The following is a 144,179-nucleotide window of genomic DNA, read 5'->3' as shown; positions in this document are numbered from 1 at the left end:
TAGTTTCCAGAATCACTAAATGTAGGTTCCTCCCACTCTTCCTTCTTGTATTTTGTTTTTGTTTTCAGACAGCATTTCACTGTGTAGCCCAAGCTGGCCACAAACTTTTGACAGCCTTCCTGCCTCATCCCAGTCTCCTTGACAGTGTGAGCCAGATTTCAGTAAGCATCAGCTTTCTTATATAACATCTAAATGAGTATTTTTGTTTTATATTTCATTTGTTATTTTGTGTATGATGTGCATAAGGCTGCCCAAGTACCATGTGTGGAGGCAGAGGAGAACTCTGGAGGTATTCAGTTCTCTCTGTCCACCACCTGCATCCTCAGGCTCAGTGAGCGACCTCTCTGGTAGTATAGGAATATTTCTCAAACTAAGGATTAACAAGGCTGAAGGATATTTTTTGGAGGCATACACTTTGGCCTGTTAGTGAACTGAAATATTTTGAAGTTACCACTTTCACAATAATTTAAAACCATTTTCACTTCCACTTTAGATATGTACTTACTGTGTTCCTTCAGTGTTAAACATTGCCTTTCCCTATGATTCATGTAGTGTTAAGAATCCTCAAGAACCCTGGGTGTGGGGGTGCATGCCTTTGATCCCAGCCCTGGGCAGGCAGAGGCAAGCAGATCTCTGGGAGTTCAAGGCCAGCCTGGTTTACAAATAGAATCCAGAAGAGCTCTGTTACACAGAGAGACCCTGTCTCCAAAACCAAACAAATAAAAACAAAAAATAAAACAAAGAATTCCCAAGAGCTACCGAGGAAGTGCTGGCTTTGAGTGGTTTTCAGAAACCAGTTCTTTAGGAAGAGAGTAGTAAGGGATTTGCATCTCTGATGCTTTTGGTTCTGGGCTTTGAGACACCCACTCACAGTCACATAGCAAAAGATATTCATTGATCATTTCAGAAAATTTCCAGTGTTTTAAATTTTATCTCTTGAGATCTTTGATTCCCATTCTTCTTTATTTTAAAAGAAACAAACAAAGCTTTGTTTTGACTTCTGTTTTTAACTTACTTATAGTGGGCAGCTGTGTGTAGAGGTCAGGACACCTTTTGGGAGTTGGTTCTTGTTCATCTTCTTAAAGCAGTCTTTTTTGTTTCTGCTTCTCTATACTCCAGGCTGCGTGGCTATGAACTTCCATAGGAATGCTAGTATTGTAGGTATATGCTATCACATCCAGTTTTTTAATGTGGGTTTTAGGGATTGAACTCAGGCTTCAGGCTTGTACAGCAAACACTTTTACCCTCTACACCATCTCTTTAATCTTTGGTTCTAGCCAATTTAAAGGTAGGCCTTGGGGACTTTGACTTCCTTGTATTGAGGCCAGTGCTGGAATCTAGTAGATTTTTCAGGTTTAAGACCAATAAAGAGTTTTTACTGAGCCCTGTGCTAGAGAAATGGAAATTGGGTACTAGCTAACTTGAGAAAGCCCAGTACCTAGCAGTTCATTTTGTGGCTTTTCAAACCACAAGCCAATTAGAAGAGAAAAGCCTGCTCTTGGGGTGGAAGGTCTTCCTACTCCAGGAGCTTGAGTTGTCAAGGTTATGGCCATGCAGTGTAGAGGTCAGGTCAGTGCAGATCAGTCTGATGATAAGTAGGTTCAGAGTTAATGTGTTTCTACTTTTTCTTCTGGTTAAGGCAAACAATGAATTAGTAATGGTAGTAATGATTTTTTAGCATTTAAAAAGTGAAAATACACATATGTGCATTGTAGTGGGGTGAGAAGGAGACTATATTCTTCACACTTGTAATTTTTTGTTGATTTTTTTTTTTATCTTAAATCGCTTTTGAGTATCATTTTTGGTACAAATTTTTGAAGAGAATAAGATCAGAAAATCTTGTCAATAAAAGATTTGTTATCTACTACATTTAGACTGTGATAGTTTAATTTTCTGCTGATTATTTAAGGATAGAAAAGAAAGAAAGGTAATTTAGACCAGGTTAGTGTATGCTATACTGTTACAGCATTCTGTCACTGATTCTATAAAACTTAATAGTGGGAAAGATGTTGGTAACCTGAATTTTGTGAGAGTGATTGTATTTGGTGTACTTTCTGTATAAAGTGGGAAAATGTAAACCAAGTATTACCCTACCACACAAACTCTAATGTGTCTGTTAAAACATCTGTTTTAAATGGGTAGGCTGGAAACTAGAGATGCCATGCAGTGATGAACAAGACAGGCTCAGAGTGTAGTGGGGTGAATTACCGAGTGGAATATGCCTAGTGACCTGAGAAACGGCTGTGATTCTATATCTAGTTTTCTTCACATATATTTATCCCACTACCAGCACATAGCATTTGTGAGTTAGCTGTCAGCCAGCATGAGTGGTCAGAGGAGCGTGTAGGGAAATAAAGGCTTGGGTTATTTATCCCAATAAATTCTTGGGAGCTTTGTGTTTAAGAGCTCTGTCACTACTTTTTGCTGTTGCTGTTTGGTGAATGGTAGAATTTAAATTTTACATGGTGTTCTAACTGGTTAAGACTTGGGGAGAGGCTTATTGTCTACACAACTAGATTGGTCTTGCAGTTTATTTCCTTCAAGACTACACATTTTACCTAATGAGTGATTTGTGTTCAGGAAGGTGATTAATCTGGAAGTAGGTATCTGGACAGTACTAATACACTTATAACTCTGAGAGAATGGAGAATAATTTTTGGACTTGAAGGGCTAGTCTTTTAAAAGCCAGCTGTTGTGATATTTCTTTTCACTTTTAACCATTTGCAGTGTTCTGTATGTAAGTCACATTTTAAACCTTTTTTTTTCCTGGTTTTCCGAGACAGAGTTTCTCTGTGTAGCCTTGGCTGTCCTGGACTCGATTTGTAGACCAGGCTGGCCTTGGACTCAAAGCAATCCACCTGCCTCTGCCTCTCCAGTGGTGGGATTAAAGATGTATGCCACCACTGCCCGGCCGTTTTAAATTTTTTAAGAGACAAAATAATTTATTTTTTAAAGACTTAAACATAATTGTAAAACATAAGAATTCAAGATTCAGTCTGTTTCATATACAAAATAGGATAACCTAATAAGTATGTAATTAATCCTTTCAAATACATGTGCTAAGAAACAGCCTTAGTTTCTTAAATTATTTAAGAATGTCATGTATGAGTACTGTATTTACATATTTCCTTCTCCCTCTCCTTCCTCCAACTTCTCTGCCCTTTCTCAAATTCATGGACTCTTATTCTTTAATTATTGTTGGTTTGGCTTTTTTGAGACAGGGTTTTTCTGTATAGTTCTGGCTGTTCTGGAATTTGCTGTGTAGACCAGGCTAGCCTCAAATTTATAGAAATCTGCCTGCCTCTGCCTCCCAAGTGCTTGGGGTCAAAGGCGTGCTCCACCACCATTCAGCTTAATTATTAGTGTTCACATAAATTTGTAAATACAATATGTTGAGTTCATTTATTGTTGATCATACATACACACATGTATGTATGTATGTATGTATATGTTTTGGACTGACTGCTTAGGACTGGATCTCCTTTCAAGGGGTTTGTCTCTTGAGCAGATGGATTCTCTCTCTCATCAGTGCTTAATTACCTGTAGTGTTTCATCTAGAGGTGGGGTTTGTTGAGATTTCTCCCATTCATGTTGGCAAAACACCATTTTTAAAATTTAATATTAAAAATAAAACAATCATCTCATTTAGAAATGAGGATCTTCTCTTTTTAGAAAGTAAAACACTTGATTTAGTCCTGGCTCTCTCCCCAGTTTATACTTTGTTTTTATTTAATTGTACATTCATAAGAACAAAGTTGGTTATAGCTGTAAATACTCAATCTTATTTGGAATAAAAGTATTTCCTTCATAAAATATAAACGTACAAGTAAAACATGATACAGCAACACCAACATTTTGCTTGTGAAGGTGATACAGTATAGTGTGTTTAGTGATTTGTTTTTGTTTTTGTTTTTCCCTATTATAAAGAACTTCCTGCAGAAGGACAGAGGCTATTGTTACCAAGAACTTGACTCTTTCACTCAAATTCCTTATTTTAAATGGAAAATCATTAGTTTCTGTAGAAATTTGGCTGTTGGAACAGGGCACAGAAAAACCTTAAATATCTCAGGCATTTGGCTACAGAAGTGTTTTCTTGAGACAGGAGGGAGAAAGTTTTTTTGTGAGTGTTTTTGTTTGTTTGTTTTTTCGAAACAGGGTTTCTCTGTGTAGACCAGGCTGGACTTGAACTTACAGTAATCCGCCTGCCTCTGTCTCCCAAATGCTGAGTTTTAAGACATTCGTCAATGGGTTTTTTTCCTCTGCAGTCTTCACAGTGAAGACATGATTTTGGCGTCGGGCGGGGGAGCCTGTTTCTAGCTGGAAGCCCAACCGGCAAGGCCTCTGTGTAGCATTCTGCATTGCTGTGCTGTAAACTCTACAGCTTCCTGAGAGACCTTGATCTTCTCCAGGTTGACTCCCAGCCTCAGCTGCTCCAAAGATGTACAGGCCACTTATGTTGGCCCCAGAGGATATAATGTGGCAGAGTTGGCATGTGCCGAACCGCTGGGCCCCACATTTATTGTATTTTGAGATGGAACATCTCTATTTACCAGGCCGTCTTGAAACTCAGTATTAACCTGAGCTGCTTGGAATTTGCCATCCTCTTGCCTTAGCCTCTCAATGCTGTAGTTACAGGTATGGGCCTTCTTACCTGGAGAGGAAACTGTGTGTGTGTGTGTGTGTGTGTGTGTGTGTGTGTGTGTGTGTGTGTGTGTGTGTGTCTGTGTGTCTGTGTGTGTGTGTGTCTGCTGTGTTACAGGTGTAGGCCTTCTTACCTGGAGAGGAAGCTCAATTTCTGTGTCTGCCTGTGTCTTTGTGTTAGAGTGTCCACGCCTGTATTTCTTAAATCTGGTCTTTCAGGTTTAAATTAGGTTAAATTTTAGGTTTGAGTTGGTCTGGTTTTATTCATAGTGTATGTCATTCTGATTCTTTTATGACAGTATCATCTACCTGCTGCATTCAAGGAAGTGATCATTACATTTAGATATTAGAGAAAATATATGAAAGCAAATAGAGAGGTCTGGCAGAGGTGTATGTGTGTGTGGGGGGGGGCACGCACACCAGGGTTCTCTGTGTAATCCTAGCTGTCTTTAACTCACTTTGTAAACTGGGATTGGCCTCGAACTCACAGACATCTTCCCTTTGCCTCCCAAGTGGTGGGATTAAGGGCATGTGCCACTCTGCAGGGGGCTTGAGATAGACGATTTAACCTACTTTTTAAAAAGTACCTGGGATAGGAATCAAAGGCAGGGATTGAGATAGGAGTGAGAAAACTTTGCTATTAAAGTGTTTTGTAAAATCTGGTAATGTGTGCTGTGGACTTTGATCCATCAGAGCAGCCTATTACAGAGACTGCCTGAAAGTAGGCATAGAGTAGCTGTAAAGCAAGGCCTACAAAGAAGCAGCAGAGGGACTAGTAGATATTCTGCCTTAGATGGCCACTACCTGGTGGAAGCTGGATCCAGTTTAGCACAGGAAGCTGAATGCTTCCCTGTTCTTGTTAGCCCAGTGGGCTCCAATTCCTGCTTCTCCCTCTACGAGACAAAGCAGGGTACACGATTTGTCACTCTCCTTTCTCCTGTGTTTATTGTGAAATTTTCCTAGAACAGAGAACTGCTGCTTTAGGCCTCTCAGCAAGTTTTAAGGAAAGGAAGTTATGAGCAGGGTGAGCATATTGTCTTTGGTCCTGAGGAACAAATCTGTAAACTTGCAAAGCAACACTCTACTACTGGGCCATACCATTTACTCAGTTGTTTTTTTGTTTTGTTTCGTTTTGTTTTTAGCTTTAGTTTGTTTGTTTTTATATCACTGGAGTGCTTGTGATTTATCTCTGGTGTTTTGATGTCAATGATTAGCCTTCTGTGGCTTTCTTCTCCAAGTGCACAATTCTCTGTAGTCAATGTGTGTTCCTCAGCATTTATTGGCATAACAACGTTATTTTTAGGCAGAAGATACATCTTGATATTTTTTGTTGATGTTCTTGGTCGATCATTAGCTGTTGGTTTGCTTCTGCCTTGCTACCTGGCAGAAATTAGCTGAAGTTGGAGTTTTTAGCAAGGAGACATTGCAGATTAGAGACGGTGCTCTGGGAGGTTTACCTCTTCAACTTCAGTGAAGCATGGCAGAGGCTCCACCGTACAGTAAGGAAGGTGGAGCGAGGAAATCTCAAATCTGTGCAGCACAGCTTGTCATTTGTACGGCATGTGTCAGTGAGCACTGGTCTGTGGTGTTCTGTCAGACCCTGTTTCCTATAGGTCATTGTGGGTGTTGACCATAAGTCAGCTCAATTTAGACTGGGGCTTGAATACAGTTGTAAGATAGGAAACTGGTTTTGTTTTACTAGATGCTTGTGATCATTAGAATATCAGTTTCTAGCACTTTCTAAATATTCTGAAATTTAAGCATATAAAAAGTTACAGAGCCATGTAAATAATTCCTGTGTGCCACTTAGCAGGGTCTGACCTCCCTTAATATTTTGCCAAAAGTATTATGTATTTTATTCTAGTCACAGTGTTCTTTGATTGTGGTTGTTGGTTTTTGTGGCTATATGTGCACAATTCAACACACACACACACACACACACACACACACACACACAGAGAGACAGTTTCAGAAGTCATTCCTTAGGAGACATCCACTTTGTCTTTTGAGGCAGATTTGGGTTCCCTGACTTGGGGACAGCCTACTAGACGAGGCTGCCTGGCCAGAGACTCCCAGGGCGCCTCCTGTCTGACTTGCCAGCGTTGTACTCTTCTGTTTCTTGTTCTTTTTGGTTGGGGTGGTTTGTTTGTTTGCATGGGTTCTGGGGATCTAACTCAGGTCCTGTTGTTGCCCAGCAAGCATTTCTATCAACAGTTGGTGTTTCTCCTGGCTGGAGAGTTGACTTGTGTGCATCATATTGTATTACCGTGTCTTCTTTCAGCATATGAACATTAATGTGAGCCAGACATGGTGGTGAGCACGCCTTCAATATATTTTATTAATTTATTCATATTACATCTCAATTGCTATCCCATCCCTTATATCCTCCCATTCCTCCCTCCCTCTCATTTCCCCTTACTCCCCTCCCCTATGTCTGTGACTGAGGGGGACCTCCTCCCCCTGTATATGTTCATAGGGTATCAAGTCTCTTCTTGGTAGCCTGCTGTCCTTCCTCTGAGTGCCACCAGGCCTCCCCATCCAGGGGACGTGGGTTAGCACGCCTTTAATCCCAGCACCCAGGGAAGCAGCGGCAGGCAGATTGCTGTGAGTTCGAGGCCACCCTGGACTACAAAGTGAGTCCAGGATAGCCAAGGCTACACAGAGAAACCCTGCCTCAAAAAACCAAAACCAGAAAATAGCCAGCCAAACAACAACAACAACAAAAAACTGTTAACTTATGCCCTTCCTAAATTCAAGGATATTATATTTTATAAGGACATTATTGTTACCAGATTAAGAAAATATAAAACCAATATTCTCTAATTGTCTGCTTTAACTAGTTTTCTCAATAATCTTTATTTTGGCTTTTTGTTTTGTTTGTTTGTTTGTTTCATTTTGTTTTTTGAGACCAGGTCTCTGACACACAGTCTGGTTTGAAACTCATGTCAGTCCTCCTGCCTCAGTCCTGGTGATAGGTGCATACTTATGGACCACCAAATTCCCAACTCCCAACTCCAGTAAATGTTCATTAACTTGTTTATTTCAGTCCCAGAAATCTAACCTGGACCACTCCTTGTCATTTTCTGCCACATCTCTTTGTCCTCACTCATGTTCTTAGAGACATTTCCTTTGTTTGTTTATGTTCTTAGAGGCACCGGTTCTTCTGGAGTGGCAAACTTATTGTAGAATATCTGTCAGATTGGGCTTATCAGTGTGTTTATGACTAAGGTTAGGAAATGCCTATCTATGGTATCAGCGTCTCTTTATACCACATTAGGAGGTATGTGTCCACCCATGTCTTAGTCAGGGATTAATTTGGGTTTTCTGATTAGTATGCGATCTGCTGGGGTCTTTTTCTTCAAAGTTAATTTCCTGTTGTACTGTCACACTGTCACCAGGGTGGAGATACAGCCTGAAACTCAGTGTATAGCAGCCCTCATATAACCTCTGTCTACCAGCTTTAACCCTTTCTGATAATTTTTCCTGAATCATCTACAACAGTCAAAGTGACTCAGATGATTAGTCTCTGGTCTTTAATTGTGTGAGCTCAAAGATGCAAGAGGGAACCTGTTTCAGCTGTTGTGCCCCCTTTAACAGTAGTGTTGGACAGGAAGCTGTCTCCTACAGTTTGTGGATTGTTTTAAGCACTTTTGCACCATCTGAGATAAACCTGCTCTTTTTCTCTTTCACTGTTTTCTTTTCTTGAGATTGCTCCCTCCAGATCTCTATAATTGTTACTCCAAAGAGAGAGATGGCTTTCCTAAATTTATAGCCATTCTGTCATGTTCCTGATAAAGCTGATTTACTAGTGTTGTACTTGACTATCTGATACTCAGTTCCAGACATGGCTTGCTGTAAATAAAGTTGATCACTGTGACCTGTCATCTGATCAAGCCTGAGGCTCAAGAGCACTGGGTTAAGGAGACAGAAAGATCCAGCCTTAGTTCCAGAGTCTGCAAAGAGTGTGCATGTAGAGACTTCTGTAGGAAGGAGGGTGAAGCGTGTCTGCAGAACTCTTGGGTGAAAGGTATTCTAGGAAGTTACAGACTTTGTGAAATATTGAAGTATTTCTTCGATCTTTTGTGTTTGTGTAGATTAAAAAGAAATATTTGTTTTAAATAAACTTATGTCTTTATAGCATAGCATAACATATATGCAGTATTTCAGCATTAGATAATGCCAAGTATTAAAATATTTGTAAAAATTAGTGACTTTGAAAGGTATTTCTTGTGTTTTTTTTTTAAGTCATCCTGCATCTGTTAAGTATTTATCCTATATTTATGAAATAGTAAAGCCTGTCCTAAACTTTACTATGGATAATGAGAACAGTATACATATATTGAAGCCAGTGTGCATATACAAGAAAGATGATTATCTGGATTTTCAAGAACAATTTTATTGAAATTTATTTTGCCTGAAGTTTCTTGCCAATAAGAAAGAAAAACATTGAGCCATCTAAGCCTAAAATCTGCCTTTGTATAGCTCTGTTTTGTAGCAGTAAGGCCAGAATTTTAAAAATGGATTGGATAAAGATAAGGGCAATAATACTGCTTAAGAGTACTCAGCATCAGTTTTCTTACATTCTTGTATTTATTGTGGAGGATATGGTTGGAAGAGGGTACACATACACCAAGCCATGCATGTAAAGGTCCAAGGACAGCTTGAGTCGGTTCTATTTTCACTGATGGGTTCTGGGGGTCAAACTCAGATCTTCAGGCTTTGCTGCAAGAGCCCTTACTACTTGATCGCTCTTTGTAGTCCCTGCATCAAATTCTTAAATAATATATGTCATTTTCATATAGGAGTATAAATTTTTAATGGAATCTTCTCTAAAATATTTCTATTTATTTCTGCAATTGAAAATGTCATTATGACTGCTTGAAATGGAAATAGGATTTTATATTACCTATGGTTACCTCCTAATTTGTAAACATTGTGGTTTTCTTGTGTTTTAACAGTTCAGTTTGAGTAGGATTACATGTTTCTTACAGAAATGTAGTCTTTATTTTCCGTAGAAGCCCCCCACTTTATTCATCTGCAGTAGTGGTACTGTAGGGACAGAAACGGGGGACCTGGGCTACAGGTCTTTATAGCTCATGTCAAACAAAGCTACTAACTCCTACTGTCAGAACAAGATTAGGACCTCTGCCTCTCAGAGCTGTGACAGAGCTATCCTTGGAGCACTGAAGGGCCTCTACTACTTGTGAAGATGTGGCAGTTATTCTAAATAAATTGCTAAGCATCAGAAAAATTAAGGAATACCTAGTTTAACTAACTTTGGGTTAAATGATTATAAAAATAACTCTTGCTCACATAGCCTACGCTCCGGGGTAGAAGAATTGGTAGGCTGTGGTTATGTATTACTACATTTTTTTCATTAGTGTCAATACCCCCTTTTTGTGTCACTAACATAGTGAAGGCATTCTCTTAACTTTTAGATTATTAAAATGTGATAAATTTACATGATAAATTTTAACTGTCTCAACTCTGTTTCATGTTAAATGTGTTACAGGAATGAATCTGAAGTCTGCTGCAGTAAAACACTGAAGGCTTTAAAATGTTTTCTTGCATAAAACTCAAACTTTAAGTAGCTGCTTATGAGGATAGGGAAGGCAGGAAGCTAATGTCTGTCTCAAGACACAGGACAGCTGTTTGCTCATCAACCTCAACTGTGTGAGTAGAGATTCAAGCCTGTAACCCTATGTAAGTGGACGTAGAACTTAATTTTTTTTAAAAATCAAAAGTAAGTGAAGACACATTTAAGTTAGCATCATAAGACTTTAAGGCCTCTTGTTTCTGGTGGGTAGGATTTGAGGGGTGAATTGAGTAGTATGTAATTATTGTTAGCAGTTACACAATGCTGGTGACCACGTAACTTGAAGAAATTATCCTGAGTTCAGATCTGCATGACTAATTTTCTTATGAAGAAAAAGATTATTTTTTTAGATTGCTGTTTATTATATAATTAATTTCAGCCAATCATAAAATTTATTCTAGGAATTATGTGATACTAACATGGAAATTTTTTTCTTATAGTTTAGGAATTTAGAGAATTCTTATTTAGAAATTTAGGAATGCTTATTTCTTAAGTGCAGCTGGAAGTGTTTTAATATATGTTACTAAAGTACTTGCAAAAGATAAATTCATAGTGATGGGGGAAAAGGAATTTTCTCTTTTGCTAAGAGTTGTCACCTCAAGAATCCTCTTAAGAAGACACCTTTTTTCCTACTTCAACTTTTGTTGTTGTTGATGATGCATTTTAGGAATGAGGCTCCTCTAATTTGGATTCCCTTCTCTTCAGAAGATCCAGTGGCCGTGGTTAAGTGCCAAGACTATAGAGTCAGGCTATCCTAGTTTCACATCCTAGGTATTACTCTAATAGCCAAATGATATTGAGCAATCACTTAACACTTCCATGCCTCTGTAAAACAGTGATAATTTTCGACCTAACGCAGTAGTAAAGTTCAGTGATTAACAGCACTTGCCAGTGATTATCATTAATATTGTGAAGCCTCTTTTTCTTCTTTGAGAGGAATAACACTAGGAAATAAAAACCCTCAAAGTAAGAGCGTACTTTTCTTTAGTTTTTGTCATGCTGAGAATTGAACCTTGGGTCTCATTCATTCTAGGCAGGTACTCTTATCATAGCTCCATTCCCAGCCCCTGAATAATAGACGCTGGACTTAAATTTGTTTTTTGTTTGTTTTTAAAATATTTGTCTATTTATTTTAAGTAGAGGAGTGTTCTATGTGCATGTACACCTGCATGCCAGAAGAGAGTGTCAGATCCCAGTGTACATAGTTGTGAGCTACCATGTGGTTGCTGGAAATGGAACTCAAGACCTCTGGAAGAGCAGGCACTTCTCTTAACCACTGAGCCATCTCTCCACATATAACAAATGGAGTTGCATTTGTGAGTGAGTGAGTGTGTGTGTGTGTGTGTGTGTGTGTGTGTGTGTGTGTGTGTGTGTGTAGGTAGGTCGGTCAGAGAAGAGCTCGAAGGAGTCAGTTTTCTGCTTCCACCATGTGGGTCTTGGAGATCTAACTCATCTTGGCTGCAAACTTCTTTACCCACTGTGCCATCTCTCATCAACTCAAGATTAAAAATTCAGAAACCATGAATATATTCAGATAAGAAACATCCCAAGCACAGTGAGTGATGATGACCTTCACTCGTCTGTCCTCACACTCTGAACCTGCTGCCAATACCCACCCATTTCACAGTCTTGAGTCACATGAGGATTCTGACTTACTGTTTTGGACAGAGCTATTCTGCAGGGTAACACTGATGTTAGCCTGATGTTTATTGATGGCTCCATTCTGTCCGTCTTGCCTGATGTGGGTGCTAGAAACTGAGCTTGGGTCCTCTGCAAAAGTAGTACACTAATGCTTTTCAACTTCTGAGCCCTCTTTAACTTCTCTCCAGCCCTGTGGTAATAGTTTTTGAATATGAAATTGGTGGATGAGCAAGCATTTGTACAGATACTGAGATTTGTCATTATCTACATTTTGGATTGAAGTTCACCATCTGACCTCTGTGTTATGAAAATGAAGGCTAACCATATTCAGGTTGGCTCTTGGGGATCTAGAACAGTGTTTCCAAATGCATTTTAGCCATTTAAATTCCTTTGTCCAAATAAAATCTTTTTTAGAGATTGGGCATTGTGAAAATACCGGAAAGGAACTGTTGGAGCAGTATGCGGTGCCCCTTCGGTATTTTTTCTGCACCACTCCTCCACCTGCATACTTGATGGAACAAAACATACTTAGATCACATAAGCCTGGTTAAGAATTACCTAAGTGATAAGATTCACAAAAACTATGCACACTGTATTTTAAAATTTTTAGTCTGTAACTCTGGCTCCTAGTAGATGGACTGTTACCTAAAGCTAGTTGTGATACTAAAGATGTGAAACTGGAAAAATGATAGCAAAAAACAAGCCTAGAGTCCATGTTTTATGGTATAGCTGTTGTTGCCTGTATTATATTACTTCTACTTATAGGCTGTCTGAAATGCTCTTGTGTTATCTGGGTGATGGTTAAAGGATGTTTCTCCTAAGTAATCTATTTTTTTCTAAAATGTTGTAACCTCTTAAGTACTCATATTATTTGTACTAACTGGTGGGAGAAATAACACCAACTACTTTCAAATTAGCAAGTAGATCCTATAGACTTACGGCATTTATATTAGTTGCTTATCTCATTTCTGTGGGGAGGGGAAGAAGTCCCTGGGCTGTTGTGATTGTTTAGCTGGTAAAGATACTTGCCGAGCCTGACAGCCTAAGTTTGCTCTTCAGCACTCACATAATGGAAGGAGAAAACTGATTCCTATGAGTTTGTCCTCTGACCTTCACACACACACACACACACACACACACACACACACACACACACACACACACAGTACTGTCTTAATTAGGGTTACTATTGCTGTGATGAAACACTATGATCATTGGTGTTTGCTTTTGGCAATTGGGACTTGTTTATGTTCATTGTCAGTAGCAGAAGCATGACCGCAAACAGGCAGACATGGTGCCGGAGAGGTAGCTGAGAGTTCTATATCCAGTTGGGCAGGAAGAGTGAGAAACACTGGGCCTGGCGTGAGCATTTGAAACCCCAAAGCCTAGGCCAAGTGGCACACTTCCTCAAATGAAGCCACATCTCCTAATAGTGCCACTGCCTATGAGCCTATGGGGGCCATTTTCATTCAAACAACCACAAATTTAAATTTTTATTTATTTTTAATATTTTAGGAATGTAAATTATCAAATCTTCCCATACTCCCTCCTTTACGATGTCTTTCATCCTACATAACTATTCCCTTCCAGTTACATGCGCCCTGCCACTGAATGTTTTTTTAAATTGTGTGTGGTGGGGTGTGTGTGTGTTGTGTGCATGTGTATGCTCACAGGTGCCCATGGAAACCAGAAGAGAGCAATGCAGTCCCTGGAGCTGTAGTTACAGGCAGTAGTGAGCTGTCTGATATGGTTGCTGGGAACCAAACGATAGACCAATACACACTTTTAATGATGAACCATCTCTCCCCATGTGCCTTTTATTTTTTATAAACCCACTGAGTCCACTTAGTACTGTCAGTATGTGCATGGGTAGTCTCAGGGGCTACATACTCGGAATGAATGAGTGTTTTATGTTTTATAAAACTGACAAAAACAACTTAAGGGTTTGTTTTGGCTGACAGTTCAAGGGTACAGTTATGATAGCAAGAATGCTGGGCAGCTGTTAGAGTATATCCATAGGCAGTAAGCAGAAAGCCATTAGTGCCGGGGCTGTTTGCTCCCCCACTCCACCCCCCTTTTATGCAGTCTGGGATCCCAGCTCTTGAGATGGCTCCACTCACTTTCAGGGCAGGTCTTCCTTCCACTGAAAACAACCTCTTATATACACTGAGGGTATATGTCCAGGATGAGTCTAAATCCATTCAAATTATCAATAAGGAGTCACCACCATAGACACTGTCCCTTACTTTTTCCTCCTTACTGTTTTCCCTTTGATAGCCATTTTTTACCTGCTTTTGATGTCATGCAGCATCCATTTTTATCACTGTGAACTTTCTTCAAAGCAATATAAAATATTACATGTTTCATAAGCAATATGAAATGATAATATGTAGTAAGCAGTACTTTTTAGGGCTCCTTCCAGTTATAAATTGGGAGAATACCGTGTTGTCTGATTATTTAATTGCAAACTCCTCTTAGGCATAGATAATAAGCTTTTCACAGTGTTAGGAGTTTCTAAGGTTATTTCCTGCAGTTGATATTCCAAGCACACAGAATCCTTTCCCAGGAAGAATGGGGTCACACATGTGTTAGCTAGCCATGGACACACGTGAGCATAAACTAGTGAAAACTGAGACAGCGATGGAATCACCCGGCAATATAAGCTATGAAACCACTGGCCATGTATAGAAATGCCACTATGTGGAGTGTGTCTGTACTTGTCTTTATTCTTCTGCAATGGTAAATGCTTAGTGTAAGCAACTAGAAAGTTTGTGTTAGCAAAATAATTGACACATCACTTATGAACTTCGGTTATAAACCATTGCCTGACACTTCTGACAAATTGTGGTATCCTCTCAGGTAGAGGTGAGGCATTTTCAACTAATTCCTAACAAGTGATCTATTATGTGGCGAGCAGGCCTGTTACACAGTGTCCTTGTTGACCAGAGGGCTGCAAACAAATGAGTCTTAGAGTAGTGACTGCACCCTTCTCTCTAGTTATGAACTGCAGTTGTTGACTTAAAAGTCACCCAGTTCTGATGTGAGTTTTGTACTAGTTTATGTCACTGTGTTTTTGTTGTCACTATCTAAGAGGCTCTTCCTGAGACTCCTGTGGGATAGAAAAGACAGGTAGCATGCCTGCCTCCATGTGAGTGGCTTGGACTCAGCATTAAAAAGACAGTGTCAAAGTCAAAGCTGACTTGAGAATTAAGGCAGTCCATTGTTGTTTTCATTGTATTGCCTTCTATACGAACGTGGCCCTGCATGTACAACTGCTCTTCAGTGACCTGTAGGTAGGCCTCTTGTCAAGATATTTGTTACCCCTTACTTCAAGGGGCTGCATCTTCACTGAAAGAAAAATCAGCCTGTGGGATACCAGCTATTTGCTTGTTTTGTGGTGCTAGGGATTAAATCCAAGGCCTTGTGTATGTTAGCAAGAACTCTACCACTCTTCCCAGACACTGATCTTTTTAGTCTTTCAAAAACAATAGCTATGAAGTTAGAATGATTATTTTTCTAGATGTTGTTGAGTATATGTTAGCACTTTGTGGTTTTGCAACTATTTGGATTTTCAAGGTAGGTGTCGTATCTCTGTAGGTTCATGAAAATCAGACTTTAATATCTGTGTCCTTATACCTACAAGATTGAATCCATGCTAACCACATGATCTACCATAGAGCTACATGCTCAGCTCCCTAAGTTGATCCTGTTGATCTTGTAAGCCTAAGCTGTGGCATAAAACTTCAGCAGAACAGTAGGCAGCACAGGTCAGCATATCACCCTTGAGTAAAGATATAACAAAAGAAAAACTGGTTTGCTGTCAAGGAGTCTTGCTGTGTCTTTTATAACATTTCTAACCAAACAAGTTTTTTAAAGCATTCATGTATTCATCTGGCTTTTACTTGAGTACCTGCTAGATACGCAGAACTCAGAGCAAAAATTGGCAGACCCTGGTTCACTAACCCAGTCCTTCTCAGTCCCCTTTTATTGTAAATACCCTCATTTATTAAGTTTCCTTTCATTACCAAGGTAGAACTTGAGAATTGCCTTGGAGACTGTATGGCCCACAAAGCCCAATATTTATTATTGATGCTTAGAGGAAAAGTTTGCCAACCCCATTCAAGTGCAAATATAACTCTGGGGAGAAAAGAAAATGCTTTGTGTATTGAATCCTGATTTTCTCTTTTCTGTTATATATTCTTTGTCCTCACAGACAGGCTATTTGTCCATGTTCATCCTTAAGTTGATCCTGAAGGCACTGCTGCTGAGTACAGGTAGCTGCACTGTAACAGTCTGTCTCTGGGTTTGTAGGTGTCTGTTTTCTCAGCAGACCTATCTCTGAAATGGGAGCCATAAACCTTAACTCTGTCCAGAGGTGACTTCTGTTGGTTTCATGTGGAGAGGAAACTAGCATGAAGGTTTTATTCTAGGGTACTATTACCCTAGAAAGGATCAAAGAGGAATAAACTAAACTAGAACCTACACCAAGATTTAATAAAGTTAATAATTTTATTATTTCATTAGGAACTGCTGATTGGGGATGGAGAAGATAGCTCAGTGGTTAAGAGCATTTGCTGTTTTTGCAAAAGACTCAGAATTAGTTTCTAGCACCCACATGATGGCTCTCCTAGTCACTATTTTATTGCTATGAAGAGATACCATGACCAACGCAACACTTAAACAAAAAAACAAAACAAAAGGAAAAAGATTTTATTGGTGCTTGCTTACAGTTTCCATGGTTTAGTTCATTATCATCATGGTGGGAAGCGTGAAGGCACACATGTTTCTAGAGTAGTAGCTGATCCAAAGGTAGGGGGAGGGGAGGGAGAGGGTGGTGGTGGTGGGGGAGACAAAGGCAGACAGACTAAGCCTGTGCAGGCTTTCTCAGCCTCCAAGACCATCCCAGTGACTTTTTCCTACTAGGCCCCACCTCCTAATCCTTTGTACTCTTTCAAGTAGTGCTACTCCCTGGTGACTAAGCATTCAGTGATGAGCCTATGGGGTTCGTTCTCACTCAGATCACCACAGTGGCTGCTGACCATCCTGAACTCTTATCTAGTTCCAGGAGCTCCAACATTCACTTCTGGTATTTACTGTACCAGACATGCATGTGGTATATGACAAGCTTCCATGAAACAAAACAAAACACTCATATACATAACATAAGTAAGCCTTTAAAATAGAACAATATGCTTTTTTCTCCTTTCATTTTTGAGATTATAATATAATTATATCATTTCTCCTTTCCCTTCAAACCCTCCTATATACTATCCCCACCTTGTTCTTTCAAAGTTATGGCCTCTTCATTAATTGTTATATGTGCACACACATACATATATATTCATTTCTAAATATAACCTGTTCAGTGTATATATTACTTGGATGGATGGATGGTTGGTTGCTTTCAGAGCTAACCATATGATATCTGGTAATCAGTTGGTGTACTTTGCCCTAGGAAGACTGTTTGACCTGCTCTCACCATTTCTTAGTTGCCTGTAGATCTTTGTGTAGGGTTAAGCCTTGTGGGTTTTCCTCCCTTCGTGTTGGTGAGGTCTTCTGGGTTTAGCTCTTGATATTACTAGGAGGCATAACAAATCTCCTGATCCTCTAGCTCTTACAGTCTTTCTGTTTCCTTTTCTGCAATGTTCCTTGAGGACTGGAATGTTTTGTAGATGCATCAGTGGGACTCCATGACTCTGCATTTTGATTGATTATAGTTTTCTATAATGTTCTCCGTCTGAGCAACATGCTTATACAGCTAGCCGTCTCTCTAGCTCATACAAGATTAAATTTTGAGAAGAGATAAAGACCTTCCCAGGGGTTTTGGAGGTAGCGAAGTTGGTAGAGTGATTGTCCAGTATGAATGAAGCCCAGGGTTCCATGCCAGTAATCCTAGCACTTGGGAGGTAGTAGGTAGCAAGATTAAAAGTTTAGCTGAGTAGCTAAATAGGCCAGCCTGGGCTATAAGCAAGCCTTAAAAATATAAAAGGAATTTAAAAAAAACTGCTGTCTTTCATGTTGAAAATATAGTCATAAAGCATATAACAACTTATGACAGTTCAGTGCCACTGCTAAGGTGTCAACTGTTTTATCCTCTCTTATACTGCCAACATAGATGCCAATGAATTGAAGAAGACGAGTTCTTTGTTGTTTTATTTTTTGAGACAAGGCCTCACTGTGTAGCATTAGCTGTCCTGGAACTTGCTGTCTGATCTTGCCTTGGTCTTCCCAGTACTGTAATTCCGTCTGTGTGCTACTACTACACTATATTGGGTGCTGTTTTGAATGGGTGTTTCCTATTGTGTAGGCTGTCTTTGAACTTGGGTGGAAATGGTCCTCTTACTTCAGCTTTCCAGTACCTAGAAGTTCAAGTACATGATGTTACACAGGGCTATAAATTGTTTTCATGAAAGGAGTTTTGACTTTAAGATTAGAAAGGGTCTCAGGGACTGCCCAGTGCTCTACAGATAGGCTTTGCATATTTGACTTAGACAGTAGACTGTAGCCAGTAGCTAGACTTGTTAGGTTGAATCCTAAAGTATCTTTATAATAAAGTCTGTGTGTGTGTGTGTGTGTGTGTGTGTGTGTGTGTGTGTGTGTGTGTGTGTTATGCCATTGTACACAATTTCAAGAGTTTTAGAGAGAGATATTACTGAACTGAGGACCTTAAGCAAAACAGTCATTCACCAAGTCTGCAAAGTTGGAGATTTGCTTAAAGTGGTGTGGCAGATGAGACGGGAAGTGAAGAGATTACCTTAAAGGGATGTGGAAGAAGGCAATGAAGCAACTGCCTACTTAATGGCTGTGTAAAAGTGATGGCTGGATGGCTTAGAAGGACAAAGAGGAGGAAATGAGAGCACTTGTGGGTATGAATCTTGTATATTACAGATCATATTTTATATTTTGGGTTTAGGAGAGAGATGTTTTGAGAAGCAGATGGAAGTCCGTGAACAAGGCAGCCCCTGGGGAACTCTTGAGTGGGTTTCCCTGCCTTTTTATAAGAGGGGATATTGAGTGACTTTATGTAGGTTAAGTACTGACTAAAGATCAGTTTTGAGAGCATGTAGCTAGCTGTTGAATGGAGCTCTCAGCTGCTTACCGCATGAGCCCTTCTTTATAATGCAGGAACCAGCTTACCGAAAGTAATGAGCATATGGACAAACTGCCTTGCAGTAAGGAAAGAATGGTCTTTTCAGTAGTGACTTTGAGTTAGTTTTACATGAGAAAAACATAAATCTTAATTGTGCTTTATTCCACCTTTTAAAAAGTCCAGATAAATTACCAATGAAAGATAAAATATCAAATCTAGAAGAAAAGTATGGACTATTTTCATAATCTTGGAATTAGCAATGGCTTATTAAATACCACCTAACTAAACAAGGACATTGTTAACATAACTTAGCATCACTATGATGTGATATCTGATAGAAAAACTTGGAGGAGGAAAATGTATTTTGGCTCACAGTTTCAGAGGGCCTCAGTCCATCATGGTAGGAAAGTTCATGGTATTAGAAGAGTGTGTTAGAGGTCCCCCATATGACAGTTATCCGGGAAGCAAAGAGTGTAATCCCCTAAAACCAGGAGATTGGTATTGCCCTAAAAGGCCTGTCCCTAGGGGTCCATTTTGTCAGCTAAGCCCCACTTCCTGAAGGTTCTACAGCCTGCCCAAAATAGTGCCACTAGCCAAAGAACACACATTCAAAGCATCAGCTTGTAGAATCAAACCCCACTTAAATGGAAAAGACAAGGCACATAGTGGGCAAAATAAGCAACAACAACAACAAAAAAAATCGTACAACAGAAAACAGTGAAGACAGAAGAGGATGCCGAGTAGTCAGTCAGAGAATCCAGTGGTGGTGAAGGTCTAAGATGGCTCTGAGATAAGACATGGAAGCACAGAATATTTTAGTAGAAGGGAGGATGTGTTACTTATCAGGGTTTCTGGAGTCACTTAATACAATCCAGATAATAAAAAGCAAAGGAAATAATTCTTTTGATTTTAAGGCTTCAGGGAATAGGGTATGGACATCTTTGTATTGGACATCTAGCCCAGTGCAGGAGACACTCCTGAGTATGCAAGAGCTGAGGAATAGTTTGGACTTATAAGAAAGCTCCCAAATCACTACCAGCATGAGGTAGTCCTTTACACCCTGGAACATACTGTGTAGGGATATTCTCATATGAAAAGTATAGTTGAGGCCCACAATATTAGGTATATATAGAGAATATCTCCTTTACAAAAGTTTAAGAGTTAGAAAAGCTACTAAGTGTAGCATGTAACCAGGCATGTAAATATATATACACTGGCCACTTCCCTGCATTGCCCCACTGTTGACCTTGAACTTGCAGAGCTATAAGTAGAGGTGTGTGTTACTGCATCCAGCTACTGTGACCCCTTTTGATGAGATTTATCATCTGGGCCTATGCAAATTTCCGTATTGCAGTAGCCGGGTAAGTGGGGTTTATCCTAGAACACTTCTTATGTTATTGTAGTTAGCATGTAGGAATGCCATGCTGTATATTTGCTAGGAAAATATCCCCAGAGATCTTATCCGCATGTTAGGTAGACTCAATGCCTTTTTGTCTTTCAGTGCAACCAACAGCAGGAAAGGCAACTGGACTTAGGGATCTGGGGACTGCTATGCAGAGAGTAGGAACTTTAACCTGAGTCCCTGTTCTTTCATCAGAGTGAGCAGCTTTCTTACCAAGTACTTTCCATCAAGGTGTGTTTTCTGTTTGCTTTGTGACCTTCCTGGTTATCTCTGCAGACAATCCTCCCTTTTGCGCCGCCTTCCTTACCCCCTGGTCTGTGTCTGTGTATGTGTGTCTTTGTGTAATCTCGACCCAAATGGATTTGGAAATTCTGGTGCTCAGGACTCTGAGAATTACTGTGTGTCAGAATAGGCATTGATCTTTGGATCGCTTATTGTTAAAAATTTTATAGTAAGGCATGCCTAAATTTCTATTTTGCTGCTTTCTGAGATTCTCTTTTTATAAAATAACAGAGAACTAGCCGTCTCTGGGTGGTTAGCTTTTTATTGACTAAAGAGAGGCAGCAGGGCATTTAATTCCAGCACTCAGGAGGCAGAAGGAAATGAATCTCCATGAGTTTGAGGCCAGCCTGGTCTATATAGTAAGTTAGTTCCAGGCTAGCCAAAGCTACAAAGTAAGACTGTCTCAAAAATACAAAATTTAAAAAATAAAAATAAAAAATCAGCAAGACAGACAGGAGGGACTTTAGGAGTTTATACTGGAACAACAGTTCACAGTGTAATTCGCACTTTTATTTAACTTGCAATATTATCGTACCTCACCCACCCACCCAACTTCTCCTGAAATTACTAGTAAAGCTCCTAAATTCAGGAGGTCAAATTCAGAATCAGAACCTGATCAGGGGCTGGAGAGGTAACTTGGTGCTTCAAAGGCCTCAGATTTGGTTCCCAGCGCCCATGTGGCAGCTCAGAGCTATCTGTAACTTCAGTTCCAGGGGACCCAATGCTCTTTTCTGGCCTCTGCACAACAAACTATAGCCTCTGATTAGTTTACCATGCTCCCACTGTGCAAGGCTATACATCCAACAGTATTCAGCCAGCACAAATTGGCCATGATAGGAGTGGTGGAATGACACAAAGTTGAGTGGGGTGGACTTCAGAAAAGAGTTGGGGAAACGGGGGTGGGGGGGCAGGGGTGGAGTATGATCAAAACACTGTACAAAACTCTCAAAGAGCTAATAAAAAATATTTTTAAATCTGAAAAACAAGACTTGATGAGCTGAGCAAGTGGACTGACACAGAGGTCACCAAAAGAGTTAGGCCTGCCCAGCAAGCTTCAGTTTTTACAGCATGAGCTCACTCTGTGAGGTCTTCCTGTTTTTCTTAGAAATCTGAATTTTTTTATGTGACATTCCCCAATTTTTAAAGATATTATACACACACACACATACCCAAATTTTACAGAATTTTAAGAAGTGCTAGCCAACCAGAAAGGGCTGAATAAGATTAACTTGGTGTTTTACAGCTTCTCTGGACTAACACCTTACTGTAAACTATTTCTTCCTAGTTTCCTTTAGGTCGAGGCAGAAAAACAGTGGGGTTGTGTTTGCATCTTATAACTGCTTTAAGCTGCTAGTCATCTGTTTTGGATAACATTTCCTTATTACTTTCAACAATAATGAAATGTGGTTAGCCAACAATTATCTTGTAGGATTCATGTGGGCATAAAAGGGATTTGAAGAAGCTTCATAAAGTCGAGAAGTAGGTTGCTGGGTTGCCTATGATAAGATTTAAGCATCCTAAAGAGTGCCACAAGCAGCTTTCTAAGGAATGCAAGGGACCGATGTCCTGAAGGAGGACATAGTGCCACAGCAGACAGCATCTACAGGAAAGGAGAAGCAAGAACTAGGAATGTGCAGTCTGGATGGAGCAGAGGTCTGGGCCTTCTACTTTTGGGCACAGCAGAGTTAGAGCAGTGTTTGAGGTCTAGGAGTGTGCTGGCACTATATGTATCATTTAATCTGTTGGGTAGGTAATACGTGCATTCTAAGAGCATCAACCCTAATGTGGGTTAATGACTTCTCCAAACTCCTACAAACAAGAAAATTGTTGGGAGTTGTGCTGTTGCTAACTGACTCTAAGGCTGCCCTCATTTTACGCAGAATCCTTTGTGTGGAAAGTAAGCTGAACTTGGTACATGATGTAGAACACGAATGCGTGGTTGGGTACTCCTCAAGAACAGTCACTATACAATAACTCAAACTAACTAGATGTTCCAGGAGAGCTGAAGTCAGTGGAACTGGAGACAAGGTAGTAAAACAAAAAATTTAAACGAGTGTAGCTTTTGTGTATATGGAACTCAATCTCCAGGCTCCTGACTCCTCTCCCCACTCCTCACTCCCAGGGTGAAGGGAAGAGAGTCACCATTGGAATGGAAAGTAAAATAACATGAGGTGTTCCCACATGAAGTCACTAGAACTAGTGGCTTGACTGTTGAACAGAGGCGTATCCTTAGAATGGAGTCTCTTGCCTTCAATGTTGCTGGTCCTTTGTAGGGATTTTAATATGTAATTAATTTTTTTGCATTCTCAGATATGTAAGCTTGAATTTTTATACAGATAAGGACTTTGTTAGGGAAAAAACATAAAGGAGAAATAAATTTTTAGTACAGTTGGTTGCAGCTAGTTGCAAATTATCTCAAGACTGAACAATTAAATGAAGTTTAAGCTAATTTTTATGTGTAAATAAAATTCATGAGTGTCTCATAATTAGGTTTGATTTAGATATGGCAGACTATATATGTGAATGACTGATTTGTCTGTTTACCAGATGTATGACTTTGGACCAGTTAAATCTTTTGAATATTATTTCCCTCATTTTAAAGTGGGAGTCTCAAAGCACCATCTTGGAGAGTTTAGAAATAAATCCTGTAAGGATAATACAACAGTCCTACAGTAAATTCTGAGTAACTGAAGCATTAGAGAGCAGAGGGAGTAATAAGTTGTGATTTTGACTGACAAATCAGTTCAACGCTTTGGATTTAACTTGTGAGCTGTTTCATTACTATACTGTGCTAGTCAGTGCTCAAGTTTATGCTTGGCAGTTTCACTGCCCTCCTCCTTGGAGTCCCACCGTGCAGCATGAAGAATTGATGTGACTTCTTCTCTCCCCTTACTGGTTTTACTCCCTGATCGTTTTCTGTGCCAGATTGATGCCCTGCAAGTTGTTCACCTACCAGAAAAAGCACAGTGGTGAGAAGTGGTGGAGTTGGGTTTTTTCCACAGTAACCTTGCTGCGCCACTGCCTTCAGATAAATAGGCAACTTTTGTGATTGTTTTTGATAATTTTGAATCTTTACAAAAAGAACTTTTCAATATTTTGAAAATGAATAAATAAGATTGAATAATTTTATAGTTAACTGTATAATCCCTTGTGTCTTTTGGTCAGTTGGCTGTTGTGTAGGACAGTTTGGCTTAGAAAATAGCTAAAGTTAGATGGTATTGAATTTTAATACTAGTTTTAAAAAGTTAAACGTGGTAGAAGAGTTTGATGGTATTATTTTACTTTTAATTGTGTCTGTTTACCTGACTATTCATTGAAATACATCTTTCTCTTTTGGAGGTTTTTGTGGCTTTCAGTTTTACTGACTGACTCCTTTGTTGTATCTTGCTTTAATCTGTTGCTTAGTGGCATGGTATAGTAACAGTTTGAGCCTGTGTTTTCTACAGTGTCCTTTCTCTCTTATCTACCCCAAGGAATTTTGTTAGGTATGCTCACCACCCGCCCCCAAGTGATGTGCACTTACATAAAATGTTAAGTCCAGAGATAATGCTGTGTATCTCTTTTTCCACATAAAGAATATGTTAGTTTTGTGCCACTTTTCACAAAAGAGTCTGTGTTAGCCCTCTTGAAATTCTGTGACCTGTGTTGAGAAATATATATTTTGCAGGAGTGAATTCTCAAAATGTTCCAGGATCTTATGCTTTCTAAAATTAGTGAGTACCATGAAGAGCTTTCATTATGCATATTATGTTTAGTGCTATTTAGCACATGACAAAGTAAAACTGAAGGGAAATTTTAATACGAACTCATTTAAAATGTTTTAAGGGAAGTTGTATCTGTCCCTCCCTTTTTTAGTGATGAGAGGCTTAAGAAAACAAGGTAGCTTTCATGGTTGCTTTGGATTTAATACATATAGTACTGGAAAGAAAATCTGGGCTTTTATAGCTGAAAAAGAGTGTTTTAATAACCTTCCCAGATGATAAATGATGGTATTTATTAATATTACATTGACAGCTGGTAGTTTCTGTAGGAATTGTTGCAGCTTAGACTATGGTACCATATAAAACCTCTTTGTTTTCTTGTTGGCCTGTCTTTCCATTTGACTGGTTCTTTTGTTCATGAATGATTTTGTACTGTCGTACATTGGGTACTTGATTCACTGAGGTAAGGAGGTCTTGAAATATTGGATCAGTGTCATTTAATCACATTTAGTTAATACCACTGCTGCTGCTCCCACTAAAACACTTGAAATATTGGGGATTTGTTAAGCTTTTTTCTGTCTGACTGCTTGAGTATATCTTTAGTAGTGGCTAAGAGTTGGCTGTTTGAGGTAACAGGTTCACTTGTTTTGTTTGTAAGAATTGTCTGCCATATACTTAAGTGTGAATAACCAGTTTATCTGTCATTCTTTCAAATAAAATTGTTCACTAAAAGGGTAGTTCAGTCACCTCACAGTCCATTTTTTTTTTTTAGATTTATTTCACCAATGTGCAGAAATGCTTCATAGGTTAAAAAGATGTTAAAAACATGCCAGTGATCCCAGAAAATACATTCTTTAAAAAAAAAAAAAAAAAAAAAGATCATGTGCTTGGGTAAGATTTAACAAGGAAGTTGTTTGCTCTGGTGCAGCATGATGAAGTCTGCTAGTACAATTTGTTCTACTGCCTTTGGCTCATTGGAAGGCTTGGTCTGAAGCACACCACTTAGGGGTTTCGTTTTGCTTTGTTTTAAGGCAGATAATTTGTTGTTATTCATTCTGAGGATGGTATAGATTTCTACAGGGACTAATGGATCATATGTATAGCCAGGCTACCTGGATAAATCCCACCTCCATTACTTAATTATCTTTATCATAGTGAACAGTCATCCTGATAACAAACTACACAAACAAAGAAAGAACACAGGGCTGGGGAGATCGTTCAGTGGATAAAGTGTTTGATACATGAGCATCAGGATCTGAGTTCAAATCCACCACAGTCACATAAAAGGCAAAACACTGCAACATGCATCTGTAGTCCCAGCGCTGGGAAGCTAGAGACAGAAGAATCCCTAGCACTGGCATCCCAGTCAGTCTAGCTATATTGGTGAACTTCAGGTCCAATGTAAGATTAAAAGTGACTGAGGTGAGGAAAACACCCATTTTTAGTTTTAACCTCAATGCACTCAAAATGAACATGCACCTACAGATACATTAGCACACACACACACACACACACACAAAAGAATGCAGTAGCCTAATGTACCTTGGGAACATCTTGCCATCAAACTTATGTTAACTTCTTTACGTTTTAATTGCCTTTTACTTTGACATACGAATCTACATATGATAAACTGCAGGAAAGATACGCTACACACACACACAAACACACACACACACACACACACACACACACACACGAGCACACTCGTATGCGATTCTGAAAGAATTTGTCATGGAGTGAGAAAGAAGTTTGTCAGAATCTCAGATTGTATTCCCAGCTAAAGGTCTAAATACCATCCCTAACAGTTTGACACTTTGTGTTGTCTGAGGTTTTTGCTTTTGTTTTTCTGTTTTTAGGCAGAGTTGCCCAAGGTAGCCCAGGCTGGCCTGGAACTCTGTATAATTGAGGTTGGTGACTAGGGATCCTCTTGATCAGCCTTCCAGGTGCTGTGATTACAGCTAGGACTGACTGACTGACTTTCTTTCTTTCTTTCTTTCTTTCTTTCTTTCCTTCTTTCTTTCTTTCTTTTCCTGCATTTGTTTCTTTTAAGACAAGGTCTCATTGTGTAACACTGGCTGGCCTAGAACTTGGTATATTGACCAGGCTGGACTGTATCTCACAAAAACCTGCCTGCTTCTGCCTCTGAGCACTTTGACTAAAGGGATGCTCTACCATTCCGAGCTGGTACATTGCTTTTAATAGTAGATACTAAGCATACAGCCTTCTTTTATAGTCCAGACAAAGGGCCTTATGGTTTTTGGTTATTAAATTTGGTATATCCTCACCTTCAACAATCTTTAAACCATTCAGGTAGAGAAATCTGTGTGAGCAGTGAATACTTTCCAAGTCAAGGCAATTTCAGTGACAAAACGTTTTCTATTTTGAGTATCATATTCTTTTGGATCTGTAATACACATGGATATACTTGAAATAACCTTCCTTTAGAAGGGGTTCTTTTTAATAAGCCTGCTATTACTGTTTACTGTAATGGGTTGTTTGTGCCAAATCACCAATTGCTTTCTGGGAGAAAATAGCATGTGAAGTTCTTCCATCTGCTTTGATTGATCATCACCTTCATGTGGTTCCTAAACACTTCCTAAGTCCCAGCATTCTGTGACTAATGTCTCTATTCCATTAGATTTTAATTTCACTCTTTAAAATTATAAATGCTAAAAAAACAAAAGTAAATGTTTTTTCTAATTAGGCAAGTAGTATCTTCATTTTAGGAAAAAAATTAAAGTCAGGTACATATCAGAGAAAACCTATTAGCATTACCATTCTTGGATATGTTTTCTACTGCTCTTTTATAATTACTAGCTGCTCCTTCAGTACCAGTTAGCAACATATTACATATACGGTTCACTGTGTTCATTTTCACTATCAACATTTTCTCCCTGAGAAAGTCATTTAAAATGTTAATGAGTCTGGAGATTTTTGTCATTAATATTATTTGTCAGTAGAACTTTATTCTAATGTTGGACATTCAGGGTGTTTTCAATTTATCTCCTTTAATGCTGTGAAGCATATCTTTGTGTATTCTTTGTTCTCTTTCTGATTATAATGTAGATATTCTACAGGTGACCCCTAAGGAAAAAACGGCTGGTTCACAGAGCAGTATTTGTCTTCTACAGGGCTCTTGAGGTGAATTGCTAAATTGCCTTTAGAATTATTGAATCCCACTTCTCATCTCACCAGCATTTTGCCTAGTTCTCCTTATTGTTACCAGCATGAATATTCCATTAAATGGTACAGAATAAATCACAAGTTAATGTGGACTTGGAACAAAACTTTAACTAGCTAGAAATGAAATAGTAAAACTTACAGCAAATTTTACAGTGATTGTTCATTATTGGAAGGGTCCAAACTGAAGAGTCTTCAGAGAGTGATCTCTTGCTCTGGAGAAGTTTTGTGCTTTCTGAGGCAACGTAGACCTGCTTACATAGAGTAGCTTGAAGTAGGAGTTCACCAAGTGTCCTTTGCCCCCTACTTCTGCCCTTTGTCTGGGGACAGCATAGCATGGTTAGGGAAAGAGCACATAGATGGTGTTTCTTTCGTTGCAGAAAACAGATTTGGAGACTGTAAGACTGAAATCTTGTGCTAGAGTTCCTTACTAATTTTTTGTTTTTTTGCAAATTTCAGGTGTGCAACAGAAGAACATGGCTCAAGAAACTAATCACAGCCAAGCACCTATGCTTTGCTCCACTGGCTGCGGATTTTATGGAAACCCTCGTACAAATGGCATGTGTTCAGTATGCTATAAAGAACATCTTCAAAGACAGAACAGTAGCAGTGGTAGAATAAGCCCACCTGGTAAGTAATCCAGTTAAAGTACAGCAGCGTTCATGAGCAGCATGTGGGGTATGCAGTGCCTGCTTCGGTCATATTTACAGTGCTCCGTTCATATCACGAAAACAGACCAAAACAAAACAAAAAACAGATAGTGGATACAGTTACTGCTCAGTGGTAGAGCACATGCTTAGCCTGCACAAGGCCCTGAGTTTAATTCCTACTAGTACCAAAAAGCTTTTCCCCATCAGCAAATTATTACAGAGTTTGAAATGAAAGAATAGAAACCTGTATACTCTTGTATTGTGGGAAATTGATCTTGCTGTGTTTTTAAAATCGGGTCTTAAGCTGCTAGAATATTTACAAGCAATGTGGTTGTGTTGCAGCAGCTTCTGTCAGCAGTCTGTCTGAATCCTTACCAGTACAGTGCGCAGATGGAAGTGTCCCAGATGCTCAGTCAGCGCTAGATTCTACGTCTTCATCTATGCAGCCAGGGTAAGGTTATTTTCTGAAAGGTAACTGAAAACTAGAGAATATTGATCTTTTGATAATTTTTAACCCCTTTACTAAGGACCACTTAGCATTCCTAGAGTTATATATGACTGCTTGCTACTCACTAGGTAGAAGGTGCTTTTTACTGTTCTTATGTTGAAGGCGAGCTCTTTCAAGTCTTCAGTCCCCTTGTCAGACATCCTTTTCTTTATTCTTCACACTGCATCCTGACTGGCTGTTGAAGTCCCTTTAAAGGACTTCGGGTTAGTTTTTCACGTTGTAGTCCTTGGTCTACACATATTAGGGCCTTGAATGGAAAGAGCCTTGGCTTAGATTCTTTTGTTTTTATCATGAAATAATACTGATTTTTCTGTTTTATAATTTTTGTTTTTAGCTCTGAAGTCAGAGATAGAGGAATGCATACAGAAATACATGTTTTAACCTCTGAAAGTTGTGGTGCGTGCCTAAAATCTCAGACTTGAGAAATGGACACAAGAAGATCAGGAGTTCAGTGCCAAGCTTGAACTTGCCATTTTGAGGCCCTTCTAGGCATGAAAGAAAGAGATCATTATTTCTATTCTATTTTGTTATAAAGCTGGCTATCGAATTTTTACACTGTTCTTCCTTTTGAAAAATTCATCATAGATGCTTATTTACAACTTAGTTTTAGAATTTCTGAAGCAAGGCTGCATCTTACTAGTTCTTATTTAGAGCATTCATTTGGCACTTGCGTATTTTAAAAAAAAAATACACACTGTTAACTTTGGTTTCCAAAGCACAAACTTCTGGCCCAAAATAGCCTGTGTTTTTAAGCCCCATGATTATGTTAAATCTAACGTATATATAAACTGTGCGTGTGTGTGTGTGTGTATGTGTGCGTGCGTGCGCACGTGCACACTAGTGTTATATAGTAAGTGCTACTGACTATGTCCCTTCAGTTTATGTGGCTATTTAGAAAATGATCTTTGCAAACTGAAACATTGTTGAGTGCAGTGGTACTCACCTGAAGGAGGCAGGAGATTCTTTTGAGCCGAAGGGTTTAACACCATCCTGGGAAACAGAATAAGCCCTTATCTCATGACCAAAGAAGAAAATTAATTTTTTAAAAATTTACATTAAAAAATAATAATATCTTTTGCTTTTACAGCCCTGTATCAAGTCAGTCACTTTTATCAGAATCTGTAGCACCTTCCCAAGTGGACAGTACAACTGTGGACAAAGCAGTATCCGAGACAGAAGACCTGCAAGGTTTGCAGTGATAGCATGTGTCTGTTGTTTATTAACACCTGAGTTCTATAGGCTATGTGCTGGCATAGACTTGAGTATTAGGAAGGTCACTTCTTACAGTACATGCATTGGTAGTTTTATTATGAGAAGAGTATTTTATATTCTCAAATATTTAGCTGGCTAGAATGTTGGGATCCATTTTTTACTTAAATAATTAGGTCAGCGTAAAGACAAGGTTCAAATCTGCTTGAAATTCTAATTAGAGTGACCAGTAGAAGCATTACACTATTATGTCTGTTGTTTTGAACAGTTAAATGTAAAAACGTTCCTCTCCAAGTACTGGGATTACTAGCTTGCAGGAATCTGGCTGACTTGGTTTTTACTGATTATCTGAGAGTCTTTTCTTCTTGGTTGCCAGGCACTCCTCTCCCCATTTGACCCACAGTGCAGTAGTCACATCCAGCTGCTTGCATTCATAGTGTGGCACCCTGTGCTCTCACTCTGGTGCCATGAATTCAAGTGACCCAAGAACTCTGAGAAATTTATCTGAAGGCATTCACAGTAGGGAGACATTTAGGAGCCTCTTAATCTCTTCTAGGCTTTATTATCCTGTCAGCCAAGGAAGTGTACTGTGCAAAGATTAGTTCAGGGATGTGAGACACTATGGCAGCATTTAAGGAGAAAACACAACGACTTCTGCATCATGTATGGTATAGGCATGTTGGTAACACATGATTGGCATATTCAATTTCAGTTTGATGAATTTTATATTAAATAATTATCCTTTGTTTATTTCTTGCCCTGTCAATACTTGACCAAATCAGGCAGATTTTGTTACAGGAAGTAAATATGTGGACAACATAAATATTTTAATCTATACCACATATTAATATAAATTTATAAAGTAGAATTAGTAAAAATATTTTTGTAAATAGATAAATTTAAGGAAAGTAGGGATGTGGGTGATTTTAAATGCAGAATATGGGAACTATTAAGTTATTCACTAGTTTAAAAAAAAACCTAAGGTGCTGTCAAAGCTTAGCTTTATCGCAGTGGTGGTGAAGTTATAACTTTGACAGAGAGGCTAAAAAGGCATTGGTTATAGGAAAAGTGTTTTAAATACTTATTTTTATTTATGTGTATATGTCTGAGTATGAATGTGGCATGTGAGTGCAGGTGCCAGAGGAGCTGCTCCTCCTGGAGCTGAATTTACAGACAGTTGTGGGTGCTGGGAATTGCCTTGAGTCCTCTGCCTAGCAGTATGTGCTCCTGAATGTTGAGCCGTCTCTGCAGCCTGTTACAGAAAATGTTGATGAGTGAGGCAGAAGCGGTAAGTTTAACAAATGAGAGGAGGTATTTGGGACATGTGATGTAGGTAAGCAAAAGAAAAGTGGTGATGGTTGTGCCTGAAATGTAGAGGGTCTGAAATAGGCTGCTAAAGTGAGAGCTCGGAAGCAAAGCAGCAAGATGAGGAGCAGAAAACAGAGGCGTCTGGATCCTGATTAGTTTCAGGACGTAGACATGAGCAAAGGAAGGAAATGGTTTTGAGAGGGAGGTTAGCAGAGAAGGAAGAGAACAAAGCTGCCACTCACTCAGGAGTTATGTGTGTCTTAAAGAGAGCAAGGCCTGGACTGCTGTCTGTGAAAGCAATCCATAAAGATCAAAAGTGCTACTGGGTGTGATGGCACATGCCTTTAATCTCATCAGAGGCAGGCAGATTTCTGTGAGTTTAAGGACAGTCTGTTTTGCATGGCAAGTTCTAGGACATTGAAAGCTACATAGTGAGACTCTCTCAAAACAAAACAAAACAAAACAAAACAAAACAAAAAACCAAAGAAACAAAAATGGTTAAAGGTGTAGTAAACGTTGAACAGTTTGACAATGGATAAAGATATAGCCGGGTGGTGGTGGCTCAAGCCTTTAATCCCAGCAAAGGCAGGTGGATTGCTGTGAGTTCAAGGCCAGCCTCGTTTACAAAGTCTAGAGCAGCCAGTGCTACACAGAGAAACCCTGTCTTGAAAACAAACAAACAAACAAAAACAAAAAACAAAAGGAAAAGGTATAGATAGGTGAGTTAGTGAGGCAATTATGTAGGCACTTTAACCTATTCTGATGTATGGAGAACACCATAGATTTTGTATATGGAGATCCAGCTCATTTTGAATACAACTGAGGATGTAGTTGTGAGATATTAGGGAGACTGTGTAATGGTTTTAAAAGTTAGACTCTTTTTACAAATATGCTTTGAATGACATTTTGATCAGTATTAATTTCCTTTAGTTCCTTAAAGACTTAAAATTCATAACTTCAGCGTAACAGAATCTTTGACAAATTGGATGTAAGCTTCACTTTCACCTGCATTTAGAAGGGATTAATTTAATTTTCAACTTGTAAAATTTCTTAAGATCATCCTTTGATGTGTGTGTGAGTTTATGTGCATGTAGAAGCTAAGCATAAGGTGTCTGTTCTCAGTTGCATCCCCTTGTTTTGTTTTCTCACAGTCACTTTCTAACCAGAATTTGCCAGGTTATGTAAAGTGACTGGAACAATTGTACGCACATGCCACTGGACCAGCTGTTCTGTATTGTTTTTGTTGTTTGTTTGTTTTGTTTTGTTTTAAGTGTAGGTTCTAGGGGACTAAGTGCAGGTCCTCATGTCTGCAGAACAGGCACTTTACAGACAGCTATATCCTTACCATGAACAGACTCTTTAAAAAACATTTAACTTATTTTTAAATTTAAAGTATTTTATTTTTTTGTCAGCACAAATATAACTGCTTCTTTGTATATAGATCCTTAAAAGTATACACACTTCCTATATACACACACACATACATAATTTGCCTGCTGAACTAATCAGAGAATGGTGTTTTCATCTATTAAACGAAGGGGGAAAATCAGAAAGGCCCCTGCAGCATAGACACATGATATGGGAACTGTGGCCTTGGGACTCACTGGGTGCATCTTGCTGGCATGTCCAGCTCTCTTTGCTCCCCAAGTAGGTAGGATTGACTAGCTAGGCAAGCTGCCCGGTATCCATGTGTGTGTATTCCAGTGTTACTGGGGCTTTCAGAATAGCATTTCCTCTGTAGGTATCCTGTTTATAATTAGAGTATGATGCTGTACCAGGTAGGTAGGTGGTACTGCTTTGATTTTGGCATCATGGCTCATACATAAATGAAAGTTTAGCCTATTCCTGGATGTTTGTTATCTAATCATCCTTTTTAACTAAAAAAGATAACTCTTAAAAATCTAAGTCGAGACTTCCATTTCACAAAAAGTAGCTTAAAGCAAAGTACATTTGCATTTTGGTGTATTCTACAATACCGTACTAAATTTTGGTTCACCTCACAGCCCTCTAGTTCTTGGATGATGAAGACTGAAAAGAAGATGGGATGTAGATGTAGAGCTTCTGGTTTTATATCTACATGTTCTCCTGACATTTCTGCACTGTCTTTTCACTATTTTTGAGCCATGTCCACCTTAGAGGAACTTTGAAATTATTCAGACTGTAGAGGCAGTTGTACAAGCAGTGAAAGATATTCTTGTTTTGCCTATCACCCGCATGGTTTGAGAGTGAGAGGCTTAGGATAAAAGAGAACTGCAAAGCTTTTAAGTGTAGAAGGAATCAGCATTTTAGAGCTTGGCTGTCAGGGACAAAGCAGGGAGCCAGGATTCTTAGGGAGTGCTCTTAAGTTTATACCAGTGAGAGGAACTGTTGACTAATCTGGGACTGTTTCTTAGGAAAGCTTACATGGGATAGAAATCAGAGATTTCATCTGATTTTGAAGAATGGGTGAAAACAGCCAAAACAGTCTTGAAAATGTTACAAGACTTAACAGTTCCCAATTTCAAACTTTATTAAAAGATGAAGTAATCAGCCAGGCAATGGTGGCACATGCCTGAATCCCCAGCACTTGGGAGGCAGAAGCAAGTGGATCTCTGTGAGTTTGAATCCAGCCTAGGCTACAGAGTGAGGTCCAGGGCAGCCAAAACTATTCAAAGAAAACCTGACTTGAAAACCAAAGAACAACAAAAGGATACAGTAATCCAGACAGAAGTGTTGATAGTCTAGAACTACACTCAAAAGTTTAAAGGTAGTTGATATTAAACAGAGTCTAAGGTCATCCAATAAGAAAATGAAAATCTGGTCAAAAGAATAAGTTGGATTTATAAAAGATCTAAAAATTCACCCACAGTATATCCAAAACCTACATTAAAAACAAGAGCTAAGAACTGTAAAAACTCTTAAAGCTGGTGTAAATTTTGTAGCCTTAGCTTATAAGTCCCTGAAGTAAGACACCTAAAGCAGTAGCAGCCAGAAAGGGTGGGTGGGTGACTTTTTTGTTCTCAAAAATAGAATAGAAAAGCAGCAACGATGTTTTATATCATCTGTATAATAAGTATGCATAAAGAAGTAACATTTCCTGCTGGTTGTGAAGTACTTGGGCAGCATGTATGGGATCCTAGTTTAAAATCCGTGGTAGCTATAAGAATACCTTCTAACTATGAAGATGTAACATAAGGAAAGGAAGAGTGAAAGAAAGCAAAATGTGACAAGCCATTGAGAAAAACAGTTCAGTGCTCAGCATCCGCATGATGCTTGGCAGCTATCCATAACTCCAGTTTTTGCTCCAAAGGAACAAACACACATGAGGTGCACATAATACACACAGGCAAAACACTCTCGCATAAAATATAAAAATCTAATAAAAATTTTTAAATACTGTTTGGGAAATTCTTAAAGAATTAATAAAATTGTTTTTAAAGGAAAGAAAAATAGATATTCTTCCAGAGAAGTCATACAAACTTGACAGTCAGCAAACGAACGGATGTTGTGCATCAGTAGTCACCAGGGAACTGCAAAAGCAAACCCATAATGAGTCAGCACGTGGCCCCCAGCAGAGTGCTGCAAGCAGTAGCACTAACAAGTGTTGTTTTGGTGTGTGGAAATTGGGACACTTGCACATTATGGGAATTAGGAATAGTGTAGATGATCTGGAAAGCAACCTAGAGTTTCTCCAAAAGTTAAGAACCATTATCAGGTGAGCTAGCATCTTCACTCTTACTTATGAAGAGAATGAAATGTCCTCACGTGGTGCTGGAGCTTGCTGGAAGTGTTCTTGTCTTTCACCGTGTGGCTTCTGGGGATTAGACTCAGGGCGGCAGGTGTGCCAGCAAGCATCCTTACCTGCTGAGCCATCTTGCCAGGCCATTTTCTACTTAATGTGATTCCTGGAAAAATAATGAACACAGGACTTGATTCTTTTGGATCCTCATATCAGTGCTAGTCTGATTTTCCCTTGGAATTTAAATTTTCTCATTTTACATAGAATGTTTACATGGGAAACGCTTATATTTTACTTCACTTAAAACCCACATATAAGAAAACGAGGTTCAGAAAGAAAAATTAAAATTATCCTCGTGGGTGATTGTAACTCTGTCTGCATTGAGTCAGCGAGTGTCTAGGAAACATTTGGTCTGTGTCAAAACTGAGTACAGAGCAGAAGAAAGAATGATTTCCGCTCCTCAAAACCCTATTTTGATCCTTCACTGGGTTGGAATTTTGTGGTAGAGTTTCTTTTACATGCTTAGGCCCTGAAAATGCTGTATACAAAAAAAAAGCTTTGTCTAATTCTTGAAGAAAGACCATATATATCATATTAATGTAGACAATGTATCTACCACCAAGAGAAAGTAAACAGATTAAGCTTGTGTTTGTGGTTACCTACCAATGTCATTCTAAGTTTATTTTGGTTTTTCACTGTTCATGACTGTGCCCCAGAGTTAGTGTTTAAAATCTGCTGTGTACTTACAGTTACATGTCTATTCTTTTTTTGTTTACAGGACCCAGAGCAGAGGGCCTTGTTCCTCTTGAATGTGATCCTCCATGTGGGTAGTTAAACCACTCTTACCTGTCTAGTGTTTTCTGAGTATCTTAATAATGTCTAGTAGACCATGTCTAGTCAGGATTCCAGTCCACAGTTCAACTAGAGAGTGTAGTACTGTTGGTTTTGCTGCCTTGTGTCATTACATTGGCCTCCCACAGACCTATATGGCCAGTGGGGATGACTAGACAGTCACCTGTTCTTAGTTACTAACAACTGCTGGTGTATTTCTAATTCTCATTTTCCTATCTGGCAACCTATCTCCTTCTAAAGAAACTGTCCTTACTTTGGCTTTAAACTCAGACAATGGCTCTTTGGTTTCTTTGCTACTAGATGGCTCTATTCGGGATTGAATAGATTCCTTTAATATGAACAGAATTGGATAAGGCATTCTGTGGTCTTAAATCTCACAGATAGCCCAAGGACACAGTAATTTCTTGGAACTAATCTTTGGCAGAGTCCTCACGTCTTGCTTCTGAATTCATTTAAACTCCAATAGTCATTGCTTCAATTAAGGTTGTGCTGATGTTTGGGTTGAACAGATGTTCTCATCATCTCTTGGGGCTGTATGTGGTACTCAGCAGTCCAGGTGCGAGCTCTGGCTTAGGAGCTTTTCCAGACAGCAGTCCAGTCTTTAACTTCAGGGTTGCACCTGTCACCAGTGATGTGTCTTACTTAGGTCTTCAGGGCTAATCAGCAAATTTCAGTGTTGAAGTGTGTGACACCACTTGTGTTCAGAGTAAGAGCATGAATTTTTACTCTTCTCCATTTCCAGATACTTCTCAAATTAGTCTCAGTACTTAAACCAGCTTTGCTTAGAAATCTGTGTAGGTATTACTGACATTTAGGCATTAGCTTGTTTGACTACTATATTTTTTTAGAGAACATGTTAGATGCTATGGCTTTCAAATTTTAAAGACAATAGAGATACAGGCTTATTTCGAATTCCATTTTAAGTGCCCATCTTTGCCTATCTTCGAGTTATATTTACAGAGTCAAGCCTTGCCTAATACTTTTCTAGAGGTAATGACTAAAACAAGGCATTCACCCTTTGTCCGCAGTTAGCTCACATTCTAGGCGTACTTGTTGATAGAAAATACAGTGTAGCCAGATGTGGTGGCTCTCACACCTGTAGCCCCAGCACTTAGTTAAGAAAAAAGATTACCTTGAGTTTGAGGCCAGCCTGGGCTGTATGAGACCCTGTCTCAAAAGCCATCAGTAAGAAATAAGGGCATATATTAGTAGAAGTTTCTCTGGCTTGGCTTTAGCTTGTCTAGTGGAGACATTGTATGCAGAATTCTTTATTACCATTTATTCATTTATAATGTATGGTGTTTTGTTTGGTGTAATATTTTTTAATGCCTGATTATGGTCCACTCAAGTATCTGAGTATCTGCTGTAAGTAGCTGGCTGTAAGAGGTGCTGTACTGTGGCGTTAGGAATGTCCTCCATAGATACAGTGGGTAAAAGACTTCCTACCAATCCACAGACATTTACTTGAGTGGCAGCGGCAGCAGGATAGGCTCTGGTAAAGGGATGATGAGACAGTTAGGTTCCTGCCCTCAAAAAAATCAGTTAAGCTAGGTTAAGTAAAATAGTTATAGGAACTTAGAAAATACCATAGCATCACAGGATAGGGTTTCCTATTCCGAGACTGTGAGTTACATCACTGTAAACAGGAAAAGACAAGGTGGAGTTAGTGGCTAAAGACCACACACAGCAGGGACCTTACAAGAGCCCATAGGTGAGAGAGAAGTGTGTCAAAGGAAGTCAGGCACTGCAGTGTGCCTCAACCATGTGACAGCTTAAGGAAGGATGTAATAAGGCCAGAGAGAGGGTAACAGGAATGGTGAAAGTCCTGGGCCTTCCCCTGGGGAATGGAGGGGAACCATCAGAATGTTTTAAACTGTTTGCTTTTCACCTATAACAGATGAGTAGAGGGAGGGTTGGGTTGGAGTGGAAAGCTGCAGAGTGTTGACTTTAAAGAACACACATGGTTGAAATGGGAAGGCTTTGGGGGGGGGGGGGGTGACTTGTTATAAGTGAGCCATAAGTATGTTACCAGAATAGTTGGAAGGCGTGGTGACTCCTGGGAAAGGTTCTAGTTGTGACAAAATGGTTGAGTTGGAACTTGAACCATGATAGGTCAACTTGCTATTTCCAAGCGAAATGTCATGTGTGCAGAGCAAGGTTGCGGACTGTCTCTAGGGCACTCAAGAGAGCCAGAGTGACAAGCAACAAGAAAGGATACGTAACAGGGTTTAGGAGCAGTGATTTCAACCTGAGTCTCAGTTGCTGAGACTCTTGCTCTTGATTTTAGTATGAAAAGGCATTGCTTGTTAGTTTTTATGTTAATTACATCATTTTAAAGTTTCCTTGTATCTGATTCCCTTTCCTAGCATGTTAAGTGCTTTTGAGAAGTGGGCATAGGGTTGAAAAAGTTTCATTTTGTTGCTTTGGCTGGACTTTGACTTATTCTGTAAACTAGGTTCACAAACATCAATCCTTTGGTTACTGGATTATAGCCATGTGCCTTAATACTTGGCTTAAGTGCTTTTATGTGAAACATTCTGAGAACACTGGTATTTCTGTTTTCTGAGGAGTCTGTGGAGATTAGACTCTGAGCAGTGTTAAGTTTTCATACGATTGTTTTCTTCTTGTACACTCCCTTAGATGTCCTGGGTACTCAGTGTCTGTCTCTATCTCCCTCCCCACTTCACATACCTAAAGAAGAAAATCTGTAAACCATTGTTTAGAATCATGATTATGTATTAGTGATCTTCTACCTGAGTGTACAGACGCATTTAATAAAAAGAGTTAGGTTTTTATAAATACTGCAAATTTATGAATATCTTTCCTGATACAAATCAGTTCCTCGGTTAATCTTTTAAGTTACAAATCCGTGGGATAGTGTGGGGTGAGGCTCACCTAACCACTCAAACACCAAATCTTACTGAATTACTGAATTTGTCACTCTCCTGTTTTTTGTCAGCTTCAGTATCAGATACAACACAACAACCATCTGAAGAGCAAAGCAAGTCTCTTGAAAAACCAAAACAAAAAAAGAATCGCTGTTTCATGTGCAGGAAGAAAGTGGGACTTACTGGTAAGGGCCTCCTTCGATGCTTTAAAGTTGAGATCATGTTTTGGAATAATTTATGCTCACTGTTGTTGACCAGTTAAGACTGCTTCTGCCTCTGTGTGCATTGGTGTTGGGTACATGTCAGCTTCTGATTTGTCTTTTTTTTTAACTTTAAAAAAATATTTTATTAATTTATTCATATTACATCTCAATTGTTATCCCATCCCTTGTATCCTCCCATTCCTCCCTCCCTCCCTCCCATTTTCCCCTTACTCCCCTCCCCTATGACTGTGACTGAGGGGGATTTCCTCCCCCTGTATATGCTCATAGGGTATCAAGTCTTGTCTTGGTAACCTGCTATCCTTCCACTGAGTGCCACCAGGTCTCCCCATCCAGGGGACGTGGTCAAAAACGGGGCACCAGAGTTCGTGTAAAAGTCAGTCCCCACTCTCTACTCAGCTGTGGAGAATGTCCTGTCCATTGCCTAGATCTGGGTGGGGGTTTGAAGTTTACTGCATATATTGTCCTTGGCTGGTGCCATAGTTTGAGCGGGACCCATGGGCCCAAATCTGCCTATCATAAAGTTCTTCTTGTAGGTTTCTAGGACCCTCTGGATCCTTCTGCTTTACCATTCTCCCATGCTTCTCTCATCTAGAATCCTAATAGGCCATCTCTCCAGCCCCTTTTTAAGCTTTTAAAATTTCATGCCAGCTGGGTTTGAGAGTGTTGGACAAGTAAGGTCGGTGATGTGAATGGTGGCAAAGAGCAAGCATATGTCTCTTGCCTTCAAGGAGATAATATTTTGGGGGAATTTTGGTGAGCTGTGAAGTGCTTTATGTAAAACACGGATCGTGGACAACACATGGTCAGTAAGCTAAAAGCAAAGCAGCCTGATGCTCTGTAGAAGATGTCACTGGTGTATTCCTGAAGCTATAACTCAGCTGTCAACATTGTTAAAGGGGAACTATCCAGGACAGCCAAGGCTACACAGAGAAACCCTGTCTCGAAAACATGCACACACAAAAGTATTTAACAAAGAATGTACATTACGTGCCGTCAGATTGCCCCATTCAGGGACAATATTGTTCTGTGATCAGCTTATATAAACCAAGGTTCAGTAGAGGCCTGACAAGGAAAATGCATCTTCCCTTCTGACAAGGGAACTGTGGGCTAAGACCAGGGCAAGCCGTGTGCCGGGCTTCACTGAAAAGTGGTACAGCTACAAATAATTTTGCTGTTTGTTTGCATAGGCATTGTGCCAAATACTTTAAAAAATTAGGAGTATGAACAAAGAACAATAAGATTTTGAGTGAAAATTATGCTTCAGAAGGGGCATGGTAACATGTGCCAGTAATTCCAGCACTTGCAAAGCGAGGAGAGAAGGAGCAGGAGTTCCGGGCTGCCATGTGCTACTAAGATCCGTTCTCCAAAAAACAGAAACAAAAATGATACTATAGGATCATGTCCTGCTAAAGAATAGGCTGACACTAAGGAAGGAGATTAAATTATGATGTCAAAGAAAACCTAAACTGCCTCACTCCTCCAATATGTATTTAATTTAAAATGTATATATTTAATATCAAACATGTTCTTTAAAAGGATAAAGTTTCAGATTTCCTGACTATAAGGCTAAGACTTAGTTTTCACCTAATTTGGCTATTGCTTGCTTCAATATTCTATTACATAAAGTTTCAGAATGTTTATAAAGTTAAAATGCAGTAAAAAAAAAAAAGGTAAATGTCAATTGTTGATTAAAATATTGATTATTCGTATGTTCCATTTCCCCAAATCCATAACGACATAAGAGCCTGACTTGGATGAGCGACACTGTTACTTTCACTCCAGTTCTATTTCAGTTACAACTCATAGGGCGTATCTCTAAAGTTAGTAGCTTTTACTGCACGTTTATTATGTATTGGGCACTCACCTGAAAAGTGCACGTGTGAGGTTCAGGGAAGCTTAGTGATTTGCCTATGATAGTGAGGAGATTGACACACAGGAACCTGCGTCCACCTTCTTGGTCTCCCCCCAACAGAATAGTTCACATCAGAAGGGGAAATTAAAGGTATTACATTGTCACTCAGCAGCGGGTCTTCAGAACTCACTGGTCTGGTCTTAATTAAATATTACAATTGTCTTCTCACAGTAGGCTTGCTTTTACATTATGGTTTTTCAGTTTAAAAATGATCCATTTTCAAATTAGGAAGAAATTGTGACCATATCACAGGTGAGAAACCAGCTCAGAAAAGCATACAGTCAGAGCTGCCCTAGTACAAACAAGTATTTGTAGATCGGAGCAAGAAAGGAAGCCATCCAGTGCTGAGCTAAAGATTAACCTCTTGGAACTTGACAGTGATTGTTCAGACTTAGCAACAGTATTACTTAGCATTAGCTCTGAGAAGAACTTAATATCTCACCCTCCTGTCTAACCCATGTTGTGCACACATTCGTCTATTTCCAGGGTTTGAATGCCGGTGTGGAAATGTTTACTGTGGTGTGCACCGTTACTCAGATGTTCACAATTGCTCTTACAATTACAAAGCTGATGCTGCTGAGAAAATCAGAAAAGAAAATCCAGTAGTTGTTGGTGAAAAGATCCAGAAGATTTGAACTGCTGCTGGAATACAAAATCCTTTGATCATCTGCAAACTAAAAATTGACTTGAGGTTTTTTTTCCTAGTCCTTGGGAATGTAGAGCACCGTATCTTGCATAGACCTTTGAATCATGCATGTCATCAGAAGAATAGATTTTTGTTTTTGTTTTGAAAATGACTCTGAACATTTATTTCCATTGCAGTTTCTGTGGCTGAAAAAAAGTATTATCCTTTTAAGATCATTTTAATTTTAGTTGAGTGCAGAGGGCTTTTATAACCAATGTGGAGAAATTCTGGAGGGCTGTGATTTTTCCAGTATTAAACATGCATGCGTTGCTCTTGCAGTTTTATTTCTCATTGTGTATGTATATATAGCTTTTCTCTGCAGCACGATTCCCTTTTGATAATGCCCTGCTGGGTACAACTAGTTATCGGTAACTGAATGTATCTTAATCATTACGGCTGCTTCTGTTTGTTCTGTTTTCATTAACAAAGGTTATACATATGTTAGCATATAGTTTCTTTGCACCCACTATTTATGTCTGAATCATTGTCACAGGAGAATATGTGCTGACAACATTCTAAATTTGTGGTTTTTTGTTTTTGCTTTGTTTTGTTTTTTTCTTTTTCTTTTTTTTTTAAGCAAGGGAAGAAAAGCTAAGTGCATTTCACTGCTGACTGCAAGTTTCTTTCAGATTGCTGTTCATTGGTCTGTGTGCGCACAATAGGAAGAATGATCTGGTCATAGTGCTGTATTTATGTTTATCCACCAGTTTTTGATTAAATAAAGAGGAAAAACAGAGAAAAGTGCTACTTTTTCTTCTTCTTTCTGGTAGTTAACTTTGTCTTGTTAACTTTTAGGGTTTTGCTTACCTAATTTTGTAAAAGCACCACTATAATTTGTCTCACCTCTATTCGTGGCTAATCTATTATGACAAAGTGTATTCCTATGAGTTGAATACCTAGCATTTTTTGAAAACCAAATTACCAAGATGTTTTATATCATTACATATCATCTGTCTATCCTACATTGTGTCACACCAAATTAACATCTAATGGGGCTTCTTTACTCCGTATGATTAGAGACATTCAAACTGTGCATCGGTAGAATTACAGACTCGAAAAATCCTGCAAAGACATATTTGTCCTCTGGTTTCCAAACTTTTCTGCAAGTTAGCCTGTTTAAAAAAACAGACCATGGCTGTGCTGTACAATACATATTTCTTGATGTAAACTTCCTTAACTCTAACCACTAATGTACTTAATACAGTTTAATATTAAAAGTATATATTTAGCTGATCACATGAATAGATTTAAGTGAGGATTAACCATTTGCCTGTCTTGGTAGATGCAGATAAAGTAACCGAAGGGCATGGTGGTGTGCACCTGTAATTCTAGCACTTACCAGGAGGATCACTGCAGGGTCTATGTAATAAGCTCCAGACTAGAACTATATAGTGAACATTTATCATGAAAAAAATGCTTTTCATAATTAACAAAATAACAGCATTAGAAAGGGATTGACTAGTCAGGTGGTGGCACATGCCTTCAATCCCAGTACATGGGAGGCAAAGACAGGCAGATCTGATCTGAGGCCAGTTTGGTCTACAGAGTGAATTCCAGTACAACCAGTGCTACGTTGAGAAACCCCATATCAAACAATCAAAAACAAAAAAAAGGTTGGGGGAATTGAAGCGTCTCATGTAGCCTAGCCTGGGATTTAATATGTAGCTGAGGACATCTGCCTTTTGCTTGTGTTTGAACTCTGTTTTATTTGGGGTATTGAAGTCTCTACCCCCTTCCACCAACCCCTTAACCCTGGGTAAGAATAAGAAGGCTAGTGAGGAAAGAGGCCACAGGCCCCTTTACTTCTCCCAGCTGTTTAGAGTCGATGGGTTCTTGTGGGGCAGTACCAATCTTCATCAACAGCAAACACAGCAAGAAGTCTCCTCCGAGCCTCTGTGTTGAAATGTTTCTCTCCGTCTATCTCCAAGCCATCACACCATCCCTCTCTGGTCTCTCCAAACTGCTACACGCAACACATCACACTTTGTCTCTCCGGGTTTTTGTATTCTTTTCCCTCAGTCCTAGACCACACCCCTCTCCATGCCACACGAGGCAGGCTGTTGCCAGCTGGCAAGGACCATCCCCACAGGAGGCAGTTATCAGCTAAAGCCCAAACTAAAATCCCACACTTGGGATTAAAACAAAACCATATTTACATAACTGAGTTTCCAAAGAAACCAAAACTTCGATTACATTTGCCAACATGCTTAATTTATACAGGTGTATATAATGCTGGAGATGGAGCCCACACTGCACGCTAGGCAAGCACTCTACAGACTTACATCCTAGGCAGAAATTTCTTGGGGCCAGTGAGGTAGTAAGATAACTGTGTGAAAATGCTTACCACAAAAGCCTGATTTCTGAACCCAACCCCAGAGTTCTCTGACATTTACAATACACTCAGGCGCGCGTGCGCACACACACACATGCACACACACACTGGTAAAACAAAACTATAGTAAAGAATTTCTTTGGGCTAGTACTGTCTATAAAATCTCTCATTCAAAAAAAGAAAGAAAATCGTCTATCAGTTTCTCACTGTTTGATAGTGAGCAATAGGCAAGCTGCCCCATTTTACTGCTTGTATTTAGAATGGTGCTGTAGCAGCATATCCTAGCCTCTGGAGCAAGACACCCATGAGCCAGAAGCAGCACTCAATTTTGGAACATTTTGTTGTTGATGTTGTTCTAAATAGCAAACCATAATAAATCCCAAAAGAAATCACTAGACACAATAAGATTTAGGTGGCAAAATAATATCAGTTGTTACAGTTTTACACCAGTTAACTAAGAAACCAGAAGATATCTTCCTGCAATAGTGTCTGAACTGTACCAGGTACTTTGAAATTGCAATGGGATGCACTAGATTGTCCAGAAAAGTGAACTTTGGTGTCAGAGAAAGACAGAGTTGGAATGAACAGTTGGTTATATAGAAAAAGAAAACCAGTCTTATTTTTTTCACACTAGAGAGAAAAATGTTAAAAGATGGAAGTGTAAAGCAGTACTTTAAAACTGCCAGAGAATAAAAGATGAGGATTTAGCCCATCTGACAGACCTTAAGAGAACATGGGGAAGACAGGTCACTTAGTACTACAATGTAAATCAAGACCACAAGGAGATAAAACTTTATACCCATCCACTTGCCAAAAAAATTGAAGCCTCGCCATAGTGGTGTTGGAGGGTCGGCATGTTGGTATTGCTGCTGGTGATCAACACTGAATTTGACTCTTAAAAGTTTGTGGGTACCTTTTAAAGTCTGGCTTTTAATACACCTTGTACTCCAGAAATTTCACTATATACACAAGAGAAACCTAGAAATAACCCAAATCCTCACTGAAGAAGAATGGCGGGTAGAACTTGAGATTCATGCAAAGTACAAGATGTAAAATACGAGACAGAGAGAATGCTTGGCTAGCAAGGGCAGGGCTTTGGACGCAATACTCTGTAAAGGCAGAGGGGTATGAAAATGCACCTCTTACAAATCGTCATTAGGTTTACCCGAAGCAAAGGGTAATGATGCAAAACTGAAATGCTGTCCTTAGATGAGAGGCAGTGAGGGCTGGTGAGTGATAGTTGTGGTCAGAGCCCAGCTTTGGGGGTAACAGGTTCAAGATCTTCTGAGAAGCAAAAGCAGGCGTTTGAACCAGTGCTGAGTATCATGAGCCAAGGAGTATGACTAATCTTGTTTACCTGAAGCTGAGCATTACAAAGCTGTTTGATGACCTCATTTTAAAATTGGGGCTAGTACATGAAAAGACTCCTGAACCAGCTTGTGTTACTTCCATTTTTAATACAGTTATACTCCTCCACCTTCACTATGCCTAAATAGTAAAGCTGTAATTCAGAACATCTATCCTTCGCCCCTCCCATGCTTATGTGGAATTTCTGTGTCCTTTAATTTCCAAGACATTCACTTGAATTGGACGTTCATGTGAAATGGTTTATATAAAGTAATAATGGCTAGAAGTCTTATTTCTCAGAATTTCTAGACCATTTCACTGAATATTCTTTGGATTTTTAGGAAAGGATCTGTGTAGTATCCTTTTTCATACTAGCTTCTTGGCTTTGTATGTTCCCTTTCTTAGTCTATAAACATTTCTTCATAGAGGCCTGGAGAGACAGCTCAGCAGTTAAGAGTATTTGTTGCTTCAAAAGATCTGGGTTTGATTCCCAAATCTCATAGGGTGTCTCTCTGATTTCCCGGCACTCATATGGTACATGCTCACATACACAGATCTTTTTAAAAAATGTTTTTAAATATTGGTTAAGGGGGCAAGTGGAATGAGAGGAATGTGGAGACGAGGTGAGAGGATATAACCTCTACAACTAGAAACCTGAGGGCCCCAACGTCCACTAGCGTCTGTAATGTTAACAAGGGTAAATGGTCGCTATCAAGAGGAAAGACGGACCATCAGCATAGATAACAGGAACATGGAAGATACATATTTTTTAAAGTTTCTATGGGCCACTCAATGCCCACAAAACTGGATAGATTTGATGACTGGCTAGTTCCTTATAAGTCCCGGTCCTAGTTTGCTTCCTATTGTGATAAACACTGTAACCAAAAGCAACCTGAGGAGGAAAGAGTTTATTTGGCTTGTAAGAGCCAGATTACAGTCCATCACTGACTGAGGAAAGTCAATGCAGGAACTGAAACAGAAACAAGGAAAGAGCTGCTTACTGCCCTGTTCCCTATAGATTGCTTATATAACCCCAAGGCCACCTGCCCAAGGGTGCCACTGCCCACAATGTGATAGGCCTGGGCTCTCCAATCAAGAAAATGTCAAACAATTTTCTTTATTGCCTATTCAGATGGAGGCATTTTCTCAACTGAGGTTCCCTCTCCCCAAATGATGCAATTGTGTGTCAAGTTGATGAAAAACTAGCCATAGGAACAAACTTTTTTTTTTTTTAAGATTTATTTATTTTGTATTCAGTATTCTGCCTGCATTCCAGAAGAGGGCACCAGATTTCATTATAAATGGTTGTGAGCCACCATGTGGTTGCTAGGAATTGAAGAGTAGTCAGTACTCTTAACCTCTGAGCCACCTCTCCAGCCCCAGGAACTAACTCATGATTCACAGACAGAACAGGATTTTATACATTGAAGAGAATGTATAATCACCTTCCAGGGAAGAGGGTCAGGGTAGTCCCTAGTAGGTAAGCTAGTTAACCCCAAACACTAAGCAATTAAACTAGTTCTCTGCAGTCTATCTTGTAGAGTGTAGTAGCACAGGCAATGCTTGGTTTTGTTTTATTTTGCTTTGTTTTTAAGATTTCAAAAATGTATGAATATTTTGTCTGCACATATATATGTGCCCCTCAGACCTACCTATTACCTGCAGAAGTCAGAGGGCATCAGGTCCTCTGGAACTGGAGTTACAGGGAACTAAAATCAGGTTCTATGCAAGAGCAGCAAGTGTTCTTAACTACTGAGTGTAGTGACAATTCTGGGAGTTTGGTTCCTTTAAAAAACAGAGAAGTATTATAAGAATATGTTTATTGTTTTAATCCCAGGTATGTATGGGGATATGTGGCTCCTTTGGACTGACTGCAGCAGCTGACTATGGTTGGCCTCATGCTCTAGCAGATGCATGGTTTTGCCAGCTGAAGATAGTTTCTATGATTTTGTGATGTTGAAATTTGGGGACTTTTCAGAGGGTATATAAATACTAGTGCCTGATTAGGCATGGTGAGTCATTGTTGGTCATTCATGGAGCTTGGTTGTGATTTGTTAGTAGTTGTACTCAAAGAAGAAATAAAAATCAACCTCTCTTCTTCTTCTGCTGCTTCTTCTTCTTCTTCTTCTTCTTCTTCTTCTTCTTCTTCTTCTTTCTCTCTCTCTCTCTCTCTCTCTCTCTCTCTCTCTCTCTCTCTCTCTCTCTCTCTCTCTCTCACACACACACACACACACACACACACACACAAACCTACACCTTTCTTTCCTATCTAGTGATAAGGGATGAGAGCAGGGGTATGAAGGGAGGGAAAATGAACCCACAAAGTAGCAAAGACTAGCCCTGAGAGAATACTTTCTAATGTATTCTGTCAGATACATTATGCGATAACAGACAGGTGCTTCTCATAAATGTCAGTGCAAATGTCCTTAACAAAACTAGTTAAATAAATGTGGAGGGTAAAACTTAAAAGAATGTATTTTAAATACTATATACCACAATCAGGCAGGATTTACTCTTGGTCTATACGACTAGTTGTACTCCTGATACCCCATCAGTCAGTCCAAAGAAGAAAATCATGGTCATATTGATAGATCCAGGAAAAATCTAACGGCCATTCATGACAAACAAAACAAAACAAAAACAAACAAACAACAACAAAAACCCCTAAAATGAGAATCTAGACAAACCTTAATTACCCAAAACCTACCTGATATATTAATTGGTGAGGAAGCTGATGCCTCTGAGGCACCATGAGGTAAAAATGTCCTCCCTTCCGTCCCATTTCATACTGTTCAACTAATGTAATAGGAAAAGCTATTCAGATTGAGAACGGAGAGAGGCCCTGTGCTCATTTGCATATGGCATAACATTATACAGGCACTAAAAGAATTAGCATAATTCTGGTAAATAGAAGCAACTATGTTAAGAATACAGTATATAAACATGTCAGTGTTCATAACAGCATGGGCATTTTGAATAAGAAATTAACAGTTTGCATTACCTTAAAAAAAAAAAGACACATAGTTGAAGGTCTAAGTAAAGTAAGACATGTCAGGAAAAACTAAAACTAGTGAGAAATCAAAGATAGATGGAACAAGAGATCTGGTCCACACGCATTGATGTGGATGATGCCTGTTCTCCACTCTGGTTGGGAAATTCAATGCAATTCCAATAAGCCACACAAATTATGTTTTAGTTTAAAACATAATTATGATTAAATATATAATATATTTTAGATTAAAATATAATGTTTAAAGGGGTCTGTGTGTGTGTGTGTGTGTGTGTGTGTGTGTGTGTGTGTGTGTGTGTGTGTGTGTACAGACAGACAGACAGACAGACAGACAGACAAATAGATGCCACAAGGTGAAAATTGATACAGACTCCAAAATTTAGCTACACTAACTCCATAATGAGGACTGACACTTATGGAAGACTGACTATCTACAGCAGAACAGTTCAGAAATAAACCAACATATATACAGTAAACTGATCTCACAGAGAAGAGGAAACCCTTTGACGAAGAGCCTTCTCAACCAGCAATGAGAAGTGACTGGGCAAACAAAAATGAATAGAATCATAAACCTTTCACAAAAGCACAAAAACAAGCTGCTAAAATTTCTAGGATATACTAAGAGAAATCTGTTGAGAGGCTGACAACATACTTTAGTTGGTAAACTGCTTGCCCATTCTATCGCCAGCACCCCATTCCCAGACATGGTGGTATAAACCTGTAATCTCAAAATTCAGGTGGAATTAGGAAGATTAAGAATTCAAGACAGTCCTCAGATACATAACAAGCCTAAGGCCACGGGGTGGGGGGCGGAGGTAGGTAAATTTTGAGTGAAGGATTGAAAAGTTTACATGTAAAAATTATGTCTTCAAGGAGTATACAAATAACTAGATGAAGAAAAAAATACTCTTTCAAAACCCAGAGAAAGTCAGCAACAGGAATGAGAAAGTAAGCAAAATGGATGAGAAATTCAGCAAGAGAATAGAGGGGGTTGTGTTTGTTTCTTTGTTTGTTTTGAGATACAATCTCACTATGTAGTCATTGCTAGCCTGGAACTCACTACATAGACCAAGCTGCTTCCAAACACACAGATCCACCTGCCCCTGTCTCCCAAGTAAGTGCTGGAGTTGAAGAAGGGTGGGGGTTGGGGGGGGTGAGGAGGAGGAGAAGGAGGAGGAGACAACTTACAAGAACTCTGGTAAATGATTAAGAGGTCAAATCCAGCAATCTGTGGGGGTATAAGGGTCTGAAATAACTAAAAACACCAAGAATGCACTTAATGAAATTAAACAGAAAAAATTAAATTCTACAGAAAAAGAAAGAAAGAAATCCAAATGCAAGAGGCATTTTAGATTCCCCCAATTGGCATGACCAGAGAACGTCATTATTCACTGTATGAAAGTACAAAAGAATCGCTTCTTGGCCCTTTGGCGAAGATCAAGTGAAAGTACAAAAGAAACATTAGAAAAAGTGAGAGAGGAAAAAGTGTCACATCACAAAAGCAAACATATCAGAATAACACCAGACCTCTCAACAGAAACCCTGAATGTCAGGAAAGCATGTAATGATAGATTTCAAGTCCTGGAGGCAAATAACTGCCAACTTATCAAAACTCCTAAAACTGATGTAGAAAGAAGGCCACTTCAAACAAGCACAAATTATAGCAATTCACAATCACCAAGCCAGCATTACAGAGTATACTTGGAGAATCCTGGACACAGAGAGGGAAGAAAGATAGGCTCAGCCAAAAGAACATGGTGAAGAATAAATTTCATGAGAGGAATATATTAGCAAAGGATAACAGAGGGACAATCCAATGTGTCAAACACAGTAAGTAAGCAAATTCCTAATCCAAGTAAGAACGAAGAGAGCGAACATCCCAACCTATAAGAAAAACCATCAACAAAATTTGTAGGAGGAGTTAGTGAGCTTCTCTCAAAAATAGCCTGAATTGCTAGGCCTGATGGTGCCTGTAGTCCCAGTACTTAAAAGGTTGAGGTAGAAAAGTAGCCACAACTTTAAGACTACACTGGACTAGTTAGCCTCAGCACCAGAATGAGACAAATACTAATAATGATGATGCTAATGATGACTTAAAGAAAATTATCTTTAACTCACAATTCAAAGAGGTAGACTAGTTGTTTGGCCTGCAAAGCAGAGCCAACTTGTCCGTCTCCAAGAAACATACCTATCAGGCACCACTTAGTTTACCAAGTGAATAGAAACAGACACAGCTATTCTGATAACTGATAAAGTAGATGTCAAACCAAAACTAGAAGAGACTAAGCCACTACATAATAATAAAAAGATTACTTACATAATTAATTACAGATTAATAAAAATTACATAAAAAGACATAACAATCATAACATATGCACTAAAGTTTGGATAGAACTCCCAGTTCCATAAAACCAACACAAACGGACTTTTAAAAAAAAGATAGACTCTGATATAATAATTTTGGGTGATTTTGATACGCCACGTTCATCAGTAGGTAGGTCACACAGATTAAAACTCAATAAAGAAACTTTAGAATTCAGTTTAGAGTAAGCCTAACAGACATCTACAGAATATTACATCTGCATTAAGTACTTTTCTCATTGCTGACAATGACAAGGCTGGACAAGAGGTACTTAAGGAGTGGAAAGGATTATTTAAGTTTACAGTTTGAGGGCTTGAATCTCGCTGTACTAGGGAAGGGACCTACGAAGGCATGGCACATGGTCGGGGAGGAGGCTGATGGCATGGCATCCACAGTCAGGAAATGGAGAAAGGTGAATACTGGTGCCCAGATCCATTTCTCCTTTCCTTTATTCAAGGCCTCCAGCCCAAGAGATAGTGCTGCCTCCTTTCATTTCATCTTTTGGAAACACACAAACACGTGAAGGCGTGTTTCCATGGTGATTCTAAACAAATAGTCGAGTTGACAATATATTACACTCCCCCCAACAGCTAGAAAATACAAATTCTCACCAGCCCATAGAACTTTCTCTAACATAGATCACAGTTTAGGCCATAAGGCACGTCTCTGCAAATGTAAAATAATTCAAATAATCCTTTTTATTAGATTGCGTTCCTGAAGCATTTGCATCCACACAGTCTGGGGGGTACTCCCATAGACCTTACTTAAACTATCCTGGACTCCCAAATTTCTATTATCTCTGGCTCTAAAGTCCATAGGTCTTCCTCCCTCTCTTTCATTTGGAAGTCAACCAACATTAACTAAGTGACTTCTTGTAACTACTCTGGAGCAGACCTCTCACTAATATTGTACGGAAGGAACCTGAGGCATCAAGCAACACAGGCGCGCCACACTTTTCCGGATGCTGGCTCCAACTCCAGCCTTCACCAGGACTCGGGGTAAGTGTCTCTGCGGACCCTGAGCAAGGCTACACTGGCAAGGGATAAGCTGGGATCAAAGAGTCTGCAGTATCGGATGGCACCCGAGGAGCTGGGGGACTTCCAAGACAAAACAATAGAGTCACTGGGTGGATCCCAAATTGCAAACTGGAGGTGGGCTCGGGAAGAAAGAAGGAATAGGGAGGTTGGACATCTTTGAAAGGGGCGGGGCCTAAGAGTGTGAAAATAAAGCACCTACAGGGGCGGGGCCTTGGGGCTGGGGCGTCCTAGGAGAGAGATGAGACGCAGGTGCTGATCCTGGAAGAAGGCAGTCTAACCATAGGGGCGGACCAAGGCGGGGCGGGGACCAGAACGGGTCTTGAGGGCGGGTCGGGGCGGGTCGATGCCAGGGTGGATGAAGAGGGTCGTTTTGTATGTCCTAAAGGTGCTGTGATGCCGAGGCGAAGAGATCAGGGAAGGGGGGCAAAGGGAGGAAGAAAATGGGATTATTCCGGTGCTGGTGCCAGGCGGTTCCGGGATCGGAGCCGGGGGCGGGCCGGGAAGGCGGTCAAGGGGCGTGAGAATGGGGCGGTCCCAGGGCGGGTGCTGGGTGGTACCGAGGGTGGGCTGGAGACAGGGGAGGAGGAAAGGGTGTGGGGCGGTCCGGGGGCGGGTGCTAAAAGGATTCCTGGGGTGAGGAGGCGGTCTCAGGGGTTGGGTTGGGGTGTACGCTAAGTGTTACGGGGTACAGGCCTGGGGGAGGGCCGTCCCTGGGTTCGGGGCGGTCCGGGAATCTAAGTGTCTTTGGCCAGTCTGATTCTTGCCCTAAGCACAGTCGAGCTAGCCTACCCCTGCCCGCCGCGGGCTTTCCAGCTCGGTGCTCATCAGCATGTCCTTTATTCCGGTAGCAGAGGACTCCGACTTCCCAGTCCAAAACCTTCCCTATGGCGTTTTCTCCACTCAAAGCCACGTGAGCTTCGGCGTTTGGGCTCGGGCGCGGGGAGGTGGGAGCTCTGCTTGGTCTCTTCCGAACCTCGGCGGAGGGTGCTTATGGCTCGAATGCCGCTCATGATTCATACATAGCTGTGCACGATGTCGAAATTTAGTCTCAGCTTCTGTGAGGCTGTGCAAGAAGTAGATGCAAAGAGAAATGGAAGCTCTCACCCCCCTCCAGGACAGCAAGCCCTTCGCCATAGCGATCCAGAAACGTAGACCTGCAGGCCTTTTCCTTCCAAAAAGTCGGGTGGTCGTTCACTGCTTAGTCCTTGACCCTACAACCTCAAAAGTATCAGCTGACTTCCATATTTTTTTTTTTTTTTCTTTTTAACAACTCAGAGGACGCAAGCACTTCCTGGACTAGAAACTGCGGTCTAAAACACCGGCTTCTCTTATTACCTCTAGCCTAAATTCTTTGTGTTCTAGTGTGAGCTGCTAGGCATTCCCTGAACTAATCACAAGCCCCGTGGGGCAAGAGAAACGAACTTTGACTTGGAAGCATAGGCTGACTAAAAAAGAATCTTTGAAAACGGTTTAATGGAGCTGAGTGGGAAAAGCACATCGCTCCGAAATGTTTGTGAAATTTCCTGCTTGTTTTTTTTGCTCACAGTGTTGATTCGGCCACATAAGCCATAGAGCTGTGGGAACTCCTTGCACCCAAGAGGAGTCCGAATATCTTTGCCAGGCAGGAGTGACAGGTAGCACAGTGGGAGAGTGCTTGGCTAGCATGCACCAGCAGAAGGAAGAAGGGTTCCTGGCAGTCTATACCTTTCGCCACATCTGTGTTGCCCTTTTGTATCCTGCCTGTGTGGAATGCCTTGGTCAGAAGAGTCAACACGTGGTTTCACAACCACCAGGCATGACTAGATGTTGCAAGGACACAAAGTTAACTTGTTGTCCTTTCCACGTATGAGGTGTGTGGAGCCTTAACCTGTGCCAGCCAACCACCTTCTGGAAGCAAAATACTCCCTCTGACCTCTTCTGATACTTTGCCCTCCGCAGACATGCTCTCAGCCTTTTCTGAGAAAACCAATGGGCTAGGCGGGGACATTTATGGAGGCAGGCACATCACTAGGACTTGATTCGGTAGTAAGGAGTTCTAACTTGCTTTGCCAGGGGAATCTGGAGTTACTCGTTTGTTTGTTTGGTTTGGTTTTTCGACACAGGGTTTCTCTGTGTAGCCTTGGTTGACCTGGGCTCACTTTGTAGACCAGGCTGGCCTCAAACTCACAGAGACCCACCCGCCTCTGCCTCCCAAGTGCTGGGATTACAGGTGTGCACCACTGTGCCCGGCTGAGTTACTGTTCTTTTATATGTGATTAGAGGCTTTTCGGACACCATACTCTGTAGTTTCTTCTCCTTCTTCTTCTTCTTCTTCTTCTTCTTCTTCTTCTTCTTCTTCTTCTTCTTCTTCTTCTTCTCTCCTCCTCCTCCTCCTCCTCCTCCTCCTCCTCCTCCTCCTCCACCATCATCATCATATAATCATCATCATTATCACCACCACCACCACCATCATCATCATCATCATCATCATCATCATCATCATCTTGTCTCTTTGAGCCAGGGTTTCCCTGTGTTGCCTTGACTGTCCTGGAACTGGATCTGTAGACCAGGTTAGCCTTGAGCTCAGAGGCTGCCTGCCTCTGCTTCCTAAGTGCTGGGATTAAAGGTGGGCACCCCCATGCCCACTTTTTTTTAGTAGTAGTAATTTCTATTTTTTTGAGAATTTCATACACTAGCACTGCATCTCTGTCATTCCTGCTCCTCCTCATCTCTCCAGCTTCTCCCTTCCCTCTCCCAAATTCATGGTCTCTTCTTTACGTATTACTATTGCACGTATACCCACATGTATATAACCCACTGAGTGCATTTAGCTTTGCTCACTTGTGCACGTCTCCAGGGATGACTGCTCGGGACTGGACCACTTATGTGGAAGTTTGTCCCTGGAGGCAACCGCTGGCCTGCTGTAGTTCTTCATCTAGGAGTGGGACCATGTGGAATTTCCTGCCTGCACTGGCAGGTCACCTAGTCTCACTGTGCCGGTCTTGCTGAGAGTTCCTAAGTACACTTCCCTGGTCATGTCTAGGGAGCATGATCTACTAATAGGTGTCCTGGGCCTCTGGCTCATCAATCCTTTCTGCTCTCTCTTGGGTGGTTTTTCCTGAGCCTTAGGAGTAGGGATTGTATTACACATGTATCTTAGGGCTGGCCTTGTTTTCTGCGTTTTGACAGGATCACTCTAACAGTTCCAGCCTTTGATGAGGGGTGAGAACTACACTTACCTGTGGGCATAAGGGTACATATTTAGAACACATTTGGATAGTATGTTGGTTTAAGGGAAATGGCAGTAATAGGTCCTCTTGGTTCTGTGATCTCTTCAACCATGGGCAGATGGCTAGGTTTTCAGTAACAGGCATGAATTCCCTCCTGTTGAGCAGGTCTTAAGTCCAACTGGACAGCTGTTGGTTACCCCCAGGATGTAAGTGCCACTATTACAGCACTGTGAATATCTTGCTATTTCCGTGGTGGTTGTGAGTCATAGGCTTTAGAGCTGGGTAAGACTAGTGATCACTCCCCTCTCTTGGCGGCTTATATAGCACCAAAGTGCCTTAGTGCAAAATCTAGGCTTTCTTCACATACGACTAGGCAGGTAATGCTTTTGATCAGGTTACAGAAGTGACTCAATGAGAGAGGTTCCTTCAGCAGGGTATAGGATGATTGCCCCAGGGTCCCAGGTTCAGGCCCCTGAACATCACCTGAGCTGTCTGTCACTTGGATCCATGTAGCTCAGCTTTGCGTTCTTTGAGGTGGAGTGAGGAGAGTGAAGCCCAGGGAGCTGAGAACATATAGGTTCTCCAGGGAAGCTTCTCAAGGTTGTGTGGCCTTGGTCTCTCCTCAACCCCAGGGGGCTGCCATGCAGTCACTTCTCTTAGCCCTCTGAAAGGAGTAGACACTGGAGACAGGGACAGCCAAGAATTCCACCTCTCAGCTCCTGTGAATCTCCTAGCATGGCAGAACTGCTTGTTCAGGTACCAAGGAAGCCAGCTTTGGGCAGAGTTCTGGGAGGTGAAATCTTCCAGCATGCTCAGTATTGTCGGGTCAGGGACCAACCTTGAGAAGCTATTTGGGCTACTGAGGTCATCTGAACTCCTGCAGAGCTCTCATCATAAAAAGACATTCATTCACGTGGTCTGAGCCGTGGTGTGGCCTCTGCACCTCCCTACAACCTGCACTCTCCTGCATTTGAGCTACCATGGAGCTGACAGCCCCTCCTTAATACAGGAGGAGCACTCACTGCTTTGCTTAGAGAATGGCCCTAAGCAAAGCCCAGCATGCAAAAGGATTCAGGTTCATTATTAGAGAAAGGCATATAAGCAGTGCTCGGAACTTTGCCTCCACAAGCTATCTGTTCTTCCTCTATTCCATGGAGGTGTTTGAATACTTTCCCATTAAGACTCTACAGCTCTGCTCTTTTTTTTTTTTTTTTTCTTGTCCGGCATCCCAATCCTCTGTCCTCTCTTTGTAAGGGTTGTCTCAAAGGAACCCATGGGTCTCTAAGTATTTGCTGTTAACAGTGAATAGACTGGGCCTGTCAGAACTGACTGTCATTCTTCTCCTAGCCAAAGCCTCGGATTGGTGTGGCCATCGGTGACCAGATCTTAGACCTCAGTGTCATTAAACACCTCTTCACCGGACCTGTCCTCTCCAAACATCAGCATGTCTTCGAAGAGGTGGGACACTGTGTCGTGGGTTGTCTCCATTTCACCACCTACTGCAGTGAGATAGTAGTTTTTTAGTCACAGGTTATCCTTGGATAAATGGGAGCTGTTCTGAGACACATCAGTGGCAGGAGGTAGCCTGGACACCTTAGGGCGGCTTCTCAGCAGAATGTGAGCTCCTGGGTCCAGTCGGTCTCTTCAAGTTGCCTGTGAAGTGGTATTCCGCATCACTGGCTCGTTTTATCCTGGGATATCCATGCTTTAGTCTTTTAAGGCCCAGGAAAACCTTGACAAAAGGAACCATGACCCTTGCAATCCAGATTTGGGGTACAGCTTGAGACACTCATCCTGGAGCCCATGATCTTAGGGGATGGCCACCCAGTCCTGGAGCCTTCAGCCTTGCTAGTGTGTCTATGGAGGATGGCTGTGCTTGTCACCCAGGTGTGCAATAGTGCCTCGGGGCAGCCAGCTTAGCCTCCATGTCTCTGTGGAATGGCTATAACTTTTCTCCCTTGTCACAGGTCATGTCTCAGGATCTGTTTTTTTTTTCCCCTGCCACACAGGCAGGGATGGTTGTGGTGTTTACCAAGTACCTGTTCTGTCCAGGAGTTTTGCACACTTCCTTTCTGTCAGTCCTCCTGGTCTCCCTCTAGGTCTGTTTTGTCACTAGATATGTGAGACGTGCCATTTGTGGGTTGCTCGCCACATTATAGCTCTTGAGCATTGATTGTGGGGTGAATATCTAGGAGTAGATGGGGCATCAAGAAAGGAGACAGCTTCCTCCAGCTCTATGCAGAGAGGGCAAAAAAAAAAAAAAAAAAAAAAAGAAAAATGTGAATGGAAGTCCCAACTTGTGAATAGATGAAAAGAATCAGACTCTGGGAGGAGGGATAGGCCAAGGGTTTTCTCAGGCCTTACCTTCTCACTTCCTGTTTTCATCTTAGACAACTCTCAACAGCTTCATGGGCTTGGGCCAAGCTGCGTGGAAGGAGGCAAGAGCATCCTTGCAGACCTTGCTGTCTGCTGGCCAAGCCAGGCTCAGAGATGACAAGGAGCTTCGGCAGCGGTGAGGAACACACGGGGAAAAGACCGATATATGTCAGGGGAGATGAGGCCTGCGTAGAGCAGTGGCATTCTGCAGTGCTGCTTAGCTAGCTGCCTGGCCTGGTGCAGTCTGACCAGGTTCATCCACCCCCCCTGCTGGGTTGCATGTTGGTGGGAGGGCTCTGGGCCTGGAAGACTAAATGGAGCCTCTGATTCTGTGTTTCAGTGCATTCACCTCCCAGGCTTCTGCCACAATGCACCTTCCTGCTACCATAGGTGAGTTCTGTTTCCCTGCTATGTCAACCTGCATAGTTTCGTGGGCCTAGACAGCTAGACAGATGCACTGGACCCACGTATCTTGGTGGAGAGAAACCAGAGTGAGGACTCTAGGGTTGCTACCTGATCCCAATGTGACCGAGCTCATCGCGCAGTTAGCCGTGGCTCAGCTGTCTCAAGCCTGCTCTGCCAGAGCAGCAGCCTCCCTAAATTTCTGACTAGCTGTATGATTCCATGCAGAGCAGTTCGCTCCTTCTTCCCAGGAAGTTGTGGGGCAAGCACTTTGAGCTGTCAGATGAGAGTGCCTTGAGGAAAGCCAGAGGGCCCTGCAGGGGGCATGTATGCATTTGGCCAGGCATCTGGTTTGACTGAATCAGCAAGTTGCGGTCAGTACAGCCTGTGGCCTGGCATAGGCTACATCTCTGTATGTCATCCGTGAGAGGTAGCCTCTGCTCTTGCCTGGGCACCTATGACTGAAAGCTATACAGCTCTGTCCTGGAAGGATAGGACTTCTCGAAGCAGTTTCTCCAGTTGGCAAAGCCTTCCAGATGTACTCGTCGCCAACGGCTAGGCAGAAGATGGGCTTGCGGATGAACTCATCTCTTTCTTCCCTGTAGAACTGTGCAATCCAGATGTTTTCTGGGGATCCTTCATCCTTTCCGGCTAACTGATGCTTTGACTTCTTGTTTTTGCCATCATGGATGTGATTATTCTTGTGATAAATACCTTCACTGTCCTTAGGAAGTAGTAAGAACAGCCCAGGCTGACCACCCCTTGCTTAGCTGCCTCCCAGACTTGCTTTCCTCTCCTCATCCTTCCTCTTCTAGTCCAAGCTGATGGGATTGGGGTACCCAGCTTTGCTTTGGGGGTGTTGGTAGAAGGTGTAGGATGATGAGTAAGCAAACTACCCTAAGTGGATTTTCTAGTAGATCTCAGTCATTCACTTGCATATGAGACAGGGGATATCTGGAGTTCATGAGCCACCATGTCAGGTCATCAGAATCAACAGGCATACAGAGGCAACAGGCAACAGAATACAAAGACAAGAATGCCTTGTTCTTGATGCCAGGAGCCAGCCACAGGAAGTGAAGGATGAGCTGGGACTGCCCTGAATGGTGACCATTGAATGACGATCTGCATACATAGGACTAGAGCGTAGTGAAGCCCACCCCCAAAGAAGTGTACAGTAATGGGGCCTTAGAGTTGTCAGGATTTAAACCGACAGAGGTAAGGGGAAAGTGAGGCTAGGGTGCAGACATATATTAAGCAAAGGTATGGCAAGGGTTGCCCATGTGAGGGCCACAGCTCAGGGCCAAAGTCTGTCATATCCACCCACCTTAAGAGCCATGTCCTGCAAGTCTGACTCTATGGTCCATTTTTCTGGGCATCTATGATATGTGGTACAAGTTGGGAGGGGAGGCGGAGGGAGTGGTGGCAGCCACTTCATACTTAAATCTCGCTGTCTGAATCAGCAAGTGTGGGCTTACTTTTTTCGGTGCTAAGGGGTCCTTGAATCTCTTTCTTTTGTTTTTATTTATTTATTTATTTATTTATTTATTTATTTATTTATTATGTATACAGCATTCTGTCTACATACCAGAGGGCGCCTATCTCATTATAGAGGGTTATGAGCCACAATGTGGTTGCTGGGAATTGAACTCAGGACCTCTGGACGAGCAGCCAGTGGAAGTGCTCTTAACCCCTGAGCCATCTCTCCAGCCCTGGGTCCTTGAATCTTGAAGAATGGTTGTGAGTCCCTACTCTTGGGACTAAACTTCCTCCATCTAGGTCACTGGCTGTCTTGCGTGTTCCTCCTGCAGGAGACTACACGGACTTCTACTCCTCTCTGCAGCATGCCACTAACGTTGGCATTATGTTCCGGGGCAAGGACAACGCACTGATGCCTAATTGGTATGTACTAGACCAGATGCTGGGATAGATTCAAAGCCAGCCCCCGCCCTCCCCAGTATGTTTTTCCCAGGAGCTGCAGAGACACTCTTTGGTCAAAGTAGGTTGGAATGAGGGGACAAGAACTGATGATGTTACAGCCTCTAGAAGCAGCAGGCCCAGCTTTTGGTTCCCTCAGCATGACTTTAGGAGTGGGGAGCTATCAAGGGCCTGTGGGTAGCTCCTTTCACCCCAGCCCCATGAGAACAGACATTGGGATTAGCCACCCAATGTGATGCTTGATCCTCTAAATTCCTCTGCTGGAAAGCTGCCTGTTACTGTTCTAACCACCAACATTCTGAAAAAAGATCCAAAATCTAAAATACTTTCATCCCCGGGCAGTTTAGAGGAGAGACGCCCAACCTTTATTACCTTTATGACAAAGAACATGTGCACAAGGTAAACAAAAGGCGGGGCCAAGGACCACCCTGAATCACCCATCACTAGAGAAGGCCCTTTGCTCTTGCCCTGTGAAGGAAATGCAGGCCAAAGGCTGTGACTCCTCAGGCTGGCTCAGATGAGGGTAAGGATCCAGTTCCTCACCAAGCCTTGCTTCTCCCTTCCCGATCCCTGGCATTTGGCTAGAGGAGTTCTCATACCCTGGTGACAGCCAGCTCCTTTAGGGCTACACAGTCTGCTGGGTCATTTTCCCTGAGGCCATGAGAACAGTTTCTGACCGTCTGAGGATCAACACAGCCTGGACCTATACAGGGCAGCAGTTTGTCGTATCCACCCATCTTAAACTAGAGCCTGGAGACCGGCCTAGCATGTCCTGTCTTCCAAGTCTGACCCTATACCCATTTTTCTGCTGCTATGAACAGTCCCTGAGGCCACATCATGCTTCTGTCTTCACATGGCTCTCTCCTCTTCTCTGTGTCTTCTACCTTGTACAAGCACATGCTGGGATATAGGGACTCTCAGATGATCCAGGCCTATTAACTACACCTAAGAAGACTATTGCTACATCTTCTCAGGGGTTGGGGTATAGACAGTTCTTTTGGGGAGTTGCCACTCACCGCACTGCAGGCCTAACCGCTTGCTCTATTCAAAACAGCCATCGGTGTTTATCACCTACTGTCTTCTCACTCATGTTCATCTAAGAGCATCCCTGGCCCCACCTTGCTTGGTAGTGCTTTGATATTTGGGAAGATTCTTTTATTTCCTCTCCATACGCTTGTTTTACAAGCATTGTTCCGCAGCCTTGGGAAGCTGTTTGCTTTGAGTGCTATGATTTATTGCCAGGGCTCCCTTGTATTGAAGATGGGCAGAGTCCACAGAGGAAGCAGCAGAGCTCTGTCTGTGGTCAAAGAAAGCTGGGTTCTTTGGGTATAGGGTCAGACTTGCAGGACAGGACATGCTAGGTCGGTCACCAGGCTCCAGCTTAAGATGAGTGGATACGACAGACTGTTGCCCTGTATAGGTCCAGGCTGTGTTTTCCTCCTCCTCCTTGCCGTGTCGCTACTTAGTGCTGGCTGGCCTAGAACTCACTATGTGTACCAGGCTGGCCTCAGGCTTGTAGTACTCCTCCTGTCTCTGCCTTCTGAGTGCTGGGGTTGCAGGCATGCCCCGCCCCACTTCTTCTTAAAGCCAAATCACACCCCCCCCCCCGCCCCAGTATGACGTTTAGTTTCTACATTGATCTATCAGTAGACATTTGGGGACATGTTTTAATTTTTTGAATAATATTGACTCTGTTTCTGTAGTTTAGTTTACAACATGAAACAGCTTTGGCACCTATGCCCTCTCACCCTCCTTTCTCAGGCTCCATTTACCTGTGGGATATCATGGCCGGGCTTCCTCCGTTGTGGTGTCTGGCACCCCAATTCGAAGACCCATGGGACAGATGAGACCTGATAACTGTGAGTGACTCCAGTATCCAGACCCTGCCGATGCCCAGCTCTGTTTTGTTGCTATGAGCTCTGTAGCCTGGTGTTGATGGCTCCTTTTATCTGCTGTCTTTTCAGCAAAGCCTCCTGTATATGGTGCCTGCAAACGCCTAGATGTGGAGCTGGAAATGGTGAGTTATGTGTGGAGTTTTATTAAGTGGGATCCACAAAGGCCTGAGGCAGGAAAGCTCTCTTTATGGGACAGCGGTTCACACCTGCCCAGCCACAAATACCAGCCCCGTGTGCCCCTCTGACTGTTGTGTGCAGTTGATGCTCTTTCTTCAGATTCCAAGTCGTTGCCACACAGAGAAGTGGAAATTTTGAGGCCATACCAGGCTCTCTGTCTTCTTGTTACAGGTCTCATTCTAGAAACACGTGTTATTATTTGCTCTGTTTTCCCCCGTGTTTTCCACATGCGTGTGTGATTTGAGCTGATTTTGTTATTTAGAATGTCCCCCAAGTGGAGGCCCTTTGTGCTCTCCTAACTGCAAGAGGGCAGATGCTCCTTAAAGAGACACACATTAGGAAAACTGTATTTGTACCTAAGTTGTAGCTGTTGACAGGGATCTGTAACAGATAGAGGTAAATTATGGTTAGTACAATGACTACTGTTCCTTTGGTGAGTGTTGTAGCCAGAGGCTGTGAAAACCCAGCTTTCTCGTTGGCGTACTGGTTTACCTGGTCTGTTCACATTCCTGGTGATTTTATTCACTATCACATGGACGGTGTGTGAATGGCCATACCCACCTTGCTGCGCCTGTAGCAGGGCCTGCGTCAAGTCAGAGCCATGCTTACCCCGCGGCTCCACTGTTCGTTTAGATCAAGCATGTTATTTTGAGAGTGCTGAAAACTCCCATATGGTTGTGAGAAGTGAGGCGGAGATTCCCCTGACAGTGATGGCATCCTCCATGCCTCGGTGCCCTCGGGTCTTTTTTCCTGTTTATCTTGATGGAATTTTTGCACTGCCTAAACCCTGTCTCAGGACAAATAAAACTGTGACGCCTGGTTTCACGAATGTAGATGAATCTGTGCTGGCCTCGGAGTCTCCGCATTTAGTTTCCCCCTAGATATTACTGGATAGGGGTGTAGCTATCGCACAGATCCCGTTCTTTTGGGGGGACAACTTAGGCTATGAAATCAACGTGCTAGGTGCTCCTGGGTCATAGAGCTGTCAGATAACAGGGAATGGAGTATGGGGGACAAAGGAAGGAGCAGAAAGGCCTGGGGTGCCCTGAGGGCCAGGAAGAAACTGTCATGGGGCTGGTGGGAAAACAGAAGCACACACAATGCAATTCCTGTCTTAGAGAGCCAGTGAATTAGGACAAGGTTTCTCAGGCAGCCCTGGTCCCTGGGTGGACTTTGGAAATAGTTCCCCTCTGCTCTGGAGGCCACTGTGGTCCAGAGTGACAGGTCATCTAGGTCCTAACCAACTCTCCCCATGGCAGGCTTTCTTTGTAGGCCCCGGGAACAGATTCGGAGAGCCAATCCCCATCTCCAAAGCCCACGAGCACATTTTCGGGATGGTCCTCATGAACGACTGGAGCGGTAACGACCGGGAGCTCAGCCGCCTCTGATGTTCTGTTCTGAGGGGCCGCACACAGGGGTTGGGTATGGGGGCAGGAGGCTCGAGTGCCGCAAAGGGGTGGGTACCACACAGACTTCTGACTCTGAGGATGCGGGCAGACACAGCTTCCGTGGGCAGCTTCCTCACGTGTGGAAGGATGGAACTGACAGGATCTAAAGCTTTATCAAGCCTGGATATATCTCCACTCACTATCACCAGCCCCCTAGTCTGCTGGTGAGGAGTGGAGTATGGAGGGATTTTATAGCCAGTGACTGAGCAGTAGGAAGTGGGTTCACACATCCCAGGAGAGGGCCCCCCCCACCCCCATTCAGGCCCTTTATGGGAATTATCCTGTTATCTTTTGTGGTGGCCTGGCACAGTGCCTCCAGTGACCTTTGTCTTCACACTGAATACCCTTCTTTCTGTTTCCCGGGAGATCTGGTTTGCCAGAGCCCTGTAGAGAGGTCCATGCAGGTTGAGGGGAGGAAACAGCTTGGAGTGAGAGCCTGTGAGCCACCCAGAACCCCAAGCTTGTTCTTCTCCCACAGCACGAGACATCCAGCAATGGGAGTATGTCCCCCTTGGACCATTCCTGGGGAAAAGCTTTGGAACCACCATCTCCCCGTGGGTGGTGCCCATGGATGCCCTCATGCCCTTTGTAGTGCCCAACCCAGTGCAGGTAAGCGCCCTTCTGCTGAAAGCCCTGCTCTACGTTCCCGCTTCTGCCCTTTCCTGCTGTCCTCTGAACAAATAGAGACAGTGCAGCGCTCGGATGATCTTGGCGCAGCGGCCAGGCAGCCACGGCTACAGGGATTTTCTCCCCCCCAACACAGTTCATAGGGAGACACATAATTTTGTTGCCTTCAAAGTTAGGCAAAACCCTAACTGCGCCTCAGCTCTATTGCACAATTTTGGTTTGTGCAATGGCTCCCTCTGGAGTCTAATTTGTAGAATGCATTTTGGAATAGAGGGTATAAGGAAAAGCGCAAATATCTCCTGCAACTGGGTTCCTAGCTCCCCCTAGTGGCCCTCACTCTCCCTCCCCAGCCTGTCACAATATGCTCTGTCCTACCCCTTCACCACAGTCACCCTACCCTTATGGCCAACACCTTGCATACCCTAACTTTTATAGATGTTCTCTCAACTGCGGCTCTGGCAAATGACCTACCTGCTCCCTCTCTGGGTCTGATGCTCCTCCAGAGGGCTCTGTTTCCTGACTCTCTCCCATCCCTCCTCACACTCTCCCCGGCATTGTCTCACCAGCCTATGTAGTGCTGCACTCTCTCCCTCCCTCATCTATGTCATTTTATGCTTGAACAATCTTGGGGGCTTTCTCTGAAAATTGGCCCTAATTATAAAAGTCTCTGCTTTCACCCTGTCTCCTTTGATCTTCCTCAGCTGTTCCCGCTGGAGCACGCCCCCTCCCCCCTCTGCTGTTCTCCCTTCCCTTTATCTCTCTGCCTCCAATATCTCTCCCGTTTTCTGCCCTCATAGGACCTGTTGGGCCACTGCCTTTAATGACCCACACATCCTCCTTCACTGTCCTTCCCCCAGGTCCCTCTTCACAGGGCTGTCTGGACCCCAGCTGCCTCTGTCCTTCCTAAGTTGTTTATGTACAGCTGTCACCACTCCCGTCCCTTCTCAACTAATCAGCTTCGTGTCTCTAAAGCAGTTTCTAATTTAACCCTTCGTGCTCTGGGAAGGAGCTGTATTCCCTACAAGCATCGCCGCCGGTCAGACTGCTACCCTTAAAAACACGCAGCTGCTCAGATCACCCAGAATGATCTTAGGTCCTGCTAAATGATTTTTGCGTTGTATTTCAGGAGAATACTAATTTTCCCAATGTGCAACACTCTGCCTGGCTAGCAGCTGCCTTCCCAGCTGTTCCAGCACCAAACAGGGCTGCTGGCTTCCCTGCTGCCAGGCACTCTGTCTTCCAGGACATTTGTCTTGCCTTCTCTGTTGTCCTAGCCTTTCCTCACAGGTTCTATGTCCATCTTTGATCTCTCCTTGTCCCCCACTTCCCAAGCTTCCTGGAGCAGTGCTCCTTTGGCCCTGTGACCTTTAACCTGCTATGCACCCCCTCCTCAGCTTATTTTCTCAAGTGCGGCACATGTGACTTCCTGAGTCTTACTGTCCAACCAAGGACAGTGTGCAGGGACTGGGTCTCGGAAGGAGAAACACCGCATGGCCCACTCTGAGCAGAGGCTGCTGGGAACTCAGCCCTCCTGATAGCCACACCTTTGATGTGCTCTTCCTTCTAGGACCCCAAGCCCTTGCCGTATCTCTGCCACAGCCAACCCTACACATTTGATATCAACCTTTCTGTTGCTTTGAAAGGTATGTGATGGGGTGAGTGGTGCCACCCAGGCTCAGTGGGCAGGCTTGGCCGGATCATTGCCCCAGGGGAGTCTGAGTTTTGGCTGGGTATCAGTAGAGGCATCTGCTCCAGCCTGAAGGCTGTGTAGGCTCCTGTAAAGAAAACAAAGAGTGTGAGGGCCACCCTCTAGTTCAGAGTCATTGTCCTACACGGGAGCCCTGGTCCCCCACCCTGTGTTTGACTCTGCAGCCTTCCAGCCAGGGTCGACCTAGTCTGTGTTCACATCTGTCACTGCCACGTACCTTATGCTGCATCCCAGATGTGTGGCACGTTTCATCAAATGTCTGTTGGAAAGCCTGATCTCTCAGCCTCATGAGACTGTGAAAAGTAGGCCTCAGCCCTGAGCTGCATCCTGGGCAAGCCAGACAGCCATGATGATGACCTGCCTCCACTGAGCCTCTCTGCAGCTGAGCTGTGGTGAGAGGGGCCTGCTATGTAGGCTGTGGTGGAGGTCTAGTCTCAGCTCTACTCTTGTCCAGCTTTGGGGCTTGGACTAGTTACCTAGTTTGTCATCTGAGAAATGGGAATTGTAGCACTGATTCTGTAGTATGATGGCAGAGACTAAGGAATAGAAGCTATAACTAGGAAGGGGCAGGTGTCATCTTCGTGTTCCAGGTAGAAGACAGCTTGTCTGGGGGACACGCTTAGAGACACTTAGTTCACCAGAGCCAAACTCTAGCTAGCTCCTTATTCCTTCAGCCTTTCCCCCTTTTTGTCTGTGATCACACACAGGCTCTGCTGTGTCCTTATGGCCAGTCCCTGGCTTTCAGGAGTTTCTTTCTACTGTTAGCTATAATTGTTTTTTTTTGTTGTTGTTGTTGTTTCTGTTGTTGTTGTTGTTTGTTTTTGTTTTTTGGTTTTTTTTTGGGACAGGGTTTCTTTATGTAGCCTTGGCTGTCCTGGACTCACCGCGTAGACCAGGCTGGCCTCGAATTTAGTTCTGTTTTTTTGAGACAGGGTTTCACTGTGTAGCCTTGGTTATCTTGGAACTCACTCTGTAGATCAGGCTGCCCTTCAACTCACAGAGCTCTAACTGCCTGGTTCCTCAGTGCTGAGATTAAAGGTGTGCACCACCACTGTCTGGCGAGACTCAGTTTCTTAAGGATCAAGTAATAAGAAGCCCCATCATTCTCTCTTCTTATGGGTTGTTTTTTTGTTGTTTTTTGTTTTGTTTGGATTTTTTTGTGTTTTTGTTTTTGCTTTTTTGTTTTGTTTTGTTTTGTTTTTTGAGAAACAGTTTCTTTGTGTAGCCCTGGCTGTCCTGGACTCCATCAGTAGGCCAGGCTGGCCTTGAACTCACAGAGATCCTCCTGCCTTTTCTTCCCCAGTGCTGGGATTAAGGGTGTGTGCCACTGCGCCTGGCCCTTTCATGTTTCAAGCCTTGGTTAAGGCTCAAAGAGGAAGGATTACCCTGAGACACTGAGCTGACTTAGGGCCAGGGTGAAACTAAGTGCCAGGGTTGTAAATTCCAGGCTTGTGCTTTCACTCCCAGACATATCCTTGGAGAGCCTTCCCATCTTGTACTTGTTCTCTATGTTGGTGAAAGGCACTGATGGGGAGGGACAGGATGGGCGTGAGAACACAGCTCCTCCCAGGGTGCAGCGCTGAAGTGACCATTCTGAGGTTCCAAGCTGACATGAAAATAACACGGTGGGCACCAAGCACCAAGGTGGGCCCCCTCATCTCCCAGGGGCTGCAGAGCACACCTCCTATTACAGAGAGGCAGCAGGCACCAAGGGAAGAGATGGGTTTTGAAGGTGGAAGCATTCTCTGGTGCTTCATACTGTTTCAGAACATCCAGCATTAGCTGAGCTCTTGAATGGAGTAGGTGCTTAGTAAGGACTGCTGGCATTAATGGTGATCTACTATATTGTCTGTCATTACACAAGTATAGCAGGTAGACCAGCTGTCCAGAAGGTAGCAGGCTGTGCTTGATCAAGGTCACATGTAGGTTTCAGCTTATGCTATCTTCCATGGCCTGGCAGATATTAGGAGCATTGTGGTAAAAAGTACTCTGCAGCCACATCTAGATTCAAACACACACACACACACACACACACACACACACACACACACACACACGCACACACACACACACCTGTCATCTAGTGATGCTTGCTATGGGGCTCTGGTGTACAGCTTTGCCCTTCCTTGATTAGATGGCCTCAGTGGGCATAGCCCAGCTCTGATACCCTCTAAAGTGTACTGTTGCACAGACTAAGTGAAATCATATCAGACAGCTGGAAGCAATTTGAAAAGTTGTCTTCCTAATCAGAAGGGCTACATCTTCGTAAGTATCACTTCTCAATTTCTGACAGGAGAAGGAATGAGCCAGGCAGCTACCATCTGCAGGTCCAACTTTAAGGTGAGTCTGAAGGCCATTAGATTGCTTTGTGGGAAAGGCAGAAAGTGACAGGAGCAGGAGAGTAGCATCCACATGGGAATGGAAAGACAGGTCAACCTGAAAGCCTGACAGCCTCACAACCCTGTTCCCTTCTAGAGATGCATGGCATAGCAGGGTCCCCTCAAGATGGAGGCTGCTGAACAGATGTGGACAAGGTTTTCTGGGTGTATTTCACATCCAGTAAAGGCCAAGTCCTGATAGGCCGGATTGATGGAAGTGCTGTCTGTGTGCACATGGGGGTGGAGTCGGGGGGGGGGGCTGAAGTTTATAGTGGGTGTCTTCCTTCATTACCTTCCACCTTATTTTTGAGACAAGGTCTCTCACTGAACCTGGAGCTCACTGACTGGCAAGACTTGAGGTGGTTATGAGCATATAGGCCTGGGCAGACAGTAAGGGCTGAGCTTTCAGGCATTTCAGGTGGTTGGAGAGGTAAGGTTCCAGAGGAAATGAAGTTAAAGCTAGTGGGTAAAGTGGGCCAGAACCTCTGCAGGTCATCTGAGGAGGAACTAGAGGAAGGCAAAGTCTCAACTGAAATGAGATAAGCATAAATTATAAGTAAGTATGGAGTATCGAAGGCAGAGAAAACATGAAGCCGGCTGACTAGATCCCTCCCAGAAATCGAGATGCTCACAAATGTCCTACTATGTTTCTGCCCTCAGCATATGTACTGGACCATGCTGCAGCAGCTCACACATCATTCTGTTAATGGATGCAATCTGCGACCTGGGGACCTCTTGGCTTCTGGAACCATCAGTGGATCAGTGAGTCTCAAAGTACCTACGTAGGTCACCAAGACAAAGATAGGGCAATTTGGGGGCAGAATGCTTCCCGGCTACACACAGTCCAAGGGAGAGACCTGTGTAAGCACCGGAGCCTGACTCTCTCTCCCCAGAAAATGGCAACCACACTCTCTAACCCTCTGTTCCCTCCAGGATGCTGTGACCTCACAGCGGCATCCTTCTCACCTACCTCAGACCCACCACAAGCCTGGGGAGGGATGTACAACTTTGAAAACAATGATGTGGGGTGGTGGTGAAAAGGTTGCCTTCACTCTCTGAGACCCTGACCATGTTGACTGGGAGGTGACAGTCTCTTGTCAGTGATAGAGTGTTGGATATGACACTGTCTGGGGTTGTGAGCTGAAGCAAGCCTCTGGGTACACTGTAGACACAAGACCCTGGATAGACAACATGTTTACAGGAAGGATGAAGGCATAGCCTGTTGAGCGACCAGGTAGCCTCAAAGTTTTTATGGGCCCCCAAGTCTCACTATACTGTTAACACTGGAGCTGACATATCACCGAGATATAAATACATGTCACATCTCCCTTTCTTCTTATAAAGGACCCTGGAAGCTTTGGCTCCATGCTGGAACTGTCCTGGAGGGGAACAAAGGCCATTGATCTGGGTCAGGGGCAGACCAGAACCTTCCTGCTGGATGGAGATGAAGTCATCATAACAGGTGTGAACCACTGACCTCCATAGGTCAAGAGTACCTATCTGACAATGGAGCCATCTGCCTTACCTGCGTTCCTCGGTTCTGTGTTTGTATGGCATGCTCTGGGCTACAGCCTGGGCTCCCAGGAACTTCATGTGTTAGTGTCCATATAGGGAACACTGTGAGAGTCCATTTTGCATCCCTTCCCCGCAGCACTTACCCAGTAATGGTGGGTCACTTGCTTTCTGAACTATGTCCCAAACCATGGGCAGGGTCTGACCTGGACTTGGGTTGGGAAGGGCATGTGGTAGTGTCTGAAGTTCTCAGCAGCCCCCGTTTCAGGAGGTCGGGAGCCTCATATGTTTTGTTTCTATTCTGCCTTCCACATGTTTATTAATAGCAAGGAAGGCACTAGCACAGTTAGAAGACCACTTCTTGGAGTCAGAAACATTCTGGTGACCTTCCAGGGACTCACCAACAGTGTGACCATCGAAGTACTTAACATTATGAGATTCAGTTGGTCTCATCCTTCTAAGGCCAAGTTGATAACAGAGCTATAGGATTATTCCAACAGCGTTTCCCTTGGTAGATGTGCACTGGGCTGAGTCCCCTGGAGGACATCCTGGGACTCCAGAGATGAGGACACTGGCTCTCACTGCAGCATCATTCCTGGACTATTGTACAGATTACACAGTGATGTTGGTACTTCTCAGAGGCTTTGCATACAATGATTAAAGAAGTCTGGTTTTCCCCTCCAGGCAACTGCTCTGTACAGTCCTAATTCTTTTCAGGGCATCTAAAGCATGAAGTACATGTTACAACTAAAATAGTTGAATTAGTAATGATGTTCATGTTCACTGCTGTTTCACACAACTGCTTCTGGAGAGCCCAGCATCTTGACCTTTCTTTAATGAGACCCTCTCTGAGTGGGTATTCCTCCATGGGACCTAGAACCATCACCTACATTCCCACCTGTTCTGCTCTCAGCCCACCAGTCACTCATTTCCTTTTGTGTATCTTCCGGTCTTCCATACTTCCTGGACGCTGTCCCAGTACCAAGAGTCTTTCCTGTGAACTGGAACCTTGGACCCATTTCCTCACCCTGCTCTGCTGTATCTCTTTTTAAGGTATCTTGTTCTCTCTATGCAGTTGATATGGTCGACACATCCCACGGACCCACAGCTGGAGCCCTCACAAAGCTCCTACAACAGAGCTATTGGTCAGTCTTGCTCACAGGATCTTCATGCTTGCTCCACACTGTTCCTATTCTGCCCAAGATGCTCTCCTGGCACCCCTCTGCTGCCTCACGCAATCTGTGCCACCACCTTCTGTGTGTGTGTGATTCTGTGTGGCCCATGCAGCCTCTTTCTACTACAAAGCCTCTGCTATCGTAGCATCACTTTCCTTAGACCCTGTGGACTCTCGACCTCAGCCTGGCACAGCCTGGTTCAGCCTTCCCCACCACACAAGCAGTCGCCTTTGCCCTCAGCCAGCAGCTCACTCACTGCGACTCACGTCAGCAGCATGCCCGTCAGCTCCCACACCTTGCCAGCAGCTCCCTTTCATTTTCCTGTTGGGCTGTGTTAAGGGCTCATAGCTCGATGCTCTTCTTTTACAGTTCCAGAAGGCTGTGCAGGTGGTGAGGGGGATACACTCCTTTCAGAGCCCCCAGAGAAAGGCCTAATCTTGGCCCTTCAGCTATAGTGCCACCAGCAGAGCCCCAATCCATCAAGTCATAGGCTCTTTCTGCTCCTCAAGCCTCCCTCCTGGTCTCATAGGACACACTTGTGCTGGTTTGAGGACCCACCCAAATAGCCCTATCCGAAGATTGTTTCTGCAGATTGTTTCTGCAATCACGTCTGCAAAGACTTTACTCTCTGAGGTTGATTTGTGGCTTCTGATGTCTGTGGAGTCCGCAGCTCAATCTGAAGTGCATAGAGCCAGGCTAGGCATACCTTTAGAGTGTTGAACCAAGTAGAAAGGTACAGGCAGAGTTCAAGACACCAAGTGACACCCTAGGGTTGATCAGTACCCGCTTTGCTCCCACGAAGCCTGATTCTGCTTAACTATGTAGTGTCTCAAGGTCTCTGTGCTTCAGTGTCCACGGATTCAACCAATTGCAGAGGGAAACTATTAAGAAAAAGTTGTGTCTGTACTGAACCTGTCCAGACAGTTTTCTTGTCATTATTTCCTGAGCCCATACAGTATAACTCTTGGCATGGCATTTGTATTGTCTTAGGCACTGAAGTCACCCTGAGAGGATTGTAAAAGTAGGGACTTTGTGGCCCATATGCAAACTGTTCAGGGGTTTACCCTGGAGATGGCAAGGCTGACCGTATTTATGAAATGTCTGCAGAGTCCAGCTGTGTTGGAAGTATTTCTACTTCTACTTAATTTTTTTTACTCACCTGAGCCATTCGGAAATGTGCTATTGCCACGCCAGTTTTGCAAAGTGAAAATGCCTAGGAGAGTATAAGGGAGGTGAATGATGCCAGATCATACAGATGGCAAATACAGGATGCAGTTCCTGTGGTGAGCTGCTCCCACGAAGGCTAGACCTCTGTGTGTCAACAAGTATTCAAACTCCTGTATGCCCATTTTGTATCTGGTATTGCCTCAGTGCCTGCCAGCCAACCCCAGGTTCTGGCTGTGGATTGGGTGAAAGCACCTTCTGAAGTGTTGATGTGGAAGAGGGGGAAGACGATAGAGAGAGTGGCGTCGGCTCTCCGATGTCAGCATGACAGGGCCTGAATAAGCTGCGCCTAGCGATGCAGTCTAGCTCAGGCAGCTGTCAGGCCTGGGGCCAAGGCAGACAGCCCCATGGTGTTCTTGATGTTTGTGCCACAAAGGACAAGGAGAGTCCTTTTCGGTGTGATTGTGGGAAGCAGAATCCACAGGTGCCCTGGTTTGTCTTCCCTTGGTCCCCAGGCATCAGGACGTGTATTCTGCCTTCCAGCTTGACAAGCTCTGGGTATCTTTGTATCTTTCCTCCTGGCTTCCCCTGACTTATCTTTATCTTGTCCTTTTCCTGATTTCTGCCTTCTTGATGGGGAGACAAGTCCCCATATCAGTCCTTGATGACTGAGTATGGGTAGCTTCTCATGTAGTTCGTATGACACTCTTTACAAGGTCCCCATGGGCACCCAGCCCTCATCCTTCATATACAGAGACCACAATTGAAATCTACATCCTTATGCAGGGTCAACACACATGGGTACAAGCAGAGCCAGGATTTTAACCTGAGCTTCAGTCCCATTGTAGCCCTTGCCTGTGAGAGACCCACATAGGAGGAGAAAGTAAACCGAACACCCTCAGTTGAGCAAGTGGCTATAGGCGTCAATGCCCTGCCTTGCCCTCTGCCCTCATTTGCCATTCTGCTCTGGAGCTGCAAGGACTTGTTGCTGGCCACATCTATGCCAACTGCCCTTCAGCACACAGTTAGTTGAGACTTCTGTCTATGCACCTGAATCATTGTGATACCAACCTGTTCCTTTTCCCACCATCATGTGGTACTGGCATCTCCTCACACCTGCCTCTGTGTCTATTACTCTTTACCACAAAGACATGCTGTTCATCTGTTCCAATGAACCACTGGGCCTTTTAGCCTCCTGGCTACTCAGTAGTGTGCTTGAGTTCTCTTCCACTGGGATCTCATATCTTTTCCTTTCTTCCTTCTCACTTTGTAGCAGGAGGCACAGCTTTGGGGAGGGGTCTTGCCTCTAGGTTGTGGATGTGTAGTAAGTAACATGAAAGGCAGAGCCGTGGGTTGGCTTCCATCCTGGGCAGGGCCACCTTTGTCTTCATGCTGCCCCAGGCCACCCTCTGGCCTCCATGTGCTTTAGACCATAGAGAAGTAACTCTATGGAGTTTTAAAAATGTGTATTAATTTGATTCTGAAAAAGTCTGCCTGTCCATTTTCACCAAGACTAAGACTCATCCCCTTAAGATGGCTTCTGGAAGCCCTTCGCAGCTGTCTTCTCATGGTGCCCTTATGACAGCCTCATTGAGCAAACCTAACCAATGCCTGTCATGTCTATTTAGTGAACGCCTTCGCATTCATCAAAGCCCAGCTCAGATATTTCTTTCTTTCTGCGTCTCTTCTTCCCAAGCTGCTCTGCCAGCAGCTTATACGCACCCGTCCTTCACCTCTTGTCCAGACCCGATGATCCCACTGAGCAGACCTTCCTAGGAGGCAGGGACAGGCTTCTCTCCACCTTAGCCTCATACCTGTTGATGTAGAGCGGAATAGAGGAAACTGTAGTTGAGGATTCTTTACCTTGAATGTTCCCTAAATGTTGCACCCAACCTTCACAACCACAGAGGATGCGCCACCATTCCTCTTGGCAGAGGAGAGTGAGTTCTGAGGGAACACATTGCCCCATCATCCAGGCCCTTACCATAACAGGTAACACTTACAGGGTCATCACATGGGCCAAGCCCTGCACTCAATGTCCTACACACAGCACCCTTGCACTGGACCTGTGCAGTGAAGTGGCCATTAGATTCGATTACAGATGAGGAATCTGAGATCTCAAGGGATTAAAGGATCACAGAGCCAGTAGGTAGAGAAGACAGGTATTAAAACTCAGGGAATTTTAGCCTAGGTTCACTGATAGATATAGGTTTTGAATCTAGATCCATGTGGAGAACTGAGAACCTCCAGAAAGACTGTGGAGTGTGGCACTGCTCCTGGGGATGCCTAACTGCGTGGTGGGCCTGGGATTCAGCTCAGGTGCTCCTGGGAGGTTCACATATGTATGTCATGCTGACATACCTGCCTATCTCTGACTCAACCTCCCATGATACCTGGTCCTGCAACCGCCCGGGGCTGTATCCAAGAAGCCTGTAGCAGTGTGGCTGACCTCTCTCTCCCTTACTGTGTTTCAGGTCACTGCCAGGGGGACGGCTACCGTGTCGGTTTTGGCCAGTGTTCTGGGAAAGTGCTGCCTGCCCTCTCACCAGCCTGAGGCTCCAGAAACCACAGGATATAACCTTGCCTTCTGGAGACCACGCTACAGCTGCCTTTCATTCAGGAATGAATAAAGCCGTTTTGCTTGTGGAGAGTGCCAGAGTTCTCTGTCCTTGGTTTCGGCCAGTGAGTCAGGGTATGCTGCTTCTATGTAGGCAATCATTAGTTCATCTCTTAGGTATGAGGCTGAAGGCCCTGGTGGGGGCTATTCATCAGAAGTCCAGGTGCTCCCTGGAATGTGGGAAGAAGATGGCCCCTGAAATATTCAACACTTCCTACAGAGATACTGGTGTGTGTGTTTCTGTGTGTGTGTGTGTGTGTGTGTGTGTGTGTGTGTGTAGAGAGAGAGAGAGAGAGAGAGAGAGAGAGAGAGAGAGAGAGAGGAGAGAGAGGAGAGAGAGACATATACAGAGAGAGATGTGTGTGTATGTGGAGAGAGAGAAAGACACACACATGGAGAGAGAGAGAGAGAGAGAGAGAGAGAGAGAGAGAGAGAGAGAGAGAGAGAGAGAGAGAGAGAGAATATCCAGAGGCTTCAAGCTCAAAATCGGTAGTCCAGGTTATTTGACACACTATATTTTCTCCTGTCACCATGTAACCACGTCCCAGGGACACCCTTGAGCTAAGGGTCCTTGTGCACGCCTTTCTCCTTCACACCTATTGGAGCCCAGAAGCATCCCTGCCTGAGGTCCTCTGTCCTCACCCACTCTACACTCTAGCCCTGGTCCAGTTTCTGGGTGATCACAGGGGACAAGATACCCATGACTTTTCTTGGGATAGATGAATGAGAATTCAGGCACACTGGTAACTAATGCTGTTCATTATTCATTCATGATCTTTGTAACCTTCCAACCTTCATGAGTCTTATGCGTTTCCTGAGCTTCTTATTTTGTTTGCTTCCTTAGTCTTATAACCCTCACTTCTGTCTTCTTTTTGGAGGAAATAGCTACACAGCACCCCACCTCTTCCTCTGGCCTCCTCCTCCCACTTCTGAAATTTTCCTTGCACCTTCGAAAGGATGATACAGATGTTTGATTATTTTTTCCCATTTATATCTTAGAATTGGGCAACTTGTCACAGTAATAATTTCTTTTTCTCCGATTTGACTCATCATGAGACACCATAATAACCCCTGCCCACTATGAAAAAGAAGTTTGCCTTCATGATGGAAGCTGATAGTTGCAGTAATCTAAGGACATGTGTACAAATGTTTAGAAGGTTAATTTGATAGGCACATATTTTTTTCTTCCCTTTTTTTTATTAATTCATTCATATTACATATCAATAGTTATCTCATCTCTTGTATCCTCCCATTCCTCCCTCCCTCCTGCTTTCCCCCTACTCCCCTCCCCTATGACTGTGACTGAGGGGGACCTTCTCCTCCTGTATATGCTCATAGGGTATTAAGTCTCTTCTTGGTAGCCTGCTATCCTTTCTTTGAGTGCCACCAGGCCTCCCCCCTCAAAGGGACATGGTCAAATATGGGGCACCAGAGTTCATGTGAAAGTCAGTACCCACTTTCCACTCAACTGTGGAGAATGTCCTGTCCATTGGCTAGATCTGGGTCAGGGTTCAATGTTTACTGCACATATAGTCCGTGTTTGGTGTCATAGTTTGGGCAGGACCCCTGGGCCCAGAACCGCCCATCATAATGTTCTTCTTGTATGTTTCTGGGACCCTCTGGATCCTTCTATTTCCCCATTCTCCCATGATTCTCTCACCTAATGTCCCAATAGGATGTCCTCCACTCTTTCCCACTTTCCTGATAAGTGAAGACTTTCATGGGACATGCCTCTTGGGTTAGTATGCAGATATAAGTGAATGTATATACAATGTGAGTCTTTCTGCTTCTGGGTTAACTCACTCATTATGATCATTTCTAGTTCAATTCATTTGTCCACAAATTTTGGAAATTCCTTGTTTTAAATAACTGAGTAGTATTTCATAGTGTAAATGTACCACAGTTTCTTTATCCGATCTTCTACTGAGGGACACTTAGGCTGTTTCCATGTTCTGGCTATTATGAATAAGGCCGCTATGGAAATGGTTGAGCATATGTCCCTGTTGTGTGCTGGAGCTTCTGGGTATATTACAAGGAATGGAATAGCTGGGTCTTGAGGAAGCCCTATTCCAACTTTTCTGATACAGCACCAGATAGATTTCCAAAGTGGTTGTACTAGTTTGCATTCCCACCAGCAATGAAGGAGTGTTCCTTTCTCTCCACATGCTTGCCAGCATGTGGTGTCGCTTGAATTTTTTTTTATCTTAGATAGGCACATATTTTTGTTTAACAAATATCAGTTACCTCCCCAACTGCAGGGATTTGCCCTGGTGTAGTTTCAAGCATAAGTTCCATCTTGTAGAATGGACTTTAAATCTATTAAGAACATGGTCGATTGCATCTATAACAGTCAGTCCACTATTGTCCCAGTAGGCACATCTTACCTGGCATGTTGTTAGTATGGTATACAAACACTAGGTCGATAAGCAAGAGGAATATCAGTGAACATTTTTCCTCTGAGGCCTGTACAGTACCTTCTGCCTCTACAAAACCCACTCACAAAGGAGGCCTCCAGCTCAGTCTCAGCTTGATTTCTCCAGGTCCTGGAGCCAAAGCACATGGTGTCCTCAGCAATACAGACTTAACATCTACTTCCCACATGCAACCAACAGCAGTGGCAATAGATGTTTCGGGTGCTGGTGCCCTAGGCACCTCTCTGGCCAGCAACTTTTAGGGAGTGCAGCAGCTGCAACCTCCCTCCCTAAGGACACTCTATTTCTCCATCTGCCTTGCTCCCCAGAAACAACTGGCACGACTGTAGCGTAGAATAAACTTTGAAAGGTTTAATTGCAGTGAATGACCTACAAAAAGGCAATGTCTACCCCTTTTTTATTTTATTTATTTTTTAAAATCGATACACAAATTGTACATATTTATAGGATATCATGTGATGTTTTGATATGTGTGTATATTGTGCAGAGCCAAGTCCAGGTAACCATATATAAATCACCTCAAACATTACTTCTTTGTGGTAGAAGCATTCAGAACCTTCCTCCTAGCTCCTTTGATATGCAGCATAGTAATACAACAGAACTTATTTCTCTAACAGTAGCATAGGACCCAGTGAGCAGGTCCCCCCACACCCTCCCCGCCGCAGTCTTTGGTAACCATGGTTCTCTTCTCAGCTTCTGGGAAAGCAACTTTTTTGTTTGCTTGATTGGTTTTTGTTTTTGTTTGACTCCATATGTGATGTCATGAGTACTTGTTTTTCTGTACTTGGATCGTTTCACCAAATGACCTCCAGTTCCATCCATGCCCCAATGACAAGATTTCATCCTTTCTGAAGATGAATCAGATTCCACTGTGCTTAGGTACCACATTTTCTTTATCTTCTCATCCATTGATGAATATTGAGAAGCAGTCCAGCACTTGGTTATTGTGAATGGTGCTGTGATCAACATGGGAATGGAGTCCTTTGAAATACTGATTTTGTTTCCCCTAATGTGGGATAATATGGCATATCTAGGTTCAATTTTGTGAGGAATCTCATGTTGTTCCGATCATGGCTATATTAGCATATCTTTCTGCTAATGGTGTGTGACTGGTGGAATGAGTTTCCCACCCCGATGACCATAGATGTTCTGTATTGGGAGTCTGTGATGATACAAGATGAATGTGTCTACCAGAGAGCATGGCGGGAGTCTGATACATTGGAAGACGGCTTTGTGCTATTTGGGCCTTATTGGGTGAACCAATGTGTAGGAAGGGGGACTGATGCACTGTCGGGATTTTCCCCTCATACTCCAGGAGCTATGAGATTGCTGTTACCATATGGGGGCAACAAAGACCCACTCTGGAGCCCAAGGGGTCCCTGGGACACTTGGTGCTTCTGGTGTGTTGTGTCCCCATTCTGGAAGTCTAGAATTCCAACTCTTAATTAGCTCTCTGGAGACTCTGATGCGCTTGGTCTTGGGACTATGGTTTCATGAGCTCCCGTTGTTCTCTCCTGGGAGTTCTAAAGATCTTCCAGCTAGACCCTGAGGGCCTCTTGCTAAGTTCTTTGGGCAAATGTTAACTCAATAAAAATAGGACAGGACTTAGTGTCCTCTGTGGATGAAGTAAAATGCCCCCACAGCTGAGGGACTATTCAGAAAATGTAGGGTATGAAGGGAAAGACCAAGGCTGCTGTCCACTCCAGGCCTCATGGGCACCACCAAGGAAGTTGCGCTAGCCTCTCTGCCTTACACTGGCTACATTCCAGCATAAGGTCTGGCTGGGAATGGGACAACATTGGTTACCTAGGGCAATATGGGTCCACAGGACCATTTGCTTAGGATCAGTGGTTGCTTCCCAATCTTAGCAGAGTTTGTGACAGATGCTGGGTGTTGCTTGGGTTGGGCTGTGCTGGTTATGTTTTAGTCACTGCAGTGTGCTGACATACATAGACCTTGTTATTCAGCAATCTCACCTGTTAGTGTTTATTATTTTTGATAAGTAGGAGACTTAGAAAGGAAGCAAAAAGTCTCTCAAACTCTCTTTCTATTGATCTGAAATTATGCAAGGACTTTTTTTCTGGTTCTGGAGATTGAACCCAGGATCTTAGGCAGATGCCTAGCACTGAGACATAGTCCAGCCCTAGGTAAGATCATCAGATCTACCTGTGGCATAGCTCTTCTTGCCCGACTCCATTATGCAACACTCTTTACTGGCATCTGTTGTCCTTCCTTGTATCTTCAGGCCTAGATAAGTCTGGTGCCTCACTGAGTGCTGTCCTTGGTATCTGCCATTCTGTTTGCCTGTACTTCACCCAACCTCTGTGAATATTCTTTCTTTAACTCTATTAATATTTCAAGCACAGCCTCTCTGTTCTGAGAGCCATTGACAGGTAGAGAGCATTCCCTGGGGGAAAGGAGGCAAGGTCTTAGTGGATGACTGTCAAGGACATAAGGAGTCAATACAGACTGGCAGAAGTAGATGTGCTTGAGGCTGTCTGTCTGTCTGTCTTCTGGACAGAGACAACCTATATCTCTGCCAGAACAGATGTGGGGAGCTCAGTGTGGGCACTTCTCAGCAGCCTGGTCCATCAGCTGTAGAGACTATTATGGATATCATCCATCCTATGTAGCAGGACCAGTCCTCAACAGCAAGGCCATGGGACAGACACCCATATTTATGGACACTTGGCTTTGCATTTATTTCCACTTGGTGCTTGAAAGCAGGACCGACCTCTTTTGGAAACCTCTGGGATCCTGGAGTAACTTTGTTGGGTGGAGAGACACTGGCTTTTCATTCTAGAAAGGACATGTGGGGTTGGGGCAAATGCCAATGACAGAGCAGTTGTGGCCTCACATGTACAAGGCTATAAGTTCCGAACCCAACAATACAATCATTCCACCAAAACAAAAGAAAACATGTGGACATTTGAAAATTAATGAGAAAAGTAAACTGGCTGTGATGGCCATTAATTTGACATACTAGGGCAGCTGGGTCCCCAAAACTTCTATCAGTCAGCCTCTGAGCATGCCTAAGGACCACCTTCCTTCTATCGGTGGCTATCGGCTTTTCTGGTTCTGAATATTTTAATCACCCATTTGTCTCTGGGAACACCCGGGGCCCTTTCTGTGGCCTTCACACAGATGCTCCACTGCTGCAGCTACCCAGCCATGAAAGGGCTGTGCACCTGCCTTGATGAAGGTCTGAGGCAACATGGAGGGACTTCCACACAGTCCATCCCTGGCAGCACAACTTTATCTCAGTCACTAGATGCCTTTGTCTGGAGGCCATCGTGCCATTCTCTGCCACAGAGAGCTTTCCCTGGCTTGTGGGTGGCTCTATAGCTGTCCTATTCCCCCAGCTTCTCTTCCCTTTCTCTGCCAACTTCCAGCCTTCAGCGCTAATCTTTTGCTGCCATGTTCCTTTCTCTCTCCACAGCTGCAGGCTTTCTCCCAGCAGAAACTTGTGAGGGTGCTCTGGCCTCAAAGGACCACTTCCTCCATCCTTCCGCATGGAAAGGACAGGAGAAGAAAAACTAGGAATTCTTGCACCTTTCTTGCCTCCACATGACCAAGTGACAGATGGGGACCTCCCTTTTCTTAGGGGTGTTCTATAAATCTGCCCTCTCCCTTCTCCTGAGCAAGCCCCAGACTCAGCACAGCCACTTCTATCTATTTCTTCTCAGCACATATACAATGGGAGAATGAAAACAGCATAAGAAGTATTTGCTATAGTGGTCTGCAATGCTATGCACAACGTATAAGGGGATCCTTTAAAAAAAAACCTTAAAAATGATAACGGGGGTGGGGTGAGGCTAGGAAATTGGCTCAGTAGGCAAACTGCTTGCTGTGCAAGTGTGAGGAGCTGAGTTTTTAAGTCCCAGAACTTATGTGAAAGTGAGTGGTTGCTGCGGTGCACATCTGTAATTTCAGTGCTCCTGTGGGAGACGGCAGGTAGATAATGGGGAATCCCCGGAAGCTTGTGGGCCAGCTAGCCTGGGGAATAGAGGGACAAACAACAAAGAAGAGACTGTGACAAACGAGGAAGGTGAGGACCAACATCCGAGATTGTCGTCTGACTTCTAAACATGCCCTGTGGCCAGCGTATGCTCACACTTTAGACAACGCCAGAGCACGTACGTGTCACACACCCACATCACACTCACGCACAGTGATAGAAAGAAGAAGAAGAAGAAGCAACAAGGTGAAAAAGCTGCTTGTGAAGTGATTCTAGTTAAACGAGCATCTGAAGGAACACAGGCAATGGTACGTACGGACAGGCGCAACTTGGGAGAAGATGAAAATGAGAACGGAGGATGTGGGCACAAGATAGAAACCGCTGCCTTGTTGTTGCCTTGTCAGAAGCTTGGTGGAGGGGGAAGTGTAAATCATCTCTCTTCTCAAATGTTATTTCTCCTTGTCATGAAAATAGCACAAAGAGATAAGGTGAAAAATGCTAAGGGGTGCACGTGTGGGAAGTGGTCTGAGACTAGGGACCCCCGGGCAGGACTCCTCGAACAGGGATGTGCTGACATCAAGGGTTCTGGCTAAGGTACGATCCTGCACCCCAGATGCCCAGTCTAATTCTGTAAGTCTGGGGAGGGGATGAGGAGCTCTTGAGGGCATGAGGGGCTCCAGGCATGTTCCTCACGTGCAGTCTGAGGCATCCTGCTTTCCCTCCTGAGAGCTCCAAAAGGCCTTCACAGGGGGTCTTCAGAGCTCTTTAGATCTCACCTCCTTCCTGCTGCTATCATTAATAGCCCTGATTGACTTTGCCCACCCTTCCTAACAGGTGCCCACAGGAGTGCCTCTGAGGTAAGTTTCTGAGGAAGGCTAGGCTAAAAGTGATGTCTCAGAGCCAGGTTTGGAGCTTGTGTCAGCTGTCCCTTTGTGCATTCCACAGTGTGTGTGCATGTGCGTGTGCGTGTGCCTCGGGGGGGGGGCGGACACAGACACAGAGAGACAGACGACATACCCTGGAAAGCTACCTTGATAGCATCTGTCCACCTTTAGGGGTTACCTAGGAGTGACAGAGCTTTGTTCCAGGTAGCCCAAGGTGCATGGGGACCCATGGCTTGAGCGTGGGTGGTGGAGGAGGTCTGAGGTCCACAGCACAGGTCTCTTTTGATAGGGCAACAGGTCCTACCTTAGAAGGACACAATAGATGCACCTCATGCATGTGAAAAAAATGACAATAGTGACAATGATGTGAATTAATAGACCCTATATGCCTTGGTTTCAGGTGTAGAGGTCACTGTGAATGTTCAGCTGGCCACTGTAAATGTGGCTCTGGCTGGGAGCTTGGGCTCTTTTCCTAGGATGTGGGGGTTCAAGAAAGGATGCTCCTGTTTGCTCATGTTCTTCTCTTTCATCTCCACAACAACCGTGTGAGGTAGATGTTACTCCCCTGCTTTGTAGATGAGGAAATTGGAGCTCACAGGTGTTAATTTATTTAGGGGTCATATCACAAGGACACAGGAGTTGATGGGGTGAGGGTGGACAGGGTAGAGTGTTGCGGGCTATGACCTAGAATCCTTGCAGCAAGGTCGTAGATGTAGGTGACAGTGGGTCGAGAAGAAGATGAAGGAAAGACCAGATAAGAGTGATCACCGGCCACGTAGTCTCAGCTCCCATTTAGAGCATGGCTGCCCTCACAGACAGACAGACAGACTTCTCCTTTCCATCTCACAATGAGGAAATGGAGGCACCAAGAGGTGAGGTGATTTTTCCAAGTTCGCACAGCCTTTGAGTAGCTGAATGAGGACTAGGACCCAGCTCTTGCTTGGAGCTCCTGGGATGCAGAGCTTCTGAAGGTTACTGGGTGAAGTGATTTGTATGTGAATGACGTGGAAATGTTAAATAGACGAGGAAAAGGACTATATTCAGTCAAGATCTAGTCAGCACACTCTCAAGTCCCTAAAAACAGCCATGGCATCTTGAGAGGGAGAAGGTATTCGAGCTATCATATGAATCAATGCAGCATCATGCATACAATGTGAATTATTAAAAAATTGTTGTAAAAAAGACTTAAAGTATATCAAAATGATGGCTTCTGGGAGGTTGGATTATAAGTGCATTTCACCTCCCTTTCCTTCTATTTCTCTATATTTTCCCAAGTGTCTAAAATGCACATATCATTTTTAACAGGAAAAATATATCCTGTCTGTGTCTCAGTTTAAAAAAAAAAAGAGTTTGGAAGTAGCTGTGTGCCTTATGAGAATTTGCAGGAGAAGCTCCTTGAATTTTCCATCCTTCCTGCCCCACCACTGCTCTGTGCTGTGCATTTGAGGGCCAGTTTCCTCCTGACCATTGTTTGCAAACCTGAGTGTCTGGTCTTGGTTCAGTTTTCAGAGGTGCATAGGAGCCTTGGGCAGGGCACCGTCACCCTGAAGTCTCTCAGTGGAGTCCTAGGATGGACTGCACTCGCCGGAGTCATGGCTCAGCATTCCTATCCCTGGACTTCTCCAGACTGCCTCAGCTCCAGCACGCTGTCACTTCCCCCTGGTGGTCTTGCGAGAGCCAATAAGGTGAAAGGGAGCCTTCTTTATCTTTGGGTGGTCATAGCCACTCCCAGCCTCCAAGTGCTTGCAGGATGTTGGCCAGAGTATGTAAAAATACATACTGGAAGGCACTGTCCTGTGCCTCAGTCATCCAGGTGCTGCTCCTCCCAGGTGGACGTGGGGATGGCGCTATAGGGGTCCATGATGACCTTGGCACAGCGGATGATCATGACTATGAGGAAGAGGCAGAGGAAAACGAAGCAAGCCAAGGTCAGCCCCTTGTCCACGTCCACATAGACTGGCTCGGGAGTGGGTTCCTCCATCCTGCACCAGTGACTGTGCGCTCCCAGGGTTCTGGCCTGACTGGTACCATTTTCTATCCCTGTAGAGAGAGGCAGTCAGTGAAGAAGTCAAGACCACTTGTCCATGTAAGCTACCCTCAAGGGCAAGAGCACACTGCTGAGGCCACGCCCTCCTAGGGGCACTCACATGGTTGCAACCCTGTACCTTGTAGGCCATCTTTGTTTCCAGCAAGATGTGCCTGAGAGTGGTGGTGGTGGGGTGACAGCAGCTCTCAGCAGGACATGGGTGGAGCTTGGGGCCAGTGCACTAAAGCTGCCTCCATTCCTAAAGCCTTTCAGGAAGTCTTGAGGGCAGCGCTCTCCACTCAGCAAAGGCAGTGGCAGAGCCTGATCGAAACACTTTTAAAATGGGTGGTGAATATCTCTTAAGAATTTAGTAGACCCTGATTTCTAAAGAAACTGAGGGCTGAATTGGTACAGGCAGAAAAGAAACTGCTGCCATAGAGCAGTGGGAGGCAGCGGGACCACAATCTTCCAGGAACTCCCCAGGACTTGTGCTGGGGCTCAGCCAGCCTTGAAAAGTATGGCAGGGACAGAAGGTGCAAGGTTGGAGCAGTCAGGCAGACCCCAGCCCAGCTCTGCTGATATTAAGTGGTCTGGGTAGCATCATTCAAGCTCCTGGGGGTCCTTTGCAGACTTTCAGGCCCAATGGTCTCCCTGCTGAGTGCAGGTGACCATACCTGTTTTATGGGGACCCGTGTGTTAAATGAAATTGATCCTGTGTTCAAAAACCCAGCACAACCTCTGGCTCTGGGATTGGCCAGTTAAAAAAATAAGTGGATTGACACAGGATTGGGGGTGGGGCAGAAGAGGTCTAGCTCAGTCCCCAGCAAGGGCAGCTTCAGGGCGGAAAGCATGAGGTTGATAGGCCAGCCTAGCTCCCCACATGGGCTCATTTTGTAAATATTGATGCTTAGCTGCAAAGCAGGTAAATGACAGCCAACATCTCAAAGCATCCTCACTTCCTCTTAGATACTCTCTGTCCTCAGCCACCCCTGGGCCACTGACCTGCCAGCTGGAGTGGTTGCCACTTCAGGAGAGCCCTGGGGTGAGCAGTTCTAGGAGGCAAGGCGGATCGTTGAGCATCACAGCTTGAGCCAGTGAGTCAGTGTGGCCTCTCAGAGAGCAGAGCTGTGGGTGGCTGGAACAGAAGGACAGAGGGCTGCTTGTTTCTGGAGACTTCTACCTCAAGTGAGATCATGGCTAAGTAGTTACACCCCTCAGCCCTTCCTCACACTCCCTGCCTCATGCTGGATTTTTTTCCTTTTTTTTTTTTTTTCCAAATTAGTTTTTTTTAAATTGCAAACAAAGAAAGGAGCTTCATTATGGCAGCATCATTCACACTTTGTTTTGTTTCATTGATCTTTCCCCCTCCTCTACTGCTCTCCCTCATCTCTGGTGAGATGTCTCTAGTGTGATTTCACACCATGCTTATTCTATTACCTTCTTTTTCTTCCTTTTCCCAGCTCTCCTTTATGATCTCTTTCCTCCCCTGCCCCATTTCCAGTTTCACGTCCTATGCCATATATAGACACAGATATGAAGCTAAAATCCTCATATGAGAGAAAACACATAGTATTTGTCTTTCTGTATCGGGGATACTTCTCTTAAGATAATGGTTTCCATCACATTAATTTCCTGCAAAGATCATGACGTCATTCTGCTTTATGCAAATAAAATCCTTTTTTTGTATGTGTCCTATGTTTTCTTTGTCCATTCATTTGTAGATGAGCATCTAAGACGGCCCCGTTTCTTTGCAACTGGGAAAAGCATAACAAATAAACATGGATGTGCAAGTGCCTGTGTTGTGTTGTTGACTTAGAGTCCTTCATTACATGCCTGGAACTTTAAAAACTTCTACATTTTTGCCAATGTGGAGCAGAATATCTTCTAGAGGTATTTTTCCAATAGTCTCAAGCATACAGAAAACATGAAAGAATGTAACACACAGTGAGTCACCTATCTAGTCATCCCTCCCGCTCTGGAACATGCGTTAAGGGAAGATGCAACTGAGAGCTCCGCAGCATTCATATCTGTAACTGGAATGCACTATCTGCTTCTAGTTTGTTTTTTATTGCACTTTCGGCGTGAGTGTGTGTACTCACAAGCATTCCATGGCTCATGTATGGTGGAGGTCAGAGGACAACTCGTGGGAGCCTGTTCGCTCTACCATCTGAGTCTGTGACTGATGGAAGTTCTTCTACCCAGTGACATACCACACTGGGCCTCTTATAGTTTCTTTCTTCCTTTTTTTTAAAGTTTATTTTTTATTAATTATTTAAGAATTTCATAGGTGAAAAAACTGGGATGAGGAGAAAGGAGAGAGTTTGTTTGGGGGTCTCACAGTGATGCTACAGTGGCACTTGAGGTAAGCCCAGGATTCTGTGACTTCCCCTCCCACCCCCCACCCCCAGTTTCAGGCTTTTCAGTCAGTATGGTCTTAACGTGGTAGTGAGTGGTGTTCTGAGAGGGGACATGTACTGAGCTTTTTGCTCCTGGGCTGGAGAGCACTACTCAGTCCTCCGGGTTTTCAAGAGCTGACTGAAGTTCTTGGCAAGGGGCCTCAGGTTCGTATCAGATACTTTGTACGTTGTAAGGGTCAGACCTCAGCCGACTCACTTTGTGACCCTCTCCTGTCTTGTCCTGCCCTAGATCTTAGAGATTCTCCCCCATGGGAATATGTTCAGTATCTCCTGGCCCAGGGGTGAGTGCCAAGGATGTGGCCTCAAAGAGCAGATTTTCCCCATGCTACCACCTTCCCTCCAGGTGGGAAACACTCATTAACCTTAATGACTAGGAGGGCACAAGTTCCAGCCAGCCCTGTTTCAAAGTGAGGGCATGATATGTAGGAGGGGACTCAACATGGTACCCAGCTGCTGTGTCCTGGGAACCAAGCCATACTCCTTCACAGTCACCTCTCTATCGGCTCCAGCATCCCTGCCACTTTTGCACTGATCTGACCTATGCCGGCTTTTACTCTCCACACTCCGGCTGTAGGTAGAAGGTTCCGTGTTGGGGACCCCGACCGTTGTGACATTGAGATGGGAAGTGCTTTCTGAGTTGACCCTGCAGACTGGTCAAAGCTTATTAGTATCATTGTTGGGGTGTAGAAGAGCCAAGCAGGAAAGAGGCTTGCCAAATGTCATGAAAAGCCAGGGTACGAAATAAAGAGTACAAATTCAGGATCTGGGAGCAAGGTCTGAGTTACAGCTGTAGAACAACCTAGAAATAAGGTGGTCACGACGACGAGAGAATGTACAGATATGGGGCTTGTGTGCAGATTTACATACTACACCAGATCAAGTTGGAGATGCTCGGGGAGGCTCTCAGCCCATCCTCTTCACTTTCTGACTTTTCCTAAGGGAAGCTCAGCTGGGACTCATAACCGCACTGGTACCACTTGCAATCACGCCAACCGCAATTCATACCCCACCAAGTGAGACCTTACATCTTTGTTTGCTGTTAATCACGTAAGTATGAATTCAAAATCAACGAAAAGTTATAGAGCCAAAGTCAGCTTGATAGAGAGGCTAGAGAGATGGCTCAGACAGTAAAGTACCCTGGAGGCACATGGAAAGGCCTGAGTTTAATCTATAGAACCCCACTTTAGGAAGGGCCAGATGTGAAGTTTGCAGGTCTAGCACCTTTTTGGAGAGTTACAGAACAAGAGAAGAGAAGAAATTAAAGGTAGACAGCCCTTGAGGAATGACACTTGATGTTGCTGTCTGGCTGCTGCAGGCTTGAGCACACATGAACATTCATACCTGCTCACGTAGAGTCTCTCTCTCTCTCTCTCCCCTTGTCTTTTTGTCTGTCCCTGTCTGTCTCTCTGTGTCTCTATGTCTCTGTGTGTCTCTGTCTCTCTCTCTCTCCTCTCTCTCTTCTCTCTCTCTCTCTCTCTCTCTCTCTCTCTCTCTCTCTCTCTGTCTCTCTCTCTCTGTCTCTCTCTCTCTGTCTCTCTCTCTCTCTCTTCTGCTGCAGGAGGCTGGGACTCTACTTATGCAGATACATTCAGACACCGTCAGAAGTTATAATACATTTCTGGAGTCTCATCTCCAATTGTGTCAACATAAGTACAGGACCCACACCTGATGAGTGTCTTAGGATGTGTTTGTCTGCTGCGCTCTAACTGTTGCTCTTGTTCTCTGGGAGCCAAGTGGTCACAAGGCAAAGCTAGGCTTGTTCCAGACAGGGCACTAAGGGTTATTACTAAGCATTAATTGAAATTCGCTTGAGCTGGCAGCGCACATTATTATCAGGACGTGCAGGAAGTATTGTGAGCAAAACTCACTCCACCTCCCATTGACTACGTTCAGACACAATGAGCCAGAAGCAGTTTTGTAGGGTTGATTTGATTTTTTTGAGGGGGGGGGGGGAGACAGCGTCTCACAGTATATCAAGTTGTCATATTGCCTCTACCCTGTGAGTCCTGGGATGACAGACATCAACATATGCCTGTGTATGTACAACTGGTTTGTGTAATCTTGTCACAAGGCCACTATTGTGATTATATTGAGACCCCAGTGTGGTGACCTAATCTTTCTGTATAATTTTTTAGTCTTTACAATTAACATATGAGGTATTAGTTATCACTATGACATTTGCACACGAAGCGTGTTTCAGTGATTCTCCTCTCTCTACCGCTCCACCCCTGTCACATGATTTATCCTTGTAGTTCCTCCCCCAGCATTTTTTTAAAATTTTTCATGTGCCATATGTGTTTCTGACCACTTCTGATCATCTCTTGTCTCCTATCATAATCTTAATTACTTCCTAAAAACCCTATGTTCAGAATGCTGTCAGCACATGGATCTGGGGCATAGCGTCCAGTACAGGGCAGTTAGTTGGTTGAGGGCACTGCCACCTTAGATCAGGCCTGGGTCCACCCTTCTGGCCTCCAGACGAGCACTCATGTGTTACTTCTTCCCTCCAGGCACCAAGGGCAGAAAAATGAAGGTATTGAAAGAGCATGCCACTTGCCACCAAAGGGATCAGCAGCAGGCTGCAGCGACATTGCGAATTCATGCAGGGCAACACCAATCAGCGCTGACCACGAGCATTAATCTGCCTGATCTATAAATAGAAGCAGAACCATTATAGAAGGTGACCTGTCTGAATCACCACCTCCCCAGCTGACAAACTGGTTAAGCGGATGGCATTTTCTCAGTTCAGAGGGAACCAATCACATTGTCTGGTGGGAGTGGTCTATAAGAGCACCGGGATGTTGGAGGAAGGGGATGAACGCATGACAACTGATGATTGAGACCATGATGACCATAAGAGCTGGAGAAGCTGGTGGAATTCAGTACTGTGGTTAGGACTTCCAGTATCTGGACATAGCTGGCCTTTTAGAACCTTCCCAAGCAAGAAAGCAGCCTGTCATGGCACTGCTTCAGGTAAGAGGAAGCAGCGTTTTTGCTAAGAGCGCGTATGGTCGTTGTACCGCACTTTACCCGCCACACCAGTTCTCTCGTGTGGCTTTGTAACATGGTGCGTGCGCTGTTTGATGTCCCAGATCCCCCACCACGCCCATTGCCATTCCACACATACCACCTCCAGGCCCTGCACAGTTCTCGCCTAACAGATCAGTACCACAACTTCCTGGACTTCCATTATGCTTCTAAGGATTACGATCCTAACATACTCCATGTACAGAGCTGAGAAGCTGAGGGTACCCGGGAGTTGTCACCCTGGGATGGTCCATAGCTAAAGATGGATGCTGTAAATTCTGAAAATTCACATCCGTAGTCTTGGGTTGAGACGAACTTTATTATATAATTTAGAGTACCTTGGCGCCAGGAGGTGACAATGTCTTTTTCCCGAAGTAGCGTGTTTCCTTGGGATTCTTGTTCAGCTTCCCCCGGTTCTCCTGTGGTTTCTCCCAGAGCGCTCCAAACCCTTTACATCAGCCATTGCCTCAAAGGTTGCTCTGAAGGTCAGCTGACCCAAAACAGACAGATATTGGTTCCTTTCATTTGTCTCCTATGGAAACGTCAAACTCCCTCTGAAAGCTAGAGTAGGAGACCTAAGGTGCTTGTGACACCAAGTTTGAATCAGACTTAGTCCTTTGCTCTCAAACATTTCAGCCTACCACATTGAGTGGCCAAAAAAAAAAAAAAAAAATGCAAGAATTATGACATTGACTATGGGAAACCATGCTCTAGAGAAAAGGCCAAGGGTGGGATTGGACAACCTTTTGATAATAATAGATGGGTCCCTTACAGGTCCCCTTAGCCATCTCAGCAGGAGTCAGGGTTAGAGAAGAGAGTGTCCAGAAAAGAGGCTTGGAAGACCCTTTGGTCTAGTGGACTGAATCCTCATGACAGTCATGAGGGAGCCACAATGTTTTTGAGACACCATAGCAACAGAAGCACAGCCAGCTTAGACTAAAACGGACAGAAAGAAATCAGAAGAGGCTGTCGATTCCTGGAATTCTACATGCTGATGAGAGATACGCTACTATCAAGACAAAAAAGGATGGGTCTGGAAGAGCAGGCTTAGCACAGAGAGGGTGGGTGCGAAGAGGAGCACCCCAACTAGACAGAAGTAGAATCTCAGGGTTTGGAGACTGCTGAAAATTTTTTGATTGGATTTTGAAATGTCTTAGGACTGATGGCTCCTTTCTCCTTTCAATTTGTTTTGTCCTCTTTTGAAATTAGAAAGCTAACAGCTATTTGGGTCCTGTCACACCACTGGTGTTTGTTTGTTTGTTTGTTTGTTTGTTTGTTTGTTGAGAAGATAATTTGTTTTCCAGGTCCATAGATACAGAGGAATTTTTCTCTGGGGTGACTCATACTCATGCCTCGCCCTTGTTTTATAGGGATGATGAGATTTGTGACCTTGATTTGATGCTGCAATGAGCTGAAAATTCAGGGGATGTTGGAATGGAATAGCTGTATGTAGGGACAACATGAGTCTCTGGGGCCAGAGAGTGGACTGTGGTAGGTTGAAAATCACTTCTTACAAATTCACAGTATAATTCTTGGAAGTTGTTGTGCATGCTTTATGTTAAAGGGACTTTGAAGATGTGATGATGTCAAGGATATATTATTCTGGCTATAAGTAATCGCAAGTATCCTATATATCTACATGGCAGAGGGGGTTTTGGCTATAGTAAAGGAGGAGGTAAGGTGACCAGAGCCGGAGCTGATGTGACTAGGTGCCAATGAATTCTGGAAGCTTCTGGAAGTGGAAGAGACAAGGAATGGATTTTTCCTAGAGCCTCCAGAAGTAATCTACCACCTTGATTATAGTTCCTTATGGTGAACTTTGGATATCTCATTTCCATAACCACAAATGAGTACTTCTGTACAATTTTAACTCACCAAACTCAGTAGCTTATCATAGGAACAATGGGAAACTAATAAGGGAGTCTTGAAATGTTTCAGAATAGAGTCAGGCAGATCGCTGTGAGTTCAAGTCCAGCCTGGTCTATAAAAATAAGTCCAGGACAGCCAAGGCTACACAGAGAAACCCCGTCTCAAAACAAAACAAAACAAAACCAAAAACAAAAAACCAAAAACAAACCAAACCAAACCAAACCAAAACAACAACAAAAAAAACCAAACCCAAAATAATAATAAGAAAAATAAAAAAAAAACAAGAGAAAAGTTTCAGAATAGTGAACCTTTATTCATAATTCTAACTAATTTGTCTTTGATATTTTCCCCCATCACAATGGCAATCATTTGTCAGCAATTTTAGGGAAGACACTGCTGATTTGTCACTGTTTCTCTGTGTTTACAGTAAGAAACCACTGTCTGCTTTGATTCTGCCTTGTTTGGGGATAGGGTCTCACCATGCAGCTAAGTCTGTCCCGTTCTTTTGATCCTTATGTCCAGTCTATAAAAGACATAAACTATCCCTGCATAATTCCCTTAGGCTTAGAGAAATGGGAGAAAAGCAGCCAAGGCACACTAGGGCACGGTGTTTGCCTACCAGATGAAGAATGACTCACTGGCAAATTGTCAGGAAAAGCTGCACCTTAAAATCGAACCAAGGAACAAAATGAGAGAGAGAGAGACAGAATGTGTGTACCAACTTTGAGCATGGGCTGTGCCAAGCAATGTCAGGGAGAGAAAGAAATTGCCCAAAGCCAAGGAAAGCCTTATCCATGCTGTCATTGAGGGGTAGTGCCTGAGTGAAGTATGGATGCTTTTTTTTTTCTTTTTTCTTTTTTTTACAGTTAGAAACAGATCTTTATTTTTAAACTCTGATCTACCAAGTTACCATTTCCCACCAACTCGGGGAGCAGAGACATTCACAGGTTTCAAAATCTTTTGTTTAAGTGTGGCCTCTGTGGGGGGCCATGGCAGCATCCTTTGCTGTCTTCCTGGATGCCTGCTTAGCCTTTTGGCTTCCTTGGCAGCCCGGACAGCCTGCTCTCGCTGAGCTTTCCTAACTTCTGGTTTCTGGTTCCTCCTGGCCATTATATCATCAAGAGATGCACCAGTGATAGCCTGTTGGAATTTGACTGCACGGCGGGTTCTTTTCTGACTGTCCTTTCTTGTGTTTTCTTCTGTAGAGGACAGTCCAGTTTATCTGCCAAGGATTCCTTTTGGAAAGGAATGCGGACTCGCATTTTGCATTAAGAAACCAGACCTGGAAACAACCTAAATGTCCCTCAGTTGAAGAATGGATAAAGAAACTGTGGTACATTTACACTATGGAATACTACTCAGCTATTAAAAACAAGGAAATCCTGAAATTTGCGGACAAGTGGATGGAACTAGAAATGATCATAATGAGTGAGTTAACCCAGACCCAGAAAGACTCACATGGTATATACTCACTTATAATTGAACACTTGCCCAAAAAGGATGTCCCATGAAATTCTTCACTTACCAAGAGATTGGGATAGATGCAGGGACTTCCTATTGGGATTCTAGGTGAGAGAAGTATGGGAGATGGGGAAATAGAAGAATCCAGAGGATCCTAGAAACTTACAAGAAGACCATTAAGGCTGGAGGATCTGGGACCCAGGGGAGTCTGCTCAAACTGTTGTACCAACCAAGGACAATACATGCAGTAAATATTGAACCCCTACTCAGATCTAGCCAAGGGACAGGATATTCTCTACAGTTGTGTGGAGAGCGGGGACTGACTGTAACATGAACTCTGGTGCCCCATATTTGACCACTCCCCTTGGTGGGGAGGCCAGGTGGCACTCAGAGAAAGAATAAGCAGGCTAGTAAGATGAGACTTGATAGACTGTGACCATATGGTGGAGGAAGAGGTCCTCTTCTGTCACAGACCTAGGGGAGGAGAATAGGGTGAAAGAGGGAGAGAGAGAAGAATGGGAGGATGCAAGTAAGGGGATAACAATTGAGATGTAATCCAAAAAAATTAATACTAATAAAAAAAGAAATGGGAAAACCTTCCCATCGGTCCAGGTGTAGCACCATAGCAGCCCGTGTCTGGGATAGATCTTGTACTGGCTGAAGTGCACAGCTTGACCTTCATGGTGATAGATAGCTGCTGGCTGGAGGGAAGATGGAAAAGGGGAGGTACGGGTGCTTCTTAGTGCAGCTTTACCTGGCCCTCCTTCCAACATACTGATCCATCAGGCTGTGGAGTTCAATGCCAACATTGGCAAGCCAGAGGCTATGAGAGAAGAGCTAGGTGACAATCTTCCTTGGCCTTGAACTAAAAGATCCTCCCCTCCAAGCAGGCTTGGGGAGCTCTTGTCCCTTACAGAATTATTCTTGTGCATAACATATTCACTTTTAGTTGATGGAGAACTCAACAGTCTTATAGATGGACATTACCTTGTAATTGTTTATGAAGGGCATAAATAAACAATGAGTAATTCTACATAATCGTGTCACACTGTCATTTGAGAAAGACATACACCATGAAGATACCTGTGTGTGGGTGTAAATATTGTGTACATTGGTAGAGGACTTTGAGAAAGAGTGAATGTCCTGTCCATAAAATAATGAGGGGAGCCTGCTTTCTTGTTGGGCTTTGCCACTTGGGATGACACCAAATATGAATATATGCTTTGGGGTTTATCTTGCTGTGGGGCCCCTGCTCTACTTTGCTCACATAATTATTATGTACTTAGGGATCTGGATTCTCTTGTTGGCTCTGGATGCACATCTTACACTAGTAGTTTCTCAACATTTTAAAACACTGTGGCCCTTTAATACAGTTCCTCATGTTGCAGTGAACCCCAACCATAAAGTTATTTTGTTGAGACTTCATAACTGAAATTTTGCCTCTGTTATGAATCGTAATGTAAATATCTGGTATGTAGGATAAATGATATGTGACCCCCAAAAGAGTCATGACCCACAGGTTGAGAACTACTGCCCTACGCCATTTTGTTTTGTTCAGTCTCCAGCTTTGGATCCAGCTTGGCCTATGTGTTTCCCTGCTAAGAACATCCTTCTGGTTCCTAGCTCATGGTGACTCCCACCATTGTCTCCCACTGAAAAGGAGAGGACACCCACAAAACCACACTCCACATCTAGCCTATGATGACACAGGAGAAGGCTGAGTTCTGATCATGACTGATTTCTGTCTGATGCCTCTATGTCTTCAACCTTTAACATCAAGGAGAGATTTTATGTGCCTGAAGTTGAAAAAAAAACATGATGCAAATATATCTTCTGACAACAAGGTCATCATCTACCCAAGAATGCAGTTATACTTATAAAAGGAGAGAGAAAATAGAAGGAACACTTGAAAATTTAATGAGAGGTTCTCTGAGCCAAAGGAAGTTTCATGTCTTTTGCTTAGATCAAGCAAATACAAGATACTTCAGAGCGAAAGAGACTCCATTCTTCTTGGTGATAATCTAATTTCCAAAGAGAACCCTGCCATGTGTTAAAAGAGAAAGGAGGAAATGGGTTGTCTATAGAGAAGGGAAAAGTCACTCCTAGGCTAGTGTATATTCTCTATAGCTTACATCTGAGGACTAGGAAAGTGTTTGCAGGGCACTCAAGGAGAAGACTCAGTACTAAGTGGGACTGTAGAGCTGTGACAGAAACAAAATTCATTCCCTCAGATAGTAAAGGACCTTAAGTATTCATGCATAATAGACAGACAAAACATTCATAGCAACAGCAACAGAAAATTCTATGAAGTGGTACTTCTACCACCAAGAACAAATAGATGTGAGGAGTTCTAATGCAGCACAGACATGCAGAGAGCAACAAAAAACAAAAACGAAAACAAAAACTCAATAGCACATGCAAACAATTATAACAGTCTGAAGCTACAAGTGCTAAAAGTAATTTTTGGACATGCTTCATAATAATTTGCATCTTCAATTTAATATCACTATGACAAAAATTTGTGGGGGAGTGGTGACAGGTCATTAGGTATATTTTTATATTGTTTGGATAATGCTAGTGAATATTACTTTTAAAATGTGATTATAAAAGTATAGATTTTTGAGAGATGTTTAGACATTTAATGATAATATTTATAAAATGACAATAGTGCTTTGAGTAATATGATCAATAAGCTAACAGACATTGTTGATGCTACTTGTATCTACTAGCTGTACAAAGTAATGGGTTTCCCAGTGATATTTTTATATATGCGTGCAATGTACATTGATCCTATTCATCCTCCATTACTCTCTCCTGCCCTCCCCCTCTCCTCCTGCTTCATCCCCTTTCACATCTCTAATGGTCCCCTTTTCCTGCCATGACCTTTCTGCTCTTAAGTTCCGCATATGAAAGATAACTTATGATGTGTATTTTTCTGCATTTGGCTTATTTTAATATGATGATCTTCATTTCTCCATCCATTTTCTTACACATAAACTAATTTCATTCTTTACGGCTGAACAAAACTCTAGTCACCTGTGAGCACTACGTTTCTTCTTATCCTTTTATCCCTACAACGGACAGAATGTGAGTTCCAAGGCTGATTCACACCTTGCTCTTCATGAACAGTGCACCTATAACGTTAGGTGTTCAAGCAGATCCACTGCCTGCTGACTTGGATCCTTTTCTGTATCTAAACAAGAGTATTAGTTGACTCGTGTGGTAGTTCAGGCTTTAATTTATTTTGAGGAACCCCTCTACTCATTTGCATGGCCACTGGACAACTTATGTACCTTCCAAATAGTATATGAGGATTTCCTATTCCCAGGCATGTTTGAAAACATTTGTTATTTCAGTTTTCTCAATGATGGACATTCTGACTGGAATAAGATGGAACATCAATGTAAGATTTATTTATTTATCCCGTTTGCTTGCTTTGCCATTTGTTGTTTTTGCTGCTGCTGTTTTGGTTGCTTTGTTTGTTTGCTTGTTTGAAACTGAGTGTCACTCGGTGGCTCAAAATGGCCTGGAACTTACTACTTACCCTAGGCTGGCCTCAAACGCATGGTGTTGTTCGGGTCTCAGCCTCTCCATACTGAGATACGTGTGAGCCCCACCACGCACAGGTTTCAGTGTGGCTTTGCTTTGCGTTTCCCTGATGCTTGAGAAGAATGAATAATTTTTTCATGTATTGATCAATTATTTCTACTTCATTTGAAGAGTTCTCATCACTTCCCTGGCCCATTTTTTTTTTAAATTGACGATTACCGACTCTTTTCCTGCTCAACGTTTTTGAGTTCTTTCCATCCTGTAGGTATTAATTGCCTGTCAGATGAATAGCTGCTAAAGACTTTCTCCCATTATATTGGTAGTCTTTGTTATGCCGTTTTCTGGCAAGAAGCTTTTAAAAATCAATATAAGCCTATTTGTCAGCTCTTGGGATGATTTCCTGAGCTCCTGGAGTGTTCTTTTCAGGAAGCTGCTGCCTGTGCTGAGATCTTGAAGTATTTCCTCTGAATTCTTTTTTAGCATCTGCAAAGTTTCAAGTGTTTCTTTAAGATCATGGTGAGCTGCTCTAGTTTCATTCTTTGGCATGTGGGTATCCGGTTTTACCAGCACCGTGTGTTAAAGAGGCCATCTCTTCTCCAATGTAAGTTTTCAGCACCTTTGACAAAAATTAGGTGACTGTCACTGTGTGAACTGGCTTCTGGGTCCTCCAATCTATTCTTTTCCATGGTCGACATGTCTGTTTTATGCTCCTACTTTACTGCTTTAGAAACTGCGGCTCAGCAGCATTGTTGAAGTCAGAAGCACCTCCAGCACTATTTGTTTTGCTGAAGGGTTCTTTCCCTGTTTTGAGTCTTTTGTGTTTACTTGTGAATTATAAGACTGCCCGTCCCATTTCTTTGGAAAAAAAATTCACCAGGACTTTAAGAAGATTCATTAGTTTATTTTTTTATTAATGTGTATGCAATGTGCCTGCAGGAGTTTATTGGCAACATGTGAGTTCAGGAGGCCAAAAGAGGGTGGCAGACACCCTGTAACTGGAGTCTCAGATAGGGGTGAGCCACCTGAAGTGGGGGTTCAGAACCCAACTCAGGTCCTCTGCAAGAGCAGTTCAAAATCTTAAACTCCAAGCCATCTCTGCAGCCTTACATGTCGTGGGATTTTAAGTGTTTGTAATGAAACGGTGAATCTCAATGATGTGGCCATTTTAATGATAAAGATGTTGTTGAATGGAGTGTTTTGATCTTTCTAAAGCAGCGGTTCCCAACTTGTAGGTTGCATCCCTCTTGACAAACATCTGACTCCAAAAAATATTTGCATTACAATTTATAACAGTAGCAAAATTACAGATATGAGTAGCAACTAAAATAGTTTTATGGCTGGGGGTCACCACAACATGAATTACTTAAAGGTTTGGAGCATTAGGAAAGGTGAGAACCAGTGTTATAGAGTCTACATCAATTTCCTTCTTCAGTAAGTGCTTTATAGTTTTTATTGTTGTCGTTAACCTCATTGATAATATTAATTCCTAAGCATTTTGTTTGATTTGTTGTGGTTTTTGTAAATACTATTATTTTACCTATTTCCTTTAATAAGACAGGTTTTTTTTTGGTGTATTGAAAAGCTACTGCTGCTAAGTATACTTATTTTATTTATTTTTATTCTTTTTTTTTTTTTCTTTCTTTTTTGAGACAGAGTTTCTCTATGTAGCCTTGGCTGTCCTGGACTTGCTTTGTAGACCAGGCTGGCCTTGAACTCACAGAGAGGCACTGCCTGCCTCTGCCTCCCCAAGCTCTGGGACTACAGGTGTACACCACTATGCCCAGCTAGTATATTTATTTTTATTCTACCACTTTGTCAAAAAGTTTATTGAAGTATGAGAATCTTCTGGCGGAGTTTATAATGTATAGAGTCATATAGTGAGCAAACAGCGATTCTTGTACTTAGTCTCCCTTAATGGTGCTCCAGTTAATTGTTTCTCTTTCCTTATCGATCTGGCCAAGATTTCAAGCACTATTGAGTAGGAGTGGTGACAGTGGCCATCCTACTATCATTCCCAATTTTAGAAGAAGTGTTTTCAGTTTTCTCCCCCATTTAGTTTAACGTTAGCCAGTTTGTCTTTATTTTCTTTATTATGCTGTATTAGCTACTTTTTGTTGTTTTGATAAAATACTATAACCAAGACAATTTAAGTAGGAGGAATTTAATTTGGCCTGTGGTTCTAGGGGGGAGAGTATATAATGGTGGAAGAGGTATGGCAGCAGGCAGCTGGAGCAGGAAGCTGAGAGTTCACATCATCAACAGCAGCCATGAAGCAGAGAGAGTGGACTGAAAGCGGACAAGGCTATAAACTCTCAAAGCCCATCCTCAGTGACCTATTTCTCTAGCAAGGCTCCGCTGACTAAAATTCTTATAACCTACCCAACCTGTGCCATCACAGAGGACCATGAATTTAAATATCTGAGGCTATGGGGGCCATTTCTTATTTAAGAAGACTTGAATATATACAAACACAGTAGCCTTTGGGGTTTGATGCTAAGACCCTCTTAAGATGGCTCCTTGCTCCAGCACCACTGAACAAACCAGAAGATAATGCCAATTATCCCATTTGCATCTGCCTGCTGCACAGATACCAGGTCTCTGGTATTAATCTGTATTTTTGCAGAATACCAGACTGCATACACCTTGGGAGCTCTTTTGCTTAAAGCCCTACTGAGAGGATCTTATTTATTCCCAACAGCATTGTTTGATGCCCTATGTTAGAGTTGAGTTTTTCTTTGAAAAATTGAAAGTCCATTCTGCGTTTCGCCTGGTCTTTGTCTACCAATTGCTCTCCAGCATCTTCCTATACCACACACCTTTGCCCATATCTGTGCCTTTTGTTTTAATCTCTTGGAGACGGAGAAATGTGTTGGGTGTGTACTGAGCTAGCTCTTCTCCCCACTAAAGGACATTCTCATTGCCTGCAGAGATTGCTCAATCTGTTCAGATACCCACAGAAGAATAATGTAATATACAATTGGAAAGAATAACCACAGAAATATACAGAAATTCCAAAATGTTGATATTTTATGGGCCGTCATTCTAACCAGAAAGGAGTAGACAACTGGACAGACAAACTAACAGCTTTGTGACTCAAATAGCATTAAAATAATTATTGGGTTAATGATAAGGTGCGATTACAGGGTGTTTAGAAAAATCACTCTAGAGGAATAGGATGTAGTAAAAGCTATGGGGTGAGATGATTGGTAGCTGTTTACCATCTTCAGAGGCATATGGTGATGTTCCCCATAGAACAAGAGGATACAAATGCAGTGAAACAAAGACTCAATCAAAGAAGTGGTGTAAACATCATCAGGGGTGACTGGAAGAGGCAGTTAGCAGAGTCAAGAGTGGTAGCTAAGAACTGACAAAGCAAATCAGCAAAATTAAAAACCAGTCCTACAGCAGGTTCTTTGTTAAAGTTCGAATCTAGACCAGCTGTGATGAGTTTACTCTAGAAAAAAAAAAAAAAAACCAAATACACACCCGTAGGAAGGGACTGAGCTCTAACTATAGATACTAGGGTGATGCTGAATAAATTCCAGTGAGCTGAGTCTGTGTATAACTCTACCAAGACAGGGAAACACTTCGGCAATGATGCTTTTCCAGAAAAAAAAAATCTAAGTGGTCAAAATTAAGTGAAAACCCCAAATTAAACATGAAAATATGATTTCATAGTCCTGAGTGTTACCTTGGAATGAGTTGGATTAAGTCATGAGTGGGTCAAGTCCAGGTCCACCCAGCTGACTACCATCCTGCAAGAATCATGGGAGGCCCTTGGAGCAACTCTAGGTCAAGGTTACTCATTCTTGCTCTGGGAACACTGGGGTGTATACATCTGCTAGCATGACCCTCCTTACCACTGGGGGTCCTAGAGCAACGGCAACATATTTTCAGCTGCTCTTTCTATTGAGCTGCTGTGCTAGAGCACGCATTTTGAATATTTGCCTTATGATTAAAGCACCACAAGATACTTACTTATGACCAAAGTGTTCCCTGTCTTGGTAGAATTATACACAGACTCAGCTCACTGGGCTTTAGTTACATCACCCTAGTTATCTATGGTTAGAGCTCATTCCCTTCCTAAGGGTGTGTGTTTGGGTTTTCTTTTCTAGAGTAAACTCATCACAGCTGGTCTAGATTCGAACTTTAACAAAGAACCTGCTGTAGGACTTGTTTTTAATTTTGCTGATTTACTTTGTCAGTTCTTAGCTACCACTCTTAACTCTGCTAACTGCCTCTTCCAGTCACCCCTGATGATGTTTACACCACTTTCTGATGGAGTGCCCCTTGGGAACAAAGGCTGGCTTGGCAAAATTCACAAAACAACTAGGAAGTGGGCAGTCTCATTCCCCCATTGCTCTGCACCATGATCCTTTAGTGGATTGTTGGGACTCCCAGTTTTCTTTACCCTCTTCCATGAGTCCTAATGTCATAGCACCATCCATCTGTTTATCTACTTGGAGCTATATTTTAGAACAGTAGCTGGCTTTCAGGATGGTACAATTCAGACCTGCCCCAGAACCCAAAGCATTAGGAATTCAGGACAACTTCTCTTTAATCTACGGCAATGAATGCCTATTTTCCCTGTGGTGATTCCATTCCTGGGGTCTCATGGCTCCCTCTGGATCTTTGTTTAGCGAACTGAGGACTACTAAAGCAAACTTTTTCATTTCTAGTCCTTCAGAGAAAGGAGACAGACCATCAGTTAAGTCTCTCAGGGGTTCTCAGCACCTTTGGTGTATGGGCTTGGATATTTCTGGCGCCTTCTGAAATCTGGTCACTAAAGTGTATATCTCAGAAAGAAATGGTAAGTTCTATCTCTTTGCATATTCAACCACATAGAACCAAGATGATGTTTTTTTTTTTAAGTTTGTCTTTATCTCAGCTTTCCTTGAAGAACTCTGAGGACAATGTCTACATTCTCCAAGGCTCCATCACACTGCATAGAGCATATATTTTCCTGCTTTGCTTATACTAGCCAAAGGGCAATAAAGCACACTGTCTTTTAATAGTACTTTCCCTAAGCTAATGCAGATCCTCTCTACAGAGCTAAGTTGAGATTCTGCATTCTGATAAATGGACAAAAGCCATTTTGCAGATTAGGGAGGAGGCATTTCTTGCATCAAGATTTAAAAAAAAAACTGTTCACTTTACATCCTTATTGTAGCTCCCTCATCCCCCCCCCCCCCACAATTCAACCTTCCATCCCTAATCCCGTTCCCCTAGTCCTCAGAAAGATGGAGCCCTCCTCCTCTATCACCTGACTTCAGCCTATCAAGTCTGGAATGCCTGTATCCTCTTCCTCTATGGCCTGACAGGACTGCCCTGCCATAGGGAAGTGATCAATGCGTGGACACCAGAGTCGATGTAAGAGGTAGTCCCTGCTCCCCATACTATGAGACCCCCAAGGAGACTGTAATGTCTATGTACTACATCTGAGCAGGGGTCTAGGTCCTGACTATGCATGGTCCTTTGTTGGTACATCATCAGTCTCTGCAGCACCCCGACCCCTCAATTTGCTGGCTCTGTTGATCTCCTTGTGGAGCTCCTGTCCCCTTCGGGTCCTTTTATCCTGCCCCCCCCCAACTCTTCCGTAAGACTCCCTGCACTAAACCTCAACGTTTGGCTGTGAGTTTGGCATCTGCTTTGCTCCACCGCTGGGTGGGGTCTTTCAGAGGACCTCTATGGTAGCTCCCATCCTGTTCCTTCTCTTCAACTGCTTCTTGTGTCTATTCGATTTGCCCTTCTGCATGAGAATTAAGCATCCTCCCTAGGGTCCTCCTTGTTATTTAGCTTCTTTAGGTCTGTGTTTGTTTCCATGCATTGAGAGCTTCACCATTCCCCCTTAAAAAACTTTACAGCTGCTAAATGTGGCAGCAGGGCAAATCAGCTGACTCATCTTTCACTGTCATTGTAAAAATAATGTGGCTCTTGTTTATGGGATCATTTGTCTTTTCATATAGAGTTGGAAGCAATCAGATCATTCAGTGCAGTGTGACTGTTTTAGAGTTTAAGAGAACCAGGCTTAGGTAGGGCAGGAGTCTTGATGAAGGATCTCCATATGTCCCACAGGGAACCAGAACCCTGGGGCTCTGGTTGCTGATGCAGCAGCTCTCTCCAACTTTGACAGCTCAGTAGCTTGGCTTCCTTGACTTGGTTCCAGAGGCACAGAAGGTAGTTTCTAATGCCAGGACATGAGACTAAACGTGCCCTTCCTTCCTGACTCCTTCCTTCTTCCCTTCCCCTCTCCCCGTTTCTTTCTCTTTGTACATATCCCCTTGTACACCAGTCACAAGCTCTACCACTGTGAGTAAAACAGCAACAAATCAAGCTCTGATCACAAAGGAAAAGTCTAAGAAATCAACACAAGTCTTCCGAGAATCAGGCTCCAAGAAAATCCAAGAAGAACCCTGTTTCAACCATGATGTTGTGTATCTGTTTCTGTAAATTATTTTGGTAAAGTTAGGGCAGTTTCTACTCACAGCCTGTCATATAGCAAGCTTCATTAATTGTTTCCTTTATTGCTTATGCATTTTCTAACTTCTTAATTTCTTTCCTGCACTGATAGTTTAAGTGTGTTCTACTTGCATATTCTAGAACTATGAAACATTCAGGAGTATAAGGCATCTGAAATTGATTTTCACATAGAACTTTAGCTATGTGTCTTCCTTTATACATCAGCAATTGTCTCTTCTTGGTTATTGACTACTCTGTCTTTTCCCTCGTGATTTATAACGCCATTTTCTTGCTCATATCTCCACAGGCGTCCATTTCTGGATGCTTTATCACTTTCAATTTGTTTACTGTCTATATCTGAGCCAATTCCACACTGTCTTAAGTTGCATTAAAACAGCATTATCATGCATCATGCAGTATGCTGCTCCTAGTCTCCTTTGTAATTTTCATTCAAGAGTTCTAGCCCCTCACTGTATATAGGCTAGAAGGATCTTGTTAAGCCAATGAAGAAATCTACAGAGTTGTTGACTGGATTTGCATTGAAATTATAATTCAATTTGTGGTGAATTATTATGTATGTGATATCAAAGTTTTGTATTCATGAGAAGGTAGATAGACTCTCATGTCAATTAATCATGCTTTATAATTGTATTCATAAGAAAATATTTTCCTGTTTATTCTAAGGTATTTTTGGCATTAATATAATCAGTAATATCTTTTTCCTTTTTACATTTTGCAGACTGTTTTGGTATGTAGCAATAATATAAACTTATATGGGTATAAAGAACAGGCTGAGAAGTTGGCTCAGTGGGGAAGAATGCTTGTTATCAAACTTGATAATCCAAGTTCTATCCCTGGAGTGCACATGGTGGAAGGGGAAAATCAATTCCTTCAAGTTTTCCTCTGATCTCCAGACATGCACTCATGGGTGCACTCATGTCCCATGTATGCATGTACACATGAGCACACATACAATAGAAACTATTTTTGAAAATAGATGAGAGTGGCTTCTTGAACTGTTAGCAGCCTGGCGGCTTAGGTAAGAGCTTTATAACCTTTCTCAGGTGTTCTCCGATACGCATTACCCCTCTGCCTGGTCTTCCTTCAGACCCAGATGTTGAGGTCCTAAGAGGGTTTTAATATTAAGTAGGACATATGTTTTTGCAGGAAATACGATAATGTCAGTAAAGGCTAGCAAACACGTCAGGACATTCTCTTCCCGAAACACGGTTCTTCCCTCACGTTTTCTTCTGTGGTGGCTCAAGCCAGTGTCTTCCATGCCCTCTAGCTCTCCTGGCTGTGTTAGGAGCCTCCCAGAGCATGCTTATTAGTTCAGACAGGAAACAGTACGACACAGGAGCCTATGGTGACTACCAAGCCTTTTGTGTGTGAGGGAAACCACTTCCAACGCTGGACTGCCTCAGTTTCTCCTGTACGCAGGGCAGAGTGCTCCAGCGACTCTTTGCGGGAGCATCTTTTGCTCTGACCCAAGGCTCTGTGGCTGTTTTACTGGAGACAGCACTCTGCCCCTCTCATGATGGGGTCTCCCTTTGACATGGGGGGGGGTCTAGCATTGACCTGCTGATGACCACCATGACCCTGTGTGCTCCCTGACGCTGCAGCTCCCCCAAAGAGCGCCCTAACCTGTCTGCCAGAGTTGCTCCAGCTTTTGCATCTATTTTGTTTTTAATTTGCCGATTTCACCAGGATGTAAAGGAAGAGAAAGGAACAAGTAAATCAATTACCCTTTAGAGACGAACAGGATGCCCGCATCTTTTGGCTCTTCTGCCTATTAACTAGTCTGTTCTTCATAGCTTATTCATGGCAATGGTGGCTTATGGGGTTTTATTGCACGCACACAGCAGGCACTTTAAAGAATTTTACTTCTGTTTGGGGAAATCCATCATTTCCTCCATGTTTCCCTTGACTCCTGAGTTCTATCTTCTTCTTAATGTTATGGAAAAAAAAAGCAAGACGCTTGTGTGCAAGGCATATGTCCATGGTCCTACTGTGCACAAGCAAAATGCACCTTTTAACTTCCTGCAGCAGACTTAGCATCCTTCTCAGATTTATAGGCACCCGTCTTTCTGGGCCGCGGAGGGAAACTTATTATCAATGCCATGGTCTCCCACAATTTAAAAAAAATCTCTTTTCAGATTAAATGGTCACTTTTTAAAAATCAAGGATGAGTTCAGTCTCCCATTCTTCAGGTTACACTTTTTGCCTGTTGGGTCATGTTCACACAATTAAACTGTGTAGAAATCCCTAACTGGTGGGAAATTAGTGACAGCAGTAAGAGGTCAACCACTGGCAAGCTTCAAATGTATCGATCTGCATGATCTACTATTCTAGAGCCACGAGCCAGGCCTGCCACCATGGGGTGACACTATAGAGACATCCATTCTCCCACAGAATGAAGAAACTGTGATTTAGACATCCCATGCTAACTCATACATGAAAAAACAAAACAAAACAAAACACTGTTACCAGTAGGAAAACACTGATGACATAGATATAAAACTTTTTTGCTTGACATAAGTGCAAGTGGCTGTTTTATAAACTCTATGTCACGTATCTCATGCATTTTTATGAGGCCAGCCTTCTTGGTCCAGGCAAAGCATGCTAGAACATAAATACATGGTGGTATTCAGAATGGTTCCAAGGCCTTGAACTCTTAGGCTAGGAAGTTATTTCCTGTACAGACTCTGAATCTGTTGACTCATTTCCAAAACGCCTTTCTAGAATTCTTGGGTCAGTAGGATTACATAAGGTAGAATCAATTCTGTTTCCAGATCTGCAGCAAAGTAATTGCAGATTGCATCCTGCTGGGCTGGCAGGCCTGATGATTGTCTCTAAGAGCCTCTGGTGACGTGGATGCCGCCTCCAACAACAAGCAGGAAGACGTTCAGTTCCTATTTCTTAAATATTCATAACTTCCTAAATGTCACAGACATGAGCACATGCTCACACACTTCTCTTGAGAAAAAATGTCCAAGAGTTTAATGAGGCCAAAGGGTCCATGGGTCTTCCTGTGTCCAGCTTGGTGCAGCTGTGACTAGCAACTTTCAGGTCATTTGATTTTTCCATCCTGTCCTTTGTTTAACTTGCTATTCATTATTGATTAGAATATTACATAACACCAATGCTGAGGGGAAGAGGTAACTCAGAGAATGCTGATAGACATCAGATGATTATTGCCTGGGACAACACAAAGACTTCTGTCTGGTTATTATTATCCTTGGGAAAGTAATGAACTCTCAATATAAATTAGATAACTTTTTGGCCTTCCTTTCAGCATTTATACAGGCTCACTTTCTACATTTTTCTTTGACAACTGTCTTGGTCACTCTAGGGTGCTACAACAAAAATGTCATGAAAAACACCATGGGTGGCATGCACACAACCACCATGTATTTATTTGTGTTCTGGTGGCTGGGAAATCAAATATCAAAGAAAAGACAAGCTGGTTGTCTGAAGAGGACCTAAAGAGGCAGCAATTTTTACTGTGGCCTCATATAAAGGAAAGAGAAGCCAAGCTTTATGAGACTCCCTTTCTCTCTTTCTTTCCACCTGTCTGTCTTTCTTGGGGGTGTGAACCTAGAGCCTATGCAAGACAGGTAAGAGCTCTTCCACTAGACTATATCTTCAGCCCTTATTTATTGCCTTTAAGTTTAGTGTAATTTATGTGTATGTGTGTTTTGTCTGTGTTTCTCTATTAAATGCATGCAATGCCTGTGGGAGCCAGAAGAGGGCATCTGAGACTGAAGTCACAGACAGTTGGGAGTCTCTCTTGGGTGACAGAATTGAACCCAGGTCCCATGGAAGAACAGCTAGGGCTCTCAACCACTGAACCATCTTTGCAGATATCATCATCATCACCGTTGTTGTCAACTAATTATTATTATTGTTGTTGTTATTGTTGTCCAGGGCTCACTTTGTAGACCAGGCTGGCCTTGAACTCGCAGAGATCTGCCAGTCTCTGCCTCCCAAGTGCTGGGATTAAAGGCATGTGCCACCATGCCTAACTAATTAATTAATTTTAAACAGTCTTGCTAAATTCCTTAGGCTAACCTTGATCTTGCTTTCTAGCCCAGGCAGGAGTTGTGAGTCTTAGCATCCCAAATAGCTGTGATGACAGACCTGTAGTTGTTTTAAAAGGACACTGATCCTGTTTCTGTTGGCTCCACCTCATAGTCTAACCAGTCCCAGTGGTTGTTCTTAATACTATTGCTCTTGAGAGTAGATGTCCGTCTCCAAGTTTTACAGGACACATTCAGACCACAGCCCCAGCTTTACAGTCTTGCTAGTTCTCTCATTAATGAACTGAATTAATCACTGTCACTTTCTTATTCTACACTTGTGTAAGAGGTACAGCTTTAACATTTTCAAATAAACAGGTTTTGAAGCTTCCATTGTGTCCTTGGAAACAAGTCTGTGTCAAAACCAAGACTCACTCAATCATATACAGAGACAATGTAATGATTTTATATGTAATGTCTTTACATTTCCTGCAAAGGAAGTAGACTCTTCCCAAGGGTGTAACACTTTTCTTCTTGACAGATGATTTTATGCTACTTGGTAGCCAAAGGCAACCTCCATGCTCTTCAGGGAAAGTGTGAAACCTTGCGAGTGGTCTGCCTACTTGGATTCTGACATCAAGGATGGGAAAGTGAGAGTTCAGTGTCCTGTGACATTCGGGGAAGGTGTCATTTGGGTGCTTGTAACCAGTGTCCGTGTGAGTTCTAGATACAGTTCTGGTCTGTCTGAATTTGTCCTGTAGGCCTCCATTGAGTAAGCCATTGGCCATAGCAACTCAGCCTTTATGGTCTGGTTGCTTGGCTGAAGTGGATTTCTAGCAGCTCTTGTGGCCTGTAGACCCTGAGCCCTTGTCTCTTCGACACCCAGGCCCTATAATGGGTTTTCTCTCCATTGCCAGTTTAAGAGTTACGAACAGTAGGTAGAGAAGACAGACCTGGACTGCAGTCATTCTGACCATTGCTCACCATTTCTTGTGTTTTTAAAGAAATGTGTCTGTCCATTTTCCCCTAAGCCGTTAAATAATCCTCTTGATGTTTTGAGATGTTGGCCAAATATATAATGACACCTCTTCTGTATCCCCCAATACTGCAGTTCACACCTTTTTCCTTTCTCTAATATTAGTTTATAACTTTTTCAATGCCCAGACCAGCTGCTCTTGACGTTTGGCTTTCTGTTTCCTTGGTTTAGCCTTGTCGTTATTTTATCTCCAGCCTTTGATTTTCTTTGGGTTTAATTTACTTTTCTTTTTCTACCTTGCTGAGTTGGGAGCTTTCATTATTGATTTTTTTGACCGTTTCTCTTTTTGTTAAAGTCCACATTTAGAGTTGTAAACATTCCTCTAAGCGATGACTTAGCTTAACCCACAAGCTCCAATGGTTTCTGCTCTCCATTGTTCTTCTACTGATGAATTGCTAAAGGGTGTTGCTTGGTTCTCAAACAGTTAGAAAGTGTCTAGCAATCTTCCTACCCATGCTCTGTCTGTCCTCCCTCGGTGCTCCACCTTGCTCCTACTTCATACGGAGGGATCTTCAAGGTGACTTTTCTGAAGTCCCAATGACTCACTGCTCCCAACTTCTCTCCTGCATCTTGCCCCCCAAATCTGACTAATAAGAGAGATCTGGAGACAGTCCTCTGACTTCCTCTCTCTTCCCATTCCTCCTGCATTTTTGCCTTGCCCTGTTAACATTTAACTTCCCTTGTGTCAGCATCCTCTTTTTGAATGCAAGCCACCTCATTAAGAATGTGGAGATGGTGAACACCACAGGAGAGAGTTATGAGCCACAGCCTACACATTGTTTTGTGATACGCTAAATGAGGAAGGAAATGAGGGAGTTTGGAAGATTGATTCTCAGGAAGAAAGCCTGGCTAGTTTTCTGCTGCATCGCTGTATTTTGACTACTGTTGTCTCTGACTACCGTTGTGCTTTTTTTTCTCCCTGTATGCCTCCTGTCACATCCTCACCACCTCCTTAAATGACCTGTACTCAATATCAGGAAATGAGAAAGAGCACATGAACTTTCTAATGTTATCTCAGAACACAGAAAAGGTATGTACACCTGCTGCTACTTGCCCGTAATTTATATTTTAGAAGATTTCCATTCATGGTGTCATCAAGCATGAACAAACAGTGGGATCTTGTGATTACTCAGCCATGAGCCTTCAAAAGACTGTGGCATGAAGCTCCTGATGTCAGGATAGGGCAGAGCCATGGGGATCAGCAGTGTCTCACAGTTGTGACTAGAAAGAAAGACGGGTGAGTGTTGGGGAGCATAGCTGACAGAATAGGGTGGACCCTGGCTGTGGAGAACACTGGAAGCTGTCAGGCAGGAAAGACAGCGGGCTGAGAGCCAGGCAGAGCAGCGAGGTACTGCAGGGACAGGAGCTGCCATGGACACAGGAAGAGCCCTGGCGTCTGTGGCTGCCTTCCCTTTGAGTCTCAGAGGACTTGTTCACAGTCTTGGCAATCTTCAAATATGTTGATCCAGTGGCCAAAAGCATCTTGAGGAAATTGGATTTTCATTTCTAATCTGATTGCCATTTAATCTGATGCCCTTTATGTGATTATTTACCATTTGCATTGCTAAACCTTGGCAAGGAGCTCGAGATTGATTTTTTCTTCGTCTTGAGTCTGTCTCACTTTGCAGCCCAGTCTAGACTCAAACTTGCAATCCTCCTGCCTCAGCCTTCTGAGTGCTGGGATGACAGGTGTGAGCCACCATACATGGCCATGATGGATATTTTTTAAATGTTAAGAATCAGTTTTCTTATTTAGACCAATAAACTGAGTTGGATGGCATGGGTGGGCAGTGAGAGGCCTCTTGGCTACATGATAAGCAGCTCTTGATCAAGATTTCCTGTCATAGAAACCCTTCAGATCCCCACAAACACCTCAGGAGTAGAGCTCCCAAGTAACATCTCCCATCCCCAACAATCCTTCGGCAGGGAGTTTCTCTCTCCCTAACGGCAGCCAGAGATACTTAGCAGTTATGCCTTTGCAATGATGTCTAACCACCACAGTTCAAACCCCAAGGGCCTCTCTGCAAGGGAAGCTAGAAGCCAGGTCCTTGCAGATATGTCCTGGGATGCAAAGTCTCAGCTCCAGATGGCAGCCTGACTGCTAGCAACCTGGCCTTAGACCAGTCAGGCAAGTCTGAGTTTCCTTACCTTTACAAGAGGATAGCAACACATCACTGGCTCACTGAGAAAAACAATGTAAATTTACAACTTGTGCTTTTGTTTTGAGTGTTTCCTTCTGTAGACATTTAGTCCTGCAAGCTATGATGCCACCTTGCTGTCAGTGGTGGCTTCCTCCCAGCATGGCCACTGCTCTCTTCTGACAAGGGGGCATCACATAAAGACTAAGTCCTCTAAGATGTGTTTACCTTATCCAAAGTGAGCTTGGAGCTGGAGCTGCCTGGAGCTGGTAAGGACCAGACTGTGCCCACCCAGAGGATGGTGATAAAGATGCTGGGGAAACTTTTCAAATCCACATCCTGTACCATGACTCACACAGACTGTAGGTAGCTGCAAGACACCAGCTTGGCTGTCTCGGGGAGTGATTAATCTCCCTGAAATTAATGGTCCCTTAAAGGCAGCCGCCACAGAGGCTGTGTGCATCCATAAAGCAGGATTCATTGCATCTGTAGAGATGTTTGCTAAGACAGACATTCCACCCCCGCACTGGACACCCATAGCCCTCCAGAACCCACAGAGCTTGTCTATGGCTTCTAAGTTGCCAGGAATGGAATCACCATTACAGCTCCTTGCTGCCTTCTCCAACTCCACGATCAGGGGGAAATGCATCTTCAGCACAGGGGTGGTCTTGCTGGAGATAAGCTGAGTGAGCCTGCGTCATGGGGCAGATCTTCCCCAGTATCAGGTGTGCTGGACTAGGGAACAGGGTCTTTGTATGCAGGACATGAGACAGAACCCAAGAAACAAAGAAAATAGTCACCTCATTAGAATATACTAGCATACCTCATGTAGGGAGGCTTCGGGGACACGTGTAAATATAGATTATGGAAAACTGACATTTTTGTAGGCTGCTCCTCTGAGATGGGGCTATTTAAGATGAAAATTTGAAAACAAATCATTACTGTGTATTGTCTTAATCTAAGAAACACATTAAGTCAGCAGGGCAGTTACAATCAAGGGGGCAGAGAATCAGGGCAGGGGTAGAGTCAGGGATAGAAGGAGATGGAGCTGTGGAAAAATAAACACCACCAATCCATCCTCTGATGCTTTGGAAAAAATCAATAATGTCAAAATGTCGCTGTATTGCATGCAGCAAGGACTGGTCCTCAGTTCTTCACAGTACACCTTTGCTCTGGCCACTTCTGAACACACATCTGCTAAGGTCCTTTCCTCACTTCTTAGCCATGGCCCAAGAGGGAACAACAGTGAGAGGCTGAGAGCCTGTCCTGTCCTCAGGGTTTGAGTAATGGCTCTGCCCCTTGGTGTCTGTGTGACTTCAAATAGATTCCACAATTTCTCTATGCTATTCAGCCAGGGCTCTTCCTCTCTTCTCATCTGCTTTTGTATTTCAACTGGAGGAAAGGGGGGGGGGGGAAACCTCTTGAACTGGCTGGGTCAGGTAGGCACAAGGGTACCTCTCCTACGTCAGCTAAGCAGATAGAGAGCCAGTGTGTGTGTGTGCCTCCTCTGTTCCTCATCACAATAGGTTCTAGAAAGGATCTGGGAGGTTCCCAAGACCCACAAGCCTAGGGAATGAATTGCTTCCTCTCAGTGTGTAAAGTACCACTTATGTCAAACTGTGGAAGCAGTGCCAGAAAGATGTACCCTGAGCCAAAGGCCATCATGTACCTAGGTGTCAGGATGCTGGCCTGCTTGGCTCAGTATCACACAATCACCTTCAATCACATTCGTTTGCATAGCCTGGTTGTGGATTTGACTGGCTGGGGCAGAAGGCATGCTGGGAATAGCCTAACAAGACTGTCGAAAGCTTCAGGGGAAATCAAGTCCCAGTTTCCATTTTCAGCCTGGCCTCTCTCCTGAGGAGGCTCCATAGCTGAAGGTCCCCACTGGGGTGTCCCTGGATAGTGTTCTGACTCCACAAAGTCTTCACTGTGTGGGCAAGACGGGGACTCCTTGCCTTGCCTTCTCACCATGGCGTGATTGTTCTATTTCCTCTTCTCAACGGGCTCATGTACGGCTCTGTTCCTTAGCAGCTGCGAAGTCTGGAGCACAACCCTTCTCTCCTTCAGACCCCAGCTTGCTCTTCTGAAAAATGGGACCCTCAGTAATGCGCCCATGAGAAGCAAGCTGGGCGGATGCCTGTCAAGCCAGCAACTGTGTACCTGGCTCAGAGTAAACTCGGCACCGCACACTCAGGCACTCAGGCAGTGGCCCACTTTCGCCTGGGAACTGTCCAGAGTTTTACAGGTTCAGATTGTTACACTACATGCCCCGTAAGAGCATGCAAGCTCGGCGGTGTAGCACGGAGAGCTCCCGGAGTGCTGCTCCCCATAGAATAGGGTCATGCCCTCTGCACTGAGGATTCCCGCAGTCTGCTAATATGATAGGGAGCAGATGACAGGCCTCGGTCAGATCTGGTTTACAGTCCAGGAGGTAGGAACAGCTTCTGCATTTAAAAAATGGTTAGAAACCATTAAAAAGGAAAAAAAAACCATGCGATGTCTGGAGATGGCAAAATTCCATTTCTATGCCCATGGGTGGCTGGCTGCAGCCAGGCATCTTGACCCACAAGCATCCATGGCTGCTGTTTCAACTGATAAGTAGCTGTGAAAGCCCAGAGAAGAGAGACAAGTTTTTAAGTGTTTCCATTCTGCCCCTTTCTAGAACATTATGCCGATGATTCCTCTTTGAGGTTCTGGAGATCTAATTTAGCTGTTTTACAATAAGCGTTTCCTAAATGAGTGAGCACGTCTTTTTTTGTCTTCCAAGTCATAAGCTGGCAGTTGGAGCAGACAGAGATGCCAGGCGAATAGCCTCTGGTCCTCCATCTTTCACTTATCCTCCTCCCCTCTGCCTCCAGTGCCGTGTTCCGCTTTCTGGATCTTCCCTACTCTGCTCTTGCGTTCCAGGTTTCTCCTTAAGCCCAGAGTTCTCTGCACTGGGGTTTCTTCATCGTCTCTTAACATCCACTTCTCCTGCATCTACCTCAGATAAAATATCCCAACCAGCAGCTTGCTTCCCAGAGCCAAGTCCAGGGTTTGTCCAGCAGAACCTTCTGATTCCTGTTTGTGTGAAACCCACTGCAGGTCACTGCCCTGCACCACTGCCCCTGAGCATGCTGACTTTTCATACCAGTCTCTGTGCCTGGGGTGCCCTTCCTCATTGCCAGCCAGAGCCTGCAGGACTGGATTTCCTCTCCTTTCTTCTAGAAGCTACAGAGCTACATATTAGTGGAGCTTAAGGTCCGACCCCCTACTTGCATGAGCCTCCTCTAAGCTCTGAGGAGGCATACACCACAAGAGTATGTTCACAGGGTCCTCTATTTTAGCAAATTTTCCAGAATTTAGACACAGAGGCTGCAGTTAATGAGAGCCACAGCTGTTGTGCCAGCACCGTGACTCTGGGCTCATATCTGCAGATCCTTGAGATTCTACAGTATTTGGGGGACTGGGGTATGAAGAAGCTGAATTGAGGCTTCGCTTCATGAGGATTTAATGGCACACATTTATTTAGGCTAGGATGACCTTTCCATAATGAAAGTACATGTAGCAAGGCTTCAGAGGGTATTTGAGGGCAAGGAGGATTTGAGCCCTGGCTTTCCTGCCAGTTAACTGTTTTAGGAGCGCATTCCCTTAGCTGCTGTATGCTCAGCAACTTATCGACAGGCCCTGACTCCCTAATTAAAGGCAGGCTAGTTTGTGTTCAGAGTCCTGCCGCTGTCTAATGCTGGGTTCTACCCTTCACCTGTTCCCATGTATTTCCTTCCTCCTTCCATCCCTCGTGCTTGCTGGGGTGCCCCACGCAGACTTGTCGCCCCTTCCCACTCTCTTCCCTTGAGCTGAAGTAGCTCAATCATCTGTGAAACTTTTATTAACTTTGTGTTGACTCGACATGAAATACTGACTTCCAGGAAGACAAGAGGCAGTTCATCCACTCTCACAGTAGTGTGGACAGTGAAAATGATCGGCTAATGAATGCCATCAATTCATAGAGTCATTAAGATTCATTGAGCCAGAGAAAATTGGAAGTGCCTAAAAGGCTTACAGTCTGGTCACGAGAGAACACCGACAGGGGTTTCTTCGCAGACATCCCATGACAATGTGAGCTATGAACTTGATTGTGTGTGTGTGTGTGTGTGTGTGTGTGTGTGTGTGTGTGCACGCCTAGCTAATAAACTATGATCAATTATGCATGAAGACTGGCAATATTTTGCATGTTCTATGGAAATGACTATATAAATGTATTAAAATATAAGCAGTAGATTGAACATTGGCCAAACCATGTTTTAAATATAATAAAAGTGAAGTGTCTGGCTAGTTCAGCTGATAGAGCATGAGATTCTGAAAACATTACAAAAGTAGATCCAACAGTTAACTGTTTGAAGAAGATTCTTAGGAGCTAGAGAGAAAGCTCAGTGTTAAGGGTGTGCACTGCTTTTGTAGGGGACTTGGGTTCGGTTGCCAGCACCCACATCAGGCAGCTCACAAACATCTGTTACTCTAGTTCTGAGATATCCAAAACCCTCTTCTGATTCCCACAGGTACCTATATACTTGTGAATACACCCACATGCAGACACATACACCTAAACAGTGTGCTTCCATAGACACCCACACGCAGACACATACACATATACATAAACGAAACATAAAAATATGTTCATTTTTCATAGATTTTGTGATGTCTTTGATATTCTTTTCCATTTATAAAAAGAACAAAAATCACTTTATTATTTGTAATTTGCTATAACTTTTCTCATTTCAAATATTTGCTTTTGTATTTACTTTTGTTTCATTGTTACAAAGGACTTCTCAGATTCTTTAACCTTCAGGAGCCAGAAACCCTGTTTCTGCCTCTGTCCTTTGTGTCGAAGGGAGATCAAGTTTCTTTCTCTCCCTCCCTCCCTCCCTCCCTCCCTCCCTCCCTCCCTCCCTCCTTCCTTTCCTCCCCCCTTCCTCCCCTCCTTCTGTCTCCCTCTTTCTTTCTCTCGCTCTAGCTCTCACTTGATCAGCATCTCCCTTGGGGATATAGCTCATGTCTGCTATTAAACTGCTATGAAAGCTTGCACTACCTGTTCAATTGCACACGCATCGCATTACTGCTGGAGGTACCACCCCCTCCCCAACCCTCCAGCTCTTAGCATCTAAGCCAGTTCCCATTCATCCTCTAAAGTTGAGTTCCTCCCATCTGGAAGTCCTGAGAACTTTCCAGACATGCTGTTAAGGGGGAACAGGATCTTAGAAGCTAATTTGTCTCACTGATTCATTGATAAGAGCCCCTGAAGATGCATCTGCTTATTGGAGACTCTCTGTTCAAGATAAAAAAAAAATCAAGAGCAAATGCCACTTAAAATGAAAATAAATCCAATGAATAAAGCCACACACAGCAGTTCCTGTGTGGTCCTTCATATAAAAGAGTCCTGCCAAGTACTGGAGATGGGGATAGGGCTGGACATGGCTGCAGGGTGACTGAAACCTTGAGTCATGGCAGGAGGAACCCCAGACCAGAATCTCTGGGGGAGGCTTTCCAGTAAGGAGCAATCCCACTCTGTGAGGATGAGTGTGGTTTGGGTAGGAGGAGGTAGCCGAAGACAGATCCCAATTTCCCGAATCCCGATTTCCTAAGAGCAGTGTGTCTGTGGGTGCAAAGATTTGCCTCTCTTCTGCCCCTCTCCTCCTTTCCCCACCTCCTCCTCTCATGTGTTATCCTCTAATCCCCTAAAATTCTTAAACACAATATGGGGTTTCCCACTTTTATGTCTTGCTCAACAGACCCTTCTGCCTAAAGACCTCAGGAAATCTTTCTGAGCTGAACGGAAGACTCCCCTTTGGGTTACTTATGACGTTCAGACAGGCAAAGGCTTTGGCAGGTGTGAGGGCAGGGAACCCTGCACCTCCTCTTCTCAGCTTTGGTATAAGTGGGCTCTCAGTGACTATGCAGGATGAGGACAATAGCCATTCTGCCTCCCACTCCCCCACCCCCACATGAAGGAGCTGAACAGGTGGTAGAGTCACAGGCGCCCATCCCTGCTGGTGCTAGTGCTGGGTGTACTTGTCTGGAAGGAGAGTCTGTTGTTGGCTTTCCATCCCCTCCCACAACACCACGATGGCAGCATGCTGCTAGCCAAAGCCATGAGTCCCGATGGGCAGCGCATTCTGAAAACCACAAGGCCAGGCTTCCTCAAGCAGACTGAAGAAGGAGGAGCAGAAATGCCAAAGTCAATGTTTTCTGTCCCCGCATGTAAGAACAACAGATGCACAGAATGATGGTGTGCCCTTTCTCTTGTCATGCTCCCCTGTTGGGAACAATATTATCCCTGTATCCCACGTTTTTATCCCAGTATACCCTGGTGATGTAGGGAGGGCAGGGATGAGATGAGGAAAAAGAGGTTCGCAGGGGCCAGTCACTGCATCTATTTCTATTTCATGCCGTGTGGGCTGTGAGGACTTGGGGCATCTAAAGAGACATGGGATGCACCGACAGGTGCATGATAGTAACCCTGAGAGACCGTCTGAAAGGAGTTTCCTCACCTCAGATGTCCTTCATTGCGCTTTCAGGACTTGGTGGCCATTTAGAATCCCTGAAGCCTGCAGCAACTCACGGTCCATGGATGGGAAGCAGGTCCAGTTAGCCAGGACAAGAAGATGTTTTTTCCCTTCCTGGTGCTATGGATGGAACTGAGGCCTTATACACGTTATGCATTCATTCTACCTCTGAGATATACCCCCAGCCCTCAGTTTTGGAATGCAGATGGAGTCTTGCTATGCAATTTAGACTGGCTTTGAACTTGCAAAGTAACCCAGGTTGGTCTTTAACTATGTATTTTTTTCTGCTTTTATCTCTGAAGTGCTGTGTATCCAGGCATGTATCATGTTTGACTGAGAGCAGAGGGTAATGGAGAGGCCTCAGGAGTTGGATACTTTGAGGCAAGAATGAAGCCAACCCCTCCCCTTGTGCTGTTGACACTGTCCTGAATTGGACTGGGGACTGAGTCCACCTGCTACCAGTGTCTCAGGGGAGGGGAGAGTCTCCTCTACCTCGTGATATGGGAGTACAAAGAAGCCACCCTGCCCTCCCCACCTGAAGCACTATGCCAGGCTCTGTGGCCATATCCTACCCCTGCATAGAGCCATCTTCAGGATCTTCCAGAACGTCTCCAGGATGAGTTACAGGATGCATGGGTCTCAGCATTTATGAACAGTTTACTCTGCTTCCTTTTCACATAACCCAGTTATAATATTTTTAAATATAAAAATATCACAAAGATAACAGAAAGGAGGCACAAACTGGAGGAATTACTAAGCTATTGCTCATGGCTCTGGGATTACAGTCCCAGTCATTTCCTCCTTATATATTCTCCAGAATATTCTGAAAACTTCACAGAGAACACCTTTTATAATCCAATTTTTTCCCAGAAAATAGTCTAATGGGGAAATGATTTTGCACTTAGTGATAGAATATATATTCAGCTTTACAGGACTCTGCCTCAATCCTCAACACCATAACGACTACAACTACCACAAAATATAACTGATAAATGCTTACTCTGTGAACTCACAGAACTCAGATATGCAAATTCTTCTCCTAAAGGAGCAGGTTGTCTATAATTCCAACATTTATTTCATACAAAGATATAAACACACACACACACACACACACACACACACACACACACACACCCCAATCCTAAATGAAGGCAAACTCCCTACTTGTATACTGAAATTGGAACAATCCTGCGCTTTTGCTATGCAGTGGCAACTGTTAAAAGAGACAATGGCATCAAAGCTAGAAGCCCTGTGGGTTCTCTCCAGATTCAGGTCTTGTCTTTGCCCTGTGATTTTTCCAGGCAGGGCCAATGAAGATTGGGACTACATCATCTGGACTGGGAAGCTCTGGGTACAGACACAGCTGATAACTAATGGTGTCATGACATTTGTGGAAAGCAGAAAATTAACAAATGCCCTTCATAGCCCACTGTGGGAGCTAACGCGTATGTGTGCATTTAGGCAGGCAATGAGTGCATTTGCTTTTCTGTCCAGATGTTGAGCTGTAGACATGGATGGATATGGAATTTAGGTCAAGCAAGTGTGAAACCCTGATATACATGTGCCCAAGTTGGACCAGTGACCATCATAGTTGAGGCTTTAAAGTTCTATCAGTTTGTTAAAAATGAGCATTGCTGCTTCCTCATCAGGAAGTTTTGGTGTAGGAGGAACAGGATTAGGCTCTTTACTGTATTTTACAATGAGCCTTCCGGGTAATTTTTTCAGCATCTCCGCCCTTCTGCATGAAGAGGCACACTCTTATAATCAGGCTAGTTTGCCAAACACATTTCCTTTGTGCTGAGTGGTGAGCATGGTGCTGTTTCAGTCACACACTGTCCTTTGTAAGCGTCTCTTAAAGCTTAGGAGACTTTATTCTTAAGTGCATTTCATCCTGGAGAAAAGGAAGTTCAGAGTGGCAGGGAGATGTGTGTGTGTGGTCATTCACTTGAAAGCAGAGTTAGGATTTGAAGCCTTATCAGGGCAGTTTGACAGCAGAGGCTCCTGTGCATCTCCAGGATAAGTGCTCACATGGTTCTGAAATTGGTCAATAGGCCAAATGGGTCTTGACAACTACATCTTTCCTCTCTCCATCTTTATCCCATCGTAAAACAGAGGAAGCTCTCTTAGACCCCTCCCTTAACCTCACCCAGTTGGAACTTGTGAGGGCCTCTCAGAGGCATACCTCTTGTCTTTTGGAAGAGTCAAAAGGGTTAATCTAGGGATAAAGCTTTGACTGCTGATTTCTAAAGGAGGCAAAGGTTCCCTCCTTGGCATCACAGGTTGGAACGGACACCTGCTTTGGATTGTGAAGTACAGGGACTGGGAAGTGGCAGTACTCAAATCTTTCTTCGTCAGAACAGCCAGAAATCCTGTGTCTTTCACATATGAAACCGCAGAAATCAGGGAAGTCACTGAAGAAGAAAATGAATTCCCAGAGTGCTGGATTTCAGTGGGCACGTATATTGATTAGTAATAACGTCCCTTTTCACTTGAAGACCTGGCTGCTGGGGATAGCATGACTTTCGTTGCTCTGCTTGCTAAAAGTGGCAGCTTCCTCTCCATTCTTCTGCAGGGCTGAGAATGAATATGTTAATATTGTAACTGGGACACAGGGAAGGGGATGCAGTCTTTTCTGGTGACTGAACAATTCTGCTATAGAGTTGATGCCAGTGGAATGGAACTCCCTTCCCGGGAGTTAGGCCCAGAATATCTATTTGTCAAATCAATTGGCCCAGTGAAGACAAGGACCCCTCTGAGAGTTCAGTTAATAAGAGAGGGTAACACTGTGTTCCAGGAGTGGGGTCAACTTGGAAGACGAAGGCCACACTGTTAATGAGGGTCTGGCTGGCAGGTCCACCTAGCCCTTCAGAGCCCCAGAGGTCCCTTTCCTTGTTCATGGAGCCTCCTTACTATGCCAGCACGCAGTCTGCCTTCTCAGAAGTGCAAGCATTCCAAACCTTAAGCCTCATTTTCTTTGGTGTCTTATCTGTATAAGTAACATATAGTTTAAGGCAGGCAGTCCAGGGTGGACACAGACACACCCCATCAAGCCAAGAAGAAGAACAGCATCAAACTTAGTGGGTTTGTCTATCTGTAGACACTTGGGACATGGTGGACTGTACAAGGGCAGAGTTCGTAAAATGCCCATTTGGCTCGGGAGAAGTGAGGATGTCTGGAAGGAAGGGCAAATCCTTTCAGAAACTTCACTTTCTTATTGTTCCCCTGGTTTAAAACTCTCCACCGCTTCCCAACAGCTGTGGTCCTCTACTAGGGATCATTTCTCTAGCCAACTGTAGGCAACTCTTGAGGAGGATTCCAAGGCCTTATTCAACACCATGACCAATTACCAGTGCCTGCTTTGGACATATGGAGGTGTGACAAACACAAGCCATTTATTTACGGGATATAAGAAGTTCCACTTAAGCCAAGGAGACCCTGCATTGCCAGAAAGAAAGAAGTCTGACAATTACACTCAGCACCAGGTCACTTGTCAGCTGCCAATCTCCAGATGACAAACACATGTCACCATGCCCATAGAACATGAATGTTTATGCCCATGGAAAGGACACTGGACTTCATTCACCTTGTCTGTTCCAGCCTGGACTGCAGGAGCCACAGTACAATTTTTGCCTTTCTGACCTGTCCCAACCTCTGGCGGGCCCCCAGGGTCCCCCTCCTACCATTCTGTCTCAAGGGCACGGATGAAGTCCTTCATAGTCTAATGGGGTCAAGTACTAGGAGTCAGATCTTTTAGAGACAGAATATGAAATTCTCCAAAGGTCAGAGAGAAAACTTTATGTGAAAGTGAAATGTTTTGAGGCCACTTGCTGACTGTCCAGGGTCAGATCTCCTGTCACTAGTAGGTTTCTGTAGAGACATCTGAGAGGTTCGAGTCTAAATGGCTAAGTGCCCTTTCATTTTGTCCCTCTGCCTGGACCTGTCCTTGCCATGTGAGTGGTAAACACTTGAAAGTCTTTCTATAAATATGTATAGCTATTATGAGTCAATTAGAAGCAAAACAAAAGAATGGACTTTTAAAACGTCTAAAAAGTCTTGAGTGCCAATATTGGGAGCTAGGCCCTGAGGTCAGGGAGGCACTTCCTCTGCTCTTAGTCTGGACCTGGGCCTCCTTGTCTAACATTGCTGCAGGGATAGACCTGACTGTGTTGGCAAGGTGATGAGGAAAAGAAAGGCAGGCAGACACTGAGCCAGAAAACTAGGACCATGGTGGCAGTGGTCTCAGCTCCCTGCTAGACAAACTGCAGCACCACAGGAGTGCAACATGTTTGTTTGGTAGAGTTGAAGAAGGAGGCAGGGTTTATGGTATGCAACTGGAGCAAGGAGACAGGTGTGGCTAATCTTGGTAGGAACATTCTCTGTAGAAAAGCAACCTTCAGTTTATAAATATCTGGGCAGGGTGGGGCAGCCAGGGAAGCTTTGGTGGACATTTTCTGCACCCACTATCAACACACATATGGATCAGAGGGAGACTTTGTCATTTCCCTATGAGCCTCACCCTGGTTGCTGGGAAGACATTTTCCCAGGGGTCTGATGCCCTGCCCATGTTGATATCACATACACACACACACACACACACACACACACACACACACACACACACACACACGGATTCACTCACTCAGCACTTCCTCTGCTCTCCACACTGTGGTGAGGCTCAAAAGCAGTCCTGGGCAAGCAACCAGGCAGGATACCATGAAAGGGGATGCAGGTCAAAGTTACATGAGGCCTGGAGGGTGCTGACATGTATGGAGTCTCTACGGCTATGTGGGCCTCTTATAAGTCCATGGCTCTAGGGGGGTTCTGGGAGTAGGTATCCCAGTCTCAGTTCTTCTAGTCAGTGACACCACCTCCCTATATTACTTTAGGAATGAATTTCACAAGGACACTTTACCTGGAAAGGCTTGAAGCATTGTAGTCAAGGGTACACATCAAGGGATCCTTCAGGGAATGTCTAACCACAGACATCTTTGTTCAAGAGCACGCCATAGAAATCTACTGATCATTAGCATCCATTGTGAAACCATAGGAGTGGACTATGGGTGAGATCAGCTAGGAAGAATTGGTTCTAAGCACTGTGTGCCAAACCACCAATCCCAGTTTCAGTTCCTACATCACCCCACCAAGGAAGGCAATATTTCCCTCATCTATGTATTTGGAGACTGAGTCCTAGACGCAGAGAGGAGCTTCTAGGGGATGATGGGTAAGCCATAGCTAATAACAAAAGGGTACACTCATAGGCTCCAAATATGCAAAAAAAAAACCTCGTGCATTCGAGTCTTCAGAACGTGGAACTGATTAGCATCAATCACTAAGGTCTCCACCATGACTTTTGAGTGCTGACTGTTAAGCAATTTCAAACAATGAGTACAGTTCAGGGGAGGAATGGTGTTTACTTGTTTGGAACCCAAGTTCTCTTATCCATGATCAAACTTGGTTAATTGAGGTAACTCTTTAATCAATCAATTAATTAATTAATTAATTAATTTCTTTTTGAGAGAGGGTTTCTCTGTGTTAGCCTTGGCTGTCCTGGACTAGCTTTTTAGACCAGGCTGGCCTCAAGCTCACAGTGATCCGCCTACCTCTGCCTCCCGAGTGCTGGGATTAAAGGCGTGTGCCACCACGCCCAGCCTTTATTTTTATTTTTAAAAAATATTTTAATTGTTATTTTATTTTGCTTACACTGGTGTTCTGCCTCCATGTGGAAAGATGTCAGATTCCCTAGAATTGAAATTACAGACAGTGTGGACTGCCAGAGAGGTGCTAGGATTTGAACCCGAGTCGTTTGAGAGAGATAAAGAGCAGCCAGTGCTCTTAACCACCGAAGCCATCTCTTCAGCCTCTGATGTACTTTTTAATTATCAGTTTCTTTATTAGAAAATGGAGATAAAAATGTGACTCTGATGGCCGTGGAGAGGGGTCTGTTGGTCAAGTGTCTGCTTATAAACATAAGAACCCATATAAAAGCTGGGCCCAGCGGCTCATGCCTGTAATCCCTAGGACGTAAGGCAGAGATGAGAAGATCTCCAGGCTTCCCTGGTCTAGCTGAATCAGTGAGCTCCAGGTTCAGTGAGAGCTCCTGTTTTAATAAATGAAATGAAGAGTGGCTGAGAAAGATACTTGATGTAGAGTTCTGAGCTCTACATGCACGCCACTGTTTATATGCACACTTGCACAAACAGGAACATGTACACACACGTCCCACACTGCTCACATCCATACATAAAATGTTACTATAAAAGTTGAATGACTGTTTATAAAAAAAAAATACCTAGTGTATGGCAGGTACCTAATAAGTGCAACTGACTTGGAATTGATTATCCTAGGGCTTAATAAATAAGAGAACACAGAAAGGTCACTTGCTTAAGGTCGTCTGATTAGTTCTACAGCCCAGACTAAACTCTGACCGGTCTCTCTCATACATATACCCATGAGCTTTTCACAGCACCCACCCTGACTCAGCAGGAAACACAGATACCCATTAGCTAACTCTCTGGTGGAAGGAGGCAAGCATGGCACATTGGGTTTTTTTTCCCTCCCAAAGAAAATACTAAAACGTGTCACTTCCAAGAACAAACTTCAGTCACCTAAAACACTCACAGACATGGAGTGATTCCAGAAGCTACAATGCCCACATTCAGAGCCAGTATGTGCTTTTTCTTTCACATTTGAACTTATTAGAAGCATTAACCTCAGAGACTTGGAATTCTGTCAGTTTCATAAACACTGTTCCTTCTACTGTGGCCAGGCTGGATAATGTAAGGACATTTTCCTTGATGTAATTTCAGTTTCCATTTAAGTCTTGGAAATAGTGTTGACTTTGAGCCATACTATATGTGGACGGCCACCAGGCTGCTGATTTCAAGTCTGTGCTGTGATATTGAGGCCCCTTTAGTATAAATATTTGTCAAAGAAAGATTAACTAGTGAGGCAATTTATTCAGAATGATTGCATCTTCCATTAACCTGGTAAGGAAACAGTCTGGAAAGATACACAGTTCACTAAATCACTGTTTGTAAGTGGTCACTGAATTTCTAGTTGTTTTTTTTTTTCAGGCACATACACAGGTGCTTTTCACCAATGTATCCCTTTTCCACCATATCCTTGCTTATTTCAGACTTATGTTTTGTCCTTCAGCAGCCTGAAAGTTGCTATGATTTTCCACATGTAGGTGAATTCAGAAACATGCTATGTCTCATGCATTCATTACCTGCATTTTGCTCAGAAATAATAAATGGCATCACTGGAAAAGTGATTAGGGAATTAATCTCTTAGAACCGGAGTATCTTAATGGTACATAGAATAGGTGAATAGCTTACTTAGAGTCCCTTGTTTGGGTAAATGTAAGGCCAATTGCTTCAGAGTACTTTACTGAAGACGGTGGTTTGTTTGTACAACCCCCAACCCCAACCCCCACTATGTGCTCTCGAAGCCTGTGTAATATACTGTGAGCTACCTCCAAATAAATACATCCTTAACCAAAGTCCAATTTATAAATCACACTCAAAGGCTTGGTGTTTGGCTTTATGATGGCTTAAACCTACTTTGCAGAAGACCATGAATTGCAAATAATCAGATTATTACAGCCCTGCTCAGAAAAGGGCTTCCTGAGGGTGCGGGAAAGCCAGGGGCAGACCTACGATGCACTAGACAACATAGTTTTGGGGAAAATAATAAGGTTGTATGGGTTATAGAGTTGGACCAGAAGCTAAGATTCTCTGACTGGGATTTGGGAGGCCAGGGAAATCAAAGAGGATGTAGGGGCAGAACCTCCAAACTGATGCAGAAGTGGTTACAAGGAAGCCTCTCCCAGGAAAGCATCAGGGAGGCTGGGTGAGGCTTCTTTTCTGGGTACACAACCACGGTTTGACAGATCATTGTGACACTAGGACCTTAGAGTGCATCCAGTGAGAAGATTCATAGCCTTGGGCTGAGAGTTCCCATTCCAGAACTTTCCCCGTGGGCAATGAAGACTATTATCAAATTTAGCACGATAACACAGTTTCACAGAATCACTGGCAACGTTCTCCACTGACACAGGGAAAAATATTGAAAACTTGAGTTAGGCTTTTCACACAGATCAGGACAAAAATCCTACTGAGACCTGACATTTCTTTAGAAAGACTTCCACCGACAGAACTTTCCCCAGAAGTCCCATCAATCATGACCTTCATAAACTACACTGATGAGCATCTGTTCTCTGTTGCTGGCAGCCGCGAGCACACAGAATTTTAGGCACTGAACTTGACAAGAGGGAATTGGTAACTTTGACTCAGTTTCAACACTCATTCCTTTGGATCCCTTAAAGATCAAGGGTGGAGGGTCTCTCACTGGGAAGTGATGAATATGAACCCAGCATTACCAGCTCTCTGGGTATTGAGACCTGAGCCCCCCAAGGCAAGTGTTTGCTGCAAAGCGTAGCCTTGTGCCATTCCATGCCAAGCGCTGCATTTACTGGCCTCTCGGGACTGGCCATCCTGGTTGACAGCTAAGGTACTAGGCACTGGGCTGCCAAGGGGTCTTGGTGTCAAGTCCTTTCAGGTCTCCTAGCCGCCAAGGCCAGGCCCCACTGAATTAGCAGATCCTGCCCCTGCTACCTGGGACTGAGACTGATCTCCCGCAGGGCGGACCGTGCTGAGCCCCCGCCCCGCGAAGGAAAGATGCTCAGGGTGATGCTCCCGCAGTCTTACCTGGCCATGAGAGTCCAGTGCGCACGGGGACCCAAAGGGGCCAGCCCCTCACCTCCGGTAGCCGGTGGCTCAAGCGCTGCGGTGCTTCCCGGCGGCTCAGGGCACGGGGCGCGGGCTCCGGGAGCGCGCTCCCCAGGTCCGGCTCCGCGGAGCAGCCCGACTGCGGCTGAGTCAGCGCCCGGCGGCGGCGCGGTGAGCCCCGGGGCAGCCGCCGAGAGCGGCTGTGAGCAAAGCTGAGGCCGCCCTGGCATTTTAAAGGCGAGGCTTGGACGCTATTCAAGCGGAAACGCAGCGAGAAACTTCGGCCCCCGTGCAACGCCACGCGCTCGGGGAGGGCTCCCAGGCGAGGCAAAAGTCTTTCTGTTAAAGCAAAAAAGCAAAAACCAGACCCCCCCAAACCATGAAGCTTCCTATGAGGATTCCTCTGCCTTATGCTGAGTACAGACACAGAAACGTCCATTGAAGTTAGGAATCAGACAAAAAGGCTGGTTTGGAAAGTCCTGGATGCAATTCGGCACGAGAAGGAAGAAGAAAAAAAAAGAAAAGAAAATGAAGTATAAATTACTGAACCCGTCCGTGTTTTACTGTGTGTGTGATGGGTTTAAGCTCGGAACCAGAAGGAAAACAGCTGCGGTTTGCTGGGTTATGATTGTGTTAGGAAAATCCAAAGTAAAGACAACAGTTACACAGTAGTTCCCCACAATGCGCTGGTAGGTAGGTCATGATATAAATACAACATACTTACAGTGTTATTGTCTGTAACAAGGATGAAAAAAATCTTCTCACTAATAGAGCAATCATAAATATCTAGAAATATAAACTCACTGTTAGAGTAGTCTAGCTCAGGGCTTTATTGAGAACCATTAAGTGAAAGCTATTTCCTTTTGGCAAGAGTGGAATCTACCTCTGGCTTTCTGTGGAGATCTAACTTTCCAAGCTGTCCAAAACGGGAGATTGGTGACTGTGTCAATCAGTTACCATCACTCTGGAAGGACAATTAATTCCCCTTAAGATATGATAAGGAAATGGGAGAAATAATTATCCCTTTAATGAGATAGTTGTTTTTCCCTCCTAGAGAGCCTTCCTCTGGAATTTCTCAAGGAGTCATAGCTAAGCCATGTGGCCCTGCAAAGGACTGCTTTTCTGAGTTAAAACGCAGAGAACTTAATTTCCATCATTTCTTCTTTCTGTCTCTTTCTATTGGATACTGCCAAAGCTGGGACGTACATTAACCCCTTGCTATGTGGCTGCTTGTCCACCATTTGGCCTCTTACAAGTAGCCTTGCTTTCTCTTTTCCTCTTCTCCATTTTCCTCCTCCAAAGCAGCTGTTGATATTTATAGCCTACTTGCCCTGGTGTTTTTCCTTTAAACTCAAATGAAATTGTCCTCAAGCTTCCTTCTAAATGTTAAAAAAAAATTATTTTATTAACAGTACTAAGAACCCTAAGAGAGAGCCGAAATTTCCCTAGTAACATTATCAGGGAACATACACCATACCGGGGACCCTTTTATTTTTGATTGGAGGAACAGAAGACTTGGCTCAATTAAGACTGCCTTATTCTTGGACAAAACAGAAAAAAAAAGAAAAAAGAAAGAAACCCTGTCAGCCAATCAGATCCTCTGTGTTTGCATTCCCAACATAATCATTGTCAAATTGCAAGCAGGGTTTTCCTTGTAAATTGATATGGTGATTTTAGGATTCAGTTGGGAAAAGAGAACAATCAACAAGATGGACAAAGAAGACGATGGGAAAGCAGCCCTGCTGGGTATTACTCAGTGAGGTGTGTGTGCCTGCCTCAGGGATGCTTTATGGGAATTAGTGCATTTTACTCTTTACTACAAGTCTATGAGGCAGATAATGGCATTGCTGCCACTCACAGATAAGCAATGGGAGTACCTATCCAAGGTTGCAGAGGTAGAAAAGAGGAGTCAGGGATTTGATGCCTGTGGACTCTATGCATCTGTGTCACATTCCTCCACAGAGCAACAGTGATTACAATGGTGTGGCACTGCCCAGGAGGTCCACTCCTGGAGCATGGTCCCACTGCCCCACATATAAGCGCAGGAAAAATTTCAGGTTGCAGATGGTACTGCAGTGAGTGGAACAAATGGACTTTTAAAGTGAATTATATTGGAATGACTGTAGTCATAATCAGGAGGTGGGGATATGTTTTCTATGTAGTTCCCTAGACCAGAATAGATTGCAGATCACTCAAATGCTGAAGCCAAGTAATAAATAAATAGATATTTGCCATGCACTTAATGTTCTGAAAGCCTTTCTAATACATCATAAAACCATAAAGGAAGATGCTGGTAGATATGAGTATTAAAAAAAAAAAACCAAATGGTCTTTATGTAAAAAGACATAGTAAACAGAATCGAAAAATAAATAAACTGGAAAACTATTTGCTATACATGTGGCAGGGGTTGCTTAATTTAATTTTAAAAGGAAACCTTTGGTTAATTTTCATTTTTCAGACCATAATTTATTTATTTTTATTTTATTTTCCTCAAGATCTCACTGGGTGAAAAAAAAAAAAAAGATCTCACTGGGTGACCCAGGCTGGCTTGGAACTTGTTGAGAGGCTGTCCCTGAAATCACAATCCTTTGCTGCAGCCTGCAGCTTGCTAGGATGGCAGGCACTCACTTGTCACCACAGGGCCCATGAGTTATTTTTCAGTGTGAATAGTTTCAGACACTGTGTATCTAAAAGTCAAATTTAAGTAGTGGTCCTGTATCTTCTCTGACATCCCAATAAGGCAAAACTTTAACATAATTTACAAAAGGCATCAAATGAAGCAAAGAAAGGATTAACTCCCCAGAACAAGAAGTGCAAGAGAGCTGGAGACAATTTCCAACAGAAGAAGTCAAACAACAAGACAAATCTCTCTGGTGATGGAATAAATACCAGTAGGAAAATATGTTTGTTAAGTAAAGCTAGGAGGATTTAAAACATAGACAGCAACCAGTGCTAATAAAGGGTGTGGATAAATAAGGCTACATTTATGAGAATGTAAAGTAGTACAGTGTTTCTAGAAAGCACTTTGTGAACAAATGCCAAACTGAGCACTCATTGTTCATGACAGTCAGCCAAACAAATACATTTTCAGGTGTTTTCCACTTGACATAGCTCAGTGATTAAGAGCATTTGCTGTTCTTGTAGAGGACCCTGCTTCCCAACGCCCATATGGTGGGCTCATAACTGTCAACTGCTCCAGGTCCAGGGGAGCCAATGCCCTTTTCTGGCTTTTGTGGGGCACTTCATGCACATGTTCACATAGGCATGTTTACGTATGTTTACGTAGGCAAAACATTCATATGCATAAAATAAAATAAAATTAATAAAAATAAGAAATCCTTGACATCTGGATGAAATACATACCACAAACGTGCACTGTTTTACAAAAATAATTTATGATAGTGAAAAACTGGACACAACCCATATATAAGAAGTAGCTAAGAGAATAAAATGATAGAATGCACAGAGGCTTTATAAAGTCATACGGTATGATTTTTAAGCACCTTCTGGGAATTTGTTCACCAAGACAAAGAAGGAACCCATTGATGGGCAGGAAGATGCATGTAGCCCTCCTCTGTTTTTAAGAAAATAGGACAGAGAGTTAAGCAGTATATCGGCTTAAAGTATAGCTGTCATTGTCAACTCTAAGGCTCCACGTCTCTCCTGCAGACCATCAGTTAATCTCTTTTGTAATTTCACACAGATTTTACTCCTCTCTAGAAATGAGAAGCACCCAGAGCTTTGTGTAACATCTTCAGTCACCTTTTTAAAAAAAAATCAATCCGGTTGGGCTCCACTTTAAAGATTTTATTATCCGGGCTTTACAAACCCAAGTTGGTGCCTATACACATGGGTAGAGCACCAGTTAGGATACGCTGTCTGTGCTGTATAACAAGCAGCCCCTAATTCTCAGCACCTGGAAACATTCCTCCACCATGACGCATGCTGTATATCCATGATGGGTTGGGTATGGGTTGACTTCACATGGATAACATCACATGGGACGCCAAGATGGAGAAGCATTTATATCTTTGGTGTTTTGTTTGCATGGGAGAGGCAGGAAAGGATGTGGTTAGCTGTAGCCTGGCTCATCAAGTTGTTACCAGAGCAAGTCACTTTGCCAACCAGGGAAATTAGCCCTGGCTATTCTTGCTCTGTAACTGACTGGATAGACAACGAGCTGCCAAGACATGGTATTTGCCGTACCCTCAGTCATGATGCAGAAACGATTCTCGTAAGATTGCTGGAGAGGTCAAATGTGGCACCCAGCATAAGCCAGTAAGCAGTGTTGCAGGGTGGGCTTAGACCTCTCTTTAAAGTGGAGCCCAACAGAATTAATTTATTTTAAAGGTGACTGAAGATGTCACACATAGAGAAGCTTTACAAACGGAAACCTATTTTTCCTCTGTCCACCTTAAATAAGTAGTAATCACTTGCAACGAGATGCCCAGTATCCATACGGGTGGTTTAATTAATTATTTTTGCTTTGCAAGATGGTGGTGTACAATGAATTTTGGAATATGTGCCCATAGAATGGCTGGATCAGGTTGGGTGGCATAGGCTTTATTTAATCTCACCTAGTTGTCAGAATTCAATCTTTAGCTATATAACATTTTCTTTCACTCTCAAAGTTTAAAGCAGGTGTTGCCTTTCACAGATCAGCTAGGGCTCAGTTTTGTCTTTAGTGGGTAATTAAGCACTTGAGCTACCTTCTGTGAGAGCCTATCTTCTTTGTGGCAGTGACCGAAAGTGCTCAATCAGTTATCAACGTCGCCCTATGATAGACCTCGTCTGTTTCTCCCCTCATCATCACTTCAGCTTGCATCCTAGAAATACAAAGGCCAGAATCTGTGTCATTGGCTTCTCATATCTTTATAAACACATGCCACAAGTGACATGTGTACAGCAAAGTCATACTTCTTTTAGCTTCCTGACTCTCACCTCCTGTTGAAGGAGTTGTTTGTTATCATAGCATAACCTAGCTCATCCTGACTACTATTCTGGATGCTGGGACTTCTTCTGTTTGTATTGTGAGTTTCATAAGGAGCCAGTTGGGGAAGATAAGTGTCCAAACCCTCTGGTTTTCATATACATCAGGAATTCTGGTTATGACAAGGCACAGTAGGTATTGTCTGATGGTGTTAGCAAAAAGGGTAGCTCCACAGAAGTTCTAAGGGTAGCCTGCGTATTCTCCTGAGGGCCAGCTGACACTCTGTGTGTGTGTGTGTGTGTGTGTGTGTGTGTGTGTGTGTGTGTGTGTGTTTGTGTGTGTGTGTGTGGTGTCATTTTGCTTTCTTTAGTCTTCTGTGTCCCAGGCTGGCCTAGGACTCACTGTGTATCTGAGGATGTCTTGAACCTATGATCCTCTTGCACCTACCTCTCAAGTGCTGGCACTATAGGAATATGCAAACATGCCCAGTTTATGTGTTGGTTGTGGATCAAAGCCAGGGTTTCCTAAATGCTAGGCAAGCACTCTACCAACCGAGGAAATCTTCAGTCCCTCGGGAATCTTGCTAGCTGTTTTAAACTCTTGGCAACTCAAAATCAGTATTTACCCTACATGAACTATCAACGCAGTCATAGGGAAGTGTTTACCCTACGTGAACTGTCAATGCTACAGACGAAGAGTCCTTTGCTGCCGCTGCAGGCTGGGTGTTAACGTTCTCAAGCGTAGTCACTGCAGGAAAAAGGTTGTGGGGAGTTTAAGTTTGGGCGTGGGTTTTGCACCTGTTTTCTAGGTGTCTTCCAGGTGGCAGGGTCCTGACTTCCTGGCCTGCAGAAAGGCACCCGGGTGCTTACGTTTTCGATCTAGCACAGCCTTGTGAGCACGAGGGGAGCATATTCAGAGAGACCGTTCTGCCATATGTAACCTGGAGTCCTTTTCAGTGTTCTCTGTGTTTTCTGTCTCTGCCTATAAATACATTTTGAAGGCAATCAGTCTTTCACACAACAGAAAATAATTCCCTTTAGGGCTCCAGTCCGGGAACACCACTCCTTGGCACAGAGGTCAGCGTGACTTTCATCCCGTTCTAGATGGTTTAGAACATCCCGAAAGATCGCCAGATCCTTCCCCAGCCTCTTCTCTGATGCTCCCCCGTCACTCATGCTTCTCCAACCCTGACAGCTGGTAAGCAATTCCCCTGTGCTCTAGCTTGTTCTACTCGTGGCTGCTTCTACCCAGAGCGCTCTTCCTCCAGAGATGCCCAAAGACTGTTCCCTTCCTCACTCAAACGTCACGTGACCTCCGTGATGCTTCTCTGCTACTCAGTAATTCTTTTCTACTTGTTTCCATTCCCCTTGCCTTGCTCCACGGCACTTTCCTGCTCTCCGGTAACGTACCATGCTTGCTGATTCCCTCCAGTCCTCTCTGCCCATTAACAGGTACACTCACACGGGCAGAGGTGCTAGTTCAATTCTGTATTATTGGTGGTGTGTCTGAGTTGACAGCGTGAATGTCCAGATGCCTAACACAGCTGTTTCCTGAGGATGGGTGAGGCCCTTACCCCGGGAAAGCTTAGCTTTGGGTGTTTCTCCTGTTTGGAGCACAGATGAGATACAATGGTACCGTAGACTCAGGATGAGACAGCCATCTCAGAAACAGACCTTTAGTTTCCAGCTCGGGAGTGGCCTGGGGACTGCACATTGGATCATCCTCCATCCACACAGGGCTTCCGGCCAGCTGCCCGCTGTCTTGGTCTCATTTTTTTGCACTTTACTGGGGTTGAGGCAGATCTGAGAGCTTCCTGTTAGTGCTGACTGTCCTTTCTTTATCCCTGGATGGGTGGCGGAGGCGGCTTTTGAGGGAAGCGTTGGCAAGTCCCCAGCTGTTGGCTGTTGTTTAGCTCAGGGTACTGTTTATGCCTCTGTTCTGGGCTCCCTGCCTCTGCAGATGACACAGCACGGCCACTGTAGGGTCAGCTCCTCCTCCTGGCCATTCTATGGGCTCCAGGGCTGATTCACGCTCTAACTCTCAGGAGACTAGACAGCAGAGGAGAAGGCACTGGTGACAGCCCATCCTTCCTCTTTGCACTTTGGGAGAGCTGATGGATGATCCAATCTGAGAAGGAGACAATCAAGGGGAAAAGATGACTGCTGCCTGCTGGACCAGCCCCATGTATGCAGTGCTCACTCCTACGCAACCTGGGCACGTCAACTATCAGCTTACGGGAGGGTAGAGTGGGGTGGCAACTTGTACCTGTTTTTCAGATGAGGAAATAGAGGCAGAGGTCAGTTAAGCAGCATATCCAAGGTCTCAAGACCTCAGTTCCAAGGCCTTCCAAATACTTGTTTGACAGTTTCTGCTACATCCACCTGGTACTCTGTTACATGTAACAAAGGAAACTTTTATTGTGTGGTTAAGTGGCACAGTCCGTGGTCTAATACCTCCCTAGTTTCTGTCAAGCCAAGGACTCGGAATATTTAGCTAGCAAGGGAAGACTCAAGAACATACTGCTTTGGTTTCTAAGAGCCAATAGCGTACAGAGAGGAGGAAGACCCACTAGGAGGAGATACATCGAGGCAGACATCAGCCTAGGAACTCGCTCCCTCGTAAAAAGTGCATGCAATACAATGCAATGTGATACAATACAATGCAATGCAATGCAATACAATGCAATGCTGCTGCTACCTGCTTCAAGTCTTCTGGCTGCACCCTGGGGAGAAGGAGCAGAGTGTGAGGGAGAGGGCATGGTGGGAAGCACCCTATTCACCAATCCCTTGTTACCATTTCAAGAAGATGGCCTCTCAGTGGGGACTTACACCTTGGACTTCCGTCTCAGGGTGTGTGAAGAAGAGAGCATAAGAGTCTAGAGGGATCAATTACTCTGCCTGAGAAAAAGGCACAGATGCAGTCAGAGGCCAACAGCAGGGGGTGGGGGGAAGGAAAGCAGAGGCAGAGAACAGGCCTGTTGGAGATGATTCAGAGCTGAGCTCTGAGGTCTTCACAGTTATGACTGGAGTAGAGCAAAGAGAGCTCTGGAGCATCGAGACAGTGGAGTTTTGGGCAAAAGGAGGCGAGGCGAGGAAGCCACCCATGATTTGAGCAAGCTTTCGGGAAATCCAGAAGCTTTCAGGCATGCCCTAAAGCATGCCATCTCCTCTCTACGCAGAGATAATCTTCACTACAGGTCTAGCTTGCTATGAACACTCTGTGGAGGTCCACTCTGGAGACAGTCTCACGGTGCCAGTGAGTGGAGGTCATTAGGGAAGGGGATAGGAACAGCACCTCTGGGGCCATGGAAATCCAAATGGGAAAGCCTGATAATTGTCATGAATTGTCTCTGCTACTTGTTAAGAGAGTATGGTCTCTACATTCTTCCCTCAGAGACTCAGGCTTCTCCTCTACAAACGAAGATAAAAAAGATGCCTTCCTGTTAGGGGTGCTGTGAGGGTTAAACTGTTAAAACAACAACAACAACAACAACAACAACAACAGCTCTTGTATTCAGATGGAAACGAACAGGCAACAAGCAGCCTGCGGTGTTGGCAGCCTGTGGGCTTGGATTCTTAGGCACCGGCTTCTACTGCAAGGGCCTTGAGAATGAGAGACTTATGACTCTAGGCTTTCAATACCAGAGATTTATAACTCAAAGTGCTTAAGTCAGAGGCTTATTGCTTTAGGCTTTGAATACTGCTGGCCCAGCACACAGCAGCCAGTGGAAGAGTACCTAGCTACTGGTGGCAGAGCTCTCAGCTCTTAGCCATGGGCAGATAACTGGAGCCCCTCCCCTACCTGGTGCCTGTAGGTTCTTCCACTTGCCTCTTTGTAGTGTTTTCCAGGCTTTTCCATCTGCTCAGTACCTTTGTGGTCCTTGTCATCTCTGCAGACATCTTCTCTCGGAGGAGTGAGCTAAGGGCTCATAGCGCCAGGCATCCTCAGAGGCTTACAACAGTGAGAACTATTCTCTCATGGTAGTCTCCAGAATCCAGTACAAGCGGTGTGGGGTGCTTCTGACTAGAGAAAGGCCTCCCAAGACAAGGGCCATGGCTTCAACAGCAGCCACATTTACTGTAGACTTTACAGCTGCAGCAGAAGTGTCTTGCTGTGTCCATGAGGTATTCAGAGAGGCCAGCATATCCAGTTGACAGTCTGGCCAGTCATCAAAGGCAAGGTTCTTTGGATGACAGCTCCCAGCTCAGAGCCTTCAAACACAAGGAGGATCTGACAGCTGTCAATCAAGCAGCCAAGTGCTTTACTCCTGACAGCTTCAATTATTCAAAGGAAAAGCAATCAGTAGTACTTATGGCAAAGATTTATTTTTTTTTTACTCAGGAAACATCAGCCAACAATACTGACCTCTCTCAGCCTAACGCCTTTAGGCAGGGCTGAGCCAATCTCTCTGTCTCAGAGTCACGTGATGCATTTTAAGCATTTTTTTTTTTGCTAAGCCCTGTGTATAGTGAGCATAGGACAAACGATGAATTGAAGTGATGGACAGTTGTTAGGATGATAGAGAACATGAAGCAGTGTGGAAAAGTACTGGACTTTGATGTATGTAAAACATAAAGAGAAAGGTTGGACCCTGCAAAGTTATTTATACAGAAACATGGACTAGAGAAGAAAATGGCTGAAAAGCAAAATGTTTCTTAGAGTGATGGAATTGCCAAGGGATTCCCTAAGGTGCTCATCTCTCAGATAGATTGCATATTTAACAGAGGTTTTTAATTATATTTCATGGTTTTTTTTTCTTTTTTTTTCTTTTTTTTTTTTTTAGTTTTCTCTCTCTTTTTTTTTTTTTGCTTTTTTTTTTTTTATTAATTTATTCTTGTTACATCTCAATGGTTATCCCCTCCCTTGTATCCTCCCGTTCTTCCCTCCCTCCCATTTTCCCCTTACTCCCCTCCCCTATGACTGTTCCTGAGGGGGATTACCTCCCCCTCTATATGTTCATAGGGTATCAAGTCTCCTCTTGGTAACCTGCTGTCCTTCCTCTGAGTGCCATCAGGTCTCCCCCTCCAGGGGACATGGTCAAAGGTGAGGCACCAGAGTATGTGAGAAAATAATATCCCACTCTCCACTCTACTGTGGAGAGTGTTTCGTCCATTGGCTAGATCTGGGTAGGGGTTTAAGGTTTACCGCCTGTATTGTCCTTGGCTGGTGCTTTAGTTTGAGCGGGTATTTCATGTTTTGTGTAGATGTGTGTATGGGGGAATGAGAGGGATGCACATGTTATACTGCAGAGGGTAGAATTCACGCCAAAGAGCAACTTGCAGCAGTCAGTTTTCTTCTTCTACCAGAAATTGAGACCAGGTTAGTAGCATGCCCCTTTAGCCAGCTGGTGCCTAGATTTCACGTTTTTGTGTGACAAGCACAAAGGAAGAACTGGGCTGTCTCGAGTTGTAGGGAGTCTCTTGCCTCTCCTGAGCACAAAGGGAGATTGCAATTGACGTTTCTGGTTAGTAGACTGTAAGTGTACCCCTTCCCAGGCTCTGTAACATTTAATCACCAGTGCAGAGTTTCTGTGGCTCCTTCTTCTCCTGCCAAGTGATAAGGCCATGGATCCAAGAGTCTGGACACCATAAGCCTGGATCTTCCAAGGGCAGAGCTCCCTGCTGACCTCTGCTGGTCATGCAAAGCTTGAGCAAGAAGCCCATTTTGCCGCCTGCAGCTACTAGCAGCACTTCTAAACCTTTGCTTGCTACAGCCATGTGCGCTGCACCTTCTGCAGATGGGCACATATGCCTGAGTCTAACTGTGTTTTGCCCGAGGTGGAGGAAGGTCATCTCTGTGATAACTGACTCAAAGCTTGGTCCTCCTTCATTCCCAGCCCTGTATCTTACCTGGTACTCCAAATTCTCCCAGAGTAAAGAAAATTTGAACCTTGTTTACTGTCTCTAGCCTAATGTCCAAAGACACTTTCCCACTGAATGCATAGGATAAAATTGGCATGGTACAAAAAAGTAAGGGAGTCATTCAAGATCATTCAAGGAGGATATCTTAGCCCAGAGTTTGGACATCATGGTGACTGTCAAGGAAGTCAGGATCCTCCTAGAATTTGGACTTTGGAATTACTGTAGATATATTTGCTTCTGGTCCTGAGATTGGTCCAGCCTACAGTTTTTCTTCCACTGTGTACCACCCACCTTTTCATCTGAGCACTTTTTGTTCCTCATAACCCCACCCCTCAATAGCCAACCTGATTCAAGAGCACAGTCCTTTTCTGGGTATGAGATGCTTTACGCTAAAGAGGGATGTGAACAATCAGTTAGCACTAACCAAGGCTCTCTCTTATGTTCAGAAGTATTTTCTATGTTTTCCACTGCTGCTGATATCTAGCTTTATTTTATTGTTTTCATATAAAATTCAAGAAATTATTTTAACTTTCCCATATATGTTGAGGCATGCCTGTATGCAGTCTATTTTTGCCTAAGTTCTGTGGGTTGCTGAGAAGAATGTGTACTCTCTGGTATTTAGATGGAACGTTCTGTAGGTGTTTACAAGGTCTGTTTGATCTACGGTGTCATTTAGCACTGTTATGTCTCGATGCATTTTGTGTATAGGTGTCCATTGGTGAAAGTGAGGTGCTGATGTCACCTACTCTTCATATGTTGGGACTAGTCTGTGGCTTTATCTCTAGCAGCATTTACTTTATGAGTTGGGTGCACCTGAGTTTGGTGCATGCATGCTTAGCATTGTAATGTCCTCTTGATTGATTGTTCCCTTTGGCAGTCTGAAGTGACCTTCTTTTTCTCTTCTAATTAGTTTCCAATTGAAATCTATTTCATTTCCTATTTTGTCATGCTTGTTTTCTGGTTCCACCCTAAGGTAGTTTTCAGTCTTTGGTGGTGAGGTATGCTTCTTTTTTTTTTTTTTAATATTTTCTTTAATTTTAATCTATGTGCATTGGTGTGAAAGTGTCAGTTCTTGGGGTTACAGACAATTGTGAGCTGCCATGTAGATGCTGGGAATTGAACCCGGGTCCTTTGGAAGAGCAGGCAGTGCTCTAACCACTGAGCAGTCTCCCCAACTCCAAGGTATGCTTCTTATAAGCAGCAAAATGAGAGATTCTGTTTTTTAAATCCAGTCTGATAGTCTGTGCCTTTTACTTGGGATGATAGAATCATTAGTGTTCAAAGTTATTATTAAAAATAGTGTATTGGTTCTTGTCATTTTGTCTTGATTTTATGGCATTTGTTTTCTTAGTTCTCTTTGATTAGTCACTGACCTAACATAGTTTGTTTTTGTTATTTTCTATCACCTCTTGGATACACTTGTCCTTTTCTTTAGCCTGAAGGATTCCTGTCACTATTCTTTGTCAGGCTGGTTTAGTAGTAAAAAACTCTTTTGAGCTGTTTTATTATAAGGAGTTTTTCTTTATTTTTCTATTATGACAGATAGTTTTGCTGAGTAAATTAGTTTGGGTTGGGATCTTTGTGAACTTGCACCTTTAGTCCAGGCTCTTCTTGCTTATGCATTTCCATTGAAAACATCAGCTGCTATTATGATAAGCTTCCTTTTATACGTTATTTGGTTTTTCTCTCTTGTGACTTTCAAATAATTTCTTTGTTCCATAATTCACTATTTTGACGATTATATGACACGGGGAACTTATTTTCTGGTCTTGTCTATATGGTCACAATAGATAAAATCAAGAAAATAAATGACAACAAATGTTGGCGTGGATATGGGGCAAGTGAAACACTTATTTACTGTTGGTGAGTGTGCCAATTGATCTAACAACTATTGAAATCAGTGTGTAGGATCCTCAGAAAGTTACAAGTAGTCTACCATATTACCCAGCAAGACCACTTCTAAGAATGTATGTGAAAGACTCTATAGCCTACAACAGAGTTACCTGCTTATCCACATTCATTGCTCTAGTCACAATAGCCAGGAAGTGGAAACAGCTTAGATGTCTATCAACTGATAAAAAGTGAAAATGTGCACAACGGAATTTTATTCACCTACGAATAAAAATGATACTATGAAATTTGCAGGCAAATGTATGAAGTTGGAAATAATCATTCTGAGTGAGATAACCCAGACCTAGAAAGACAAATGCTTTATGCGCTCTCTCATACGCAAATCCCAGCTCTTAATCCTTTAATATGTGAATTTAAAGTAGAAGTTACCTAGAGACGTGAGGGAGCCGGGAAGGGGCCACATGGGGAAGATTTTCAAGGCAGGGATACAGCAAAATGCAGGAGGATAAAAGAGGAAAGGGGAATAATGGATCAGGAAGGGGTGAACGGGAAGGAGGATGGAAGGGCAGGGTAGAGTAGAGGGAACAGGGATATGTAATTAATACTAAAGTCTTTTTGAAAAAGTCATTCAAAAACCTACTATTGTAGAAGCATCCAAAAATACATATACAAAAAGAGTTAAAACGGAGTTGCCCTACACAGAAGGCTAATGCCCCTCTCAGAAGCCACAGGTTGTCAAACTAAAAACCCCATGCCCAATGTGGGTTATGTCCTTTCAAGTTGTGTTTAGTAGAGTCCCACTAAATCCCCACAACAACAAGCTATTGATACTGCTTTCGCTTATGTTTCAGAACTTGGTGGAAACATTATTTACTGCTGAAGTCACCATGTGCTTGAGTCATAAGAAAAGAAGAAATCAAGCTGGCCGGCACTGACCTAGAAGCTTTATCCCTCTTGCATAGCTTTCATAGTGTCGGAAGGTGCTATGCAAGCTACTGGGGAGAAACGACATCACAGTCCTACCCAGCTGTGAGCACTGGTATAACAATGGCCAGCTGACTTCTGGTTGAATTTGGACTTCACTCCACAAGACAGCATCCATGATTTGTACTGTTAACTTGGCCAAGAAGCCATGGTTGCGTAGGTTCTAGGTCATAGGGGAGGACTCATCAGTTAGCTAAATGGACATAGAATTAAACTCTACCCTAAATACTGTTTTCTTTACTCAACAGCTCTAAATGTTCATAACAGAAGCTTCATTTTTGTGGTAGATGGTGGTTAAAACAGGGGCACACAACTGGCTTAAGTGCAGAGAATAAGAGGCTATGGAGAGCTCAACTCTAAGTGGGACACTCCTCCTCCTAGGGCTCAGTGATCATCTCAGAAGAGAGGGCAGAAAGGCTTTAAGAAGCAGAAGCAGTAGAGAACTGTTGTGAAACAATGTGTGTTCTAAACATAACAAGGACACTGCACACGTGACCTTAGGGGACCTTGACTGTATGCACAAGCCCTGTAGACGACAAAGCCAGGCAAAATCCCCACGGGACCACGTGGGACTCCTGAAGTCCCATCCCTAACTGAGGAGCTGTTGGTAACCGATCTTTGCTGGAGTATGAATAGTCAGTTTGTTTTCATATTTGGACGTCAGTAGACTGCCCACTTTCCCATGTATAGCCCTACACCCACATACTAGCGTCACTAAGTGCATTCAATGGGTTAAAAAAAAGATGATATATGAAATTAGGAGGGCATGTAGTGAGGGCTGTTGATGATTTGGAGGGGAATAAGTTGGGAGATTGATTTGATTATAATACACTGTATTCGTGTATAAAATTCTCTGTCAAACAACATTTTTTAAGCGTGTGGAGTCTCTGGGGCTACTTGCTAAAATGTTAGGTGCTAAAACCAATTATGTCTGAATTTGTGTCTCTCATTTCCTAAACTTGAGATTCCTTTTGGAGAGAAAAATTTTAAACCTTCTTCTTCTTCTTCTTTTTTAAATGTATATGAGTGCTTTATCTGCATGCATACCTATGTGCCAAAAGAGGGCATCAGATCACATTATGGATGGTTGTGAGCCACCATGTGGTTTCTGGGCCTTGAACTCAGGACCTCTGGAAGAGCAGACAGCACTCTTAACCACTGAGCCATCTCTCCAGCCCAGAGAGCAAGTTTTAGTTCAAGCTACTCAAATTATTATTTAACTTCAAGTTCAAAGGGAGCAAATAGCATGTTTCAAATAATCCTAGAATTAATATTGTATTATTTTAGGAAGGGATTCCACAGCTTGAAGAAATAAAAAAACAAATGTAATTGTATACAAATTGTTAAAATGACATTTTACAATAGAAGTATTTTTGCAGAATGCTATGAATCTTTAAAAAAATTATCTATTTCATGTGTATGTGTGTATGGGGGGGTCTATCTATGCATGTGTACTGAGTACAATGCCAGAAGAAACCAGAAGAGAGCTGTGAGCCGTCTGATGTAGGTGCTGGGAGCTGAACCCAGATTCTCTGGAAGAGCAATCTCAGCTCTAGAGGCTCATACCGAGATAGCACTAGAAATTGAGATAAATGAAATGCTATGGAATTATGTGGCAGAAAATTCTTTCACATTCAGATAAAGAAAACAGAGGCTGGGAAGAAAGCTCTGTGGGTATGAGTATTTACTGTAGAAGCATGGAGATCCAAGTTCAAATCCCGTGGCACCCATGTTAAAAAGCCAGGTGTGGCCACGTGTGTATATGTAACCCCAATGCTCTGTGGGGTTCAGACAGAAGGAAGTAAGGGGGAGAGTGATAGAAATAACACCTGCCATCCTCCTCTGGCCTCCACATGTGTGTACTTGGGCATATGCACCTACATGTATGTGTGCACACACACCACACATATTCAACACACACATACACACACACACACACACACACACACACACACACACACACACATGCACACACACACCCTGGGATACCAGAACTGCCACCAAGCGGCATCTGACCATTATTTCTCTCTGCTGTAAGCTTAACTTAACCCCTCTGGGGACTTTTGTAAGTCAGGATGGAGCCTGGGTGCCTTGAAAATCCACAAGGGATCCTACTCTAAAGAGAATCTTTGCCTGTTCAACTGTCTAGCATCCACTGGGGAACTTGTGCTGCTGACATCTCCAGGCAGCCCCAACTGCAGGCTCTAGGTCTCAGCACCGCCCACCTGAAATGATACACGTCTAGTGCAACAAATACAACCAGAGAGGAAAGACTGGACATAACCCTTATGGAGCCATGAACCCTAGGCAGGATGGTGAGCAAGGCTGAAATGGAATCTCAGGGCACTCAACCAGTCTGTGATCTTTTCTTAGCTTGTTGTCTAAGGTTAATGAATCTGTCACTAGAAACGACCAGCCAGCAGGTACAGGCAAGTGTACCAGATGTTCTTTTCAGCAATTCCCATCACCACTGGCCTCTTGGGATGACCTGCTTCTCACAACCTACTATTCAAGCTGCAGGTGATGACCTGCTTTCTCTAGCTCAGGAGCCAACAGGAACCCCTCTTGTTTGCGTCTGCTACTTCCTGTCATAGTGCCTGCTTATTTTCTGTTCTCCAGGAGTCTGCAGCATTGTAGCAATGCTCGCTCTCACTCGCATCCTGCCTTTTGGCCTCCTCTCGACTACGTGCCCCTTCATCCAACAAGCACGTATGAGCTCCCATGGTGCCTGCCTGCTGGACCTTCCAACCAAGTGTCCCAGAAACATCTGTATTCAGTCTTCTTGCAAATGCATTCAATGCGTGGAATGCTGTGGGGCCTGGGCAGTAGGGAGGCTGGCCAAATACTGGTGCCTGGGGAAGCTTCCTGGAAGAAAGGATACTCATGCTGAACTCTGCCGCAGAATCAGGAGTTTCAATGCCAGGAATGGAGAAAGAGTGGACGGACATAGAAGAGAGTGAGGAGTTCAGTCTTAAAGGAAGAACCATGCAGTCTGGGTGAGAAAAGAATTTGCTGAAAATGAGGTTAGAATGGTGAGTAGAAGTCAGTTACAAATCACTTTGGAGGCTCTAATAAGAATGCCAACCTTGGACCAGGGAGATGGCTCACTGTCTATCATATACAGCACCAGAGGAGCTGGTGAGGTAGTGTCAGTAGAAGGTCTCTATAGGTGGTCTCTGTATGTGTAGAGTTTCAGGCTGTACGTAACTAATGCACTGAGGGGTGCTGGGAAGTTGGTGCCACTCCATCAGAGTGCACATGGACCACCTGACCTCAGCTCTTCTGCACATGTGTCTGTCCTTTTGCTATCCCCTTGGCACCCTAGTCAGATTTCCAGGACTCTGCAAATGATCTAAGAATGACTTGATCAGATCTACGTCTTAGAAATGCACAGAATGACCTACAGGGTAGAAAAAGGCCTAAGGCCAGGGTCGGGGCAGGGACAGATGACACAGAAGGGGCACTGCCAGATTTGTTTGAAGGATGACCACCTGCATATTGCTGGGCAGTTGGCATGCAAGATCTCAGGATAGGGCTGTCAAGAAAGCCGAGTCAGATATGGAGGCCTGGAGGCAGAAGAGAGATATTTTGGGGGTACTGTGGGAAGTCTGTGTGTACTGGGTTGAGATTGTTGATGGAGCAGATGGTAAAGATGGGGACCCTAGTTTTTAAATATGACAGAGAAGAGAGTGGAAAGGCTAACGAGATAGATGAGTGCAGAGTTACAGAAAATATGAGGGGACTTTCAAAAGAAAAGTGCTGTGCAGACCAAGGGAGGATCCTTCAAGAGGATGGAGTAAAGGGGCGAGCCAGGGTTAGCAGCAGTGGAGGCTGCCTTGCCAAAAACAAGTGCAGTGAAATGGAGAGATATCAAGGGAGAAGCTGAGGTCAGGCAACTCTTGACAATGATTGGAGGAGAGGTGAGGTTGGGAAAGATGCCTTTGTGGATGATTTACTCTTTTTTAAACTTTTAATCGAAATATCACTTCTCCACACTCCTCTTTCTTCCAACACTTTCTATTCCTGCCCCTCCACCCCTTCTTAAATTAATGATCTTTTTGTAATTATTATTGTGACATATACATATTATAATATAAATACAACTTCCTGACTTTTTAATTAAAAGTTCATACAATAAATTCTGATTATGGTTTTCTCTTTCCTACCTGCTCTCAGATCCTCCCTACATCTCCACCTAATTTCACACCTTTCTCTCTTTAGAAAAAAAACAAGCAAATAAAAAAACAAGCAAATGAAAAGTACAAGACACACACGCACTTAAAACATACCAACCAGAAGCCATAATTCAAAAGCAAATGACCAGCAAGATTAAAAATGCTGAAACAAAGCAGTAAGAGACAAACAAACAACATCTACAAAGCCACTGAGACTGCTGTAAGATGAAATCTCAAGTAGTTTTGATTTGTGTTTTACTGATAACGAAGGATGCTGAACATGCCTTTAAGTGTTGCTCAGATATTTGTGTTTCAACTTTTCAGAACTCTCTTTTTAGTTTTCTACACCATTTTTTATTGGGATATTTGTTTTCTTGATGTCCAGGTTTTTATTTTTTTTGCTCCTTTGTATATTTTAGATATTAATTCTCTATTGCTGGCATAATTTGTAAAGAGCTTTTCCCATTTTTTCCTCAGTAGTAGTAGTAGGCTATTGCTTTTTCTGAATGTCAGGATCCTTTACCATATAGAAGCTTTTCAGTTTCATGAGATCCCACTTATTATTTGTTGCTCTTAGTGCCTGGGTTATTGGTATTCTGTTCAGAACTCATTTTCCTGTATTGATGATTTCTTTCTTCTCTATCAGTTTCAGAGTATCTGGCCTTATGTTGAGGTCCTTGATTCATTTGGAGTTGAATTTTTGTGAAAGTTGATAAAATAAGTTTGTATTTAGATTGTTCTACATGTATCCATCCAGTTTGATTCACACCATTTGTTGAAGATGATGTCTTTTTTTTTTTTCAGAGTGTATTTTCTGGCTTCTTTATTAAAAAAATACAAGGTCTCTATAGGTGCATGGATTTATATATGGCTCTTCTCTTTGATTTCATTGATCAATGTGTCTGCTTCAATGTCAATATCATGCTGGGTTGCTGCTGTTGTTAATATAGCTGTCCAGTATAACTTAAAATTGGAGAAGGTGATAACGTTAACAGCTCTTTATTATTGAGAATTGTTTTAGGTATCAAGTTTTCCTTGTGTTTCTATACAGATCTGAAAATGGTCCTTTCAATATGTATGAAGAATTGTGTTAGAATTTTGATGGAGATTGCATTGAATCTGTGGATTGCTTTTGGTAGGATGACCATTTGCACTGTATTCATCCTACTGATCCATGAGCATGGGAGATCTTTCTATCTTTTGATATCTTCAATTTCTTTCTTCAGTGCCTTAACATTTTTATTATACAAGCCTTTCAGTTGCTTGGTTAGAGTTATCTAACCAAGATACATGTTTTAGGCTATTGTGAAAAGTGTTATTTCCCTGGTTTCTTTCCCTGCCATTCATATAAAGGAAGGCTACTGACTTTTGTGAGGTAATTTTGCATGCTGCTACTTTGCTGAAAGTAATTATCAGCTGCAGAAATTTCCTGGTGGAGTTTTAAGGGTCTTTGTGTATAAAATCATATTATCTTCTAATAAAGACACTCTATTTTTATCCTCTTTATCTTCAGTCGCCTTATTGCTAAGACTTCAAGTACTACTATACTGAATAAGTATAGGTGAGAATGGACATCATCATTTTGTTCCTGAATTTTAGTGGAAGTGCTTTGAGTTCCTCTCTACTAGGTT

At 43.3% G+C, this 144,179-nt stretch overlaps 3 protein-coding genes across 9 annotated transcripts in view; 2 read left to right on the top strand and 1 right to left on the bottom strand.

Moving 5' to 3' along the window:
* The window catches only part of ZFAND6 (zinc finger AN1-type containing 6), a 70,835-nt gene extending 28,607 nt beyond the window's left edge, over window positions 1-42,228 (top strand). For 3 of the 7 annotated variants that reach the window (XM_084767632.1, XM_084767634.1, XM_084767636.1), the window contains exons 2-7: window positions 27,993-28,163; window positions 28,526-28,634; window positions 29,779-29,879; window positions 35,705-35,749; window positions 38,738-38,851; window positions 41,289-42,228. In XM_084767632.1, the coding sequence (XP_084623758.1) occupies window positions 28,010-28,163; window positions 28,526-28,634; window positions 29,779-29,879; window positions 35,705-35,749; window positions 38,738-38,851; window positions 41,289-41,437 (672 nt within the window). In that variant the 5' untranslated portion in view covers window positions 27,993-28,009 and the 3' untranslated portion in view covers window positions 41,438-42,228. Of the gene's footprint in view, window positions 1-10,153; window positions 10,315-20,469; window positions 20,602-27,992; window positions 28,164-28,525; window positions 28,635-29,778; window positions 29,880-35,704; window positions 35,750-38,737; window positions 38,852-41,288 lie in introns of all 7 variants that reach the window. The other 4 variants (XM_084767633.1, XM_084767635.1, XM_084767637.1 and 1 more) reach the window with 4 other exon arrangements.
* Window positions 42,229-52,261: 10,033 nt separating this feature from the next.
* On the top strand, window positions 52,262-74,231 carry FAH (fumarylacetoacetate hydrolase). The gene is made up of 14 exons (XM_084771463.1): window positions 52,262-52,485; window positions 56,132-56,242; window positions 57,175-57,296; window positions 57,501-57,550; window positions 59,371-59,461; window positions 61,259-61,356; window positions 61,462-61,514; window positions 62,829-62,928; window positions 63,496-63,626; window positions 65,212-65,287; window positions 67,646-67,692; window positions 68,391-68,492; window positions 69,075-69,192; window positions 74,056-74,231. The coding sequence occupies exons 1-14, from the start codon at window positions 52,405-52,407 to the stop codon at window positions 74,133-74,135; spliced, it is 1,260 nt and encodes a 419-aa protein (XP_084627589.1). The 5' UTR covers window positions 52,262-52,404; the 3' UTR covers window positions 74,136-74,231.
* A 2,781-nt stretch (window positions 74,232-77,012) lies between these two features.
* Window positions 77,013-124,950, bottom strand: CTXND1 (cortexin domain containing 1). Its single transcript, XM_084752083.1, has 4 exons — window positions 124,727-124,950; window positions 84,501-84,633; window positions 81,606-83,512; window positions 77,013-80,626 (listed from the first exon to the last, which is right to left on the bottom strand). The coding sequence occupies exon 3, from the start codon at window positions 83,451-83,453 to the stop codon at window positions 83,274-83,276; it is 180 nt and encodes a 59-aa protein (XP_084608209.1). The 5' UTR covers window positions 83,454-83,512; window positions 84,501-84,633; window positions 124,727-124,950; the 3' UTR covers window positions 77,013-80,626; window positions 81,606-83,273.
* Window positions 124,951-144,179: the final 19,229 nt, after the last annotated feature.

This window comes from Acomys minous, assembly GCF_964271855.1.
Source record: "Acomys minous genome assembly, chromosome: 2".
Taxonomy (NCBI): domain Eukaryota; kingdom Metazoa; phylum Chordata; class Mammalia; order Rodentia; family Muridae; genus Acomys; species Acomys minous.
This window is presented reverse-complemented; position numbering and strand designations above follow the sequence as displayed.

What these genes read in the sequence shown, in the direction of transcription:
- FAH (XM_084771463.1), top strand. Translation starts at nt 52,405, where the DNA reads ATGTCCTTTATTCCGGTAGCAGAGGACTCCGACTTCCCAGTCCAAAAC. An exon ending in AACGCACTGATGCCTAATTG is followed by an intron (nt 59,462 to 61,258) that starts GTATGTACTAGA and finishes CTCCTTTCTCAG; the next exon opens with GCTCCATTTACCTGTGGGAT. An exon ending in CCTTTCTGTTGCTTTGAAAG is followed by an intron (nt 65,288 to 67,645) that starts GTATGTGATGGG and finishes AATTTCTGACAG; the next exon opens with GAGAAGGAATGAGCCAGGCA.
- CTXND1 (XM_084752083.1), bottom strand. Translation starts at nt 83,453, where the DNA reads ATGGAGGAACCCACTCCCGAGCCAGTCTATGTGGACGTGGACAAGGGG.